This window comes from Camelus ferus, chromosome 4 (genome assembly GCF_009834535.1).
Source record: "Camelus ferus isolate YT-003-E chromosome 4, BCGSAC_Cfer_1.0, whole genome shotgun sequence".
Taxonomy (NCBI): domain Eukaryota; kingdom Metazoa; phylum Chordata; class Mammalia; order Artiodactyla; family Camelidae; genus Camelus; species Camelus ferus.
The window spans coordinates 3702199-3822131 of record NC_045699.1 but is presented as its reverse complement, the minus strand read 5'-3'; the positions used below and the strand labels follow the sequence as shown (position 1 = coordinate 3822131).

The 119933-nt window shown below is 52.5% G+C and overlaps 3 protein-coding genes and 1 long non-coding RNA gene across 8 annotated transcripts; 1 reads left to right on the top strand and 3 right to left on the bottom strand.

Annotated features, from left to right (window-relative positions):
• Positions 1-6182: 6182 nt before the first annotated feature.
• CARD19 (caspase recruitment domain family member 19) lies at positions 6183-20030 on the bottom strand. 2 transcript variants are annotated; one of them, XM_032477417.1, is made up of 6 exons: positions 19722-20026; positions 9790-9932; positions 8285-8438; positions 7052-7111; positions 6730-6801; positions 6183-6453 (listed from the first exon to the last, which is right to left on the bottom strand). In XM_032477417.1, exons 1-6 carry the CDS (start codon positions 19726-19728, stop codon positions 6338-6340), a joined length of 552 nt encoding a protein of 183 aa, XP_032333308.1. In that variant the 5' UTR covers positions 19729-20026; the 3' UTR covers positions 6183-6337. The 2 variants fall into 2 exon arrangements, with proteins under 2 accessions (XP_032333308.1, XP_032333309.1); XM_032477418.1 differs by lacking the exon at positions 7052-7111 and having other exon boundaries at positions 19722-20030.
• A 5782-nt stretch (positions 20031-25812) lies between these two features.
• On the bottom strand, positions 25813-43852 carry SUSD3 (sushi domain containing 3). The gene is made up of 5 exons (XM_032477415.1): positions 43706-43852; positions 32346-32534; positions 31194-31341; positions 30226-30375; positions 25813-26502 (listed from the first exon to the last, which is right to left on the bottom strand). Exons 1-5 carry the CDS (start codon positions 43791-43793, stop codon positions 26307-26309), a joined length of 771 nt encoding a protein of 256 aa, XP_032333306.1. The 5' UTR covers positions 43794-43852; the 3' UTR covers positions 25813-26306.
• On the top strand, positions 43820-67541 carry LOC106728720. Of its 2 annotated transcripts, none has more exons than XR_004319020.1 (3): positions 43820-44074; positions 52431-52550; positions 67443-67490. It is a non-coding gene; the product is annotated as an uncharacterized LOC106728720 (long non-coding RNA). The 2 variants fall into 2 exon arrangements; XR_004319021.1 differs by lacking the exon at positions 52431-52550 and adding an exon at positions 46576-46688 and having other exon boundaries at positions 43857-44074; positions 67443-67541.
• Positions 59766-116297, bottom strand: FGD3 (FYVE, RhoGEF and PH domain containing 3). 3 transcript variants are annotated; one of them, XM_032477414.1, is made up of 18 exons: positions 116206-116297; positions 91327-91503; positions 89820-90375; positions 84439-84528; positions 83324-83460; positions 81597-81753; positions 79753-79891; positions 79114-79172; positions 77600-77746; positions 77175-77267; positions 75919-75998; positions 74861-74891; positions 73813-73920; positions 72669-72731; positions 63095-63217; positions 62689-62823; positions 60971-61114; positions 59766-60685 (listed from the first exon to the last, which is right to left on the bottom strand). In XM_032477414.1, the coding sequence occupies exons 3-18, from the start codon at positions 90324-90326 to the stop codon at positions 60470-60472; spliced, it is 2229 nt and encodes a 742-aa protein (XP_032333305.1). In that variant the 5' UTR covers positions 90327-90375; positions 91327-91503; positions 116206-116297; the 3' UTR covers positions 59766-60469. The 3 variants fall into 3 exon arrangements, with proteins under 3 accessions (XP_032333305.1, XP_032333303.1, XP_032333304.1); XM_032477412.1 differs by having other exon boundaries at positions 60971-61117; positions 116206-116294; XM_032477413.1 differs by lacking the exon at positions 116206-116297 and adding an exon at positions 92082-92100 and having other exon boundaries at positions 60971-61117.
• Positions 116298-119933: the final 3636 nt, after the last annotated feature.

The following is a 119933-nucleotide window of genomic DNA, read 5'->3' as shown; positions in this document are numbered from 1 at the left end:
ACCCGTGGGGGGTCCTCCAAGCCTCTAACAGGCTCACTGCCTGCTGACTACCCCCTCTGCCCTGCTGTGCGGCTGCCCTCCCCAGGGACCCCACCTCTGCCCTCCCTGGGGATGGCGAGACCCTGAGAGTGAGTGAGAGGCTTAGGGAGTAATAAGCAAGGAAGTGTACATGCCGAGTTGGGGGGCCTCCACAGAGAGACACACACAGGGAAGTAAAGGGGTGTGGGAGGTCCCAAGGCCGATGCTCCAGGACCAAGGGGACCCTTTGGAAGGACAGCCTGTGGTGCATGAGCCCTGAGGCTGCATGAGCTGGGGCTGGCCTTGAGGGGTGTAGGGTGGTCAGTGTGGGGGAGGGGGCGGTCCTTGCCCCTCCGTCTCCTCGTCTCTCAGTTTCCCTGAATGTGTCCAAGGACACGCGTTTATTCCTGCCTGGCTAGACCCCTGAGTGTGTTCTAGGTTGAGTTCCTCCTACAGGTCCTCCTTCCCCATCCCCACTGTCCACCCCTCAAGGCCCCAGCCTACCCGACCTGAGCGGAGGAAAGGCAGGGTAAGTGAGGGGCTCTGAGGAAGGCAGGCCAGGATGGCTTGGGGGTCCGTGGACTGAGAAGGTGGACTTTTGCTGCAGGATTGGGTCATTCCTGCTTTGCACACCTGCCGCACCCACCCACCCACTTCCTTCCTCCCCTTGCTCTCAGGTGCCTTCTCTCCCCACTGCCTTTAATTTAATTTCTCTTCTCTCACCGCATGACTCTTAAAAATCATGGAGCTGAACGCTTTAACATTTTTCTTCCCTTTCAAGTATTTATTTCAGGGGAAACTAAGCTAACTAAGCTGTTGGATCTGTGCAGCCTGCCCAAGGGCGCCCCTAGACCCTGCCCCAGCCCTCGGTGCCCTCAGAGGGGAGACGGGGCTCTAGTCCTGCTCCAGCTGGGCTGAGACTCAGGTCTCAGCTGCCACCTGGCCAGTGCAGAGGAAGGGCCCCTGCTCCCTGCACTGAAACCCTCATCCAGTCTATGAGATTGGGGTCCCAGGGCCTCTCCTGCAGGTCGGTGTGTCCCGGGGCTTGTGCAGAGGTTTTGAGGGGCAAGGGGTGGGCAAGGTCCTCTCTGAGAGAATCCACAGAGCACTGACCTGAGGCAGGAACTGGAAATAACAATGCTGATTCCAACAGTGTCAGCAGCCGCACCTGGCCCCTACGCCCTCTCTCCAGAGGTTGTGCAAATTACAGTTGGATTTCCCGTCTGTGACCTCACCGGCCTGTAACCACACCACTGCTGGCCGAAGCATCTAGGGCCCTAACTCCCTGTGTCATGGGACCACCACACTTCGCACACACACCTCCTGACAGACACACCTCTCCCCAGCACCCCCGTCACCTCCCTCCCTCCCATCCTCCTCACACCCTGCCTCACTCCCCGCCCTGCATACGGGAGTGCTTCCCCTCCCCAGGCAGCCTGAACACGGGACAGTCATCCCAGCACTGGATGAGGAACTACTATTCTTACTGAAGTGTTGGCAGGATGGGGGGGGGGCTTCCTGGTGGAAGTGGCATTTTGAAGTGGGAAGGAAGGGGGCAGGGCACAACCACTGAAGAAGTGACACAGCCATTGAGGACAGGACCATCTGGTTAGAACCAAGATGGCAGAAGATTCGAATTCCTGGAGACCTTGAGCCTCATGGCGCACCCACAGGCCCTATGACAGTTCCCAGCCTGACCATAAAAGGTCAAAAAGTGGGTGGGAAGGTGTTTCCTGGAAATCCTCGCCCCTTCCTCAAAGTGGTTGGAATAATCCTGCTCATTAGGATATGAAATTACCGAGCCTATAAAACCTAACAACTCCACACCTCGTGGTCCCTCTCACCTGAAAGGTCCCACACTCTGTCTATGGAGTGTGTATCTCTCTAAATAAACTTGCTTTCGCATTACCACGCCTTGCTCTTGAATTCTTTCCTGCATGAGGCAAGAATCTATTCTCCCCCAACAGTTTTACCAAAGACCTGCAGGTTGAGTAGCTGGTGGAAGGCTGGGGGGCGGGTGGTTAGTAAAGAGCGTTCCCGCAGAGGGAAGAGCATGTGCAAAGGTCCAGAGGCATGGATCACGAGCAGTTCTGTTGGCAGAGAGAGGCACCCCCAAGTTGGAAAGCCCACTAAAGGGTGGGCAGGCAATCCCCCCAAATGTGTCGTCCCTTGCCCACTGATGGGAGAAAGAATTCTCAAATGGAGGCAGAGGGACATAGTAAAAAAGGAACAGTTTTTATTGCTCAGAGAGAGAAAAGAAAAGGCTTTGAGAGGGGAGCCGCCAGCCAGGTAACCAGTGGAGACAGCTCCAGCTCCTGATCGGGCCACAGGCCCTTTTATTGAAAGGCTCTGCCATGGTTATCTACACTCCAGTGATGTCAACTTTTATTACTGACTCTTTCCTCCCGTGGAGCTTGGCCCTGAAACAGAAACTTTGGCGGAAAGGAGAACAGAGAAGATACTGGGGTATGTTCTTGGAATTAACGTAGCCATTGTGGAACATCAATTGTCCTGTGTGACTATGTCCTTGGAATTAAGGAGCCAGTTGCAGGATAAGAGAAATGATCTGTTTGTATTTTGTTTTTTTTTAAACAGCCTGGCACTTTCAACTCTTGTCGTTAATCAGCCAGCGTCAGTGAGCCTGACTGATCACCTCTCTCAGTTCCAGTTGTGGAGGTAGTGGGGTGGGGACTGGGGACAGAGGATGAGGGCCTCAGTGCCCAGGGGGCCAGCAGGGGAGGCTGTGGCCTGTGGTCCCTTTCACGCCCTGATGGACTCAGTTCATCCGGGGTCATGGTCACTGGCTGATCAGGTGTTTGGCAGGGCCTGGCCTCATGGCGGGAGGGGCTGTGCCTAGAAACAGAGGCCCCATCGCTCCACCTGCCTCAGCCCCGGCCTAGGAGTGGAGGCCACCAGCCAGGGCAGACCGATGGGAGAGGGGCTGGCTGGTGGCCTGCGCTGCTGTCACAGGCACATAGCACAGGCAAAGTCAGGGAAGGGGCCCTTGAGGCTGGGCTCCCAGGAAGGGTCCAAGAACAGCCTGGGCCCAGAGTTTGCTTTGGACCTCCAGGGCCAGGCCTTGGTGGGTCACGGATAGGAAGTGAAAGTTTGTAGTCACAAGAAGTGACCCAGCTCAAGCCAAGCGAACATGTGCCTCGGACGATCACAGCTCACCAGGCGGGTCATGAGACCTGGGACAGGCACTGACCGCCCCTTGCTCAGGGGACGGAATCCTGCCTCAGGGCTCCGGGGTGTCCTGGCCTTACAAGTCTCACATGGCGGACGGTCCCAGGGCCCTCCCCCACCACAGGCCTGCTGGGCCCGCTTGTCGCCGGGATGTTCCCTCAGAGGTGCCGTTTTAGTTCGGGACTGCTCCAACGAAGGCCCAGAGACTGGGTGGCTTATAAACAACACTTACTTCGGGAGGTTGGAAGTCTGACCCCCGGGCACCGGCTTACTCGGTGTTGCTACACCTGTGACCTTCGCACAGTGGCCTCATTTCCGTTTACCTGGCGACTCCAGCACCTCTAGTCGGGCATCACCGTCACCCAGAAGTGCCCTTTACCTCGCTGCGTCTGTCACTTTCCCCAGGTGTCTGCCTTCACCCGGGCATGTCTGTCAGAGGGCAGGACAAGCAGCAAGAGTGCCCGGGCATCTGCCCAGGAAGAAATTTACCCTGCGAATCAGGGTCTTCCCCGCTCACGATGGCTGGAGGGGCTGCAGACCGGACAGGACATGCTGGGCTGGGCCTCGGGGGTGCGCTGACCTGGAGAACCCCTGCCACCCCGAGTTTGGAGTCCAGAGAGGGTGCAGGGACTAGTCCCCTGGTCTGGCTGGCCAGCCAGGAAGGTGGCCTCTGGTCAGTCTCTGCAGCCGGTGAGAGCCATGGGGCTTGTCTGCAGGAGATCTGGAGCGTGGTGCGCGCTCACACCCCCCTCACCCTGGACCGTGAGCAAGGTGAAGAACCTTCACGGGGGGCACAGCCACGGGGGGCTCTGTTGTGGCATTTGTGTCCTCACCACTGACCACCGGCAACGGCGCTCACTCCACCCAACGGAGGGTCTGTCCCAGAGAGAAACGTGCATGGGCTTCGCCTTCCAGCAAAGTAGTAAATTCATGAAGCAATTTCCAGTGAACAGCAGTCTGAGAGGTACTATCCAGCTCAGGACATCCGTGCTCAAGGAGGGGTCCCCAAGGGTGCGTCCCTTTTTACAGACGGGCAAACTAAGGTTCAGAGTTTGGAAACACACGCCCAGGGCCCGCAGTGCGGGCGTGGAGGGGCGAGCGGGAAGCCGTGCCGTCTCGGGCTTCAGGGCAGGATGGAGGGCTCCCGTGCCCGGCCCTCACTTCAATGACCAGGCACACAGATGAATGAATCAGCCCACAAACTGGCTGAATGGGGGCCAAACACTATGTCCCAAAGCTGCCTCCTCTGCCCCCCATCGTGTTTCCGTCCCACGTGCTCTGAGAGACTGAGACCCGGGAGTGGAACCCCTCCTGGGCGCCCAGTGGCGGTGTCATTCCTGGAGTCAGCATGCCCTGGCACCTCCGGAAACCCACCGTGGAAAATGCAAGCTCATGATTAATTCTCGGGTTGACAAATATACTTCTGTTTTCCCAGAAAGAGGCTGGAGGCGGAGAAGCTGACAGGGGAGGCCGTGCAGAGAGGAACCCAGCAGGGGCCAGGCCCAGGCCGCAGCAGCCCATGCCTCGTGCGTGCACACGGGTACCTGTGCAAACTTGTTTTCACATATGTGTGCACGTGCGGATGTGCGCTTGCATGTATGAGAGGGGGTGTGTGTGTGTGTGTGTGTGTGTGTGTGTGTGTGGAAGGTGGGGGGCAGGTAGAACCCCACTCTCGGCAGCTGTGTGGTCCTGGGCTCCGAGCTCCACCTCCTCATCTGTAACTAGGGCGGTGACGGCTCCACAGAGAAGGTGGGAGCCACACAGTCACAGCCTGCAGGAGGGTAGTGGGTGTCCACGGGCCTAGCACCGAGGACTTCGTCAGCTCACAGGGCCCCCGGAGGTCTGACCAGAGGTCTGACAGTGGACACCAAGGGCAGAGCACCAGGCCTCTTGTGTCCATGAGGGACATTTCCATGAGCAGGTCCTGAGCCTGAGGCCGGCAGGTGAGCCAGATGGCTACAAACACCCTGGTCAAGGGAGCAGGCCCATGTCCCCAAAACAAAGACAGGGGCTTGGCTCTGAGAAGGACAAGGAGCTGGGTGCGGCCAAAGCCCAGGCTGCTGGGGGAGGGCGTGAGGAGCCAGAGCCCAAGACCTCAGACGGCACAATTACATTTTTCATCTCTAAATGTTCTAGAAGGTTCCGTGAACTCTTTTGTTCTCAGTCTCAACACCCTCTCCACCTGGGATCAAGGTGTTCATTTCTAGGCTCTGACCGTATCTGTGTCCACTGAAGCCCCCCCAGACCCACCAAGCCCAGGTCACTGCCTCCTAGGCGGGGGGGGGGGGGTCTCCATTCCTAGGATGATGGTCTGAGGGGCCTCAAGGGGCCCAGGACCTGGGTGTTGGCCTGGTGACAAGGGGGCTGAGACAGGGTCTCCTTGGGACATATCACAGGAAGGGAATGAAGACAGTGGCAGAGCCCTCATGTGCCAGGTCCCCCCTTTCCTTGCCGAGAGACCGCCCCTTTCGGCCTGTTTCTTCAGCAGGGATGCAGGGACAACAGCCCCACCTCCTGGGGCCACTGGGAGGAACCAAATGAACACACATGGGCACTAATGCATCACTGGGCATGCGGCCCAGAGCTTGGATAACAGGGCAGCCCAGTGGTCCCTGCCCATCCTCCCCACCTGGGGCAGGGGGCTGGGGCTGGGGGCTGGGGAGGGAGGGGAGATGGGCAAGGGTGGCTGTGGGGACCAGTCATACCCCAGGCAGGGGATGGCAGGAGGGGCTGAAGGTGGGAGGGAAGGGGACATACGGCAGGGGGACAACTGGGAGAGACAGTGAGGCAGGGGGACATGTGGGGCAGGTGGCTCCTGTGGAGGGGAGAGGCCCAGGCCCACAGGGGTCCGGGAAGGCGGCCCGCGCAGGACCTGAGCTTCGGGTTGGACTCAGGAAGCCGAGAGCTCCCAGGGTCAGCCCCAGATAGAGATGCTATTATGGCTTGAGTTGGAATCATCTAGAAAACACTCTTAAGAGAAGGGTTGAGACTCAAACATTTAATATTGCTGAGCACCTTTGTACAGTGAAGGTAAAGTGCTTGTTACAGAAATTATAAATAGTGAGAAAGAAACACTTAGAAAAGAAGGAAGTCCCCGGGGCGGCAAGCGGGCAAGTGGCAGGGCTGGGGTGCGTCAGAGCCCCCCCAGGTCGTCTGTGAGGAAGGCCAGCAGGAAGCGGCTGACGTGTCTGTCAACGATGACGGGGGAGAAGCCCAGGACGCGCCGGGCCCCTGGCAGCACCTTGGGGTCTGCAAGACGAGGGATCTCAGAACTCAACGAGAGGGCACCTGCCCGAAACCTCACAGCATCTCACCAGCCCCACACCTGAGTGATGTGCGGTCCCCCTGCCCAGGGGGCCTGCCTGGCACTGGCTCCCCCCATGTGACCTCGCCAAGCTCAGCATGGCAGGAAAGGGACAGCGGGGCCGCCAAGCTGGCCACAAGGAGGGAGCCTCCGCCCATCCGTCAGGGCTCTGCCCCAGGGTCTGGAGAGGACTGGCCGAGGCCCGGCCAGGCAGCACCCACCTGGAGGGCAGCAGTAGAGCAGGAGGGCCAGCCCTGCGGCCAGGCCGAGGCAGGTCAAGAAGGCCATGGGTCCTGGGGAGAAACGCACATGAGCAGCTCCCCGAGCCCCGGAGGGTGGGGAGGGGTCCAGAGGCCTAAGGGACAGGCTTACGCCCTGTGCCAGGGTCAGCCGGGCAGGGACGCCCTCAGTGAGCACCCTGGGGGGGGGGTTCTGTCCAGTGAGAAGCCAGGAACGGAACCCGACTTGGAATGGAGAAGCCCCCGAGGCAGAGATGGAGCCCTGGGTAGGGGGACAGAGAGAAGGGACATGGGAGGCGGTTACCCCTGTCACTGAGCTCACGGCTTGCGGTGCCCGAGTCTAGCTCTGTGCAATCTGAGTTCTCTGGAAACAAAATCACAGGGCACAGTTAGTCGTGGGTGTGGGTGGACTGGAGGGGAAGGTGACCGCCCTGCCCCTGGGGAGCCGAGGGGCTTGCCGAGGCCCCGCCCCCCGACCACCCAGGGCCCTCAGGCTTGAGGGCACTGAGCCCTCCAGGCTGTGTTCAGGGGAGTCAGCGCCACGGTTTGGGGTCTTCTCCTTCACGGACCTTGAGGACCCTGGGGTGGGGGGTCATGGTTCCTGGGTAAACACAAGGCACCAAAGGCAGCATGAACACCTGCCTGTCCCAAGTCTGATGATGCTGACATGAGGGGAGGGCGCTTTCTCTTTCCCCAGACCTCCGTGTGGCTCCCCAGCCAGCCAGGTGCCAGACAGCCCTGGCAGGGCCCCCTGGAAGGTTGCCTGACTCCACGCAGGGCTGTGGGCCCCGGACGGCTGGGGTGACAGAACCATCCCATGCTGAAGCTCAGGGCCCAGTCCTGCCAGCCTGTCCTTGCGGCCAGAGACACCGTCCCAGGTCCAGCTGAGCGGCCTGAGGGGAGATACCTTCTTCCTCCGGGCCTCCCCAGCCACTCGTCCTGGAGACCCAGGTGCAGATGCCTCAGGACGAAGCTGCCATCCACACCTGTGCCTCCACTGTACCCATCCTGGCAGCTCAGAGCATCCCTCTGGGCTCACAAGCCTCCTGGGCCCATAGGCAGGACCCTTGAAACCGAAACACACGTGTCTCTGACCAGCTATCTGTGCTGGACACTGTTCTACAGAAATGCCCACGCCACGGGGATCCACCTGCTGACACGGGCTCAGCGTCTGCCGCAGGGGTCACTTCACTCAAGGCTGGTACCGCCCACGGCCACCAGCTACTTCTGATCAGAAGCGTAAGGATTCCCAGATTCACTAGATTACGGAGGGAAGGGGCAGAGCTGTGTGCATGAGGTGCTACCTTATGTGTAAAAATTGGCACAGGAAAAAGGGCTACAGAGGGACAGAAGGACAGAGACATGCAGAGACATGGAGAGACAAAGAGAGGGAGAAGGGGAGACATAGATATCCGTATTGCCTGAAATAGTATCTCTCCTCTCTCCAGGGGCCGTACGAGATGCAGCCAGAGGGCGATCTCTGGCAAAGGGCTGAGCAGGGAGACGCCAAGGCCTGGGGACCGGGACACACACTTACGCAGGGCGTGGCGGCTAGGCAGGCAGCTGTGCAGCGGCTGGGCGTGGATGTACAGGGCCCGGTAGAACTCCTGGCAGTCCCGCTCACCGCTCCGCTGCAGGTGGCCCAAGAGGTCACAGAGCCGCACTCGCAGAGATACTTTGGGGTTCCGGAACTAGGGGTGGAAGGCACACAAGAGAAGGTCAGGCTGGAGGAGCCCGGGCTCAGCCCCCAGCCCCAGCTTCCGCACCTAGGTGCTCAGAACACCCATGGAGAGGTAGCAATCGCCACCACAGCCTCATCCATCCCCACGTGGCACCTAAGGCTATGCGGCACAGCCGCTAATCCTTACACTCCCAGTGGGGGCCGGGACAGGTCACCACGAAAGATGGGGCGACATTACCCCAAGTGAGGGAATTCAGTGGCTTGATGATAGCGTAAGTGATAATTTCGAGGAATATGATTCAAGTTTTAGAAAATAAATAGAGGGTTAAGGAGAAGAAGTTGGCTTTTTGGTGTGGCTGATGGAGAAATGTGTGGTTCTAAAGATCGGTGGGCAGAGTACTTAGCATGGAGAACCCCCAGCACCTGGAGGCTATGGCCCGGTGCTGCCACCTGGTGGCAGTGTACCATCCTACAAAGAACAAGAGTTGAACCTTGAAAGTACAGAAACTGCAAAACGAAGACAAGTGCGCAGCCCCGGCCTATGAGGAAAGGACCCAGGGGGTGGGGGGGCTGCAGGGGACTTTCCTTTTCCTTGTACAAATGTATTAAGCTTTTCAAATTTTTCTTCACAATGAATGTTTATTAGACTTTTAATTACGAGATATAAATTTGAGCCCCTACTTTGTAACTCACTGTACAACTTTCGTAACTTAAGAAGCATCTGGGCCATTAGCAGGGTCCATGTGGATTCTAGTTCCGTCGGGGAATCAATCTCACCTGTCCCCAGGAGAGGCCCGATCCTCCAGACAGCCCTGCACCAAGGCAGGGCGCTGCAGCTCCAAGAGAAGGGCTCAAGCAGCTATCCAGATGGGAGGCAGGTCCTGCACCCCAAAGACCAGGCTGGTCTCTGGTACCCACCCCCAGCCCCATGGGGGAACCAGAGAAGTGGGTGTGGTGGGCAAGGTGCGCCAGCTCTCACCCAGTGTTCCTGAACAGGACGGGCCAGATTACACCCAAACTGCTTGCCATCTTGAGCTTCTGGAAGGTGCAGAGTGAAGAGCCCTATGGCACGGGGTAGCGCCTGTCTGGTGTCCCGGTGCCCCCCTCTCCCCTAGGCCCCCCCCTTTCCCAGGCCTGTCTCATGTTGTGGCACGTTGTCACACATCTCCTGTGATCCTCCCAGCACCTCTGGAAGGGGCCAGCAGGCCTGATGACATATAAAGAGACTAAGGCACAAAGAGCTGATGTTCTGGACCCAAGGTCACCCCAAGGATACAGGTTTTCACCTCCAAGCTGTCCTGTTCCCGCTTCTCCCAGCCCACAAAGGAAGGGATGGGCGCGCACCCTCAGGCCCCCGGCACCTTTTCCGCGTCCTTGTTGCTGAGGATTTGGGGGTAGTAGCGATTCAGCTGGAGGATAATCCTGTCCACTTGCTGCTCACTCAGGCGCCCGAGACCTGTGAGGAAGGGTGTGTCCTGGACCAGGCGGTCGCAGTAGGTCTGCTCTGAAACAGAAGCAGAGAACATGTGAGCCTGCGTGGCCTGAGGAGGGGGTGGTGAGTCCCACACACCACGACGCAGCCATGGCAGGAACCCTTCACGGCAAGGTCCCCACGCCCGCTGGGAGGTGCACGAGCTGTAAGGATCTGGACCGCTGCCAACATCCCAGCTCGTGCACAGCCCAGAGCTCCCCTCGTGTCCTGCCAGCACCCTTGCCAGAAAATGGAGTGGGTGGGCGCAGTGAGAAAGGTACAGAGTGCTCAAAAGCAGAACAGAGCCTCTGGCTCCTCTCTTCTGTGCCTGAAAAACTCGGGCAAAAAACTCAGAAGGGCGAAGAGTCTGCTGTTTGTGGGGCCTCCCAGCACCCTCGGGAAACAGCCAGGCCTGAGGAAGGGCACAGGCAGCCTGGAGAAGGCCTGAGCCCCAAGCTCCCACGGCCGCTGTTGTCACGGGGACAGGAGATGCGCAGACAGGAACACAGGGTTTGGGGTGGCCTGTGCTGGCATGGCTGCCAGAAATAGGCCTTGAGAAGCTGCCATCAAGGGAGACCAGCATCCTGCTTCCCAGGAGGCTGGGGACAGCCTTTTGTCTTTTCTTTCAGAATCCGCATTAAAGCATCACTGTTGCACTATCTTTCCCATTAAGAGCATCCCTTAGAATGGCAAGCCTTTAAAGACAAGGGGTGGGGAGAGGTTGGTGGGCCGGGGCCAAGGGATCTCTGAGGGAGGGTCCCGAGTCTCTGCAGCACCAGCTGCCTGACCAGGTGTACCACCCTACCCACCTGCGGCGGCTTGTCTCGTCTCCTGGTGGACCCAGGGGATGGGGGGCAGGCGGAGCTGTGCAGGGGGAGAGTTGCTGTATGTGACTGAAGTTAAGTTGGTATCAATTCAAATCAGACAGTTTTAACTTTAGGATGTTATGTATAAGCCTCACGGTGACCACAGAGAAAATGTCCATAGAAAATACACAAAAGGAAGTCAAAATGTGTTACTACAGAAAAATCAACGCAAAAGAAGGCAGTGATGGAAGATATGAAGGACCAAAAAAGCTTTAAGACATACAGAAAAAAATAACAAAAAGGCAGAAACAAGTTGTCCCTTACAGGTAATCAGTTTAAATGTAAATGGATTAAACTCTCTAATCAAAAGACACAGATTGGCAAAATGGATTTGTGATATGATGACTTATGATAAGAAATATGTGTTTGGTCTTTGTCCCAATTCCTGGCACATGGTGCCTTAAACCCAGGGAATTTCCTAAGTGATGAGAGCCATGAAAAGTGAAAGGATATCTTTTGTTACAATAACAAGCCTCTTTCCACCTCATCTGACTTTGTGTTAACGAGGTGATTTTGGGAAAGCCCCTAAATTAACCACAGGGTGGGAGCTGACTGCCAGGGAGGCCAAACCACAAAATTAGAGGGATGGAACTTTCAGCCCTCCCCATTCCCCTTGCCCCCGAAACATCTGGGGAGGGGAGAGGGGCTGGAGGCTGAATCAATCACTGATGGCCACTGATTTAATCAATCATGTCCGCCTAATGAAGCCTCCAAAAACCCCCAAAGGACAGGGTTTGGAGCACTTGCAAGTTACTGAACAAGTGTAGGAGCTGGGAGGGTGGTCTGCCTGGGAGAGGCACGGAAGCTTTATGTCCCTTGTCACACGCTTTGTTCTATGCATCTCTTCCATCTGGATGTTCATCTCTAGCTTTTGAAATATCCTTTGTGATAAACTGGCAGTAGTAAGTGTTTTCCTGGGTTCTATGACCTGTTTCAGCAAATGATCAAACTTAGGAGAGGGTTGTGTTCAATTTATAGCCAGCCTGTTAGAAGCACAGGTGACAACAACCTGGACCTGTGACTGGCATCTCAAGCAGGGGCAACCTTGTGGGACTCAGCCTAAACCGAACCTGTGGGGTCTGACACTGTCCATGGACAGCTGGTGTCAGAGCTGAGTTAAATTTTAGGACACCCCGTTGGTGTCCACCAAAGAACTGAAGAATTGCTTGGCAGGGAAAATCCAAACATTTGGTGACCAGAAGTGTCAGAAGTACTGGGAAATATGAGCATTGTGTGTAGGAGTAGAAGAGAAACAGAGCTTTTTTCCTCTCAGAATTAAAATAAGATATGATTCAACAATATGCCGTCTTCAAAAGACTCACTTCAGATCTAAAGACAGAAACAGGTTGAAGGAAGAAGAATGGAAAAAGATATCCCATGCAAACAGTAACCAAAAGAGAACTTAGGTGGCTATATTAATATGAGAAAAAAATAGACTTTAAGTCAAAAGCTGTTATGAGACAAAAAAAGTACACTGTATATTAACAAAGGGATCAATTCACCAAGAAGTAATAACATATATGCACCAAGTATCAGAGCCCCAAAATATATGAAGCAAATGTTGGCAGAATTGAAGGGAGGAAGAGAAAGCTTTATAATAATAGTTGGAGGCTTCAATAGACCACTTTCAGTAATAGAATAACGAGACAGAAGATCAGGAAGGAAATAGAGGAGGGGAACAGCCTGAAACTGATGATACCTAACAGACACAGACACAGACACAATGCTCCATCCAACAGAGCAGGACACACATTCTTCTCAAGTGCACAGGGAACATTTTCCAAAATAGATCACAAAACACATTTGGCTACAAAGTAAGTTTTAATATATTTAAAAAGACTGAAATCATAAAAAGATCTTTTCTGATCACATGGAATAAAGCTAGAAATCAGTAACAGTAAAAAACAAAAAACTGGAAAATTCACAATTATGTGGAAATTAAACAACCAATGCATCAAAGGGGAAATCACACGGGAAGTCAGAAAATATCTTGAGAAAAATAAAAATATAGCCCATCAAAATCTAAGGGATGCAGTAAAAGCTGTACCAAGAGGGAATTTTACAGCTGTAAATGCACACAGTAAAATAAAAGAAAGATTTCAAATCAATAACGTAACGTTACATCTTGAGGAACTAGAAAAGGAAGCGCAAACTAAACCCAAAGCTTACAGAAGGAAGGAAATGATGAAGATTAGAATGAAGATAAATGAAATAGAAAAACAATAGAAAAACAGAAAAAAACTAGAAAAACAAAACCAAAAATTGGTTCTTTGGAAAGATCGACAAAATTAGCAAATCTTTAGCTAGACTGACAAAATTTTTTTTCTATCAAATTACTAGTATCAGGAATATTACTAAAAGTTTTACAGAAATAAAAAGGATTATGAAAGAATACTATGACATTTGCATGTCAACAAACTGGACAATCTAGATGAAATGGACAAAAACCTAAAAACGCACAATCTCCCAAAACTGAATCATGAAGAAGTAGAAAATATGAATAGACCTATAGCCCGTAAGGAGATTCAATCAGTAATCAAGACTGTCCCAAAAAATAAAGCCCAGAACCAGATGGTTTCACTGGTGGATTCTACCAAACATTTAAAGAACTAATACAAACCCTTCTCAAACTCTAGGAGAGGAGGGAAAACTTCCTAACGCATTCTATGAGGCCAACATTACCCTGATACCAAAACCAGACAAGGATGCTACAAGGAAACTAGAGACCAATATTCATCATGAATACTGATGTAAAAATCATCAACAAAATACCAGTAAACTGAATTCAGCAGCGTAGTAAAAGGACTAGACACCATGGCCAAGTGGGATTTATTCCTGGAATGCAAGTATAGTTTAACATATGAAAATCCATCAAATATTACATTCATAGCATGAAGTGAAAAAGAAAACCCACATGATCATTTCAAGTGATGCAGAAAAAGCAGTCAACAAAATTCAACACCCTTTCCTAATTAAAAAAAAAAAATCAATAAATTAGGAATAGAAGGAAACCTCCTCAACACGATGAAGCCCACAGCAAACGTCATACTCGATGGTGAAAGGCTGAGAGCTTTTCCCCTGAGGTCAGAAACAAGGCAAGTATGTCCACTCTCACCATGTCTATTCAACACAGCACTGAAAGTTCTAGCCAGAACAATTAGGGGGGGAAAAAAGGAAATAAAAGGCATTTCAATGGAAAGGAAGAAGTAAAAATATCTCTGCAGATGACATGATCTTATACACAGAAAATTCTAAAGATTAAAAAAACTGTTAGAAATAACCAACAAATTCAAAAAGCTGCAGGATATAAAATCAACACACAAAAATCAGTTGCATTTTTATACACTAACAATAAACAAACTGAAAAGGAAAATAAGAAAATTATTCCATTTACAATGGCATCAAAAAAGAATAAAATACTTAGAAATAAATTTAACCAAGGAGGTGGAGGATTTGTACACTGAATCTATAAAACATTACTGAGAGAAACTTTAAAAGACACAAACAAATGGAAAGACATCCCATGTTCATGGGTTGAGACTTAACATTGTGAAGATGACAGTACTACCCAAAGTGATCTAGGAATTCAATGGAATCCCAATCCAAAACTTATTAAATGTTTTTTGTTTGTTTTTCATCCTAAAAATTCATATAGAATCTCAAGAGACTTTTATAGCCAAAACAGTCCTGAAAAGGAAGAACAAAGGTGGATGACTCACACTTCCTGATTTAAATCTTACTACAAAGCTACAGGAATCAAAACTGTGGTACTGACATTAAGGACAGACATACAGACCAATGTAATAGACTAGAGAGTCCAGAAATAAACCCTAATTTGAGCAGGGGGAAAAAAAGAGCAAAAAGACAACCCACAGAATGGGAGAAAATATTTGCAAAGCATATATCTGATTAGGGATTAATATATATATAGAGAAAATATAAAAAGTCCTACAACTCAACAACAACAAAAATCCCATAAAACAACCCATACAAAAATGAGCAAAAGACTGAAATAGGTATTTCTCCAAAGAAGATGTATAAATGACAGCTAAGCATGTGAAAGGATGCTCAACATCACTACTCATTAAGGAATGCAAATCAAACTACAATGAGATACCACTTCATACTTATTGAGGTGAAATAAATATATGGAGAGAGAGGAAGATGAATATGATGATGAGGAGAAACTGGAACTCTCATGCATTACTGGTGGGCATGTAAAATGGTGCAACCACTATGGAAAACAGTACCCTAGGTCCTCAAAAAGTTAAACACATACTTACCATAAGATTCAGCCGTTCCACTCCTGCATACACACCCAAAAGAATTGAAAGCAGAGACTCAAACAGATACATGCACATCAAGTTCAGAGTAGAAGTATTCACAAAAGCTCAAAGGTAGAAACAACCTAAGTGTCCACGGTCAGATGAACAGATAAACAAAATGTGGTATACACATACAATGGGATATTATACAGCCATAAAAAGGAATGGAAGTTTAATGCGTGGATTTGACAACACGGACGGACCTTGAAAACATTATGCTCAGTGAAATACATCTGATACAAAAGGACAAACATTTTATGATTCCACTTACACGAACTATCTAGAGTAGGCAAATTCTAAAGACAGAAAACAGAAGAGTGATCACCAGGAGCTGGGGACAGGGGAGAAAGAGAAGTGATTGTCTAAAGGAGACAGTTTCTGTTTGGGACAGTGATGGAAAGTGCATGGTGGTGACAGTTTCACAACACTGTGGATGTATTTAATGCCACTGAAATGGTTATAATGGTAAATTTTATGGCTATATATTTTTACTATACACATAAAAGTGAATGGATAATTAAACTGTGGTTCAGTTTAGTAAATTATAATGGAATATAATTCAGTGATAAAAAGACCTATGAAGTCACAAAAAGACATGGAGGAAACGAATGCATTTTGCTAAAGGTTAAAGAAGTTGGTTTGAAAAGGCTACAAATTAAATGATTCCAAGTACTCCAGAAAATGCAAAACTATGGAGACAGTAAAAAAAAAAAAAAAAAAAAATCAGTGGTTTCCAAGGGTTAGGGAAGAGGGAGGGATGAACAGGTGGAGCCCAGGGCAACTACTCTAATGATACTCTAACGGTGCACACAACACATTATGCATCTTTCAAAACTCATAGAATACACAGCACAAGGAGTGAAGCATCATGTAAACTATGGACTTCAGTTAGTAATAATGTATCAACATTGGTTCATCAAGTGCAAACAAACACACCAAACTAATGCAAGGTATTAATAATAGAGGAAACAGGATGGAGGGACCCTCCGGGCTACCTACTCAATTTTCTGTAAACTAAAAAGGCTCTAAAAATAAAATCTACTAATTAAAAAGAAATCCTATTTGGAAATTCCACTGTTGAATTTTTAGGGAAAAAAAAAATGGTAGTTACAGGAAGCAGATGAATTGTTGGGCTGGGTGGGGTTCCCCAGGAAGGAGCAATAAGAAACTTTCTGAAGTGACAGAAATGTTCTGTGTCACTTGGGCCTGGACTGGTTGTTTCATGGGTGCAGACATGTGTCAAAACTTACAGAATTATTCACTAAAAATAAGTGTACTTGAAGTAAATAATACCACAATAAAACTGATTTTTTTAAACGAGGTCATTGTGTTGGAACAAGAGGGGTCTCCCCCCAATTTCTTCCATGGGCCCAACTCAACAGGCCATTTGTCTTCCTCATCGCTCTTTCCTGATGCCACCTCGTCCTGGATGGTTTTTCCCCCCAGAATGTGAATTTCTAATTTCTGATTCTCCCAGCCTCTGAAAGTCTACCTTGAAGTCAGAGTCGCCAACAGCCCCAACATGGTGAGGAAGCCACAGACAGCGATGCAGAAAGACCTGCCATCACCACATGGCAGGACCCTCCTGGCCTCTGACTTCAGCGCCTACAGACTCTGTGATTAAAGAGTTAAGAATACTGGCCATAGTTCATGGTGTGTGCCCCCTGCTTGGGCATTCTGTGCATATAGATAATTTCATCAGCTTTGCAACCACCCCCATTTTCAGAAGGGGACACTGAGGCACGGCAAGTTGATAAGGTACTCACCTGCCTAACACCTCAACCTGCTAGGGAGTGATGGATCGAGGTCAGGACCCAGGCATGGGACATCCAGATTTTCTGCCTCTCTAATTGGCATGCTAATTAACTATGCAGTTAGCTGTATCATGTCTGCTCCTGGTCAAGCCATAGTCTTGCCCAGCACTGCCCGTGTGTGCACCTGTGCACAGGGCGGGCACACAGTAAGCACTTACTGCGGAGTTTTGAAATGCATGGATATAGGTCCAAGGCTCAAGGGTGAGGGCTGTCAGGAGACAGTGGCTAGCACCTTGCAGTGGCTCCTCCTACACTGCAGGCTGCTAGCCAGGTGGGGCCTCCATTGCCTCGAGCTGTGAGTCACTTGGCACGATGGCATAGCCTGGGGGGCCGAAGCTCCGGGCTCTGCCATGCCCTGTGCTTCCTGCGGTGGTTGTGAGCTGTGCTCGCAAACCACACCCCGGTGGCCACCCAGAGGCGGGAGAAAGTACAGGAAAGGAAACCACTTTGGTCCCAGGTGCTGATAAACAGTCCCAGACAGTTTTCAATGCAACAAAGAAGAGGAATGCTCTGGCACAAAACTCAGCAGACCTTGGCCAGCAACCTTTGCTAAGCCCTACCTCCCCTATCTTCTTGCCCAGCTGGCACCACAACCATGGACGCCCCCAACCTGTTACCCCGGCCTGGCACTCGAGGCCCTGGGGGAGCTGGCTCCATTTGCCCTCCCAGGCCCCCAGAGCCATCCCTGCACAGCAGCCCCCAACTGTGTCATACTGCCCAGGACCCCCACCCTTGGGACAAGAACACCTGTCCCTGTGGTTCCCGCCTGGCTAACTCGTGCTCAGTTCACTGTCCTCACCACAAGAGCCCTTCCTGAGTTCCCTGGCCCCCGCCCCACCAAAGTCCAGGTGCTTGGGCCTCAACCTCCCTTCCAGAATTGAATCCCCTCCTGTCCCAGTGCCCAACCTGGCCTCAGGCACGGGGCTGAGAAGCCTCAGTCCCCAGCACACCACAAGGCAGGGCCTGGTTCTGCAGCTACAGCAATTGCTGCAGTGACACCTGGCCAGCGTTAACCCTGTGAGCCCACATCGGGCCCCACACACTCACCCTGCAACCCACCACAGAGGCCCCAGAACCAACACGAGGCAGGTGCCTCCTGGTGCATGGAGATGGTGAGCCAGGAACTTGGGGCTTGCAGCCTTGCAGGCCTGCCCATTTGACCCTCCTACCCCTGCACTCTCTGGGTCCTGGTTCCCCATCCCAAAACTGAAGGGCTCTGAGGGGAGAGCTCTCCAGAGGCCCAGGACACAGAGACAGCAGGGAGAAACAGAGACGTGGACCTGGACAGGGTCTGGTCCTGGCTCTGCCACTGCCTGCCCAAGCGGCCTGGGGCTTGGCACTTGCCCAAACTTTGCTTCCTCATCCACGTATAGGAAGGATATTCCACGTTTCCCCCATACAGCAGTTCTGAGTGGGAGATGCCCGACATAGGGCCAGGTGCATAGTAGGTACAAGAGACGCCTGAACAATGTCGGGGGTTGGGGCACGAACCCCTGAGCAGTTGAAAAGCCGCACGTAACTTTACAGTCAGCTCTCCGTATCCATGATTCTGCATGCGGGGATTCCACCAACCTCGGACTTTGTAGTACTATGGTATCTTTAAGTATCAAAAAAAACCCAATCTGGATATAAGTGGACCCTCACAGTTGCAACCCCAGTTGTTCAACGGTCAACTGTGCTCAGAAACAGCAGCCACAGATAAAAAGGGTTCAGAGCGATGACAGGGGAGTGGGTGGCAGCTGGGGTCTCTTCTGGCTTAGGCTGGGACACTGGTGTCTTGGAAATCACCAGGTTCCTGCCCATGAAACCCTATTTGTGTGCAGGACTCAGGCTGGGACTCCAGTGAGGGCTGGGGAGAGAACTGGGACTTCTGGGGCCTCCGTGGTCCCCTCCTAGGTGACTTATGCCTCATGAAACAGAAGAGTGTGGCCCTTTAAATGAGCTATGGCTTCTGGAAGCCACCACATTCCCTGACCATGCTATCATGCGGGTCGTCACCAGCCTACCACCCTCATGGAGCATCTCCTACAACGGAAGGTCCACAGAGAAAGGCCACCCTTAGGCTCAGTTAGAATCAGGAAGGTGGCAGGCAGGTCCCCATTCCAGAGAGGCCCTGGGTGGGATGGCTTAGCTGGAGATCCCATCCCGGGAAAAGAGGATGGAGGGGCTGGAGTAGTCCAGTATGGGACACAATGCCTTGAGAACTGAGTCTGTGTCCATGATTCCCCCGAGTCTGTCCCTGGGCAGGCGGTGCACCGTGAGAGGTGCCGCAGAATCCCATGGGTACCACAGACTGCCCAGGAATGCACCACCTGTTGGACATTCTACTAGGGTGGCTGTGAGAATGGAGTGTCTGTATCTCCTGATAGAAGCATAGTAGAACCTCAGAGAGTATTCCTGGGGCCATCTTTACTTTCACCTCCCGCTGTCAGGCTGCATCCCCACTCCAGCATCTCCCCACCTACAGACGTGCATTGGCCCCTGCCCTCCAAGAACCCTCCAAGACCTGCCCCCCAGCCACTAGAACCTCCCATGGTCTGACCTGGCCTCAACCCCCAGCACCCTCCAGGGCCTGCCCATGACCCCCGCCCCCCAGAACTTTCCAGGACCTGGCCTGGCCTCGCCCCTCAAGAACCCGGCCCCAGCCGCGCGCCGCTCTGCCATCGTGCCGCCGACAGGACACGCAGTCACGGGCAAGGTCACTCGCACTGCATCGAGGAGGGGCCCCCGGGGTGGCACTGGGGCACCCGTACACCATGGGCCACCGTGGCCGCGAGCCCGTCCCGTAGGGCAGGCACGACGCTGGACCGCGCTCACCTGTCATGGCGGCGGCACGGCGTGCACCGAGCCGGCCCGGCCCGTCCCCCTGCAGCCGTCCCTCTGTCCGGTTGTCCGTCCGCTGCCGGTCGGCCCCAGCGACCGCCACCCGCTACGACGAGCTTTCTCCCGGCGGGCCCCGCCCCCGGCATCGGCGCTACTAAGCTCTAACCCCGCCCTCACGGGGCCCACCCCTTCCCGTTAGGCCCCGCCCGAGGCGTAGGCGGCGTAGCAGCGAGGGTTTCATCCCTCACTCGAGGCCCACTTCCTAATGCGTGGGCTACGGACGGCGCCGAGAGCCCTTAGCCCCGCCCCCCGCTGACCTCCGCTAAGTCACGGCCGCAGCCCTGGACCCGCCCCTCGCTGAGCCCCGCCCTCATCAGCTACCGGCCTCCAGTAGCCTTGAGCCTCGCTCCCGCAGGCTTGGGGAGCCCGGAGCTCCGCCCCTCACTGAGTCCCGCCCCTGCCGTCACCACCAAGGCTCTGAGTCCCGCCCTCTCCCACGCGGCCCCGCCCCCGCCGGCGTTTCCTGCGTCTCCGAGACGGCTCTAAACACCGCTCCCATCCTAGGCCCTCCCCTTTCAGCTCCCGCTACGTCGCCGCCGCCGCCCTGAGCCCCGCCCCTCACTCGAGCCTCACGCCCAGCTCCCGGTGCACCCTCCGCTGTAGTCTACCGGCTCCTCGCCGACCCCTCCCTGTCTTGGCCTCATCCTGCTGAGCACTTCCGGGCACAGTCCATCTTGCCATTGAGCCCACTTCTCGGAATGAGGGAACTGGAGAATGGGTGCAGTTGTTGGCTGGAAATCCTAAGATTTTCGGGCCGAGTCATAGTGGTCACTACACGGAAGCCATCCCCTCCCCAGATACTGAGAGTGAGCCTGCACTGGCTTGCCTGGGAGGCCCAGCACGGGCCTTCACCAAGTCTTAGGATAACAACAGGCAGGGCCTCCCTCCCTAGGACAGTAGGGCTGTGTAGCCTGACCTGGGGGTGCACTAGGGCAAGTCCAAGTCAGCTGTAGATCCCCGAGGCTCTCTCCTCTGGGAGCTGTGCACAGGCCACACAGGACCTTTCTGGAGGGGTGGGGGAGTCTCCTCCAGCCCACCAGTGGATCATGGTCTGACGCCCATTACTCAGCATCCTTCATGCTGTGTCACGTCTCTGCAGTTAAAAAAATGTTGCCCACCATCAAGCCATCAGCCACTGCAGCACCTTCCTTGAGGGGAATTCAGGATGGAGAAACAGGATTTTGGCCTTAGTTAAGATGCGTATCTAAAGAGTAATTTCAGTGAGCCCAGATTTTTGCATCTTACCGAATGTGGAAAAGCACTAAGATCATTAATTTTAGATAACTGCTTTTGTGATTAGCATAACCTTTTGGTATTTGAATACTTTTTTTTCCCAGCAAAAGCTCCTATATATCCTGGCTCCTCCTTTACCTCTTTGGAACAGTTCCTTAGAGCTACCTAAGAGACTGTCTCCCCAGCTATAGTTCTTAGCAAGGTCCTTGAATAAAACATAACTGGCAACTTTCAGGCTGTGTTTTTTTTGTTTTTTTTAAAGACAACAGCTCCTAGCATTTGCTTCCCCCAGTTCCTTTCACTCTCTAGAAGTACCATAGGGTGGGGTCTGGATGGACGAGGGACACAGTGGGGAAGGGGGTGCTCTGAGGCCCAAATCCTTCCAGCATTCCAGGCTACTCCTACCCAGGGACAGATGGGGAAACAGGCTCAAGAGTAGCAGACTTCTGGACTTCACCCAAAGTCCAGCAGCCAGGACAGGGCCTCCCAGGTGCCGGATTTGCTACAAGGTCTCACCCCCTGGCAGAATAGACCCTGTCTCCCTCAGGCTGTGTACTCTAGGCCAGCAAGGGAGGAAGCCCGTGGCCTGGGCTGGGGGCTACCAGCCTGATCCCTACCCTACAAGTGGCAGGTGGATGATCAAAGGGTAGGCCCTCAGCGCTCCTCTCCCCAGATTAGGGGTGCAGTGTCTCCCTCCTTGCCCACTGCCCCCACTGCCACTGCACGATGTGGACTGAAGGTGAGCACTTGGGCAGGAGGCCGGGCCATCAGTAACGGGAGAGCAGGCCTCCTGGGGACCGTCACCTGATCAGCCAAACACGGTGGGTCTCACACATAGAGGGAAACAGATTGCGCTGTGTGGACTCCTTGTGGCAAAATGACATCGCTCCCCACCTGTCCCTAAACATCCAGGATGCACTGGCCCTGACCCTCACCCCCACCACTTCCACTTCTGACTTTTGCTTCCTTTGACTTTTGTAATCCTGGCAATGCTTTATCTGATCAGAAAGTAAATACAAGTTTAAATTAGGCAGGGAGAGCTCATTCCACAGGGTCTGTACTTGCCACTCCCCTGATCCTCTCTGGGCGGCCCGCCCCTCCAACAGGTCGGCAAAATCAAAAAGCAAACAAGAAACTGGGAAATGCTGGCAGCTCACTTCACTAAGGGCTCATCTCCCTAATTAATAAAGAGCTCAGAGAAATTGGAAAAAAAGAGTTCACCACTCCTATATTCAGAGAAATAGGAGACACGCCTAAGGAGCTGCTCAATTTCATTCACAGTCAGAATGTCATGTTTTATGGGTCCAACTAGCACAAATTTAAGATCCTGGTCAGGCTTTCTGTGGGCCTGGCCGTGGGAATACCCCACAACAGGGCACCACTGAAACAGAGCAGGACCCAATGAGGCCTCCCCAGGACAGACTCCTCCCCCATCGTTCCTCCACCTGCCTCTTGTCTACAAACTTTAGTCAAAGAATAAGTTTAATCAGAGAAATAAGAAACTGCAGAAACAAAGGAAAATAATCAAGCAAAACAAAATAACAATAATTCAGTCATTAAACAAAGCCAAGGACCTTTAGTTCCTCCTTAAGAGCTATAGATAATATTCTGAGCCACATCCTTTGAGCTGTTTTGTAGATCCTGAAACCCCCACCAGGTGCAAGAAGTTAACTACATGATGACCAGACTGTAGCCATTACAGAAGCTGCCACAATTCCCAGAAGTGGCCTCAAAGAATTGGGAACACACCGACCCTGGAACCGAAGATTACCTGTACTTGGAACAATCAAAAATTGACACAATATTGTAAACTGACTATATATAGGCACACAAAAAAAGAAGAAACCAATCAAGATGATACTGATCAGACCACCACATACTCAACTGACTGTGCTGTTCTGCATGTAGCCCCTCCCTCTGTCTATACACCCCTGAAACTGCCCTGTAAAAACTTGTCCATTGATTGTCAGTGGGGGAAGGGGGCTGGTGTGGGGGTTGGCCTCTGGACAGGAGTCTGCCCCACACGTTTGCTGGCCTCTGGGAATAAAGCAAATTTTCCTTTCTACCAACATGTGCCTATCTTTGTATTGGCTTTCACCAGACCTGCGCTTTGGTAACACCACCACAGGCTCGCAGTCCTGCCTCTCAGGCACTTCCTGCTACCCATCTCCCTACTAGAATGTCAGTTCCTGAGGACAAGGCCATGTCTACTTTGGTCACAGTGCCAGACATACAGCAGGTGCTTCTGTAAATGCACTTAGAGCCTAACTAGATGAAAAAAAAAAAAAGAAGAAGAGGGTACAGGCCAGAGGCAGAAGGAACAAGGCATGCCTGTGGGCTAACAGGCAGCCTGCCTGGTCAGAGGTGACCATGTGAAGGGATGGGGTGGGTGATAAGGGGCCTGAACACTGAGGTGAAAGGACCCTCTCCTCTCACGTTCTCACATGGCCAAGGGCCACGATTCATTCATTCACTCATTAATTTATACAATAAATGTCTCCTAAACACCTGCCAGGAGCCCAAGACAAAGGTAGATTATTAATGGGAAGGCAGACGGGCCCAGCTTCCACAGAGCATCCACTAAGGGCAACAAAACACACATCTGAGTGCAGATGCTCAGCGTGGAGAAGAGCTGGTGGCTAGAGGCTACCTGGGAGGTTGCCAGCCTCCAAGATGGTCCCTCACATCCTGGGTCACACCCCTCTCCTGTCTCCTCTCCGGCAAATCAGGCTACTCTTTGCGACTGGTGAAATGGGCAGAGGTGATGAGTTTAACTTCTGTGGCTGGGTCATAAAGTGCCCTTTGGTTTCTGCCTTTCCCAGACCACTCTCTCAGGGGGAGCCAGCTGCCATGTCGTGAGGATGCCCAAACAGTGCTGAGGAGAGCCCTGTGTGGGCAGGAGCTGGGCTCCCAGACAACAGCCGGCACCAGCTTGCCAGGAGGGAGTGAATCACCTTGGAAGTGGATCTCCTGCCCCAGTCAAGCCTTCAGGTGAGACTGCAGCCCTGACCAACATCTGATTGCAGCCTCGAGAGAGACCCAGAGCCAGAGCCACCTGGCAAGCCTCACCTGAAACTCTGAGAGATAATAAACGATGATGATTGTTTCGAACAGACGGGTGAGGTCAGGTGATGACAGGCAGGTCACGTAGGGTCCTGCAGGACAGGCAGCTGAAGGCTGACGATCTGAGGGTTTTGAGCTGAGGGGAGGGCATGGAGATCTGCTTTGATTTATATGTTTTTAAAATAACTACTGAACACACAGAATTGGAAGCAGGGTCTCAAAGAGATGTTCACACACCCATATTTACTACAGCCTTATTCACTGTAGCCAAGAGGTAGAAGCAACCTGACTGTTCATCGAGGGATGAATAGATAAGCAAATTTGGCGTACATACATAAAGTGGAATATTATTCACCTTTAGAAAGAGCAGAAATTCTGACACATGATACAACATGGATGAACCTCAAAGACCTTAAGCTAAGTGTGATATTATGATTTATAAGGAGAAACGTGTATATTGTTCTTCATCTTGGTTTCTAGGACAGTGCTTCTAAAACCCTAGGAATTTCCGAAGTGGTAAGAGAGAAAAAGGTATCTTTGTTATGTTAATTAGGTAAATTTGGGAAAGCCCCTAGGTCACCTAAGGATGGAGGCTGGTTGCCACTGGGAACCAACCCTGTGATTAGAGGGTTGGAATTTTTAGTCCCACCCTCTGACCTGTGCTGGCAGAGGGGCTGGAGGTAGAAATCAATCACCAATAGCCGATGATTTAATCCATCTTGTCTACATAACAAAGCCTCATAAAAACACAAAAAGGACAGGGTTCAGAAAGCTTCCAGGTTGGTGCACCTGGAGGAAACTCCACACCCCTTTCTCATTACCCTGCCCTGTGTATCTCTTCCACCTGGCTGTTCCTGAATTACGTCCTTTTATAATGAATCAGTAAACTAGTAAGTACAGTGTTCCTATGAGTTCTGTGAGCTACTCTAGCAAATTAACTGAACCCAAGGAGGGGCACAATGTAAAAACCACTACATACCAAAGTGAGCAATGCACACACCTTCGGGCCTCACAACTCCATTCTGGAACTCACCTGATGGAACAGCACCCCAGAACAGAAAGGACGTCAGCAGCAGTGTGGCAGCTGAAAACGTGGGGCTACCCAGGCGTCCCTCGCTGGGGGCTTCCCACGTGAATCAGAGGACAGATGGACTGCCCTGTGTAGCCTGTACCAAGATGTATTTGTTAGTGGTGGAAAACATGACAGACGTGGCTTCAGGGGGCAGCACAGGCTCCTTCAGGACCACCGGCTCTTCTTCGTCAGGGTGTCCTCCCAATGACCCCAGCTGCAAGAGGCTGCAGGGCCTCCAGGAAGCAGGAAGGGTCAAAGGGCAAACCTCAGTGAGGTTCCTCAATGGCCAACAGGTCACACGTCAAATTTCAAAAGGCTGGAAGGTGGATTTCCACTGGCCCAGGAGAGACAAGGGGTCAGACTGCCTCCCTTCATTGGATGGAATGCAGCTGCCATGATGTGAGGAGGCCCAGGCACTGGAGGTGGCCACCACTTCACGAGGTCTCTGCTGACAGCTGGCAACAACCCAGCCAGCCTTCAGTATGACCCAGTGTGTGCCACCATCCGACCACAAGCACACAGGAGGGGCCCCAGTGAGAACTGCCCAGCAGAGCCCTGGCGAGCCTGGAACCCTGAGCTGGAATGTTAAGGGGACTGTAGTTTTACGTCACTATGCTTGAGGTTTTGTTACGCAGCGATTGAAAAGTGAGGCAGTGATTTTTACCTTTGCTATTTTTCAAAGAATGTTTATTTCACACCCCTTACCGCAACTTTACAGTTAATGGATGCAGCACCCAGCTGGCTCCCTGCTGGCAGGCAGCACGTCCGATGGGGGAAGATACAAGGCAGCCAGCTGCAGTTGTGGAGAAGTCTGCTGCCATCTTTCGACTCTGTTATGCAAAACTAGATATGCTTAAAAAGTCCCCCAGTCTTTTTAAGGGAGCCTGGCTTGAGGGAGGCTGCAGCTGGTTCTGTGAACCTCAGCAGTGGTTTCAAGGAAGCCTACCTACAAAAACTGCTACAGCTGGGCTCCCCTGGGACAGGACACCCCAGCGAGGGTCCCCAGATCAATGCCCTGAGGGATCCCTAAACCTGGAAGTTGATTTCACTGACCAGTCTTGAGCTGGACACAGGTCGCGATGCAGGCGGCCGGCTGGTGGGGTTGGCCCGGCCTTCCCAGTGCGGAAGGTGGGCGCTGGCCTCCGCCTTAGTCACCCTGGGACATAGGCTGCAGGCTGTCTGAGCATTCTCACAGTCGGCCTGGAGGCAGGCAGGCTCTGCCCTGGCATCGCTGTATGCACCATCACCTGGGTGTGGGATGAGCTGGTGGGGCCACTGGGTGCCCAGGGGTCCTTGTCCATGCCTCGGGCCATGCTGGCCAGCTCTCTGGTGCCCTCGCCAAGGTCTCTGCAAGGAGAGGAGATGTGAGCTCAGGGAAGACTGGGGACCCTGTTTAATCCCAACTCTGCCCCTATGCTAAGTACCCAGGCCCCAGTCCTTCAGTGGGCCTGGGAGAGACTGCTGCCCTGAGGTTGGGGACCCCATTTCCTCCTGCTCGAGCTGCCATGCACCCAAGGAGTCCCCTCCATCAGTGTCCCTCCCTGGGCCTCAGGCCCCTCACTTGTATGAGAAGGGTGACCCGAGGAACAGCACACCCACCTTCCAAGGGTGGGAAGGGGCTTCCTGGGGCTTTGTAGAGAAAGGAAGTTTTTTAAGAATGTGCATAAAACTTTGGGGACCAGGATGTCCTACGTAAAGAAGGGACACAGGGGCCCCAGGAACATTCTGGAAGACACCTTCACTCTTGCCAGGCTCTTCTCTGGCAGTCTGGGACCAGATCCCCCAACTTCTATCTCTTCAGTTCCCTTGTGGCCTTCCCTACCCTCCAAACGACAAACCAACCCCTTCTCCAGGTTGAGCAGACCCTGGCCCCACCCTTGTCCACTTGGCCCCACTCCCACCTCCCACTCACACTGGCCTCTGCTCCCTGAGGCTGCCTGGCTTTTCCCTCTCCCTGAGATGCCATCTCTATCCTTCCCCTGCAACACAGGCTTTCTCAGTCTATTCACTTCAGACATCACCTCTTCCAGGAAGCCTTCCCGGATCTCTGTTCCCACCTGCATTTAATTCTCAGAAAAGCTCTAGGAAGCAGTAGAAACTAAGAAGTTATCTGTTGGTTTGGTGAATAAGTGAATGAATTGGATTAATTAATTACTGGAATGGAAAGTCAGCTTAGTGAGCATGTGTGTGGATTTTGAAGCCAGACAGCCTGAGTTTAAACCTAACTTCATGCTTAGTAGTTACGTCTGATTCCAGACAAGTTTCTTAAAATGGGATAAAATAGTGCCCACTCCTAAGATTAGAACAGGCAATACTTGGAAGAGCTTAGAACAGTGCCTGGCACAATGTGTGTGCTGGGAAGCGCTTATGAAATAAAAGTAAGGTCAGGGGGCAAACCTCACCCTACTGAAGATGATTTCACCACCCATCAGTGGGAGAACCAGGGCATCTGGGACTTGCCTCGGATGGCACATCCTAAGAGGCAGCAACTCCTTCCCCTATCCCACTGGGGCTTTTCCCAACTGAGACACAAGACAATGTGACTGACACAGGTCTATACTGGGGAGGGGGTGCCACAGGGCAGGGAGCGATGGAGAAGCCCTGAAACCTGCCAAGGAAATATGACTGTATGAATAGGAGATGCACTAGCAAGACAACTCCAACATAACTGAAACAAAAAGGAAGGCACTTGCGGCCAGCCGACAGGTAGGGATCTCTTCCCCAGTGTACACAGAGCTCCCAGTGTTTATGAGAAAACACACCAGCAAGCAATTCAGCAGAGCAAATGGAAAATGGCTAAAACCAGCAATGCAACTGGTAAGCAAAGATATGGAGAAAACATCCTTTCTCAACGTTACTCTTAAGAAATGCCGATGAAAACCACCTATGTAACTCACACCAGCTGAGTAAGCAGGTGGAAAACGAATCGCTAAACACTCAGCGAAGGTACGTGATGGTACAGCTGTAAAAACGGCTCAGCTAGTGCTGGGTTCCTGGAGAAAGAACTTGGTAATAAAAATACTTGGTCTATTTGGCCTAGACAGTCTGTTCCTAGGATCGCCCCAAAATGTCATCTCGAGAAAGAAAAACAGCTCTAGACATACTCAAACCTGAGCATAGTAGTTGAACTATTTGGAGCAAAGCTCTGGGGACCTCGGACTACCATGGCAACATGACAACATGTCAGGTTAGGTGGGAAGGGTGCAAGGGGGCATGTCCATTGGCCACAATTGCCATGACGTAAGCCTACTTGTGTTCAAAGCTCAAGGGAAGGAGGCCGAGACTCAACTCCTTCTTGCAGGCCTGGCCATTCCAGGAGGCAGCCAGACCCAGAGTGATGAGTGTGGACGTGGGACCAGACAGACCCTGGCCAAGACTGCACAGGCCGCCACCTCCTTCGCCTGTTTCCTCCCGTGTGCAACAGGGTCAAGAGTGAAATTAACTACAACTGGTGCTCACTGAGCCTGCGCTCCCAGCCCAGCCAAGGTTACTGACTCACAACTCAACAGGGCCAGGAGGTGAGCACTGCCATGATCATCACCGCACAAACAAGGAAACCGAGGCATGAACAGTCATCACACAGTGAGGCCGTCAGGCTTGGGGCAAAAGCTTGGCTCCCAGGGAGCTTCCTGTGGGGAGGGGCTGAGGAAATGGGCAGACTGCATCTGCGATGCTGGCTGTCCACTCCGCTCCCTGGAGGGGCAGTCGATCCCAGGGTAGGGCAGAGAAAGCACTAAATGAGCTGAAACATCTTGTGCGAGAAAGGACGCACTCGGAGAACAGAGGGCACGAGCAGGAGGCAGCAGAGCAGGGCTCCCACCAAGGATGGACTGGAGCCCACAGGAAACACGCGTCCACGTGATACAGGGGGATGGTGACCACTGAGGGTGGCAGGTGGGGACAGGAGACCCATTACACTATTCTGCTTCTGTATATTTGTGGAATTTCCCCATAATAAAGTTTTATAAAAGAATACTCATGAGTTCATAGTTGATACAAAGACAACAACAAAATGAAAAGGAAAGGAAGAAAAAAACAGAGCTCATCCTCATTCCTCACAGAAAAACTAACAGAATCACAACAGAATTAAAATCATTATTCTGTAACCCCCAGGGCGCAAACTGGTTCTGGCTGGATCATCCCAGGATGCTAAGGTCAGAGGTCACAGGGGGAGCAGAGCAACCCTTAGCAGAGGCCCTTCTTCAGTCACCTGACGTGGGCTCCTCTCAGCCAAGAGGGCCCAGTCCTCACGTCTGCAAGGGGACAGCGTGACCCGCCTCTATAATTCACACCAGCACCACCCACGGGGCACCTGCACCAGAAATGCTGCCCAAATGCAGTCATGCGGGAACACCAGAGTCCAGAACACAGTGTCTGTAGGAGATGACTGGTCTGGAACCTGCAAAAGGCAATGCCACCAAAGACAAATAGTCACCCCATTTAAGGAGCCCAGAGACCAGGCAGCCGCGTGATCTTGGGTCAGGGGTGCTCACTCAAAGCTAGAAACAACACTGGGAAATGTTCTATCTGTAGTCCATCTTCAGCCAAGATTAGACTCCTTGAGTCAAAAAAAGGTACATAAGGGAACGTCCTTGTATTGGTTCAGAAAAAAGTGCTTGTGTGTGTGTGTGTGTGTGTGTGTGTGTGTGCGCGCGCGTGCGCGTGCGCACGTGCAGTGTGTGTTGAAAGAGAGAGACAAGGAGAGAAGAGACTGAGAGACAGAGGAACCGGGAGGGAAATACCAGGGGACAGCAAGTTGACAGAGCAGTGGAACCCTGCTGGGTCCTGGAGAAGGGAAATACTCGTGCCTGGAAGCTTCCTTCTCTGGTCATGGGGAGACAAGACATGGGGTGGAGGGGCAGCCCTACGCACTAGGGTGCAGGGTCAGGCATGGATGCAACAAGAACCCCCAGCCCCTGTCTTAGGGATGGGAGTTGAGGCCCTGGAGAGCCTGGGCTCCCAGTATGTGGGGACAGTGAGGGTCTAGGTTCTCTGGCACAGTGTCCTGACCAAGCCAGGGCCCCCGCCCTCGAGGCTGCTCCCTTGCCCCCTCGCCCTGCCCATGCCCACGTGGTGAAGCTGTGGTTGTCATGCGCCTGGATGGGCTGGATCCTGGGCTCCCCGCCGACGCCGCTGCTGTTGAGGCCCTTGAGGCCGAGGTAGGCGGCCTGCACAGTCTCCAAGTCCTCGCCTCTCAGCTGGAGCCACAGCTGGGCTGCCCTAAGGGGAGACGGGGAGAAAGATATTCAGGTGTCCGCGTGTCCGGGACACTGCATGCAAGTCTCTGTAAGGCCAACAGTCAGTATTTAAGGGCCACACGGTTCCCGTCGCAGCTTCTCAGCTCTGCTGCTGTTGGGGGAAAGCAGTCGTGGACGAGGAGTAAGTGCCAGGAAAACTCTCCTCACAAAGATAGGCTGTGTGGACAGTTCCAGAGATGAATTGAGCTGAGGGGGGCACGACATTGTGGATGTAACTAATGCCCCTGAACTGTGCATTTAAAGATGGGCACAAGGTCCTGGGTTCAATCCCCGGTACCTCCTCAATAAATAAATAAACCTAATTACCTCCTGTCCCCTCCCTCCAAAAAATAAGTAAATTTTTAAAAATGGTAACTTTTACGTTGTAAATATTTTACCACAATTTAAAACATACAAAATAAAATAAAATAAAATAAAATAAAATAAAATAAAATAAAATAAAATAAAAGGACACGTTTCAGGGAGGAAAAGTAGAGGCAGGCGGGACTCCCACTGCAGGCCATAGTTAACCATCAAGTAGCCAGCCGCGCATGCGCACGGACAACAGCCTGAAACCACCCCCACCACACCCACACCCACACCCACACCCACACCTGCAGCACGTCTTAGGAAAGACCATGAGAGTGCGCCATGTGCCCTCCACGGCCTCAGTGCTCTGTGGACAGCAAGATGCGAAGCCCCCAGCAGCCCCGCTCCCTGACCGCCCCCCCTCCCCCCGCCGCCCAGGAGGCCAGGAGTGGCCGCAGCAGGTGCCCCACAGCCGTGCCGGGGCCCCTGTACCTGTCGGATTGCCGCTGCTTACTCCTCTTCACGCATTTCATGAGGCAGCAGGTGAGGAAGCCCACGGACATGAGCAGGATGATGGCGCAGCTGACGATGGAGGAGATCACGGCCACCTTGAAGCCGAAGGTCTCGTAGGGCGGCACAGCTGTGAGGGAGACACGGCTAGCTCACCCAGACCCGTGGGCCAGCCCGCCCTTGGCAAGCCCTGTTCCGTGGGGGAGGCTGGGAGGTGCTGGCAGCTGAGGTGAAGGTCTGTGCAAACTGGTGTAAGGGAGGGACTATCAGGTAAGCCTGCCACCCCCCAAAAAGGGGTGTTTGAGCAGGGTTTTGGAGGGTGTTCAGGAATTTTTGGTGGCACACTGGGGGAAGCTCTGACAGGGAGTTCAGTGGTGGTCCCCCTGGGTCTCACCCACTGCAGCCTGGGCCCGAGACCAGAGGACAGCAGACAATCCACCATGGTCTGTTTTTACAATGCTCTGAGCTGGCAAAACCCTTCTGGGGCCTATGTACTGTCACAGGTCAGTTCCCAGGAAGGAACAAAAGCCATGAAAATGCCAGTTTTGGGGTCAAAACAAAGGGCCTTTGGCACATATCAGCTGTGTGCCAAGTACTGAGAACTAATTCTACCAGGTTCTAAAGGATGTGCTGGGTGTTCGCCTTCAACACCTTGTATAACAAATCCAACTAGAAAACCATCTCCTCCCTGAGAGTGGGGCGCTATGGCCAGGCACATTCCTAGCCTTTGGTATCCCCAGTTCTAGAATTCTTAGTGCATAGAATTTCCCATTAAGGTTTGCCTCGTGCCATGTACAAAAGAAAGAATGAATGAATGAATGAACATAGTTTTCTGCTTAACAGATAAAGTGCTAGTTCAGACAGCACAAGGAACCTCTTGCAGATGACAGACCAAGTCGTTGGCAAAGCTAGAACCTGGAGCAGCTGCTAGGACGTGAGTCTATACTGCTAACGTGGAGCCCTGAGGGACCACCAGCACCGGAAGCAGGACCCTACACAGAAACCCGACTGAGACTTGGCACCCATGACACCTTCTCCATGGACACTCATGTCATCCATGTGACAAGATCAGCAACCCCCACCCCAACCAGGGGCCACTGCTGAGCCGGGGGCAGCTCGGGGAGTGGGCCTCACTCTTGCACATGGGGGTTCCCGAAGACCACTGAGCGACGCTCCCCTTCCAGGCACAGGTGAGGAGGCCTGACCCCACCATCTGGTGGCCTGAGGGGCAGTGGAACACAATGACAGTCCCCACTGAAGTGCCGTCTCCACGAAGCACTTGGAAGGTGCCCTGCGGGGGTGGCTGCACTTGTACACACAGGCCTAGGAGAGAAAAGAGGAGAGACAGCATGAAGACCCCACCCTTCAGGGCAGGGGCTGGGCAGGAGCCCTCACCTGGGACGGGCAACACTGCCCCTGTGACCACGCGATGCTCTGGAGAATGTCACACAGCTACCCAGGCAACTGGGAGTGGTGTCCATATGGCCAGTGGCCTGGACCCAAAAGTGGAGCTGATCCCTACTTTAAGTGAACTCTGGATGTTCTGAAGACCATGCGATTGATAAAATACACATCTGAGCACAACAAAAGCAAAAAGACAATTATTACCCAAGTGTGGCTCCAAAGGCAGAATCGGGGGTGGGGGGGGAGGAGGCAGAGAGATCTACAGATGTGATTTCATGGGAAGTAAAAAAACAAAAACTTTTGTTACTCCCTCCCTAATAATTGAAAAACAAACAAATTCAGGTGAAAAAAATTAGGAAAAGATATTTGGAAAACATAGGACAAAGGTCCAACACCCTTAATTTATAAAGGGGTTTTACATATCAATAAAAGCTGAACATCCAAGTAAAGCAGAGTATGGATGAATGTGTGAACAAGCAAATCACGAGATACAAGTAGCCAGCAGACATGAAAAAATGCTCGCCCTCACGGTAACTTAAGACATGCTAATTCAAGTGGGAGCTCATCTTTCATTCCTCCACTTGGCAGAAAGGAAAAGCAAAAAGACCACGTGTGAAGTTACTAAGGGGCCAGGAGCGACTCCCCTGATGGTGGCGCAGATCCAAACCTTTCTGTGCAGTTTGGTAAAGTGCATTAAGAGATTTCTGTTGTGCATACATCTGAGAATTTAGCCAACGGAAATAGGTATCTGCCGGCAGGATTTCTACACCAGGATGTTTGTTTCCGAGCTGTGCCGAATAGTTAGAAGCTGGAAACCACCTCCATCTCCAGCTGTGGGGATCAGTGCCGTTAATCAAAGCACATCTGACGCAAAGGCCAGCAATGCTGTCCCCAAGTGTGACAATGATGTCCTTATACAAAGACACAGAGGGGCACTCAGATAAAGTGGCGATCACAAGTGGTTTTATACAGTAGTAACTGTGACAACAGCTGGCACATATATAGAATTTACTGTGCGCTGGACACTGTTCCAAACACAACAGCTCATCAATCCACAAAGCACTTTCTGAGGGAGAACCATGATTTCCCCCTTTTGACAGGAGAGCAAACTGAGGCACAGGGTGGTTAAGTCACTTCCTGAAGTCACCCAGCAGCTATGTTGTAGGGCAGAGATTCGGAACCAGGCCAGGAGGCTCTGGGCCTACTTTCTCAACACACACGTGTGATACACAACGTGCCCGTCGTGTCTGGCTCCCCGTGCTCAGCACAGTGACAGGAGAGGTGCCCTGCTGCGTGTGTCGGCAGCTGTCCGTGCTTCCGGTGGAGCTGAGTCCTGCTGTATGAATGGCCCTGCTGGCTTCCCTGTTCCCTGCTGATGGGCATGTGAGTTGTCTCCGGTGTTCAGAATACAGAATGAAGCTACTTCCAATGCTCTGGAGCATGCCTCCCGGTGCCTGAGTGCAAGAGGCTCTTCCTTCTGCTTTTCTGGAAATTTCTGGTTTTGTGCACTGTGTACAACATAGAATGGCCAGTCGCAGACAACAGGGAGACTGGTTGTGGTGCTTGTCTGGCCTGTGCCTGGGGCAGTACTGACCAGAGGCAGCATCCGTGCCCAACTCCCTCCACAGAGACAGGGGCCTAGCTGGGAGCAATGGTGGGGGCTGGGACAGAGGCCAGCACTGCCCAGGCTGAGGACCCCTTTATTCCACACCACCCAAGACAGCCTTCCCCCTGCCCGCCACGCAATGCCTCCAGCCAGGACCTTGCCCCGGGCACCACACACACATGTCCTGCGGCCACTCGGCCTGCCGCACCCAGCTTAGCTCCTGCACTGGCCAACCTGCTCATCACTTGACCACCTCCATTCTAACTTTGATGTTAGCCACCAGGCCCTCTACCCTTTACTTGCTCCAGCCCCAAAACTTGGAACCTGCCTGGACTCTTTTTCTCAATCCACAACCAATTCCCCAACAAACCCTGTAGGTTCTGTTTTCAAAATACATACCCAGGACACCTGCAGAGGGCTGGAGAGCCCTCCAAAATCTTCATCCGCCTGGAAGCAGCCACATGGAATGCACAGTACCCCACTCACATAGGCTGTGGGCACAGAGCACGCCTAAGACTGCCCAAGGACAGTGGCTGTCACTCGGAGGGCCACAAGTGCACTCACGTGCCCCGAGATAGCACCTCACACGTTTGTGCATAACCAGCCCCATCCAGAGTGGAAACCGAGGCTCACAGAGGGCAAGGCACAACCACACGGCCGCACTGGCTCTGCCCCGCTTAGGGTTAGGGTGTTAAGGTGGCAGAGCCAGGCTTCAGCCTCAGTCCTGCACTCTGTCCTCAGGGAGGCCAAGGTTGCCTAAGACCCTCTCTGTGGGCAGGGACAGCGAGGGACAGTGTTTGGCTGTGGGTGGCCAAGCTGCATTTAGTCCACCCCCTAGCTCTGCCCCCAGGGAGAACCTAGGGGGGCCTCACCAGGCTGAAATGCTGGGTAAGGGAAGCGTGAGCCTGGGGCCCTTGTGGTTTGTGCACTTAGCAGGGAGGGGGGCACTGACTTCTGGATCAGCACAAACAACAGTGAGCACCTAACGGCTGCTCCACAGAGTTACAGCCATGAGGAAGGCCGTCCATCTCCACCTCACAGACGGGGAAACTCAAGCACAGCAAGCTGGATGACATGCTGGGGTGGCAGGGGTGGAGCTGTGCTGGGCCGTGGCCGCCATGTGAACTGCACGTCTGGGAGGGTTCGGGCCTCCCAGTCCCCAGACGTCCATCATTAGTGTCACATTAACAACAGCAATGAAGGTCTGATAGAATCTTCTGGTCAAGAAGGGGCCCGATTCCTGACCTTGTGCAGCACTCAGCCATCTGCAGAGGACGGCAGGGAAGAAATCATTATTATCCTCATTTTAACACGAAGAACCAAGCCTAGAGAGGTGGCTGACCTGCCCAGCACCCACAGCTAGAGTGGGCACCCAGAGACAGGACTGAGGCAGGGCTTAAGATACCTCACTTAACAGCAGAATGAGGGAGTGTGGGTATTTGCAACATACATGTAACAGAGCATCTTTCCTACATAAACAGCACTTACATATTAATAAGATATGATAAAAATCATAGGAGAAAAAAATGGTAAGTTAGGAAAGGAAAAAAAAATGGCCTCAAATCAGGGGGCAGAGCAATTAATTAAGAAAATTAAACGGTATCTGCATCAGAAAGGAAGACGCAAAACTTCTCTATTATATGACACGATCTTGCATCTAGAAAATCCCTAAGCATCTGCTAAAAATCGATGGGAACTAATAAAGGAGTCCAGCAAGGTTGCAGGATACAAGATAAACACACAAAAAACCCCACTGTATTTCAGTACAGTGGCAATGAGCAGACTGAAAATGCAATTAAGAAAACAATTCCATTCACAAAAGCATCAAAAAGAATACATTATTTAGGAATACATCTAACAAAAGAAGTGCAAAACTTCAGCTCTGAAAACTACAAAGCATTGTTGAGAGGAATTAAAGAAGACCTAAATAAATGGAAATCCTTCACTCGCTCATGGGGAAGAAGACTTAACACAGTTAAGACGGCAATAGTCCAATTTTGCTCATGTACAGGTTCAACGTGACCCCTATCAGGGTCCCAGCTGCCACCTTTGCAGAAATTCACAAGCTGGTCCTAAAATTCATAAGGAAACGCCAAAGACCCAGAATAGCCCAACAGAATAGAAAACAACCTTGAAAAAGAAGAACAAAGTTGGAGGACTCATACTTCCCTATTTCAAAATTTACCACAAATCTACAGTGATCAAAACAGAACAGTACTGGCATAAAAGGCAGACATATAGGCCAATGCAAGAGCTGAGAGTCCAGGAATAAACGTATATTTACAGTCAATTGATTTTCGACAAGGGTGCCAATATAATTCAGTGGGAATGGTTTTTCAACAATTGGCGCTGGGACAATATCTACATGCAAAAGAAGAAAGTTGGATCTCTCCTCACATCATATACAATAATTAACCTAAAATGAATCAAAGACCTCAATATAAGACATAAAACTCTTAGAAGAAAACATAGGGGTAAATCTTTCTGACCTTGGATTAGGCAATGATTCCTCAATGATACCAAGAAGAACAACAAAAGAAACAGAGAACCTGGGCTTCATTAAAATGAAAAAAATTTATGCTTCAACAGATACTATCAAGACAGTGAAAAGACAGCCTGTGGAGTGGGAGTAAATATTTGCATCATCTATCTGATAAGAGACTGTATTCAGTAATGTATAAATTATTATAATGAATTATAAAAAGACAACTCAACTTATAAACAGGTAAAAGATATGAACAGACATTTTTCTAAAGAGATACACCAATGGCCACCAACAAGCACATGAAAAGATGCTCAACATCATTAGCTTCAGGGGAATACAAATCAAATCCTTAGGGAGGCACGCCGCATCTACCGTGAAAATCACACATGAAATAGACGGGTGATAACGGGTGTACCAAGAACGAGGAGAAACTGGTGCCCTCACACACCGCAGCTGAGAAGTGTAAACGGGGCAGGTGCTTTGCAGTTTCTTCGACAGTTACACAGAGTATGTATATGCATACATAAGATGCCGCGATGCCCCTCCAAGCAGCATACCGAAGGAAAAGGAAAACACATCCATGTGAAAACTTGTACACAAATGTTCACAGCAGCATTATTCATAATAGCCAAAAAGCAGAACCTACCTAGGTGTCCATCAACTGTCGAATGGATAAAGAAAATGTGGTCCATCAATGCAGTGGAATATCATCCGGAAGTAAAAAGGAATGAAGCACTGACACATTCTACAAGGTGGATGAACTTTCAAAAAATTATGCTCAGTGCATGAAGCCAGTCATAAGAACCCAGATATTGTATGAAATGTCTAGGACAGGCAAATCCATAGAGACAGAAATAGGTCAGCGGCTATCTGAGGCTGGGGGGAGAGGGGGTTGGGAGGTAACTTCTAAGGGCTGGGGGCCTTCCTTTTGGGGTGATGAAAATGTCCTAAAATTGACTGTGGCGATGGCTGCACATATCTGTGAATGTACTGAAAGCCATCAAGCTGTACACCATAAATGTACAATTTGACTGTGTGAATTATGTGGCACATGAGTTGTATCTCAATAAAGCTGTTAGAAAAATTCAGCGGAAATATTTATGTCAATCAAAGAAATGCAAATTTGCAGCCTAAGATATACTTTTGGTTTCTTAGCTTGGTCAAGATGAAAAAGACCAGCCCACCAGGTTGGTGAGGGTGTGCGGGAAGGGATCCATAACCCCTGCGACAGAGGGCGCAGCAGGGAGGACCTGGGAGGCTGTCCCACCCTGCAGCAGGGGACAGGCAGGTGCTTGCAGGCAGGAAGGAGTGGGGAGCCCCAGGGAGGCAGGGTGAGGAGGACACAGCACCTACCCTGTGCCCTCAGTCTGGACATTTCCTGACTACCCTCACTGGCCATGGGTCACCCAGTACTTAGCGGGTGGTACAGTGGGATGTCACTCTGACTCCAGAGTACGGCCCTTCATTAATCACCAAGCTCTGTCTCCACAGGCACCAAACCAGGAATGAATGAATGAATGAACACATGCATGCATGAATACAAGAATGAATAAATGAACGACCTAACAGCTGAGGGCTATGACCAGCACTCCCCCAGGAAGAACCTCTTTTCTTTTTCGGGATCCGTGGACTTGGACACGTGCTATCCTCCAGCCCGGGAAGTGGACTGGGGCTTTTGAACCGGGTAGCTGCAACAGGGCAGCCACGGGCTGGCCATGTGGCCCCCTCCCCAGGGCCACCGGGCAGCCAGCACTTCCCAGTCCCCAATTTAGAGCTGTGACTTCTCTATTCTTCTGTGGCCAAGCACCTTCTTTCTGCCCAGCCCCATGTGACCCTCAGGGAAGGGAGGCCCCTGTGGTGGGAGATCGGCAAAGGATAAGAGCTTTGGGGGTTTGTGGCTGCCGGCCCAGCACCCGCACCAGCGCCTGGGGAATGAAAGGCGGAAGGGAGAAACTTGTATTCATCCTTTAAAGATACAAGTAGAACTTCATCAAAAAAAGTCAGATGCCTTGAAGGATGGACAAAGAGATGCGATGAAGCAGGCCTAGTGAAATGTTAAGGGTAGGCTAGAGCTGGGAGAGAGGGGGTTATACATTCTTTCAACTCTGTGGTATGTTTGGAAAGATTTTAAATGTGGGGAGAAAGGCTCAAGCACCCCTGCTGAATTTAACTGACTGCCTGATGGGCCCCGGCTGGCCTGCCAGGCCCCATGGGTGGCTGCCCAGCTCCGTACCCAGGGCCCAGCCCAGACCCTGCATTACTAGCTCCGATGGCCCTGGCGTGGGGAGTCACAGACGGGAGCAGAGGCTCCAGGAACCGAGGCAGCAGGCCAGCCCTGCAGCCATACGTGTCTGGGTATAAGCCACACTTACCAGCTGGGTGACCAGGTCACCCATCCAGCCCTGTGACCCACCTGTAAACTCTGCAGTGAGCAGGACAGGGCGGGGGCTGACAGATGACGTGCAGCCCCCGCCCTAGCCGCGGCCCCAGCGAGGAAACCACTACTGTCGTGGGGAGAGGGCCTGGCTGTCAACAGCCACATCCTGTGCTGTTGCTGGGTTCCGCTGCAGCGAGGGTGCCCGTCCTGAGACAGCACTGAAGGCCGTTTCACCATCCAAGAATGTCACACATCTTAAAGGGCAGAAGTAACCTCTCCCCCTAAGATGCCCAGAGCCTGTCCTGCCTCCCGGAGCCTCATCACGGTGGGAGGGGGAGGGGTGTCCCACAGAAAGGGACCGGGCCTGACCTACAGATGCCCCCACGGTGGGCGTCAAACTGAAGACTTAAGAGAAAGGTACAAGAGAACTTGGAGCGCAGGCCCAGTGAGAACGCCGTTGCCCCATAACCATGCAGGCTGCGGGCTGTGGGTGGGAGGGGCCCCCAAGAGACTCAGAATGGGGGGCCTTAAATGCAATTGTGGCATCCCTCCCCAGACCTGTGGCCTTACATTCTGCATTGCCCGCCAGCCGATACAGGGGTCTCGTGCCCATCAGAGGTAGGGAGCCCCTTCTCCCAGCCTAAGTGTGTTGTTTGAATGTGTCTTTTTTGTTTTCTTTTTCTTTTTTTTTTGAATGGGTCTTCTTTCAAAAATGAAAATGAAAGGTCTGAGGAAATAACTCTGGTAAGGGAGGGTAAGGGGAGGAGGAGCCTTGCCCATGGCCCCCCTGCAGTGAGTACCTCACAGAACCTTCCCCTACCCGGGAGGCGGGGAGCTCAACCTCCAGTGATCCCAGAGCCCGGCTGGGCTCAAAGGCGAAGGGAGAGAAGCCAGGTGGGCCTGCTCTGCTAGGAACACCCCCCCCCCCACAGCCCCCATCCAGGGGTCTGACCCTGCTGCATCACCTCCCAGCCTCAGGTCCTGGACCTGGTCCTCATCTTGCTCAGACTCAATTCCCCAACATGCAGATCAGGACGAGCTGCCCCCCAGGCTCACAGGAGGAGTGGGATCACCTGGTGGAGACCTTAAAGCCATGATGGGAACTCAGGAACACCCCCTAAGAGGAGCCCCCCACCCCAAGTCCACAACACCCAGGACACCTCTACCTGCCACCCATTCCCCTGCCCCACCCACCCCCCCAACTCCAATATCTCCTGCACCCCTTCTCTGGGCCTGGAAGACCAGCGAACACTTCTCTGGGCTGGGCCCATTTTCCACATGAAGGCTCCATATATATTAACAGGGCCCCCACCAGACCTTTCTACGGGACTGGTGACACGTGCCCCACATGGGGCAGGAAGGTGGACCGGTGCCAGGGGGCTACGAGGGCTTCAGTCTACCCACCTTCCAAGGATAGTCTGAGAAGGCACCAAGGTCTGGCAGGTGGGCCAGCTGGCTCCAGACACCACATTCCCCTACCACTGCAAATTGAGCCTCTGCTCACACTCCTCACTGACCCCTCCGCAGCCTGGGGACCCCCGGACTCCTTAGCCAGCCCCCCAGTAGCCCCTCCCCACACTTGGTGTCTAAGAAGCAAATCCCCCCTTCCCTGCTGAAAACCCGCACAGACACCCAGCTGCCTCTATACCCCTTCCTAGGCCTGGTGCCTGCGGCGGACCACCCCACACCCCCAGCTGTCCTTTGCTTCCAGCCCCGTCCAGCCCTGGTGCCTGACCCCGCCCACTTGTAGCCCCGGTCAGACACTGGATGCTGCGTGTCCCCCAGCCCTCCTTTGGCTGGACCCCTGCACCCCTCGACCTTTGATGCATTTTTTTCTCTGTACCCTTGATGATGACCCCACCTTTTTAACTATGTACAAATAAATCTCAAAGGAGAGGAAAAACAACAGAAAAAAACAAAGGAAATGGATATGATACAAACAGGATACAAACCAAAAACAGGCGTGCGCCCAACAGCCCCATCACCCCCTCACCCTGGGCAATGCTCCCTCCCACCCCCTATCACACAGAGGGGCGCTCGGCCTGACCTGGACAGCTTGTCCTCCCAGCCCATCCCGCCCCCAGCCTGCCAGGCCAGTGGGGGTGAGAAAAATCCTTGTTTGTTAATCTTTTATCTGGAACCTTGGACCATAGGCCCATTCCTCCCGTCCTCCTTCCTGGAGCCCACATGGCCCCCAAACCCTGACCTCGCTCACGGGGGTAAATAAGTTACCTTTTATGCTGGCCATGGCTCCAAGAAGAGGGCACCCCCCGACCCCCCAAATCTCTCAGGGGAGGACACTGAGGCTCCAGGGAGCCTCCTTCATCCAGCAGCTCTGCCTGTATCCCTGGGAGGAGACCAGAGCTGGGCCTTAGGGGCACAGAGGCCATGTTTAGATTCCCACCCACACCCTCTGGGCTTTGCTTGCTCCTCCATGAAATGGGCCCAGGCTGGCTGTGTGGCTGGGCTGCAGGGGTGAAGCTAAGGGGATGCCCACAGAGCACGTCCTCACCCACCCGGCAGTTCCTGCTGCCCCCTTTTCAGACCCCTCCTTCACAGTCCTTTCAGGGGTATGGAGGGGGGTCGCCTCTGGCCACTGGAACCCTGAGTTCCTCCTCCTGCAGTACCATGCTGCTGGACACTCTCCCCGATCAGGGAGTGCTGGAGCTGCCTGGGAAAGGGGCCTGAGGGCAGTGGGAGGGTGGCCTCCCAGTCAGCCATTCAATAAAGATTTAAGATCTTGCTCTGAGCCAGCCTCCCCCAACCAGCCCTTCCCCGGCTGTGCACGGGAGATGAGGGGAGAATCCTAGGACCCTGTGTCTGTTTGGCTGGACTTTCATACCTCCTCTAGGAACAGCAGACTAAAGTACCCATTTTATAGATTGTAGGTGAAACATCCATCCCATTGCTGTGTTTTAGACAGTGCCAAACTGTCTCCAAAGACCCCCACATCCATCCCTTCACTTCACAGCCCCAAAGGGAGATGTGGGTGCCCATTTCACAGTCCAAGAGACTGGGGCCATGGGGCAGAGGAGTGGAGGAGTCCGAACAACAGCTTTACCCTGGAGCAGAACCACGGCCAGCGTGCGTGCACTGAGCCCTCCCTGGCTCCCCCTAGCCTGTCCACAAGCCTGGGGCAGGTATTCAGTGCCCACCACTTAGCACATGGGGAAACTGAGGCACAGAGATAGAGAGAAGTATCCCAGGTCGGGGGGGGGGGGCTCCAACCCCAAATTCCTGGGAAGGGCTGAAGGGCTGGGACCCCCAGGGCTCATGTCTGGGAGGAGGCCGAGCCGCAGCCAGTCAGATGCAGGGCTGAGGCCAAGCTGGGCAGGCCAGGTGGTAGGAACTGGACTCTTGGACCTTCTTTCCCCCAGTAGAGCCCTCTGCAAACAGCCTTTTGTATGCAAACTGGACTCTAAGACCCTCTTTCCCCAGGAGAGTCTTCTGCAAACCGCCTTTTGTATGCAGCCCCTCCCCATTCTTGGCTGACCTTGGGCAAATCCCTCCACCTCTCAGTGGACACTCACCTCCCCAGGCATTACTGCACAACCAGCACAAACAGTCCTCTTCACACACAGGGGCAAAACACGAATTCAGGACTGGGCATCAGGCTGGCCAAGGGAGTCAAAGAAAATAAATCCACCCCACCAGGTCAGGGGCAGGTCTCAGGTCTCAGCTCCCACACCACCAAGCCACAGGCCTCTGCTCTGCGACTTACTTCCCTGGGCCTAGTTTCTCCAATGGAGAGGGAGCCGGCACTCTCCCAGTATGGCAAGTGTCACTGTTTTAAGCATGACTGGTTGCACCCCAGGTGGGATGTGACGTGGCCAGCCTGCTTCCAGGCCCAGCTTGCACCTGTGCAATCCGGCGCCTGGCCTGGGGCACAGGTGTGCAGAGACCCTCAGGCTTAAGGGGCAGGGAGCAGCGTGCAATGAAATGAGCCTCCAAGAACAACTGGGGCACAAGGTCTGGGTTTGGTTGTGTTTCTAAAAGGGTTAGATTTTAGACGCATTCATAGAGCAGAGCAGAGCAGAACTGACATTCGAACCCAGGGCTTCAGGCGCGTTCCGTAGACCCGAGCTGGGCAGGAAGGTGAACCCCCTACAGAATAAGCTCGAAATCAAACACTCAAGATACCAACCAACCCTCCCCTCCTTCCAGAGACCCTGGAGCCTCAGCCCCAGGCCCGGCTGCCCTGGGACCTCAAGCAGTCGCTCCCCGCTCCCAGGAGCAGTTTCCCCACCTGCGAAGTGGGGCTGGGGAGCTAACCAAGGAACCGGGGCACCTCCCCGCAATGTGAGACCAGTTTCGATTTCCCCACGTCTGCCGCACAGACTTCCCCGCACCGAGGCGGCCCCGATCAGGAAAGGGCGCGCACCTGGCTTGGTGGGAGGCTGGACGCCGCCGCCTGGTTTCTGGCAACTCGCCGCCGCGCTTCGGCTCCGCTGGGGCGCCCGTTGGGCGGAGAGAGAGGGTCGAGGAGTTTCGTCCTCGGGCTGTACGCCTCCCGGCGGCCGTGCGCCACCCCCACCCCCAGGGCTGTGCGCCCTGCCCCTCAGCTTCCCCGTCCGTGAAATGGGCGCAGAGCCCCGCTCGAGGCCTGTGGCCTTGGCCCTCACCTGTGCCGTTCCCGGGGGCGGCCGTGGCGTCCCCCATGCGCCCCCGGGGCCTAGCCTTGCGGCGGAGGGTCACCGCCACCCCGCGCATCCCTGCGCGCTCCGAGGCGCTCGCCGGACTGCCGGGCAGGGGCCAGCGGGGGCGGGGCGGCCCGGACACGCCCTCCCAGGACTGGGGGCGGGGCCGGCCCCAGGGGAGCCCAAATCCCCAAGGGGCAAAGCCCGCGGAGCGCTAAGTCTCGCTCCAAGGCCTTGCGCAGGCGTTGCCCTCTGCCTCAGCCCCTCCGACGGCCCGGATCCTCCAGACCAGGTGTTCTCAGTGAGCAGCACGTATGGACCCCATCTGTGTCACTGTGAGTCAGCCCCTCTGTGGTGAGTGTCATGTTGTAAGTCCTCAGTGAGGGACCCCCGGGTCGTAGGGGCAGGATTCAGACCCCCAGGATCCAGCCCGGGGCTCACACGAGCACACCCGGTGAGGGAGACCGGCCCTCTCCTTGCCCTCAGCCTCCTACTCAGTTCCCACTGCAGCAGCCCCCATCTAGGCTCAGCGCTTCGGCCCGCCCCTTCCTCTTCCTAGGACCCCGCCCAGCCCAGGCAACCGCCCAGGGAGCTGTGAGACACCGACGACCCAGCCGTGGTATCTGTGGGCGGCTCTGATCAGGTGACCAGCCTGGCAGAGCCGGGGGAAAGTGAGTGGAGCGTTCCTGGGTGTATCTTGGTCTAATAATGGATCCTTCATGTCCATCTTGGTCTACACTACCTAGTCTAATGGTGGATTCCTGGATCTAACTTGATCTCCACTACCTAGTAAAACAGAGAATCCCTGGGTCCATCTTGGTCTGCACTCATTTAATGATGGATCACTGAGTTTATTCCCCATTAGACTGGGTAGTGGTGACCAAGATAGACATGTGGTTCCATCATCAGAGTAGGAATGCTGACCAAGCTAAATGTTGGTAGAAGCTGATGATACATAAGGGCCCTCCCCTTTCCTGGGTCAGAGTTGTTTCACCCCATAGTATCTAATTCCCATTTTAGGCTTGTCACACATGATGACTTTATTTCCCTTTATATGAGCCAAGCATGTTCGTATCTGGGTACCTTAGGACTACACAAATGTGTAGTCTCAGGGTTCTGGAGGCCAGAAGTCTGAGATCAAGGTGCTGGCAGGGCTGTGCCCCCTCTGAAGGCGCTGGAAAGGGTCTGTTCCAGGCCTCTCCCCAGCTTCTGAATGTTCCTTGGCTTGTGGTAGCATCATTCCAGTTTTCACACAGCTCTTTTGTCCCTTTGTCTGATCCCCCCTTACTTCTTTATCTTGGAAGGGTTCAATATTTGCTTTTATTTTTAATTATAGTCAATTACAGTGTGTCAATTTCTGGTGTACGGCACATGTCCCAGTCACGCATATACATTCATGTATTCGTTTTCATATCTTTTTCATTAAAGGTTATTATAAGATATTGAACATGGTTCCCTGTGCTATACAGAAGAAACTTTTTAAAAATTTATTTTTATATATAGTGGCTAACATGTGTAAATCTCAAACTCCCAAATTTATCCCTTCCCACCACCTTTCCCCAGTAACCATAAGATTGTTTAATTTCCCCTTTTTGTAGGGATGTCAGTCCCATTGGACCACCCTAAAGACCTCTCTTTAATTTGATTGTCTCTATAAAGACCCTGTCTCAAGATAAGATCATGTTCTGAGATACTAGGGGTTAGAACTTAATCACTTGAATTTTGAGGAGGACACAGTCCAGCCTGTAACAGCCCATAACATATCAAGAGGGAGACAGCATGTTTTCTTGGCCATCTGGGGCATGGTTTCATGTTCTGGGTGTTCAAGCATGTGGTGCTGGCCTCCATTTGTGCTATTAGGGAACTGGGGGTGGCCTGTAGGAAACCATACACCCTGTCATGCCTCAGAACACCCACTTGTATCAGAGTCATCTTCAGAAGCAGTGGGAGGCACTGGGCTTGGTTCTGGAGGAAACTCAGCCAGTGTGAACCTTGATCTAGGCCTCCCCATCCACCTTTTCTGGGGCTTCTGGGGAATGGCATGCTCCTGGAGAGCACCAGCAACACGACCACGTGCAGGGAGGGAAACTGAGGCCAGGGAGGGAAGAAGGCCTTCAGCCCACCACAGATGCAGACTGACTGGACCGCCACCTCGCCCCCCATCCATGTTAGGGATGGCAGTTCTGACAGGCATCCTGTGCCTGAGCCTTAATAGTCTCATCTGAGGAATGAAAAAAATCCTCCCACCCTCCCAAGGTGAGGGAGACAGTGATGTGACTGAGGATACAGCATCGACTGGGCCACACATTCTCCACCCCACCAGTATTTGGACTTGCTGCCACACCCACATTCCCCCCAGCTCTCCAAGTCCTGGCCTGTCTGGCTGTTATCTCCTTGCCCTCAGGCCTCAGCCACCTCCTCCAGGGAGCCCTCCCTGATGCCCTGCCCAGACAGAGCTGTTCTGTGCCATGTGACTTCAAGGCCTATGAAGCAGAGAGGACATATGGCTCCTCTGGTGGAGGAAATGCGTGGGCAGCTGGAGAAGAGGCAAGGAGAACCCAGCAGACACCTGAGGAACTGATCCAAGCCTTGGCCTCTCTGCATTTGGTGGTCCAGGCCTCACCCCATTACCTGCTCCCCATCTCACTTTGCAGCTAGGAGCACATAGTATACTCAAGCAAACATTTGTTGAACGAATGAACTGGCAGGAAGGAACCAGAGAGGCTGGTGAAGGGAGAGGGGTCTGAAAGCTCTGGGTCTCAGTGTTCCACTCTGTAAAATTGGCTTACATGCAAGCTGCCAGAGATTTTGAGGGGATGATGATGATCTGGCCTGAGGGTCTCCTCTTCCCTCAGGGCTTAGGTGGAGTATTGGCTGTCCCAGAGAGCCTTCCTCAGCCTGACTTGCTGGACACAGGGACCACAGGGCGTGGTAGCCTGAGGGGTACGGTGCATAAGCCTGTTTGGAGGTAGGGGTGTTTATTGATCTGTTTTCCTCAAATCGGATAATAACTGTAGAAATGTAAAATGCTTGTTTTTCTTTAAATGTTCTGCACTTTTGCTCCCACTCAATAGAAAAATGAGATTTTTATCCTTAAAATCTCTCATAACCAACCAAATCCAGAAAGTTCCATCGCAAAATGAGAGTCAGGGAAGTAAGATAGTCTCATGGACTTTGCCTCTTTTTTTTAAAATTACCCTTTTTAATTAAGAGCTATTATTTTTAAAAGTAATCTAAACTTGTAGCTCCAATGAGCTGGGTATTTCGGGAGAGAAGAATTTTCCCAAAAATGTTTTCTGCCAGGCTGTTTGGCATCCTTCGCGCACACCGGTCCTCTGTCTGCTCCACAGGAAGGCAAGAGCCGGTCCCCTTCTATAGGGGAGCCCTTGCCTGGAGCCCACTCCCCGTCAGGGCCCAGGCTCTGACTGCTGGGCTGTCCCCCCTGGCCTTAGGCCTGCACAGGCGAGTCTTTCCTTGGCTTTCCGGAGGGAGACAGGTGAGTCACCCCAGGTGACATCAAGCCGCCACCCACATGTTCACAGTGATGGCTGGGAGACGGGCAGCAAGGCACCTGGGAGGGGGCAGGCCCACAGGCTGTGCACCTTCCCAGGGTGGATGAAAGCAGGTGATGGATTCACAGAACACATAGGATCAGTCCCTCCTGCATGCCAGGCCTGCTCAGATGTCAGGACAGTGGGCACAGGAGGGACAAACCCTGATGCACTGCTTCCAGAGTTCCTCCTCCACCTCTGGTTAGCTAAACTGTGGATCATTTTTTTCCTGCCTCTTGACTCTTCTCTGTGTTGCCTGAATTTTCTACAATGAGCATGAATCCATTCTTTCATCAAAAAACAGGAAATGAATAAAAGAGTTTAAGGGTGGGGTACATGGAAATGGTTATACACATTTGCAGGACAGTTCTGAATTCTACCTGGCAGAAATGACATAGACTGACCCCTCATTTACAGATGGGGAAACTGAGGCTCAGAAGAGCAGAACTTTCCCATAGAAGGCTGTTTGCCTGATTGGATGGTGCCTCGGTTACTGTGGCCTGAGGCCCCAGTCATAATGACAGGGTTTGGGCAGCCTCCCCACCCCTGCCCTGGAGACAGGGGTGTGTTTTCACAGCCAGAAGCTGTTCCTAGGTGAGCCTGGAGTAAGATGTGCGTAGGCAGGTTTGGGGCAATCCGGAGGCTTAGTGATTATGAGCCAGTTAAGCTTCTTTAATACCACGCACCTGCCCAGCCAGCACGGAGGGAATCCCCAGTCACAGAAGAATGAGCGTCCTCCACTCCGCCCTCTCCTTGTCCCCACTGCTCCCTGCCAGCTTCCCCTACCCACCTCCCCCTGCCTAACACGGACCCTGTGGCCTCTCAGGTTATCTTAGCTACCTCTGCACCCTGCTGGTTGACTTTGGGTACGCCGCTCCCTCTCTGTGGGCTCCAGTCTCCTCCCCAGCTTCCCCAAGCCATACCTGCCAAGACTATGGCTCAGGGGCACCTCAGAGGCCCAGGCTTGGGGCCCGGCACACGCCTTGTGCGGAGGCATTCCCTGGGCCTCCTAGGGGTGGCCTCTCACAAGGCCTGGAAGGCTGGCCAAGGCCATCCAAATGGACAGATTGGAGAGACCTGACCTGGGCCAGCTGCTTGGAGGGCTCCTGTTTCACAGATGGGAAAACTGAGGCCTGGGGGAAGGGTCTGCCCCGAGCAACACAGCTTGTTTCAAACCTTCTCCCCAAGGCCCAGCCTCTGGGGCCTTACATTCTCGCTCTCTGTGCCTCTCAGTTTTCCCACCTGCAAGATGGGCATGTTAGCACTCCTCCCACTGAGGCCAAAGGAAGGATGTGATGTACAGTGCGAGTCCATGTGTGACCATAGTCAGGGCTGGCAGGAGGGGTGGGACAGCAGAGAGCAGGAAGGAAGGTGCTGCTCTGAGCTCCATAGGCTGCATACCTGCCCTCGCCCCCTCACTCCCTATGCTGACATCTGTGCTTTTCCAGTAATCATCATCAGCGCTTTGCTGTCCCCATTTTACAGATTATAAACTGAGTCTCAGGCCTGTGAGTCACACATTTGCTTAGTAGCTGCTTTAGTCAGCTGCAAGGGATAGAAACCCAATGTCAACCCAGAGGAGATGGCTGCTGGCAGCTTCAGCATACTGAGGGAAGCCCTTGAGGCCCAGGATCCCAGAGCAGGGGAGCAACTCTCCCAGCATCCCATCACGTCATGCCAGAGATGGATGGGACCATGTGCTCATCCCTGGGCCAATCACTGTGCCAGGCAGAGGCGTTCTATGGGTCTGGGTTCCGGGAACCTGTGTCTGCATAACCACAGATACTGTTTACAACAGCAACAGTCATTTCTGCTCATGAATCTGCAGTCCAGGCAGGGCTCAGCACCTTGGCTCTGCTCCACAGTGAGATTCCACTGGAGAGGGCTCACCCCTGGGTGTCGACCCCTCTCCACAGGGCAGCTTGGTACTGTCTTCCAGGGGCAAGCGTTCCTGAAGACAGTGAGTGGAAACTGCCTGTTCATTCGGGCCTTAGTCCGGAATGTCTCTGCCATTGTACATTACTCATCAAGCAGCTGTGGGGCTCAGGTTCAAGGTTGAGACAGACTCTCCTCGACAAACTTGAGGGCCACCACGGGGGCACAAGCACTAGGCCAGGTTGTCCCAGACTCTTCTTGGGTGTCTGACGGGTACCTGCACACTAGAAAGCCATTCCAAATGGAAGAACTAAGATCAGATCCAGACCTCAAATATATGTGTGAACTTGCTGAGTTCTGATAAAACACAGACATGGACAAGCCGACCCAAACACAGGTGCATCATGCTAAGTGCTGATGAGGGATACGGGTGATGTCTGTGTTTTTGATGCTTGTCTGCATTTTCTGAACTGTTCAGAGGAGTGTACACTTGATTTGTCTGGCCCGGGGCCATAACGATGCTCTCTAGGGGCAGGTAGGCTGAGCCCATAACCAGAGATGAGGTCATCTCTCAAGGAGCCCATGTGTGGAGTCCCAATGACAGTATACATGGGTTTTCCCGCTCACTGAGGCCCGGCTCAGCCCAGGTACGTCCAGCCTCACGTGGCTCTCGGATATGGCTGCACTCTTTAATCCTCTGCCCCCAGTACCCCCATGGTCCCAAGCCCTCCTGGAGACCACTTGGTTCTCGCTCCTCTGAGAGGCTCAAGGAGGGCCCATTCAGTGAAGGCCAAGACCCTGAGGTTGGATAGTGCCTGGGCTGGATCTCTGTGCATCTCTGTGCTCACTGGGGCCCCTGTGCAGTGGACAACCTGTCAACTGAACACTGCTGTCCTCGGTGGGGAATGTGCCCCTTTATCACGGGTCCTTTGCTGACGGTCACCATCTATCAAAGCCAGACTCAAAGGGTGGTTGGGTTAAAAGGTCCCTGCCCAGCTCTTTCTTGATTCCCTATTTCATTCCACGCAGTCGTTGAATACCTGCTCCTGCCTGGCTCTGTGCCCCGTGCTGCCAGCCTCTGTGATCTCTCGGTTCTCAGGGCCCAGGGGTAAAGCTCTCAGTAAAACTGAATTTCCTCCCATTCTACTCAGCCCTGTGGCTCTGCTGTTGCTTCCACACGTCACTCAAGTGCCACTGCTTCCAGGAAGGACGCCCTGCTTACCCAGGCTGGCTTGGGGCAGGCCATGGGCTTGTGTCCACCCCTTCCCCCTGCAGTAGACAGACTGCACCTGGAGTGCAGGAGCCAGACCTGCTAATGGTTTGAGGAATCTGAGAATGAGAGGTGGTCCAGGTAGGAAATGTTGGTGCCGCCTTGGGCAATCTCCTGCTCTTCTTTTCTCTCCACTTACCAAATCAAGCTATGGCTCAGATTGTGGAATTTGGCATCAATGACCTTGAGCTCAAACCCTGATGCTGCCGTGGTGACTTTGGGCAGGTCCTCTGTGGCAGATGCTGCCTGTTCCCACTGTGTCTCCTCAGCTAAGCCCAGCTCCCAGCTTCCTGAGGCTCCCTCTGGGGTCTTGTGTTAGTCATGTCTTTTATTTCCTGTGTTCTGATGCTTTGACACAGGCCATGCTGACCCTGGAGGAATGGCCTCCAGTTCCTAGAGACAGTAAAGGACTTACCTTCAGCACATCTTTCGTATGCAAGCCAACCCACACGGAGCCCACACCTCAACCACCTCGCACCCTGGGCCACTGTCCACCCACCCTAGTCACCCCAGGGCCAGGAGCCCACTGAAATTATTCAAACTGGCCAATCCTAAGCCTGCTCACCCTGCTCACTTGTTCCTTCCTGTGGAAACCACAATAAAGGCCCTTGCCACATCTCCCCCTCTCCCCCTGCCCCATGAGCAACCCTGGTGCTTCCCCGTGTGGCCCTGCGTGGTGCACTGTGCTCCCAGCCCCCTGGCCCCTCGGCAGGCAGGACAGCTCTGAGGTGATGGTTCTGCATTGTGAGGAAGCTGGGCCAGGGGGGCTCTCCTGTTGAATATAAACAATCACAGAACATTAGCATCAGACAAGGTCACTCTGTGAGACAAAGAAACAGTACAACTTCATAACCTTCTCTAGGCATGAAAAACACAAAGTCACAGGGCAAATGATAAGAATGTCAGTTGTCCCTACCGTGGTCATATAAGTGGCCACTGCTCTGTTACCAACATCTCTTGCTTCCCTTCATTCTTTCCACTTTCTAATAAAATTCATTGCTACTCAAGCATAGACCAAGCCCCATTTCCTAACAGCATCCAATCCAGCCCTGCTTCCCTGAGCCCTCTTCAAAATCGCCTTACATGAGCCCAAACCCTACTCAAGTCCTCCCTAACACCTTTGCACTGAGAAGACCCACCGTTTCCCGTGGTGAGTGCTTCGCCTCCCCTCACTGCTGGCAGGTCTGAAAAGCCAGTGTTGTCCTGGGGTCTCTGCTGGGAGGGATGAGTGAGTGACACACAGGCTTCCCCTGAAGCCAAGCTTCAGTTTCCTCCAGACCTAAGTTGCTTGATAACACACCCTGTGTATCCGTGTCCTGGGGCCACCACAACAAAGTACCACAAATCAGGAAGCTAAAGACAACAGACAGATGTTGGTGTTCCTTGGTGTTCCTTGGCTCGTGGCTGCACCACTACAATCCCTGCCTCCACCATCACATCTCTGTGTGTCCTTTCCCTCTTCTTACAAGGACCAGTCACTGGATTTAGGGACCACCCTAGTTCAGGATGACCTCCTCTTTACTAATTACATCTGCAAAGACCTTACTTGCAAATAATGTCACATTCTGACATTCCAGGTGGACATGAATTTGGGGGGGCACTCTTCAACCCATCACAGTCTGACCCCCTCAAAAGTTATTTTGGTCCCACTTTCAAAATACTCCATCCCAACATCTCTCACAGTCTTAACCCATTGCTGAAGGGAGAAAAAGGAAGGAATGAAGGAGTCACTGGTCCAAAGCAAGTCTGAAGCCCAGTGGTGCAAGTTCCAGTAGATTTCAAGGCCTGAGAATACTCCTTTGTGGCTTGAAGCGCCGTCCTTTGGCTGCATGACGGTGGCCCTGCTCTCTGGGCCCCGCCTTCTCTGGTCTCTGCCTCTGCATTCGTGGCTTTGCCCTCCAAGCCATCCTTCCTTTACTTTCATTCCACCTCTGGGCCTCTCACTCCAGGCTGGCAGAGTTTCTGCTGGTGTGACAATCTCAAAAACCTTGTTGGTCTTCTGTGTAATTCACAGGGAGCCACACTGTCAGATAAGAGGCGCCACAGATCTTTCCTGAATAACCCCATCTCTGTTTCTGCATTCCACTGAGATGGCCGAGTGGACCCACAAGTCATGTACCTAACTTCTTCCACGGTAGGTTCTCCCACAGCACCATTGGTGTTCTCTTTAGCCCACAACTTTCCAAACAGTGAATTTCCTAATTTTAACAAGCTGAGGACTTTCCAAATCATCAATGCTGGTTCCTTTTTGCTTAACAGTTCCTTCCCCAATTTCTTTCTTTCCTCTCAGAGTTTACTACAAACAGCATGGAGAAACCAGGCCATGTCATCCACATTTTGCTCAGAAATTTCCTCAGCTAAATATCCAAGTTCATTCCGTAAGGTCTGAGTGTTACAATTTCTACTCTCCACTCAACCCTGGAACACAATTCAGCCAAGCTTATGCCGCTTCACAGCAAGGATGGCCTTTCCTCCAGTTTCCAGTAACCTGTTCTCCATTTTCATCTGAAACCTCACCAGAAGCACCTTACATGTTCAAACTTACACTAGCATTATGTTCATGACCATCTATGCGTTCTCTGAGACAATAGAACCTTTTTCTACATTCTTTCTCAATTCTTTCTGAGTTCTTACCAGAATCTCCTTTATTGTCCATTTTCTACCAATAATCTCTTCAAGGACATCTAGACCTTTTTCATCATGTGCCTCAAAACTCTGCCAGCATCTACATGTGACCCCGTTCCACAGCCACACCCACACTTTTAGGTATCTGTTACAGGAGAACCCCCTCCAGATGCAAACCCTGTTTTAGTTTGCTAGAGCTGTTGTACAAATGGCCACAAACTTGGTGGCTTAAAACAACAAAAATTTATCCGCTCAAAGTTCTGGGGGCCAGGAGTCTGAAATCAAGGTGTCAGCAGGGCTGCGCTCCCCACCAGAAGCTCTGGGAGTGGATCCGCCCATGCCTCTTCCAGCTGCTGGTCACTCTTGGTGGCCTCTGGTGTCCCTTGGCTCACAGCTGCATAGTGCCAAGTCTCTGCCTCCATCACGAGGCCCTCCCTGTGTGTCCTCTCTGCCTTTTAAGGACACCAGTCATTGATTGGATTTAGGGCCCGCTCTGTCCTCACTTTAATTAACTACATCTGCAAAGAAATTATTTCCAAATAACATCATGTTCTGAGGATCCAGGTGGACATGAACTTGGGGGAGGGGGCACCATTTAACCCAGGAAGCCAACTTGTGTTGCTTTCTTCCCTTCTCTGCCTCGTTCTCCACCCCCCCCCCCTATTTTTCCTAGTTCCCTCCCAAGTAAATTCCTTGCATTCAATCTGCATAGCAGGGTCTGCTACGGGGGAAAAAGCTACCTAAGACACAGGCCCCCTGCTGTGAGCTACTGGGGCCCCACCTAAGACACGGCCCCCCTTCTCTGAGCTACCGGGAATCCACTTAGGACATGGCTCTCCGTGCTGAGCTGCAGTGACCCCTCTGTGAATGGGGATGATAATGGCCCCTTTCTTCAGAGGTTTTGGGAGGACAGAGGAAAGAATGCTGTGGGGCTCTAGGCTTAGATCCGCACTCAGGGAATGGCCACTCCCTGCCTCTGGGAAGTGGGATGCCTTGCGAATGACCCCAATAATTTTCCTTGAGGTGGGTGGGCTGCTCCGTTGCTAGGTTTCCGGTGCTCCTATGGGGTTCAGATGCCGTTTGCGAGAGGCTATGATCTGCTCCCTGAGTTCTGACAGGGCGCAGGGAAGTAGAGCTCCGTCTCCGGGATGAACGTTGACAGGACAGGGGCTTGTGCATTTCCAGGGGGCAGAACTGGAGAGCTGAAGGCCAGACGCCCGGCCCTGCAGGAAAGGGGAGGGTTCTGTCCCTCCCAGGGACACTGCCAGCCTAGACTCCGGTGGGAAGATAGGGTCAAGGCAGGACATTCTGGAGAGGGATGCAGGCTGGTCCCTGCAGACGGGGGCTGCGGGGTGGTAGGAATTGGACACCAGATGAACTTTCCTCTCTCATGGCTGTGTCAGGTGATATCAGAGATGGGGTCCTTCCTGCCTGGTCTCCCATCCTGGTTTGGGCTCCCCGGGAAGCCCTTACGTCCCATTCCAAGATGACTCACCTCCACCCCTGAGGTCGGGGGCTGTCTTGGGTCACATGGCCATCCTGGACCAACCCTGGCTGAGGGAGCAGGAGAGCTGGTCAGGGAGCCCCTGCTGCAGGAGGCCGAGATGGAGTCCTTTCTCTATATACCTTTCATTTCCAGGATCTGGGGGCCAGGTGGTCCACCCAAGCTGGCAGCTCTTCTCCTCTGCAGAAAATTCCCTAGGCACGATCTGGTATTTGTCACCCTGCTGGTCAGAGGGGAATGAGTCCAGGCTTGGGGACAGCACAGAGGGGCCATCAGGAGGGTGGGACAGGGGTGAGAGAGCAATGTGGGTGTGCCACCATGCTCAGGGACCCTCAGGATGCTCCCATCAGGGGTCACTGAAGCCCAGCAGGCAGGGGCTTGAGCACAGCCAGGTTTTGAGGGAAAGGAAACTGCAGGCTGGGAGATAGTGTGAGTGAGCCGGGGACAAAGCCTTCCTGGGGCTGCAAGGGCCTCCATCGGACCTTTGCACCTGTGAGCAGGGCACCAAGCCCAGAAATCCGTTGGGTCAGCAGGGCTGGGCCTGGTGGGCCTTGTGGCCAGGAGGGCAGGCAAGGCCAGCTTTCTAGGATGGAATGTGCAGAATGTGGGGTGGGCACTTGGCTGCTCCCCATGGCTGCCTTGGTCCCACCCACTTCTCTGGCCCTCGGTTTCCTCTCTCATAAACGGGGGAGCAGTGGTGGGTGTGGGAGGGTTTGTGACCAGGAAGCAGCCTGGCCTCTTGTCACAGCTGGCTGCCTTGGGACCACCTGGAGTCCCTCTGGTCTGGCATACCTAGGAACACCTGGAGCCCCTTGGGAGCACCTGGGATCCCCTGGGACCACTTGAGACAAACTGGAACCCATTGGGGATAGCTTAAGCCCCTCAGATACACCCGAAGCCCCTCAGGACCATCCGGAACCCCTCAGGACCACCTGGAGCCCCTCAGGGACCACCTGGGGCCCTCAGGACCACCTAGAACCCCCTGTGACCACCTGGAACCTCCCAGGACCACCTTGTGGGAGACCCCACAAGGAGATGGGGTGACTGAAAGGAATGGGTGGTTGAGGTCCACAACACAGCCACCCTCAGTTATCAGCTGGGCCTCCCGGAAGGATTGTTCAGACAGAGTTCATCTGCAGACACACTGTAAGTGGCTTTTGGGGAGGTGAGCCCACCTTCCTCCCTAGATGCTCAGCACCTGGACTGGCTGCTCAGAGGGACTTGGGTTCCAGAGCCCTGTCAGACCCCAGGAGGTGGGATGGCCCTTTGAGCATCTGGGGGATGAGGGCTGGAGCCCCCCAAGGCTTGGGCTCTGACGTTTAGGGTAAGCTGGGGCTTCGGGGGCCGATCCTGCCACTTCCACGTGCACGGTGTCCTGCTGTCCCCTGGGAGGGTGGTGAAGGATGGGCACCGGTGTGAGTCGGACCCACCTGGGTCCAAATGCCCCTCTGCTGATTTCCTGGGGTGTGGCAGCCCCTCTGGGTCTGAGTGTGCAGGTCTCTGCAATGGGACCAGATGTCTGAAGAGGAATTGGCTCTATGTCCGGAGACCTGGGGACCTCAGAGGAGGCAGGAGAGCACTGGGCCTTTATAGCCTTAGGTAGCCACTGCCACTCTATCAGCCTCAATTTTTGTGTCTGTTAAAGGAGGATTCCAGACCCAAAGTGCATGACAAGAACAAAGTCCCTGAGCTTCCACGAAAGCTGTTGGCAGATATTAACTGAGTACCTACTATGTGCCAGGCACTATTGTAGGTGCTTCATCCTGCCCTCGGAGCTTCAGTTCTAGATGAGGAGACAGAGGTTAAACAGAGAGAAAATACCCAAACAAAAAAGTAGAGAGACTGCGATGAGGGCTCTCTGCAGAGGTACATTGAGCAGAGTCTTGCAAAGTCCTGCAGGAAGCCCCCAGGCAGAGGGAAGAGCATGTGCAAAGGCCCCGAGGTAGGAAGGAGACTGGTGTGTTCTGAAGGCCCAGTGGCTGGAGCCTGGTGATCTGGGGTGGGGAAGAAGCAGTAGAGGGGAGAGGTGGGCAGGAGAAAATGAGGCTGGAAGTGTGGTAGGGCCAGAGGCTACAGGGTGTTGTCTGATCCCCCAGTCCTAGAAATCCGAGTAGCCAGCACCCCAGTGCCCAGCACACAGGAGGTATGCCAGCTGTGGCTGCTGCATGAAGAAATTGATGAAGAGTGAATGAGTGCCTCCCAGCTGGGTCCCTAACTCACAGTGTGACCTTGGGCAAGTGTATTTCCCTCTCTGGGCCTTGGTTTCACTACCTCTAAGATGCCCCCTGAGTTTTAATTCTTTTCAGGAAGTGGCTGGGCTGGGTGCCTGCCTGCAGCAGGTGCTTGTGTACGCTGGCTCCTTCCTCTTCCCAGGACTGTGAGGGACACGGCCAGCATCCCCCTCTGGACCTAGTGGGGATGGGTGTTCCCCAGGCTGAGCAGGCAGCAGCCCCTGGGGGCACAGGAGACCCTCAGCTCAGGCCTCTGGCTCCTGTGATGATTGGGTACTTCAGACCCTTTCCTGCCCCATCTGGCATTCTCTAGGACCCTAGAGAGCCCAGGAGCTACCTCCTGCTCAGCCCACTGCACTCCCTTCTCCCTCCATCCAGGGGATGGCCCTCCTGTCCTGCAGGGTTGGGGGCTGGACTTGAGGAGGAGGAGCAGATCTAAAAGGAAGGGTGGTGGAGAGGCTGAAAGCCAGGGTGCATCCAGCCTCCACCCTCTGAGGATGGGCAGTATAGTGTGCCCAGGCCCCGGGCTATGGGGGCAAGATGAGGGCAGCCAGAGGCGGGGTGGGAAGAAGCCAGGCCCAAGGATCACCCAGACACATGGTGTGGAGACTGGGCAGGCGGCCCATGTCTCACAGTCCTTACTGGGGCATCCAGAGGGGGTAGGCAGGCCAGATGCCCTCAGTCGGAAGGGTCCCTGGGGACAGACCTGCCTTCTGGAGCCAGGCACTGGCCACCCACCCTATGACTTAAGACTGCACAGTAATTGTTAACATTTTTCAGGATATGTCACAAGAACATCCAAGTGTCTTTCATCTCCTGAAAAGCTGGATGCTCTGGCCACGCAGGTCCATGCCTTGTGTGGAGACTGGGCAGAGGCTCCCCCATCTTACTGCTGGCCTTCGGTGTGCCCATCACAGGGGTCTGTTCTGAGACCTGCTGGGGACACTGGGCCCCGTCTCCATCTCTGCCCTGGTCGTTTTCATCGCAGCCAGCTGGATCTAGGTCCCCAAGCCTGCCCCCCGGCTCCCGCCTCCCAGAGCATCTCAAAAGGAGACCCCACAGCCAGGCCTTGTCTCCCCGAGGCTCTCTCTGCCCTTCACCGTGCACCCCTGGCTCCTCCAGGCCTCAGTGGTCCTGCCCTTGGCCCACGCACTTCCTGCAACCCCTCCTCCAGGGCGTCGGTCAGAGGTGGGGTGCCCAGGGACCTCCCTCCCGGCCATCATGCCCCTCCCCTTCCTCCCCTGTGGCCGCACGTTTTCTTCTCAATGGGAACGGAGGCTCCAAATGGAGGGATTTCCTTTCCTCTGTGTCCTCAGGGGCTAGCACTGTCCAAAACGGGCGGCAAGGACATTTTTCACGATCCTGCTGCAGCCACAGCCTGTGGGACACCTCCTGCTTTCACCCTTGCAGCTGGCCCAGGACACTCTCTGATGGACCATGAGATGGAATATGACGTCCTGGTGGACCCCGAGCTGCTAGGGGCAGGATGCCCGCCTCACCCACCTTCCCTTGTGCCGAGTGAGGGCAGGATCCTCCTGAGATGACTGTGGGAACCTGTGTGCCTGGCCCCCCCAGCTGTTGGGTAGGAGAGGAGAGGGCTCAGCTCTGCCCTGGTGCACAGGGAGCTCCCTGGGGAACCAGCCATGGGACCCTGGGCAGGAACCCACAGTGGGGACCCTGGGTGTGGATGCCAGTCTTGCCCCCTGAGACCCCAGCAGGGTGCCACCATGCCCAGCGGGTCCATTTCAGCTGCCCACTTGGTCTGGAACTGTGGGACTCTCGCGGGCATCCTTTCTGTGATTCAGTTCCCTCAGCTGTGAGTGGGAACACCCTGGGGTTGTGGTGAGACTGAAGTATTGCAGAGTTGACCCTAAGAAGGAGCCCCACTAGGCCCGACCATATGTAGTAGGTGCTCAGTCAATGCATGAGACAGAGAGGGTGGAGCAGGGGTAAGGGGCAGGACCAGCGGAAAGCAGCCAGCTGGGCCCCAAGTCCCTTCACTGCCTCTGACACACACTGTCCCTGCCCTTGGGCAGGGACAAAGGCAGGGACTTTGCTGCATTTCCTTGAGCAAAAGCACAGTTGGAAGGGCCTGGCCTCCCCTTCCCAGTGGACAGGTTGCTTGTGTCAAGCAGGGTCAGAACACCCACTGCAGGGTGGAGAGCTCTCTCAAGTGCAGGACTCGGGCCCAGGTACACAGCAGGCATGCAGCTGCAGCAGCACCCAGGCACGTGGAGGACGGTGCTGGCTCACGCATAAGCTCACCTGGGCCCCGCCCACCTCGCCTGGGCCCTGCCCACCTCACCTGGGCCCCGCCCACCTCACCTGAGCCCTGCCCACTTCAACTGGGTCTCACCTTCAATTCACCTGTGCCCTGAGTACCTCACTTGGACCCCACCCACCTCACCTGTGCCCCACCTCACCTATGCCCTGTCACTCCTCACCTGGGCCCCACCCCTGCCTCATCTGTGACTAGTCACCCATTTCTGGCTCCCACGATGGGCCTCTCAGCCCCCAGGTAGGGCCTTGAAAGTCTGCCCATAGGTGGGCAGTGACAGGCACCCCTGCAGAGTGCCTTGTGGATGTTAGAGGGATAAAGGTCTCAAGAGACTGGACATCCCTCAGTTGTTAGTGCCTAAATCCCTGTGCTGTATCCCAAGGCCCTCAGGGCTCTGGTGCAAATAGCCCTTTCTGATGGCCCAGCACTCCGTGGTCCCATATCTAAGCCTGGCTCCCCCTGCTACAGGAGCAAATGGCCCTGTCCACCTCATTAGCAGGACCAGGGATGCAGAGCCGGTCTCCAGGCATGGCACCTTGTCTGAGGCCCCGCTGTCTAATGCCACTGAGCCCTGGGGTCCCCACAGGAGGAGTGACTTGCAACTTGCAGGCCTGGGTGGGGGTCTAGGCCCCCACTACTGGCTGTGCCCCTGTCACCCTTGTTCCCCATCCAACCACCAGCAGGCCCACCATGCGGAGACTGCGCCAAAGCTGTGTCCACCTGTTGGCTGCCAGCATTTACTTATGCAGATAAGCACTGTCCACTGCCCTCCAGGGAACGCAGGCACAAATCTCAGGCCCCCACACGACACCGGTGTGGTCGCCCTGTAGTTTTCAGGAACCCACCACTTGCCCCCGTGGGCATCTGCAAATGGGGTGGTGAGCTACGGGGCAGCACAGGGCTGTGCCTAGTGGCCTGGAGACGAAAGAGGAGGGGGCCTGAGTCTGGCGGGCCAGTTACAGTTCAGCTCACATGGATGTAGACGGTATAGATGGATGAGCAACCGTCAGGAGGGGTGGCGTGACTGCTGACATCCACCAAGTGTCCCTGGACACCACCCAGGAGGCTCCTTCAGTCTTCCGGTGCCAGGTGACCCTGCCTGGCCCATTCAGACAGGGTTACTTGACAGTCACCCCACACCCCACTCTGAGTCGCAGTGCTGGGCCTGCGGACAGAGGCCTGGCTCTTCGAGGAATGTGCTGGGTGACCCTAGGCAGGTGGCTGCCCCTCTCTGGGCCTCAGTTTTCTCCTCTCTGACTTGGAGGGACCCTCCAGGGCCAAGTGCCATGTGACCTTTTGGCCCCTTAGCAGTCCAGGCTCCCTTCATGCCTGCATGTGGCCTCGACGCCACCTCTCAGGTGAGTACCGACCCTGTCGTGGTGGGTGTACAGCCAGAGATGCAGCAGAGACTCAGCTCACGGGCCCTCTGGGGCCTGGGCCGAGGGCCCACGGGCTGCTGTGCTCAGGGCCTCCAGCCACTGCTGCTGCAGCTCGGCGGACGAGGCGCTCAGGTACAAGGACTCCCGGGCCTGCTGCAGCTGCCACACGTGCCCAGCACCCGGCCTCTCCGCGGGGTCCGGCACACTCACTCTGCAGCCGGAGAGGGGGATGGCACGCAGCAGCTGGCCATCCTGCAGCAGAGGAGAGAAGGGTCAGCATCCCAGGGGAGGAGTTCTGGCATCGCAAAAACACAGCTCCCATGAGTGGGCGGCAGAGGGGTGATTCTGGGCAGTCGGGGAAACTGAGGTACTACGGTCACATAAGCCACCCTCCAAGTGGGGTTGGTCCCAGGCAGCATGGCCCAGGCCTACCTAGGCACCCTGGGCTTGAGGCTCTGAGCTGTCAGAGCAGAGTGGACCCCCCACCACCACCCCGCAACCCCACCCCAAGCATGGCCCCCGGGACAGAGGACACACCTGGCTGCCTCCCTGCAGGTGCAGCACCAGCTCCAGGGGGTCCGACTCAGGGATTGCAGCCCACACCTTGCTCCAGGCTGTGCTACCATCCGACACCTGCAGGGGGCCGCAGAGCAGGCTGGGCGGGGCGTCCTCAGAGACTGGCTTCTGGGGACACAGAGGACAAGTCAGGTGGAGTCTCACCTGCAAGCGGCACTCTTCTGGGGGAGCACCAGGGCCGAGGCTCTGGGGGGGAGACAGCAGGAGGGGGAGACAGAGTGGACAAGGGCCTGGGCCGGCCTGACCTCTCCAGGGTCACCGCAAGGCCACCTGGGGTTGGGCTGGACCCTTGAGGAAGTGAGACCACCAGCAGTGTCAGGACAGAAATAAAGATAAAATATGAAAAAATAGAACAGCAAGGAACCAGAATGTGGTTCATGATTCAGCTGTACACACACACGCACACACACACACACACTCACACACCTCTCCCTCACTGCGGATGTGTTTAGAGCAGTCATGAACACAACCCCTGCATCATCAGGAAGCCCCTCAGACACATCTGGTGAAGCTGGTCTCTGCTTGGACCTAGGACCTGGTCTCCCAGACACAGTGTTTAAAGTGCAGGGATGAGGGGGCCAAGGGCACGTGCAACGGGCTCCTCTCTCCTCTATTGAGATAATCCTACACTCGGTTCTAACATACTGATGCATTTGACCTCTAAGGTGTACAGAAACCCTAACTGAGGCTCCACCAGAGCCCTGGCCCACCTAGATGACCCTCCCAGAGACCTTTGAGGAGGGAAACTGACATTATTAATAGCCTCCTAGAAGACCCCGATGTGTAGCTGGCCATGGAGAGAATGGAAAAATGTGCTTTTTTGGAAAGGCACATTCTCTCTTTTCCAGCTTCCCTGTCACCTCATCAAAAAGGGACAGTGCCCTTGAAAGAGGATCTGGAAGGTAGCAGCCACCCTCAGGAGGATCGTAGGAGAGAAGGAGGCTGGTCCTCACTCCCCTTTGGCCCTGAATGGCTTGGCCAAAGCACGGGAGCACTCCCCTCCATGCGGCTTCCAGGCCTCCAATCAAAGTGACCATGAGTGAAGATGACACTTGTCCCCATCTGCTATGGGCTGAACTGTTTGCCCTCAAATCCATGTGCTGAAGCCCTAACCCTCCCCCGCACCATGTTTGGAGATGGGGCCTTTGAGGAGGTAATTAAGTTAAAATGAAGTCATATGTATGGGCCCCAATCCAATGTGACTGGTGTCCTTATAAGAGGTGGAGATTAGGACACAGACCCCCACCGAGGGAAGACCATGTGAGGCCACAGGGAGAATACGACCATCTACAAGCCAAGGAGAGAGGCCCCAGGAGAAACCAGCTTGCTGACACCTTGATCTCCAGCTTCCAATCTCCAGGCCTGTGAGGAAACAAGTTTCTGATGTTTGAATTGCCCAGTATGTGGTATTTGTTACATAGCAGGAGCTGACTGATACACCTCTAACTCCTAGGTGCAAATGGTTCCCAAGCCCTCGGCTGTGGTGGGCTGAGAAGCCCAATGTGCACACACGTGATATCTGGCATTCAGCTGCTGGCTGCTCTCAGCGCCCTATGGACCCCACTGAGCCCCACCATTCCGGGTTCCAGGGAAGCCGACAGCTCTGGCAGCCCAGTCTCCGCAGGCTGCTGGGACTGGGGGCTTGTGTCCGGAAGGCTCACAGGACCCAGCCCACCCACCTCTGTGCTCTGCTTGGGCTCCCCGTGCTCCTCGGAGCGGGAGGAGGCCACTGGCTGCATCAGGAAACACTCTCGGCAGACACGGCTCTGCCTGCCGTGCTCGGCTTTGAACTCGGAGCACTTCCCGCAGATGACCTGCAAGACAGAGGACATCTGTGACCCCCCCACCCCAGGGACAGAAGACTCTCCAGAAGGAGGCTGGAAGGGCCGCAGGACCAGAAGAGACATAACTGAACATGGAGGGGAAGGGCAGACACCTCGAGGCTGGCCCCCGCTGGGCTTCCAGGACCTGCCTTCTTGCCTGGAGGGGCCAGGGCCAGGGGTCTGTGTTCCTGGCAAGGAGGCTGGGAGGAGGAACTACGCACATGGAGACCCCAGCAGCCGGCCTCCTCCCATCTGGACTCACCGCCCCGCACAACTTGCAGTGGTGTTTCCTTTTGGTGATGGAGTTGAAGGTCTCACCGCAGCTCCTGCAGCCCTGCTTCTCCTTGTCACGCCTGGTCTTAGAGGACCCTCTCCTGGGCTCCAGCTGTGGGGAGGCAAACGGGTGCAGTCAGCTTCCCAGCATGTGCAGAGCGGCAGCTGCATGATCCACAGGCAACACACACGCAGGGCAAGAAAGCCTCACGTGCAGAAGGAAATTAACCAGGAGCCCCGTTGGCCGTGGCCGCCTGCCCGGCCTCGCTCCCCAGAAGCTGCCCTGCTGTCACACGGAGTGAGATTCTTTGGGGATCCCAATTATCTCAGGAATAGAATCCTTATGCCTGGAATGACTTGGCCCTACACAGAGGTCAGTGACTTAACCTGGCGTGTCTGCAAAGATAAACACCGGAAATGGAAAAGGCACTGGAGGAAACGGCCCCTGATCTGCAGAGAAGCCCAGATGCCACGGACTGGGTGTCTGCAGCCAGTGTCCGGCCAGGTGGCCCTTCCTTCCATGCTCTGTCCTTCACTGGGCCCCAGAGCATGGTGCCTGCTCCATGTTAGGCACTCAGGCATGTGCACTCACCCACCCAAACACACGTGAGAGCGCTCGCCGGGGGTGGCGGAGCAGAGTCAGGGGCTGTAGTCCCCTCTGCCTCCCACAAAGCAAGGCAGTGCTGACACCTTTCAGCAAGGCAAGAGAAATAGCACAAAGTCATAAAACATAATATGGTTTGTGTTTACAGAAGTTAAAAGATCTTTGAGACAAGTCACAAGAACACACTATTAAATATTTTTAAGTTTAAACAAGCTGTTTGGTGTAAGGTTTGGAAAAGATTTATAAGAACTACATTAAACTGCTCAGAGCAAAGAGGAATTGGGGAAAGGCAGGTAGCGGGGCAAGAGGGCTTTTCATTTTATTCTAACACTTTACATTTTTTTAAAAAAGTGTTTATTCCTTTCATAGTTAAACACATTAGCAAAAATTTTTAAAAATCTGATGCAAAGCTAAGGAACAGGTATGCAAATCATGCATGAGAGGTAGACTTCAAGGCAACATGTTAAAAGACTATTTAAAAATGTCGAGTTACACTGCTAAGAAAAGCAAGCAAGTTGCAAAGTAACGCGTAGTAGCATATAATATTTACACCAAAAAGAGGAGTGTGTGCATGGAAAAAGACTGGAGACCACCCAGATGGTCCTATCGGCTGTTTGGAGTAGAGTTACTCTTATCTGACTGTCCTATCTGGATTTTCTCAATTGTTCAACAAGAACATTTTATGAAAGAAGAAGAAAACCAATGAACAAGTATGTATCTTTTTGAATTAATTCTTATTTTGTGGTTGGCTTTATTCCTTTGATAACTATGTAGGTTTAAAAAGCTAAAGCTCTAAACGTTCTTAGAAACAATGAACAGTACATATACATAAGCTTAAAAATATATGTGCAGTAAAAAGAATGATCTATCAAGCCATGAAAGACATGAAGAAACTTCAAAGACACATTACTAAATGAAAGAAGCCAGTCTTAAAAGGCTACAAACTGTACGATTCCAACCAAATGACATTCTGGAAAAGGCAGAGCTACAGAAACAATAAAAGATCGTGGTTTCCAGGGGTTTGGGGAGAGGGAGGGAGGGAGGAATGAAGAGATGGAGCGCAAGGGATTTTTACAGCTATTAAATTATTCTGCATGATACTATAGTGGTGGCTACATGTCATGCATTTGTCAAAACCCATAGAATGTACAACATCAAGAATGAACCCTCATGTAAACCATGGATTTTGGTTGATAATCATGTGTCCATGTTGGTTCATCGATTGTACCAAACATGCCACACTGATGAGGGATGCTGAGGGTAGGGGAGTACATATGTGTGGGTGGGGAGGGCTATGTGCGAACTCTCTGTATTTTCTGCTCAATTCTGCTGTGAACCCGAAACTGCTCTAAAAAAATAAAGTCTATTAATTAAAAAAACAAAAACAAGCAAACAATAAAAGAAAGCAAACCAGCCACTTGATGACCAGCCCCACCCCAACCCCGCCTCATACCCCCATCAGGGACTGGGTCCCCCCTGCCCTGTGGACAGAGGTTTGAGAGCTGGGTGAGGTAATCTCGGGCCACAGTGCCATCAGTCGTGTCCAGGACCCCAGCTCCACCTAATGCAAGGGCTTGGGGAGTAAGCAGGAGGGGGGAGCGAGTGTGGGAGTGGGCACGGAGCATGCGGTGTGAGGCTGGGGTGGGGGCTCAGCGGGGCTGATTATGTTTCTCCATCTGATTAGGAGCAGTGACCGGTGAGGGACAGCTCCCAGGCCCCTGCTCGCCCCTTATCAGGCGTGAGACCCTACACCCGTCACTTGTCTCTAAGCCTAGTTTCCTCATTTATAAAGCGGGGTGAGGAACCTCTTCCTGGCCCCAAGCCCCATCACAGCACAAGTCCTGACCATTTTTTTGATGATTGCTCTTGCATGTTTCCATGCCCTCCGGAAATGCCCCATTGTTTGATGAGATAGCTTCCTGGCCTTGAACCACCCAGCATCCCCCCAACCCCAGCATTTCCTCTCTGGATGGGTAAGGGGCTGGAGTCCCAGCAGAAAGCAGTCAATTCACCACAAACTTAAGATTTTAAGAAATGCCACAGAGGAGTATGGGATTCCCCCGGATGGCAGTGCTTGTCCCAGCCTCCCCCCTGCACAGACGAGAAAACTGAGGCCCAGAAACACTTTGTGTTTAAAAGAGAAACACTTAAAATAAGTTTTCTGAGCAGAATAAAATGAGGTCTGAGATTTGTTTTAAAATATTTCAGAGGAAACAAGAGTGTGTGTCCGTTGGGGGAGAGAAGACAGATAAAACACGAACAGCACAAAGTTGAAGTTGCTCCAGGCTGGTGTGGGGGGCTTGCTGTCTGTTATAGCTCCTTGCCTGTGTCCAAAACTTCCATAATAAAAATTTGAACAAAATCAGCTAAAAGTATGTTGAACATAAACTCTGCAAGTTTAAGGAGAAAGATATGCACTGGTTGGGGGTGAAGAGGGCAGAAACGAGGGGCCTGTGCAATGGACGTTGTTATGGGTTGAATTGTGTCCCCCAAATTTGTAGGTTGTGGTTCTAGAACGGCACCTCAGAATGTGACTGTATTTGGAGAGAGGGCCTTTAAGTAGGTGATGAAGGTAAAATGAGGTCACTAGGGTGGGCCCTAATCCAGTGTAACTGGTGTCCATATAAGAAGAGGAGATTAGGACACAGACGCACAGAGGGAAGACACTGTGAGAACACAGCGGGGAGATGGCTATCTATATGCCAAGGAGAGATGCCTGTGAACAAAAAAGCAAAGAGTGTCACTCATCATCCAGTTGTGAAAGGGTTAAGTCGTGGAGGAGGTGCCAAGATGTTGGAGCAGAGAAACTCACAGATCCGCCCTCTCCCACAAATACACCAAGAATTACACCTACAGTGGGAGGGGAGAGCTCAGTGGTACAGCACGTGCTTGGCATGCACGGAGTCCCCAGGACCTCCGCTAAAAATAAACCCTAATTACCCACCCCCAAGCAAAATAAAATAATTAAATAATACAATAATAAATAAATTAAAAATTTGAAAAAAAAATTACATCTACAAACCCACTGAATCGCACAGAACACCTACTGAATTCTGGCAGAATGTCTCTCGCTTTGAAATACAGGGGGATTCTCACAAAATCCAATAAACGATAAGTTCATACTGTATAGCATGGGGAACTATATTCAATGTCTTGTAGTAATTTATAGTGAAAAAGAATATGAAAAGGAATATATGTATGTATATGTGTGACTGGAACATTATGCTGTACACCAGAAACTGACACACTGGAACTGACTAGACTTCAATAAATATATATATACATAAATAAATGAATAAATAATGTTGGGGAGACACTACCCCCAAAAGGGTTAGGTCGCAACCACTGCAGTGACCCACGACAGTGCACCCTGACGGGAATTCAGGATGAAAACCTAAGACGAGGTACTCTGTGCGTTGGACACACAGGCGCCTAGACAGTTAGATGTTTGTCAGAGAGAATTTCAGTGACCGCAGCTTCTTGCATTTTCCCATACATAGAAAAGCACTAAAATCATTAACTTGAGGCATCTGTTCTTTGTGATTAGCAATAATCTTTACCAAGATGTATGCTCAACTCTATGTATTTCCCAGCCCCAAAATTCACATATATACTGGCTCCTCCCCTACCTCTGGGGAGCAGAGCTGTCTCCCGGGCTGCAGTTCTCAGTAAGACCTTGAATAAAACTTTAACTCACAACTCTTACGTTGTGTGCTTTTCTTTAATCCAACAGGCCTCATGAGAAACCAGCCCTGCCAACACCTTGATCCTGGACTTCCAGCCTTCAGAACTGTGGGAGAGTAAATGTCTGTGGTACCTTGTCACAGCAGCCCGCGTGCACTAATGTCGACGTTTCAGCGCAGATCCTGGCCTGTGCTTCCCAGCTGCGCTGCCTCTGCCCATCGTCTCCGCTCTGGGCCCCACCGCTGCGAGGCACTGGGGCCCTGGGGCCAGCTGACTCCCCCAAGGGTGATGGGAACACTTGCTCTGCCCGAGACCCCACCCCGCCATCCCGCTCCTCCTCCACCTCATGACCCCTGGCCCCATGGACACTGGGTGTAAGATGGCCTTGGGCCCCTCTCAGTTTGCTCCACGCAGCTTAGGACCACAGAGCGCTGTGGGTGAATGGGTGGCACAGACCGGACAAGCAGTACCAACGCTCTCCACAGCCCCATGTCCTACCCAAGGCCACCCCTGCTACCTGGCCTTGGCCTCCAGCCACACTGCAGCCCTGAGTCACAGCTTTCCGCCCCCACTCAGGGCTCCTGCTCCACGTCTCAGGACTGCTGGGGACCAGACACAAGGAGAGAGGGGAGGGGGGAGGGGCGTGGGGAAGGGGAGGAGCAGGGAGACAAGCGGAACTCGGCCATCCACGGGGTCTGCCATGGCCCAGCAGACCCAGCCCTCCACCTGCCTTCATGGTGACCCCACCCGTCCTGTTTTCCAGGTGAGGACCCCAAGGGCACTTGAGGTGGGAGCGGTCAGTGGTAGGGCGGCTGGACCACGTCTTGCCTTCTAGCCCTGACATGCACTTGAGCCCAGGGGCAGAACCCCGGCTCTTGGGGCCTTTTCAACAGCACTGCACAGCTGCTGAGAGCACAGGGAGGCCACAGGGGCTACCAGGGCATCTCTGAGGGGCCAGGGGCAGGCACATGGCTGGAGGGGTGGGGCTGACCCATGAGATGGAGGAGAGGCTGTGATGGGCCAGGGGCATGTGGCCAAGAGCTCAGCCCCTGAAGGCCAGCAGGGACCCTGTCCTGGCCAGAGGGACAGAAGGCAGTTCCCAGAGCAGGGCATTTCAGGGCTGGGGCTTGGCAGAGCGACCCACCCTGGCTTCCTTTGTTAGGCAAGCTGAGCTGAGTGCTCAGTCAGGGACCCGGCTGGGTACCAGCTTCCTCGGTGCTGAGGACTGTGATCCACCATGGCCCACCCTTGATATGGCTCCCTAGGCAGTTCCCAACACTGAGGACTGGTGACCAGGTCCCTGGGGACATATTTCCTTTTTGGATGAAGATATAGAATAGGTCAACCAAAGGGAGGGGCTCAGATTGTCTGTCAGATGTGAAAACACTGGAAAGGCCGGGGCCAAGTCTTTGCAGGGAGGTGTAGAACTGTGACTTCTCCAGTAATGGCCAAGTGACCCCACCCAGAGGGCCACAGACTCTCAAGGATGGACCTGGGAAGAGGTCTGTGCCAGGGGCCTGTTTCACTCAGTGTTTTCTCTTCAGCAAATTCACTTACAAAGCAGGGGAGTAGGAGGAACATTCAGGTAAGAATTGGGTCCCAAACAGTGGCCCTGACACCCAGCCCTGAAGATGGAGCCACACAGTTACCATCAGTCCTATGGGGTGTGGACGCTGGCCTGGGTCTCAGGCCCTGCCCTGCGGAGGGTGCAGCCCAGTGCCTCTGCCCCAGAGCCCTGCACGGGTGGGCTCGGGGTGGAAGGGCCACGCCAGGTCTGTGCGCACTGAGTGAAGGGGGGTGGGAGCGGGGCCTCGCTCCGCACTGTAGAGGGGTCCATGTGTCACCATGGTGGGCCTGGGGCCCTGCGAGGCCTTTGAACTCTGACATTTCTGTGCTTCTGTGAAGAGAGAGGAAACTTGCAAAACAGGGAAGTCTTTGGATTCTGCAAGACCCCCTTGCAAAACTTCCTGGTTTGGGTTTAGCTTTTCTTAGGAAAGAGGGCCCTATGGGAAGTGTGCAGCTGAGGACAACAGGAAATCAAACCAGCACACCAGGGCTGGGTTTACTTTTCCTCTCCGAAAGCTTACATCTGGCATCTTGTAGCAAAGATCACTCTTTCTGGTGTCAGCATTAAGCCCCACTTCGGGGTACTTTCCACGAATGTCCGCTAAGCACGTGTCGGACTTGCCCTCTGTGGCCGGGGCTCGACACACACTGAGCTACCCCGGGTCCACCAAAATCTGTGCTCACTGGACACACAAATGACAAAAACCATGGCTGGGCCATGTGTGCCAGGGCCAGAGCTGCGAGTCGGTGGCTGTGTTTGTCTGTTGCAAGACCTGGGCCTGGCTTAGGGTGGGTAAAAGGACCGGGACAAGGAGGCCTGAGCTTGAATTGTGATCCCAAACATCTGGCGAGTCAAAGACGCCACAGAGCCCTCGGAAGGCTGATTCCCCAGCTGGGAGAAGGGGAGGTGGCCTGCACATCCACTGGCCGGGCGTCACCATCGCTGCCCGGGCGTCACCATCACTGCCCAGCAGGTCTGCTGACTGCAGTCTGGCCTGGGCAGACCCCTGGACTGGGCTTAGGCCCGGAGCCTAAGGGGCTCTCAGTTACCTTCTCACCTGTCAAAGGAGTTGGGTGACCGAGCAGAGGGGCACCCGAGCGGCCAGCAGGCATCCGACACAGCTTCTCCAGCTCCTCCCCACACAAGGGAAGGTGGGGGGTACACGGGGAAGAGTTGCCCAAGGCCTCAAGTCTGGTCCCACCCAGCAGGTTAAAACATTAGAAATGTGACCTTCAGGTCCCTTCCAGCTGGAACAGTCCCTGATAGGGCACTGACTGCTCTGCTCCTGTCTCCCTGCCTTGGCAGTGGGTCCTCCCCAGCCCTGTCTCCCTGACCATGCGCCACAGCCACTTCCACTTTCCCTGCACCCAGGGGTTGAGACCCGCCTGTGGAGTCACCCTGGGGAGAGTGGCACCCAGCAAGGAATGGGGGTTGCTCATGGCCCTTGATGCCTCCAGGCCCATCCCAGAAAGAGAGCCAGACAGCAGATGGCCCTGCATGGGGTACAGCTTGGCTCCCCTGCAGAGACAGGCGAGGCAGTGCTTCGTGCAGAAGGCCATCGTAGAGGTTGTCAGAGAGCCCTGGCCAAGGGACCGTGGGGCTGACTGGGGAGCTGCAGAGGCCCCACTTGTCATTGTGTGCAGGAAGCTTGAGTGTGCAAGCCGCTTTCCGTGACACTCCTAGACATTCCAGAAAGGAGCCCAATTGTACATTGCCAGCCTCACACGCAGGATTGGGCAACTCAGAAAGCTGCTGATGGGCTGCTTCGTGTGGGAAATATTTGTCAGCGACCCCAAGGGAATCTGTGAGGGCCTCACAGATGAGGTCTTGGGGCAGAGTAGCCCTAATTGAGGCAATCTGCACAGAGGGGACAGTAGGTGCAAAGGCCCTGGGGGCATGGCCAAGTGAGGGGAGGTCAGGGCATGCAGAGGGAGGGTGGGCTGGAAGGAAGATAAGGCCAGACAGAGCCTTGATGCAGGAAGCCCCTCGGGGAGTTTGTGGAGCTGTGACAAGACGGGCTCTTCCCTGCTGCCCAAACCGCTTTCAGATTTCCTGACTCTTAGTTCAAACCAATTAGCACAGGCCACCTTCTGCTCCCGCAGCACCACTGCGTGGTAGCAGGAACACTCGGATAAGGGGCTTCCCACCTCTCACTTGTTCCTTGCACCCCATCACGCCCTAGAAACACTCCATCCTTCCCCAAGAGCTTCTCAAGCTTGTCCCAGCACTCGGCAGTCCAAGACACGTGGGGTCAGGGGTCGTGTGGTGACCTGGTAAAATTCTGGCTCTTGTAACAGAGCATCTGAGCGCGTCTGTGCTGGGACCTCAGCTGGGGCTCAATGCTGTCCACCAGCATGGATGGTGTGGGAGGAGGGGACCAATGCTTTCTTACTGAAAATCTAAGTCAGGACAAGAACACTTGCTCCCCATGACCAGCAAGACAGCCACCCCTTCCTCTGCTGCTGCCCCAGGAATGCCAAGTCCCACCACAAGGTTTGGAGTCAGAGGCCAGGTTCCTTCACCAAGCAAGCCCATTTCTTCTTCTAAGATGGGCTGTCCTTACCAACCACCAGCCCAGAATGGCTGTGATAACCAGCAGGGTGGCCCCTGTAGGTGGAAAAGGGAGCTTTAAGAATTGATGTTAAATTCAGGTAGACTTTGCTGTCCAGCTGGGGAGTGCCGGCTCTGATGTGGGATGTGAGAGAGAGAAATGGGGGGGACGGAGGGAGGGAGAGGTGGGCACAGTGGAGAGAATATGGGAGCAGCATCTACCCATGGGAGAAGTTTCCTTTCAGGAGCAAACCCCCTGTCTAGGGGTCTGTGAGCCTGGAAAGCTGAGGGCTAGGGTGAAGCAAGGGTGCCCGGAGAATCCCCTCTCAGAATGCAGGGGACAGCGGCTCCCTGGCAGTCCAGGGTTAGAACTGTCTTCAGACTTCACAGCGATAAGGCCCAGGGGTTAGTGAAGATGTTGTACCGGATACGCACTGCTTGCGAGGCGCACACATTTGCCCTCCTATTAATCTCCCCAACAACGGACAGAGCAGGAGGGACTCAGGCATGGTCCAAAGGCCTGGCCCTGGCAGGGTGGGGACGTGGACACAGTCTGTCTGACTCTGGGCCATGCCTTCCCCGCCCACACCGCCCCTAGGCAGAGGGAAGGTGAGCAGGCTTAGGGTAAAGGGTCTTGGGTGCCACCCCATCCCTGGGCCCATCCACCTGGGCTTGTAGCAAGACCCTCCCTCCAGCCTTCTGGGCCCGACAGACTGGTCAGATGCCACCTCTGAGAAGCCTTCCTTGGTAGCAGGGCCCTCCTGGCAGGGCCACCTGACCCCCCAATCCAAGGGGCTAATCTTTCCTCTTTGAGCCTCCTGAGGGCCAGGCACCGCTCTGATTCGTGGTTCATCCAGGCATATTCTACCCGTGGGAAAGCGCACAAGCCTTCAGAAGAACTCAGATGTGTGGCCTCCACCCACCCAAGGAAATGGACATTTGGGTTCCAGGTGTCATGCTCCATGTCGCATGGAGAGCAAGGAAGCTGACCCCCAAACCCTCACCCTCCGGGTCACCCTGGTCAGACCTCACCCTCCGGGTCACCCTGTTCTGACCTCACCCTCCGGGTCACCCTGGTCAGACCTCACCCTCCGGATCACCCTGGTCTGACCTCACCTTCCACCTCCCACCCCTGCCAACAACTGGGGGGTCACTCACCCCTGCAGTCCCCCCTCCACTGTTGGGTACCGCTGTGGGCGCTTCGGAGTTGGTGCTCACCATCTGGAAGGAACGGAGACAGCTGGCATGAGCAGAGGTTCCATGGCCACATGCTGGCATCGCATGCAGTGTTGGGAACACCCCCATTCCTTCTGTCTGAGCAGAGTCAGGAGAAAGGCTAGTGTTTGCTGTGGCTGTGGGAACCTGCTCCTGCCCGGCCTGGCTGGGAACTGCAGGTGTCTCAGGAGAGTTAACATTTCCCAGCTGGGGGTAGGGAGGTGGGCAGGCGTGAAGCTCCATGAGGCCCACCGGACCTGGCCGGCTACATCACACCACAGCGAGGTGGCCCTGGAATCTAGCTCCTTCCTCAGGCATCCTGCGGAGAGCTCTATGCCCTGCCTTCTACGGTCCGGGTCTGCTCTGCACTGACTTTAACGGCAGGGATGGGAAGAAGGGTGTTCTGTTTTCAGCTCAGCCCTGTTCAAGGTAGGGGACAGTACTTTCTCTGCCTGGGGGTGACACAAAGTTTTCTCCCAAGACAGGCCAGAAAATAAACAAAATGGAGATTTGATGCAAACATTTCATGGTTAACGAAGTGACCTGTGGGCCACAGACTGGTGAGGCCACAAGAAAGGCCAACCAGGCCTGGCGTCTAGGACTCAGGGCTGCTGGGCCAGGCCAGGCTGGGCATCCTGCAGCTCCAAGGATGTCCCTGATGGGGGGCATGGAGTGAGTGACCCTCACTCTGAAGTCACGTTTGGTTGTGCCCAGGCAGAAGAGATGGCCAAGTCCCAGGGTGATCCCCAAGGGATGGCTGCAGCCCTGACTTTCCCCACCTGGCCCTGGGTGGGGACCCTGCTACCTGACTCCCCCAGGCCTGGGATAGCTCTGCGTGGGGACGAGCAAGCTACCCCCACTGACAAGATCACAGGTGTACAAGCCAGGACAATGCGTCATGCAGCAGCTTTATCCAGGCCTGTCTGCCCTCCCTCCCGAGTGCTGACTGCCTGGCTGTGAGGTACAGGGGTCCCCACATGGGTGCTCAGTAAAGGTGGGCACCAGGAGAGCATGGGGACCAGCTTCCCTCCCAGACACCAGCCCTTGTGCAAGGGGTCTGGGCTGCCCCAGGGGCACTGGCACTCACAGACGAGTCTGGAGTGAGGGAGGAGTCCTCATCCTGCCCGAAGGAGCCACTGAAGGTCTTAAAAGTCTGGCTGTTCTGTTTGTGCTTCTCAATCGTGGCCTCAATGACCTGAAACAAAAACCACAAAGAACAAAGGCCCTCAGAGAGCATTCCAGGAGGGTGAGAACAGGGTCCTGTGGTCACCGAGTTTTCCCCTGACCAACAGCATCACATGTCGACAAAAGCTGCATTCTGAGATGAGGAAATGAGGCTCAGGGACGTGAACACCGACCAGGTCTCCACACTCCAGCCCCCATGCGTCCCAGTGCCACCCCACACGCAGTGCTCCAAGCCAAAGGCAGCCGCTCTCTGGGGACATTCTATACAGATTCAAAGCCATGCTTCCATTTCTTGCATCAGCATTCACATCTAATCTGTTTGAATTTCCTTTTTCTCATCTCATGCAGATTTCTGTTTAAAGACTTTTGGGAGACACAAACCACTGAGGGTTAGCATTTTGCCTGGTGGTGGTCTGCCAACCCTGTTCATTGCCTTGGCTCCTGCTCTGCTTTGGCCCTCCTGACCTTCACCCACTCAGGCTTGTCTCTGTCCCATGTCCCTACCATGGCTAGTTCTGAGCGGAGGCTGCTCTGGCCGCCCCAGGACGCTGCCTGGTCCATCTCTGGAAGCACAGGCTCCTGGAAGTCAGACTGCTCATCCCGCATGAACCACCGCTCCTGCCAGCCATGGGGAGGAGGGTGACATGGACCCCTTTTAAGCTGCCAGACATTGGCGATCTTCCCCCAAGGTAAGGGCGCCTCCCTGCATGCCCACCTCCAGGCCTTTCTGTTTATTTATCTACTGAGGAGCCCCAAATAAGAGAATCGATTGAGCGGTTCATAGTGCTTGAAGGTGCTTATAAACTCGGTCACATCACCCCTTCAATGTGGATAGATGGGTGGGCAATACAGGGGGACACAGGGCCATCCCATCCCTTGTTCCAACACGAAATGGCCACACTGCTCAAGAATTTGGTCATTTGGTTACTTTAAAACTTTAGGAGCTTCACCTGAATCCATTCTTTCTTCTCCTCTTCGGTCCTGTAAAAGCAAAAACAGTATTTTATTAATTTAGTCTTGGGTACTGACTATAAACTGCCAGACTCCTCTCTGCCCTGCAGCACATGCCTGAGCTGCTCACCACCTGGAGGTGCCACTCAAGGCTTGGAAGACTGGCCCCAAAGGCTTTGGAACACTGCGGCCAGGGTCACCAGATACAGCCAGGTGAGGTCAGGTGTGGCCACGAGGAGTTAGGTGTGGCCCCATGGCTTCAAGTGGGGTCAAGTGTGGCCCGATGAAGTGAGGCGTGGCCAGGAGCGGTCAAGTTTGGTGTGCAGAGCCCTCTGCAGTGGGTGTAAACCAACACCTCCCTGGGCCACAGTGGGTCATTGCAAAGACCTCACGTCGTTGGTGGAAGTGAGAGGTGGGATCTCCCACGCACTGCCACCAGTCAGAGTGAGAGCCTGGCACCACCTTACAGGGTACTGTGACAACAGCCACCAAAATTTAAAGCAGACATGCTGCCCTTTGGCCAGCAATTCTACTCAGGAATCTATTGGATGGACATAACGACACACAGGAACAAAGCCTGGTTTGTGGACACTGCTTCCTGCACCATTTGTAACAGCAAGACCCTGCGCAGCCTAGGAGTCCGTCAATGGGAACCAGTCAATGATCATAATGGAAAATTACACTGCTTTAGAAAACGGTGCTCATAAATGGGATGATTTCTGGTAACTTAAGTGAAATAAGCAAGATGCAGAACAGGCTATACAGAAAATGGTCATCTGTGATTTCACAAAGAGAGACATATATATGAGCACAGAAATCCTGGAGGGATACTGCCAAGATGGTTAAGACTATCTGCTGGGGTGGGGAACAGGAGGTGCGCAGAGGCTTAATTTTCATTGGCTTAGGACTGCTACATTTTAAACTACGTATAAATGAGTTAAAATGAATAAATAAAAACACATGGAAAGATTATGCAGTTAAGAAAAGGAAGTCATCTGCTAAAATTTCAGGAAAAACACACTCACAGAGTAACAGACACCAGGACAGCCGAGCCTACCGAGTTTGTAGCTCCAGGGACCTCTTCTTCCCAGTTATGAGGAATGTGTGCGCTGCATTTGGCTTGACGGTGTCCTGCACCTAAAGGCACATGATCAAGGACAAAACAAAAACAGTGGATCACTTTGCAGGCCCTGAACTGTGGAGTCACGTTCTCAGGCTTGGAAGTCTTTGCCTGAGAAGGGAACAGAGGTGACTGAGTGGGTCAGCAGGGAAGGTGCTCATCTTAAGGTCAAGGTTGCTGTGGGCAACTGTGTGAGTCAGTCCACTGGGAAGGAGGGACCACCGATCTGCCCAGGCAGGGCCAGGACCACTCATCCACTTTTCTTGGAACTGTGCAGCCAAATCTGCCTGGAGGTCAGCCGCTAATGCCTTTCCCCACAAATGTACCCACAGGCGCTCAAGACTCCTGACAGAGGGATGGGGACCTTTGGAGAAGAGCCAGGAGGATCTCCACCACTCTGCAGGGGTTTCTGAGGCCCCAGGGCAGGTACCTTGGATCTGCAGGCCTCAGCAACAGGGAGCCATTCCTCATTCTCTCGACACCCTACTCCCACAGCCCTTGGCTGGATGTGGCTCACAGGCTGACCAGTGTCAGAAGGGATTTCTTTTTTTTTTTTTTTTGGTTATCACTAATGCAAATCTTCACTTTTTAGAATGATTAAATACTTTATTTAGCCAGAATTTTTGGAGCGCCATTAATTCAAATTCCTCCCCCACGGGAAAGAGGGATTGATACTGGCTCCAGCAGCCCCACAGCATGAGACACTGATGGGCTCAGAGAACAGAGACAGCGAGGACAGCGGGTTGTCTGGACCTTGCACACAGGTGCCTGCGGAGCCTCATCTGGGCTCTAAATGGGTGCAGGAGAGGAGAGAGCATGGGACCGAGGACCAGGGCTCCAGCAGGAGGGGCACCCTGCCTGCATTTCCCCCAAGCTTCCCTGAGGGTCTATAAGTGGGGCCCTGAGTACTGACTTCACAGGGGACAGGAGTTGGCCCAGGTCCTGGCACTGTCCTTTGCCCTGCGAACATGAGGCCAGCAGTGCCCTGGTGGGTAGGCCAAGCAGAGGGACAGGGGATCCTGTCCACTCAGCCCAGGATGCAAGGCCCTAAGAGATGTCCCGCCAACACCTGGGTCACAGACAGAACCAAGGCTTAGAGAAGGCCAGGTGACCAGGTGCACAGCAGTGAGCGCTTTGCCACCTGCTCTGTGCTCCCCCTAGGGCAGCAGATTGGGTGGGAAGGGCTCACCCACCTGGAGGCCGGAAATGTCCATCTTCTCCCGGACACTGAACTTCTGGCCCATGAGCCGCAGTTTGGGCACACAGTAAAGGATCATGCTGTTGAACTGAGATAGGGACGGTCAGGCACGGGGTGAGGGGTAGTTGACGCCACAGAGGAGCATCCCAGGGAGGACATAAGGCGTGGCTCTGGCTGGAGTGGACAGAGCTGGGTGGGGCTGGGCTGAGTGTGGGAGGGACTAGGGTTGGACTAGGGGCGTGGCTTAGCAGCTGGGCACGGCTCTGCAGCCGGTTGGGCTGTGGCTGGGTGAGGGTGGGGCTCTGTGGCTGGGCGGGGCCAGACTCTGCACCTGGGCGGGGCGGGGCGAGGCAGGAGTGGGCGGCTGGGCGTGGCGAGGCAGGGGTGGGCAGGGCTGGGTGTGGGAGGATGGGCGCTCACCAGGAAGAGGTGACGGTCCTGGGCTGTGCCATTCTTGGCCGACAGCTTCAGGATCTGGCCCTCCTTGATCAGCTCGTTGGCAGGGTTGACGATGTCCTCCTCCCCACCCAGTCTCTCGTACACCTCCAAGAGCTTGTGCATTTTCTCCTGCGAGACACATGGGGCTCGGGCAGCTGCACACCCACAGGGACTGGAGACCTGCCGGGGATGCTGGGGACCCAGAGATGAAGACCCTGACCCATAGGTGTGGTCCAGAACCAAGATGAGACCACGAGCCTGCTAACAATGAAGTGGCAGGGAAAACACGGGGTGACACCCAAGTTGGGCATTGAATAACAGAGGTTCACCTTGCAGATAGAAATAAATAATAACCACAGCTAACACCATGGCTAAGTACATGGCCCTGTTGTGCACACGAGTGTTAACTCCTTTAATTCTAGCACCGATCCTGTAATGCCGGTGCCGCTTTTATCCTCAATTTACAGACAAAGAAACTGAGGCACAGAGAAATCAAATGAGTTGCTGGAGATGTTCCCTCCAGAGAACTGGGACTGGCCCTCTCAGCCTCCACCCTGTACGCCAGCTCCTTCCATGGGAGGCAGTAAGGGGCATCGGGTCAGAGGAAACACGCTGGGCGGCTATAACTTTTGCCCTGGACATTCCTCCCCTTTGTGGCAGCTGGCTTCCTGCTCTACCCTCGGATGGTCCAGGGCCATCATGAGATCAGACCTCTCCTAGCCTCAGGTCACCCTCTCTGCCTCGAAACTGGTTGGATGGTGAACCAGCACCCCTAGGGGGCGAGGGGAGAGGGTAGGCAGCTCATGGCTCTAGCTCTGAGCCAAGAGGCCACTGGCCCTGACCTGTCACTGCCATGACCAGGGGCCTGAGACAAGAGCAAAGAGTGAATGTAGCTGAAGGTAGAGCTGAGCCTGCAGGAACCTCAACCCGGCAACAGGCAGCCAGGATCCACCATGCCAAAGCAGCCACTGCCCTTAGACCTGGCCAATCTTAGCCTGCACACCCAGAAGCAAGCTAATTTGGCCCTTCTGCCTCTGGTATGCACACAAGTGGCAGATGTGGGCATGGGAGCCAGTGTGGAGAGTGAGGAGGCGCGGGGAAGGCAGAGCCGAAGGGCCTTGCGTGTCCTGGGGGGGCTGGGCGTGCACCTGGTGTGTACTTGGGGGCTGGGTGTGCAGCTGGTATGACGAAGAGCTTGTGTGTACCTGGGAGGCAGTGGCGGGCCAGGAGTGTTGTGAACAGAGACTGACAAAATAAGAGACCTTATTACATATATACATTATATATTATATATATAAATAAGAGTGCTAAATGACTTACCAGCAATCAGTCACCAAGCCAGTAAGGAGCAGGCCTGCCTAGCTCTCAGGGGATCCTCTGTCCTCCCTGGGGGTCAGGTGGGTGAGTGTGCAGGCCGACGGTGCCTGGACCACCCTGTGCTCTCCCTGCCCCAAACTGCTGGTCCTTCAGGTGGCTTCCAGGAGCCCCACACTCACCATTTTCCGAATGGCAGCGTTGGAGTGGTTGGCAGCTGTGGAGATGAGCTCCAAGGACCCTGCAAGAGGAAGACAGGGTCAAGCCGCAGGGCGCCTGGTGGCTCTGCACAGGTCCTGGCCCCACGAGGCTGAGTGCCAGGCTCTGCCCTGCTCCTGCTGCTTCCCACGGGTGTGCTGGGCTGTTCACGAGGTCTGGCCTGGGACGTGGGGTGGCAGTGCCACCCTGCAGACACATCCGATTTGCTGGGAGTCTGCCAGGCTGGCATTCCACTCCTCTGCACAGACCCTGCCCCATGCTGCCGGCCAGCTGCTGCCCACGAACCAGGAGCAGCTGTGCCAGCCCCATGAGGTCCTTCCCGAGGCCTAAACTCTGCCAACACATAGCAGCCCCCTCCACAGCACCCCCACCCACCCATCACCACCTCAGTGGGGACAGGGGTGGTTTCCCCTGACACTCAGAGTCAGTCACTTCCTGTGCCTTGTTTTAGGGGGCACTTGGAAGTCTCTCCCTCTCTGTCTCCCCATCTCTGTCTCTCTCTTTCTGTCTGCCTGTCTCTCTCTCTCTGAATGAGGGTTTTCAGCAAGGGCCCCAGCCCCCACTGCCCAGGAGCCCCTCAGCCTGTGGCCGACCCCGCTCACTCTCTGCATCCTTCCAGTCTGGGGCGTCCTCCGGGAGCCTCTTCAGGTAGTCCTTGAGCAGCAGCTCGTAGCGGGGCACCCTCTGCACGGGCTCCAGCATGTGGTGCTGCAGAGTCAGGTTTCCGCACATCTCCTGCTTCTGCGGGGGAGACAGGTGGCGTAGGGCACCCATGGACACCCGCTTGGATCCCAGACCCACCTCTGCTTCCAGCCTCTGCAGCCCCCAGGAGGCTGCCTGGAGTATTGCACCTGGCTGACCAGACTGCATCTCAACGGCAGAGGAAACTGAGGCTTGGAGAGGTGGAACGATTGGAGCTGGCCCCCAGGAAGGCTGGCTCTAGATCCAGTGCTGGCCCTTTTATACACATCCTCATTGGAGATTGTTCTGTGGTGACAGCTGGGGGGACCCAGACATAAATGAAGGTGTGAGGGTGCAGGGGCTCAGGCAAAAGGGGAGAAGGAAACATTCAGCCTTAGAGCTATACTCTCTGGGGAGGGACAGGGATGCTGAGAGATGCAGGGGGTTGATCTAGGATTTACAGGAATAAATCATGGGTGACCTGATTATAGCAGGATCTGGGGAAACACGGAAAGTTATCAAAGAGCTACCCCAAATCTGGCCCTGGCCTCCGAACCCTCAGCACAGAGGGGCTCAGTGCCCATTAACCCTCCAGGGTCAGTGAGGAATACATGTGCACGATGCATGTGTGCATTGTGAACACACGTGTATGTATTACATGCGTGCATGTGGCACACGAGTGCCTATGCACATGTGTGTGCATGTGTATGCACTGCGTAAGTGTGTGTGTTTAGCAATCGGGGTCACTTGTCCCAACACCCTATTGGATTTGTACGTTACCCACAATCCGTCTAGAAGCTATTCTGAGATAGCGTTTTTAATTTTTAAAATGAAGCCATACATCAGAAGAAAACCTCATTGATATAACTGTAGAGTGGGAAATGCATTTTTTTAATTATTTTTTTAACAGAGGTACTGGGGACTGAACCCCGGACCTCATGCACGCTAAGCACTCCCTCTACCCCCTGGGAAATGCATTTATAAGCATTACTTAAAAGATTTTTTTTAAAGAATTACTTTATTTAAAAATTGGTGAATGTGGGGTGGGAAGGGACAGACTGGGATTTCAAAATGTAGAATAGATAAACAAGATTATACTGTGTAGCACAGGGAAATATATACAAGATCTTGTGGTAGCTCACAGCGAAAAAAAAGTGACAATGAATATACGTATGTTCATGTATAACTGAAACATTGTGCTCTACACTGGAATTTGACCCAACACTGTAAAATGACTATTACTCAACAAAAAAATGTAAAAAAAAAAATTGGTGAATGTGGCTAATTAAAAACCAAAAATTTTGCATGGGAAACAACATCATAGATAAAGTTAAAAAATAAAACATCAGTGGGGAAAAATAATTTGCAATACAGATGACGGTTAACAGCTGACGTTCCTAACATATAAAAACCTCATGAATCAATGAGAAAAGATCAACGCGCAGCAGACAACAACAGGCAGAGATGTGAACAGGCTGCAGAAAAAGAGAAAGAAAAGACTGGTGCAACAGCCACTGGGGACCCTGTGGAGGGGGACCAGCACTTGGACCCAGATTCCATCAGATAATAGCTGGTGACGACACAAATCGCACAGTCTCCTGGAGCCGTGATTTCCTCATCCATGAAATGAGAATGACGATTTGTCTCTGGGAGTTATTTTAAGGATCAAAGCATCAGTAGAGCATCTGGATGCATCCCACAATTTCTCCATGTTGAAACACAAGCCCAGCCCTGTGCCCGCAAAGCCGAGGTGGGGCCGCCCTACCTGGATGCCTTGGACAATGTCTTTAAACAGCGGTGAGCGCTGGGTCCAGGTGCTCACCAGCTCCATGGCCCGGTCGAAGTTCTTCACGTACTCGCCATACATCTTGAGGAATGGGGCCAACTTCTGCAGAATGTCTCCAAGGCGGGGGTTCGTGTCCCTTCATGGGGGAGTGAGGTCATCAGACAAACAACTCCAGTGAAGGGCCTGGGTGGGACGGGACTTCACCAGAGGGCCACGGGGCAATGGCCTGACTCCCGGCTCTGTGATGGTGGGCAAACCGGTCCCCCTCTCTGAGCCTTACTTTCCTCCCCTGTTTCACGGGGGATGGAAAATAGTGTGTTACCTAGACGTAAATGAGAGGCTCGTGTAAAGCATTTCAACAGTGCAGTCACAGGACCATTGCTGAAAACCAGGAGATGTTAGCAGCAATGGAACCACTCTAATGATGGGCCACTGTTCTCAAAGAGAATGGAGAAAACCGCATTATGCTCCTTTTATGTGAGCAAAGATTAGGAACAATGGGACGATCCAACATTGGCAACGTTATGAGGAAGCAGTACTGGGTAATCATGGATAGTTTGGATATAAATTGGGATTTGGAAATAAGTCCCAAGAAGCATAAAATATATTGCCGATCTTTGACCTTAGAACTGTGAGGGATTTATCCTAAAGAAAAAAAGCACGTGCACAAAGTCATCTTCTGCAGCATCACTAGGAACATGCACTTGGGGATTTAGCTCACAGGCCCCCTAGCAGGCCACGCACTGTCAGTCTCTCCAGGGCCTTGAGGAGAAAGCCCATTTCTAGCAGGTGTGGACTGCGTGGGTCCGAAGGCCAGTCCAGGCCTGACTTTAACCCAGCGGCCTTGGGGACACAGTGTAACCTGCCCTGCAAGGAGGAGCGTGTCCTTCTAAAGATTTGCAAATGGACCTGGACTCTGGCTGAGCCTTGCAGGTGCAGGGACGCCCCGCAGTCAAGCCCCTGGCCTCTGTGCTCTCCCTGGCCTGGCTGCAGCTTGGCGAACGGGCTCTTGGGGACATCACAGGAGAACCGCACACCGGCTCAGTGCAGGCCAGCGAAGAGAGGAGTCACCAGAGACCACAAAGCAAAGCTGCAGCAGCGCCCAGAATGGAGGGGGAAGCACATAATGTGGACAATGGCAAGTTGGGAGCCGAGCCTGTGATGGTTAATTATCACGACTCGCAGCTGAGCTGTCCCTCTGCTACGAGTGACAGAAATGGCAGAGGGACAGAGGGATAGCCCCATGGGAACACTGTTGAGAGGGAAAGAAATCTCATTTTTCTAAAGCAAAGGTGCAATATATCCTAGGAGGGCAAATAAACCGACAGGCACTGTCTATCTACTGTTTGGTGTTTGCAGATGTCAAACTCATTTAAATCCCACAAAGCCCCGAGAAGGTATTAAAGTCCCTTTAATTTGCTGATGAAGAAGCTAAGGCTTGGGGTTTCTGAGAGGCCATGGGGTCAGGGTTGGCCCAGGACCCTGCAGAAAGAGAGTCCAGGGCCCTATGAGACAGGACTCCCCTCCAGGTGTCTCTTGGCTTTGGGGCATGCAAACCCCAGATTTAGAGGCTGCTTGGCAGGGAGAAATCAACAAACCTGCTGCAACAGGATCACCATGACTTTCAACCGCCAAGGGCATTAGAGCCAACCCCCCACCCCCGCCCCCAACCACCACCACTTCCCGGCACCATGAGCTGCACTTGCCACTCGTTTGTGATCCGTGTCTGCAGCTCAGGCAGGAGGAACTGTCCGTGGAAGCGATAGATGGAGGAGATGTTAGAGAAGATGCCCGTGATGACTTCCGAAGGGATCCCTGCTTCCGTCAGCTGGGTGCAGAAAACCTGGGCACAGAGAAGCCCACGCGGTGGTCACTGAGTGTGGGTCACTGCATATGGTTGGGACGGTGCTTCCGCTGCAGGTATGCGAGCTCAGCAGAAGCTGCCACTGCCTTACGTTTTCTTAGTTTTTTTAATTAAAAAAATCCTTTGTATTGACGTATCGTCAGTTTACGATGCTGTGTCAATTTCTGGTGCACAGCACAATTCTTCCGTCATACACGAACGTACATATATTCCTTTTCATATTCTTTTTTACCGTAAGCTACTACAAGATATTGAATATAGTTCCCTGTGCTATACAGTATAAGCTTGTTTATCTATTTTATATATACCAGTCAGTATCTGCAAATCTCGAACTCCCAGTTTATCCCATCCCACCCACCTCCCCTGCCTTGTGTTTTCTTAATGAGCTTTCCAGTTCATCAAGAGAACCTTAATAGTCTTAAAGCAAGTTTACTTAGGGCTAAGAATTTGGGGTGTGGCAGGGACAGTCCCCTCTAGACAGGGACAGGACATCTTTCATCCATTTCTCATAAGAAATGATTGGTACTGATTTCCTTTCTCTGCTTTGTAAGCTACAGACAGAAGCAGGACCTGTCAAAATCCAGTTTTCTACTGGAGTTTTACTTCCTGTGCTCATAAACCCCATGTTGTCACCTGGACAGGGAGAGTGCCACCCACTATCTTAACTATTTATGCAAAAGGATGTCCAAAGGTCATTTATATGCTCAGATATTTTAACTACCAGGAAGAAAAAACCCCAAAATGACTGGGTAAGAGCTTTGCCTGAGAGCCACAAGCTGTGAAGGTAAAAACTAAGAATTTCTGCAGAAGACTTAAATTTGCCCGAGTTTTAGTATTCATGTCAGTTGGACTCCAACTGCAAAGCCTAGCCAATGCTAGGATAGAAAGTTTGTCTCCCAAACTCGCCATTGAAACTCTGGAAGTAGACAAAGGCAAGCCCCTAGCCAGGAGGGCTACCTGGTCCAGCAGGTGCAGTCGCTTCACGTAGGTCTCCTCGGTGTGCAGGAGCTCCTGGGCAATGTGGAGCAGCTTCTGCGGCTCAGAGCGCTGCAAAGAGAAGAGCTCACCTGGGGAAGATGATCTTTGGGGAGGCAGCATCTGATGAGGGCTACCTGCTGCACACCGGGGATGACCAGGGGCCCCGAAAAGCCAGAGGAGGCTGCTGGGACTGGGATGTAAGGCTCAGTTCTCACAGATGGAATTTCCAGGGAGGTTTCTGGGAAAGGTGTAACAGTTTCTGCCAATCCCCACAAAGCTTCTGAAGCCCAGAGAAAAGTCTATCTTCTTGGGGCTTTGACTACAGAGCAGCCGCAGTAGCCACGTTAAAATGTATTGTAATGTCAACAAGAAGACAGATCAAAAATCTAAAGGCCCTCTTCCCCCCATGAAGACATGGAGTTAACACAATATACAAACCAGAATAGCTTTGTGAAAAGTCCGGAGACCAGCTGAGAAGCTACAGCTTCCAAGCCATTGTAAAACTACAAAGAGAGGCTAGCAAATGGAGAAGAAAAACTGGCAGTGTTTGGCACACCCCTTTGTGTTCCTCCCTCATGCAGCATTGTGCAGCACAATTGGGAGGAGCCTCCCCTTCTGGGGCTCCTCCCTCAGGATGGAAATAGAGGAGTGAACAGTGCACACAATGCTCTGGCTTATCTGGAAGCTGCCTGAGGGACTAGTTTCTGGTTTCTGTCTTGCCTGACTTGGAGTGCTGTCATGACCAGTGCCAAAGTTTGAAAGCTGCTGGAAATAGAGAGAAGCAGGATGTTACAGCTGATGCTCTGCAGGCAGATGCGAGGGGAGCAAGAGATCAGACAAAGTTTAACAGGTCTTTGAACATCCGGCCTGACTAGCAAAGGCTTTCCCTGCACAAAGCAAGCATACTAAGACTGAGAGGTGGTTGTTTTTCAGATGCCCAAATTCCAGCAAAAAATTACCCCAAAAAGGGGGTGGGGCATGACTCGATTAAAGAAACAAAATAAAATCCCAGAAACCAACCCTAAAGAAACACAGATCTATGAGCTGCCTACAAAAAAATTTAAATACCGGTCATACAGATGCTCAATGAGCTAAAAATGAACGCAGACAGCTAAATGAAATCAAGACAATTATGATGAACTAAATGAGAATATCAATAGAGAAATAGAAATGATAAAAGAAGAGCCAAGCAGAAATTCTAGAGCTGAAACATACAATAACTAGACTGAAAAACTCATTTGCAATTATCGAGTCAGAGGAGCAAAAAGAAAAAACAATGAAGAAAAGCAAAGAGAGCCTAAAGAATTCATGGGACACTGTCAGATAGACCGATAAAAGCATTACAGGAGTCCCAGAAGAAGAGGATGAGAGCGAAAGAAGCAGAGAGCTTACTCAAAGAATTGGTATCTGGAAAAAAAAAAAAGAAAGAAAGAAAGAAGCTGGGTAGGCTCCCATGAAGCCTAACCATAAGGCAAGGGCAAAAGGAGTAACACATGGAGCACCTGCTGGGCGCCAGGCAATCTTATCACCATCACCATACGTTTAAAGAGATCTTATTTGCCAAGCACTGACTTTGAAGTAAGGACTTTCGCATCACACGGCATGGGTTTGAATCCCAGATTACTAACTATGTAACTTCGGAAATGTTACTTATCCTCTTTGTGCTTCAGTTTTGCCATTTGTAAAATAGAGATTGTAGAACAAGGTTATTCTTAGAGTTAAATAAAATTAAAATATTCACAGGTTAAAAAAAATAATTAACGGCTGAAAACTTCCCAAATATGGTGAAAGAACTGGACATACAAGTTCAAGAAGCTCGCGGAACTCCAACTAGGATAAATCCAAAGAACAACACTGGGGCTCATTAGAATAATAAAAAAAGGAAGTGGGATGATGTATTTAATGTGCTAAAAGAACAAAACTGTCAACAAGAATACTGTATCCAGCAAAGCCAGCCTTCAAAAATGAAGAGGAAATGAAGACTTTGCCAAGTAAATAAAAGATGAAGAGTTCATTACCACTAGACCTGTTCTACCAGAAATGCGACTGGAAGTCTTTCAAGTTGTGAAAAGATGGTAGACAGCAACGTGAACCTGTATAAAAATATAAAGTCCTTCAGTAAAGGTAAATGCACAAACAAATATAGTAACCTGTACTATAGTAATTTTGGCACAAAATAACACAAAAAGGACAAAAACATTTGAAAACTAGAAATCTATGTTAAAGAGCATACTGTATATAAAATACAATATTGGTGGTATCAACAACATCGAGTGTGGGGGAGGGGAGCTGTAAAGGAGTAGTTTTGGTGTATCATTGAAGCTAAGTTGTTATCAGCTTAAAGTAAAATACTATAACTTTAAGTTGTTTTATATAATTGCAATAGAAAATATATTTTGAATACATACAAAAGGAAATGAGAAGGGAATCAAAGCATATTATTGCAAAAAAGTCAATTAAACAGAAGGAAAGCAGTAAAAGATGGACAAAAAAAGCCAAAAGACATACAGAAAGCAATGAACAAGGCAATAATAAGTCCTTCCCTATCAGTAATTACTTTCAATGTAAATGTATTAAACCCTCAATCAAAAGACATGGATTGACTGAGTAGATTTAAAAAATGTAAGGATATACACAGGCTGAAAGTGAAAGATGGAAAAAGATGTTTCTTGCAAATGGTAAACAAAAGAGATCAGGAGTGGCCATATTTACATCAGGCAAATTAGACTTTAAATCTTTTTTTCAAGTTACACAATAAAAAGAAGGACGTTATATAATGGTAAAAGGACCGATTCACTAAAAAGATATAACAATTATAAATATTTATGCACCAAACCTCAGAGCTCCCAAGCATATGAAGCAAACTTTGACAAAATTAAAGAAACAGATAGCAATAAGGTCATAGGAGACTTCAATACTCCACGTTCAATATTGAAAAGGACATGCAAAATATCAATAAGGAAACAGGGGTTTGAATTACACCAGAGACCAAATGAACCTAACAGACAAATGCATCACTCTCCATCCATCAACAGCAGAATATACGTTCTTCTCAAGAGCACGTGGAACATTCTCCAGGACAGACTACATGTTAGGCCGCAAAACAAGTATTACCAAATCCCAAAAGATTGAAATTGTAAAAGTATCTTTTCCAATCAAAACAGAGTGAAACTAGAAACCAGCAGCACAGGGAAAACTGGAAAATCCACAGATGTGTGGAAATTAGACAATACACTCTTAAACAAGAGTCAAAGAGGTCACAAAAGAAATTAGAAAGTAGCTCAAAACAAATGAAAATGAAAACAACACATCAGCCTTCTGGAATGCAGCCAAAGCGGTGCTCAGAGAGCTGTTTATAGCTGCAAATGCCTACGTGAAAAAGGAAGAAACAGCTCAGATCAACAACCCAACTTTACAGCTCAAGATGAGAAAAAGAACACATTAGATCCAAAGCAGTCAGGAGGAAGGAAGTAACAGAGATTATAACGAAGATAAAAGAAACAGACAGAAGAAAAACAATGGAAAAAATCTGACAAAACTAAGAGTTGATTTTTGAAAAGATAAACAAAATTGACAAATCTTCAGCTAGATTTACCAAAAAAAAAAGAGAGAGAGAGAGAGAGCGAGAGAGAGGACTCAAATAAATAAAATGGTACATGAAAGAAGAGACACTACAACTGATACTATAGAAACGAGAGATCCTAAGAGATGGCTCTGAACAATCATGTGCCAACAATCAGATAACCTGGAAGAAATGGACAAATTCCAAGAAACACACAGCCGACCAAGACTGAATCATGGAGAAATGGAAAATCTGCACAAACCAATAACAAGGAGGGAAGTTGAATAAGCAATTAAAAACTTCCCAACAACGAAAACCTCAGGACCAGGTGGCTTCACTGGACAGCGAATACCATTTACTCTCAAATTTTTCCAAAAAACTAAAGGCTAAGGGACACTTCCTAATTCATTCTATGAGGCCAGCATTATCCTGCTACTAAAACTCTGGGCCTTGTTTATCCTGGAGGGGCTGTCCCTCCCAGGGTTCGCTGGTTCCTACAAGTATAAAGGACTCACCTGCAAGAATGTCTTTCACACGCAAACCAGCCCATCCAGAGCCCATAACGCAACCACCTCCTTTATATTTGCTGTTCCCCTACTTTCCTGCCCTAATCACACAGGGCCGGATGCCAGATATCCAGGGACAGCCCCTGTGCCCAAAACCCACTAAAATTATTCAAACTGGCCAGTCCTAAACCTGCATATTCTATCTCGCCCATCCCTCTCCTTCGAAACCACAATAAAGACTCTCGCTACATCTGTAACTTACATAATATTGTACCTCAACTATACTTCAATAAAAAAAAAAAATCATTAAATGATTTTTAAAAAAAGAGTCTTGCTCACAGTTTCCACTCCTTCTGCCTCCCACCCACCCTGGTGCTTCCCCTCCTGACCCTCCGTGGTGTGGGGTTGCCCCTCCTCTTGGGAACTGTGAGTAATAAACTGACTTTCAGTGGCAGTCATCTCCTGATCTGTTGGCTTCGCCATTCCTGAACAATAATAAAACCTGGATTAAAACACGGCCCCAGCCCACCCCCTGAGAACTTGGCTGACAGCAGTGCAGGCCAGTGGCAGCCCTCTGCCCACCAAGTCTATCTCTTGACGCAGCCACGTTAGTCGATACCACCTCCTCCAGGGAGCCAGCAGGTCTGACCCCGTCACTTGCAGCTTATCCACACCGATCTCCCCCAGCACAGGCGGTCTCTAAGCCAGGGGCTGTCAGCTTTACTTCCATGCCCACATGAGTCACAGTGTAGAGCCCAGAGCCCAAGATGCAAAGGGGCGCAGACGAACTTTCTCTCAAGGCCGACCCACAACACGTGGGCACACCTGCACCCGGAGCCATCTGCTTAAAGCTCAGGGCTCCACTCAGATGCCTGGGCTTCCTTCCTGCCTCTGTCACACCTCGTGAGCAACCCTGGGTTTCCCCATTCATAAAACAGCGTGACACTCATGCTGTCTTCCTCAAGGGGGTTCTGCAAGGCGGGCCCCAAGCACTGGCGGAGAGTGCTGGTGGCCACACTGTTTCCACTAAGACCAACCGGCACAGCCACCCTGGGGTGGCGTCCCTGCGCCGCTGTGTGGCCATGGAACTGAGGCTTGGGGATGAAATCACTGCCTGCGTGGTCCTTTCCCAGGGCCTGCCCACCAACCCATCACAGGGGCCTCTCTGAGTGTGGTGTCTGAATGTGCACCCTGCCGCTGGCACCAGGCCTGGGTGGTGCCACTGTAAACCTCATGTACCCTCGGAGGGGAGCCCTGCAGCCCCTGACCCCTGGGATGGCAGGGTGGCCTACCTTGGCTGGATCCACATCGGCCCTCAGGGCGTTGTTCTCAGGGTCTGGTTCCTCGCTGCTGCCCTCACCCACATCGCTATCGACCTCCTCCCGTGGGGCCTTGCCATCCGTCTTCCCATCCGCCTTGCCATCCGGGGTTGTGTCTGGGTGCAGCGCTTTGGTGGTGGGGCCTGGGCCCGCCTCGCCGCTCTCCTCGCAGGGGAAGTGCTCGCCGACCACGCTGCAGGAGGGGCTGTCGATCCCGCTGTCCCGGTTAGGGATCTTAGAGATGCTGCTGGGGTCCCCCACGGAGCCTGTGTCCTGGGTGTTGTGTCCCGCAGAGGCCTGGCTGCCAGGGCTCCCAGAGGCAGGGTCCCCACAGTGGGCTTCAGGCCCAACAGGCAGTGCTTGGAGCTTCCCTGGGTCTGCACTTGGGAGGTCTAGAGAGGAGCTGCTAAGCCCAGCATCTAGCTCCTTCAGGGTGACAACGGTGGCTGGGGAAGTTGAGGAACCCCCTTCTGACTCCATCCTCCAAGTTGATCTCTCTGAGCTCCTTGAGGGGCTGGCCGGGGGCTTCCTGTCAGGGAGAAATGAACACAGTCAGTGTCAGCTGAGCTGTGGGCCGGCCCCCAAGTGGGGCCCCTGGGGAAAGTCAGCATGGGGGGCGGTGGGCTGGGGCTGCATGTGAAGTGAGCACCCCGGTCAGCCTCAGCTGCATCCTGGCTAGGCAGGCATTCGGGCAATGGCAAAAGAAAGGCATTTTACTTTTAAAATAAATTTTTATACTAAAAAAAAAGATGGCAGGAAGAGAGAGATAGGGAAGGAGGGAGAGAAGAAAGAAAGAAAGAAGAAAGAAAGAAAGAAAGAAAGAAAGAAAGAAAGAAAGAAAGAAAGAAAGAAAGAAAGAAAGAAAGAAGGAAAGAAAGAAAGAAAGGGAAAGAAAGAGAGGGAGGGAGGGAGGGAGGAAGAAAGAAGAGAGGGAGGGAGGGAGGAAGGAAGGAAGGAAAGGAGGCAGGAATGAATCCTGTTGCATGAAGCTACTTGTTCCTCGACGAACTCGAAACATAAGCAGGAAATAACAGTGACGTTAATAATAACCGTTGTGAGCGCAGTGGATGTGGTCTACGCCGCGCCTTGGCATCCACGGCACCCTTTATCCTCCGGTGCAGCTCTGAGGTGAGGCAGGATGCCCATCAAGACCCCTCCTCCCCATCACTGCTGCTGTTCTGTCTGACAGGTGACCAGACACTTTCCAGGGACCCCGGGGGGCTGTGGAGGCCGGATCTTGGTCCCAAATTCTTCCTCCTCCTACGTGCTGGGGCTACTTCGTGCTCTCACATCGCGCCTCTCCTGGAAACCCTTGCGGAGGAAAGTGTCGGTCCAGGTGCACCGAGAGGGTCAAAGGTGAGACAGGACTAGGGGAGACTGATGTTCCCCGAACTCTTCTGCTTGAATCTGCAGTGGAGCTTTGGGGGAGGACGGGGACCAGGAGTGGCAGTCACTTAGCCCTGGGCGACAGATGGGTTACCTGAGGCTGTCGGACTCCGAGGGGGCACCGAGGTGGAAGGGTGGGTTCCTGAGGCTCCCTGCTGGCTGTGTTCTGGGACGCTGGGGTTGGCCAGTCCAGGCTTTGCACGGGGCTGGGGGGATTTGCTGCAAATCTTTTTCTTGCCCACAGTTTTGAAGTGGAGCAGTTCAGAAGGTTCTAAAAAAAAAAAAAAAAAAAAAAGAAAGGAGAATGAAAATCACCTTCTCCGCTGGCACATGGAGCAGCCTGGGTGACAGGGCCAGTTCTCAAGGGGGAGGATGGGAAGGGCAGCTCCATGCCACCACCCAGGGCAGTGGACCCCTGGCAGGTCACAGGGGCATGGGTGGATGGAGCACAGCTGAGTCCCTGGCCCCCAGTGCAAGGGGACACCTGCGGCAATGTCCGGGGCATAAGCAACTACTAGGGCCCGGTTGAAAACCAGGGCCAGAATTGAGCTTGTCCCCAGCCACGCAGTGACACCAGGAGGCAGGGACCCCTCGAGTGTGAGATAGGCGCCACCACGCACCCTCCCTGTGCTCACACTCACACTCAGCTCTGCTGCCAGTGGCTTAGCCACACTCCTTTCCTCACTTGCTAAACAAAATACTCATCAGTGGAGACACAGATCACACACACACACACACATACACACACACACACAAAACCAGAAAGGTGTCCTGGAGCCTGACCCTTGGCTGCCCACGCAGCAGAAGGGGCCCCGGGCAGAGTGTGCTCAGAAGTGAAGCAGGAGGCACCTTTACAGGCGTGTGGCATCGCGGGCCCGGGAGGCCCCACGAGTCAAGCAGCAATTCTGCAACGGTCTCCCGCACTCTCGCCTTCTAGTGCAATCCAATTTCTTCTGAGTGGACCTTTCTCGAAGTGACACCCAAACCAGTGCAGGGTGCGCATTTATCACTGGCCACTGCCACATTCTTAAAGAGCTTAATGCGGAGAAGTAGCAAGATTTCTAAACAGAAAACACACGCTTTGCTGCATTCTTCTCATAGCACAGGCGATAAACTCGTTTCCAGAAATGAGACATGACACAGTGGTAAAAATATGCCAAATGGAATGTAGGCCACACACTCAGCTTCCTACGTCTGGTGCCAGGTGGAGCCTGCTGCAGCCCCACCTCGGGGATTCCTGCTTCGGGTCAAGATGGAATAACAGAAACTGGAGTTACTCTCTCTTGAAAACAACCAAGTCATGGATAAAACATACGAAACAGCACCTTGAGGACACCCTACACCAGGCAGCAAAGCACAGTGCTTCTGAGAGGTGGGACCCAGGGAAGTGAGCCTTCTGTTGCCCCAGCTTCCTGCCCGGAGAGGGGACCCCAGGTAGATCCCTGAGTGAGGAGACGGAGCTGACAGTCCGGGGAGACCAAGGCAGCTGGAGGTCACAGGATGGACCACAGGACAGAGCTGCACACAGGGAGCGTGGATTGCTGAAGAGGGCCCTTGAGCGTGGCTTGATGCACGTGTGAGCAAACTCCAAGCCTAGAGAAAGAAGTATCTGAGGTCAGAGGAACCATCACCTGGTGCTCAGAGGGCAGGGAATACACGTGTTTCTATCAGCCAGACTGGAAACCCCAAGATCCACGGGCAGTTAGAGAGCTTGGAAGGTCTTGCCCCACAGTGAGCCCTGCTCAGGTCCCAGCTAACAAATGCTGATGAATTTTAACAAGAAAGCCCATTTGTGAACAAGCAACGTAAGTGCATTCCCTAAACAGTACTCATGATCAATTATCGGAGCACAAACATATCCAGCATCCTGCGAGGTGAGATTTACAGGCGCTGTCATCCACCCAAAAATAATCAGACACAGAAGGCAGGCGTACACAACCCACAGTGAGGAGGAAGAGTCAGTGAGTTGAAACTCACTCACATCTGACACGGATGTTAGAATTAGCAGACAAGTTCACTAAGGCAGCAGCGGTACCTATGTTATGTTAAAAAAAAGTCAGCAGATACATGGAAAATGTAAAAAGGTGTGCTGGACCAACTTCTAGAGATGAAAACCACAGAGTGTGAGATCAAGGCCCACTGGAAGGGACTGATGGCAGATTAGACTTTGTAGAAGAAAAACGAGCAAATCTGGGGAGGCAAAAGAAGCTATCTAAAGTGAAGGAGAGAAAGAGAGAATGAATTGTGAGATGCCTGAAAACTTTAAGCAACATAGTAAATGGTTACACATAATATATGTGTAACCAGTGTGTGTGTGTGTGCATGTAATTGGAGTTCCCAAAAAGGGAGTGAGCTTGAAAAATATTTGGGAAAAATAATGACCAAAGGTTTTCCAGATTTGATGGAAACTATAAATCCACAGATCTACGAAGCTCAGTAAAGACCGAGCACAAGAAATGTTTATGTTTAAACACTTTCCACATAGAAAACTCCAGGCTTAGATGGTGAATTCTATCAAACATTTGAGAGAGAAATGATACAATTCTACACAAACCTTTTGGCCACGGAGGGAAACAAGAACCCTTTCCACAACATGGATGAATCTGGAAATATTATGCTGAGGGAAAGAAGGCAGGCAAAAGAAAAGGTATCTGTTTGTTTCCCATTTACATAGAATTCTATGAAATGTTCACTCTCTGGTGCCAGAAAGCAGACGGGGTGTTGCTGGAAGGAGGGGTGGGTGTGCTGTGGGGGTTACAACGGAACACAAGGAAACCTTCAAGGGGTGACAGACATGCCCTTCATCTTGACAGTCGGTGACACTGTCACAGGTATGTATACATATGTTGTACCATCAATTGTACATTTGAAACACATGCAGTGAATTGGATGTCGACTGTACCCCAGAGAAGGTGACACCTCTGAGTTGAGCAAACTTGTGAGTTGCTGATATTCACCGAGGGTCATTTGCCTTGTTACAGAAGGGACAATGACTCACACAGAGGACTGGTGGTGAGGGGTGTGGCAGACCCAGAGCCTGGGGAGACTGCAGCAGCCTGGTGCCTGCCTGGGTGTCCCGTCAAGAGGAGGCAGTGGGCCCTTCCTCTGGAGGCCCATTAGACATGATCGTCTTATCTTCCAAGGGCTTTTGTGTGAGGGCAGCTGAACCACGCTCGGCCAGACTGGAAAGCCCAGGGCTCAACATAAAGACGTTCTCCAGGGAGTGGAGTATGTGGCCGAGGGAGGTCCTGGTTGCGGAACAGCTGAGACCACCCTCTGATCTGATCCAAGAAGCTGCGGGATCCAGCCCACGGCCTCACTTACCCTGGTCTCCCTGCTGCCTTTCCAAGACCAAAGTGAGTGCAGGGTAGGCCAGTCCGATTCCAGCCTCCCTTCCACACTGCTCAGAGGAGCGGGGGGAGGGCGGGAGGGATGGGGTGTGGGGGAAGACGCATGTGCAAGTGTGCCCACAATATACACACACACACACCTCCATAGTAGACCCTGTGTGCACACAGATCACAAGCACACATACACAAATAAACATGCACACAGTTATACACACACACACACACACACCTGCCATATGTCAGGAGCTGTGCAGAGTACTTTTGTACGATTGCTCAGTCACCAAGATGGGTGACATTTTTTGTTTCAGACAAGGTTTCCAAGGCTGACGCTGCCATCCTAGCCTGGGGGGAACCAATACCCAGGACCCTGGAGCTGGGTCCACCGAACATATTGCTCTGAACCCCTTGGACTGAGCTCTGGGCTCATTCTGACTTGCCCAAGGCCAGGGATGTGTCACCACGCACTGAGTCAAGGAGCATTTGTCAATTCTGTCTTCCCAGCCACTCAGCTCTCCTTTCAGAAGCCCTGAGCCCCCTGAGCTGAGTGAGCCCACCCCAGGTGGAACGCAGAACGCAGCCAGGGCCCCTGACACCCGACACTGCCACCACTCAGCATCCAAGGCCCCAAAGCTGGGCCTGGGGGAGGTGTGGGGGCTGGAGAAGCACAGAGGGATTAAACGTGCCCCACTCTCCAGGGCGCGGTGGGCCACTTCAGCAGCTCCATCCTCAGCAGGCAGTGGATAGAGTAGCACGAAGGCTGTGGTCCCTGCCTGAGACAGGCAGGGAAAGCCCTGTAGACAAGCCACAAGTCTGCCCACCGCCCAGTCCATCCTGCTGCCAGACGTCCCCACCTTGGAAGCAGTACAGGAGCCTCCACAAGCCACCACTATGCCATCATTTCGCTTGCTGCCTGTCACCTGGTACCTTGGAGGCCCCAAGTAGTCAGGGACCTCCACTGTCTTGTCACTGACATGGCCCGATGGCCCCTGCCGTGTGCCCCAGCACAGAAGAAGCCTTGGAAACAGTCCCAGCCCTAACTGGCGACAGTCCCCGAGAAACCCTGAGTGAGAGCCACCCGACTGCACCCCACCAGCCCCAGAATCAGGAGAGATGACACTGCTCGGTGGGGTTGCTCTTTGCCCCGCCATGTCTGGGTGGTTGGGTACAAACAGGAGGTCATCCGAACAATACGGGACGCACCGCGGGGTGATACCAGAAACCGCTGTATTGCACACACCCGCACGCAGGTCGCAGGCTGGGAGACGAGGCGGCAGGAAGCCACAAGGCTGCATCAGCAGTGACAGAGCTCTGGCTGCCCTGGCCATGCGGATGCAGCAATGGATGGCATGTCAGCGAAGCTGCCCCGTGCCCCGGAGCTGCCTTCACTCCAGCGCCAGGATCCAGAAGCACAATACTTGCCTTGGGGCCTCAGCCTGCGAAGCGCTCTGGCTGCAGCTGGTGTGGTCTGAGGTCTCCATCGTGTGTGCTGAGAACATGGAGATGGACACAGACACCATGGAGGGCCACATGCTTCAGAATTCGGTGGGAGTCAATGGGACCTCAGGGTGGGCTGGGACGCCAGGGCCAGCTGAGTGGGGAGAAAAGGAGACAGGTCAACACAGCACCGTCCCTGCTTGTTGGCATGCCCCGAACAGATGTTTCCCCAAACAGAGCACACCATCACTTTTAAAAATCACTGTTGCTTTTTTAAACCATATGAGTGATGGATCCTTTTTTAAGAAAACTTAGAAATTATGCCAAAAAAAACAAAAAAGGCAAGAGTTACCCATCAGCCCTAGCACTGGGATGCTGGTGAGTGGGCAGGGGTCTGCAGGCTGGGTGGCAGGGTGTGAGGTGGGGGGGGTCCTAATGCTCCTAGGTGTGCTGCAGCCTTTCTTAGAGACGCCACATCTGTTTCAACACCAAATTCCAACACGAATTCCCTATGTCCTCAAGAACACATTCCTCCCCGAAGAACTGAAAGCAGAGACTCAGATGTTTGCACCCCCGTGTTCACAGCAGCATTACTCACAATGGCCAAAAGGTGGAACCATGCAAGCGGCCATCGGCAGATGAACACATACACAAAATGTGGCAAATATGTACAATGGAATATTATTCAGGCTTAAAGAGGAAGGAAATTCTGACACGTACTTCAACATGGATGAACCCTGAGGACATGCGGATTGAAACACCCTGGACACCAAAGGACAAGTATGATTCCACTTACAGGAGGTACCTAGAGTCAAATCATAGTGACACAAAGAATGGTGGGCTGTCAGGGCTGAGGGACGGGAATGGGGAGGAAGGGGATGAATGGGGAATGTTTAATGGAACGGATTTTCAGTTTCAAATGATCAAAAAGTTCTGGAGATGGCGTGGTGGTGATAGCACATAACAATGTGAATGTACTCAATGCCACTCAACTGTACACTGAAAAGTGGTTGAACTGGTAAATTTTATGTTATATATATTTTACCAGCAAAAAAAAGCTTAAAAAATGGGGGGGAATGCATTTCAGAAAGGTTCTCATCAGAAGTTCCATGAATTAGGGCCAAGATGACAGTGATTCAAAGCACCTAAAACTCCCTGCTGAGCACTCCTGTCGCCCAGGGCTTGACCCGGGCTTTTTCTCCACACACCTACAGGGAAGCATTGAAGAGATGTGAGGTTGTGGCCAGGCCTGGCCTGGAGCCAGAGCTGCCCGTCCACCTCTCGCCCCAAGGCTGCTGCATCACCTCTCTGGACTGCTCACCCTGCCCCTCGGGAGACTTAGTGCCCCAAGCAGGGCTTTGCACAGACCCAGGAGTGGGTGGACTATGGCCCACACTCTGTGTGGCTCTGTCTCCTGCCTCCAGCTCATCTTAGGGTCCCTGCCTGATGAGGTGAGGTTCCGAGACAATTCATGGCTCAGCAGAGAGCATGGGTATTATTGTCAGAGGCTCAATTAATGATGGGGGAGAAAAATGCAGGATGATTTCCTGGTTAATTACATTCCTGAGACCACGGATGCCTCGCTGGGAGAGGAGAGGGCTGGAGCTCCCTGCCCACCCAGGAGGGTCAGCCAGCTCCAGCTCTGTATAGGCCCTACTTGGACCCCCCCCCCTCCTTTGGCCCCAGGCCTTGGGCCCTCCTGCGTGCATCTGGGGAGGCAGCAGCACAGTGGGTCTGAGGCCTTGCATCCAAAGTGATCGGTTTCTACCACCAATTGGCTGGGCAACCAGAGATAAGGTCAGTTCCCTGGAACTTCAATTTCCTTGTCTGTAAAATTGACACAAGAGTCCTGCAAAGTTCCTTAAGGCCTGAGGCAATGACTCTACCCGCAACTGGCCGTGTCATATGTTTTTAGTGCCCCTAACAGACAGACATGGCCAGGGCGCCTCACCAGGCTGACAGGCCGTTAGCATCACCTGAAGCTCCCAGGTCCCCTGTCACATGGCCTACTCAGCTACAGTAGGAGTCTGTGAAATTACACAGTGAGTCCAGTAATGATGCTGTGTGCCCAATGCTGGATTGACAGAAACTCAGGAATAGCAAAATGGAAAAATGCTCAATATTGCTAATTATAAGAGAAATGCAAATCAAAACTTCAACTGAGGTATCACCTCACACCAGTCAGAATCGGCCATCATTCAAAAGTCCACAAATGATAAATGCTGGAGAGGGTGTGGAGAAAAGGGAATCCTCCTACACTGCTAGTAGGAATGCAGTTTGGTGCAGCCATTATGGAAAACATTACGGAGATTCCTCTCAAAAAACTGAAAATGGACCTACAGTATGATCTGGCAATCCCACTCCTGGGCATATATCCAGAGGGAACTCTAATTCGAAAAGGTATATGCACCCCAATGTTCACAGCAGCACTATATACAACAGCCAACACATGGAAACAACTCAATTGTCCATCAACAGAAGATAAAGCAGCTGTGGTATATTTATACAATGGAATACTACTCAGCCATAAAAAATAAAATAAAATAATGCCATTTGCAGCAACACGGATTGGCCTGGAGATCGTCACTCTAACTGAAGTAACCCAGAAAGAGAAAGAAAAATACCACGTGATATCATTCATATGTGGAATCTAAAGGGAAAAAAAAGACACGAATGAACTCATCTACAAAACAGAAACAGATTCACAGACATTCACAGACATAGTAAACACAAGCTTATGGGATTGGGAAGGGATAAATTGGGAGTTTGAGATTTGCAAATACTAACTACTATATACAAAATATATAAACAACCAGTTTCTTCTGTATAGCACAGAGAACTATATTTGATATCTTCTAGTAACCTATAATGAAAAAGAATTTGAAAACGAATATATGTATGTATGTATATGTATGACTTGGAACATTATGTTGTACATCAGAAATTGACACATTGTAACTGAGTATACTTCAATCAAATAAATAAATAAATAAATAAATAAAAAGAGAACAAAAGGAAATGTTAAAAAAAAAAAAGGTTATGGAAGGTCAAACCCTACTTCCTACAGTTCGTCATCAAGTTTGATAGCCCCACATTGTCTCATCTAACTGCGCAGTGACCTTATCAGGTTATTACAGAGCACCAGCAAGAGCTCTGTGTCCTGGGAAATGAGGGGCTCCGCAGAGCTGACTTGTAAGGTCAGTAACCATCCACCTCACTTGGGACCTACGTGACCAGTCATCACCACTACACTTGGGCTCAGACAGAGGGAACAGCACCCCAGGCAGAGGAAACAGAGTCTCAGACAGATGGAACCGTGTCCTAGACAGAGAGAACATCATCTCAGACAGAGAGAACAGAGTCTGAAGCAGAGACACCAGCACCCCAGACAAAGGGAACAGCATCAGATAGAGGGACGGGCACAAAGGCAAACAAGAGTGAGCCAGTCCATCTGAAGAGCTGGCAGTGTGCCCAGGCAGGTGAGCCCAGAGGGAGGGGATGGGACCTGAGGGTGGGAGGCAGGATGGATCTCACAGCCGTGGGCAGCCAGGGAGTCACTGCAGGTGAGTGACATCCCATTGAGGTTTTGGTTTCATGTCTGTCCTACGGTCAGTTTACTCCTATGCTCACCCCTTTTCCCATGGAGCCTCAGTTTCCTCATCTGTCAGGGGAAGTTGTCAGAGACCACCTCGGGAAGGTGGACAGGATGTGGCGAGGCAGGTCCCCCAGCACAGGACCAGTGACTCTTCCATGATCACTGAGTACAGGGACACCCTCAACCCCAGGCTCTCAAGGGGCTCAGGGCAGCAAGCCTCAGCCATCCTCTGCCGCCTCACTCAGCACCTCAGCTCAGCTCTAACCTCGACAGACCAACTGTGGATCCAGGCCTCTGTGAATGCTGAGCACAAAGTCCTGTCCAGTTTGGGGGTGGGGGAGGACTGCACATTTGGAGGAGCTGGTTTTTGTGCAGAGACAGACAGCCGGAGGAGCGGAACCAGGGCCTCTGGCCTCCCGTAACCACCCAGCCAGGGACAAACCACTTCCTTCTCTTTGCACCCGGCCCCATCCGGCCCCAGGGCTCCTCGCCGATCAAGCTGTCAGGCTCCAAAGGTTTGGGTTTGGGCCCAGCTTGGTAGCTTGCAGGCCATGGTCTGGGGCAAGTCTTGGGCCTCAGTTTCTCTGTGGTTGTCAGTTTCCTCTCCTGCAAGGGTGAGGTCCCCCTGGGCTTCATCTGAGGACAGATCCAAGTAACAGCAGAGCTGCCCTGCGCACACCCAGCCCCCCCCCCCAGGCACTGCTCACCCTGGGATCCTGGCACTGCCTAGATCCTACTTCACAGACAGGAAAGCTAGATGGTCACCGCAGCTGCCCCAAGTCACAGAGCTGGGGGAGGGGCCGCAAGCCAAACATCCCAGTGGGCCATGAACATCACCCGGGCATCAGCCACCTGCTGTCCCCTTATAGGAGTTCCAGGAAACCCCAGGCCCATCTTTCTATCTTTCCAAGGGGACTCCACAGCACCTCCCAGACCCCAGGAAGCTATAAACAGGTTGACTGTCTGCAATCACGAGGACCACCACACCGCAAACCCCAGAGGGTCCCAGGAGCCAAGCGCTCCAGGTACGGCAATGCCCCTTCTGTGCAATGGGCACAAACACGGTGTCATCTGGTACCCACGGCTGTCCATGACCCTCCCCCACTCAGCAAGTCTCTCACAGGTAACCTGGCCACCACCCTACACCGTCCCGGCACAGTGTGGGGTTCTGAGCAGGCCCTAGTAGGCTCAGCCTTCCTCCCCAGGTAGCAGCGCCATAGACAGGCCCCGTCAATCAGGATCTAAAATGCAGGCGGCAGAGGAATCTTCCACTGTGTGTAAAGGTCTAGCCCCTGAGGACCGAGTTTGGGACCACTCATCCCTCCTCTGTAAGCCCAGCCTGCTTGCGGGTCACCCTGAACCGACTCAGCCGCAGCCCCCGGTCCCTCCGACTTGGGTCCATCTTTGCCAGAGCCTAAGCCTCCACTGATGACACTCCACACTGCCCTGGCAGACTTCCTCACTTGCCGCTCAGTGATGCCCACAGGAACCTGACTTGTTACAAATCATGCCAGAGGCATCACAGGAAGACAAAGGGACACAAACAAGACACCGTTCGGCACCACCAACCGCCAAAGCAGCTTCCTGCCTTAAAGACATCTGACCCCAAATGGCCCCTGCTCTGAACTTCCCCCGACCCCAAAAGTGTCCCTTATAGGACCCGACACAGGCTCTCAGGGCTGGCGAAAGAAGACCGGGAGCCAGTGCCACTCACCTGCCTCCTGTGGGCACACACGCTTCTCTCCAGGACTGACTTCAGGCAGCAGCAAAACACAACTTCCTTTTGCTAGTTTTTGCAATACGGGTCACCCAACAACAGTGCATTTGCATTTCCGCACTATCACACAGTCAAGTTCACTGGCCCTCCCTCTGCTTTATTTGTGAAAATACAGCCCTAACCGGCTGGAATGCCATCTGAAGCCCAGACCACGCTTGCCCCACCGTGGCCTGTAGCGGTTAAAGTTTAACAGGTTGCTCTGGGTGAGCTGTTCTGGGCGTGGAGGCTGCAGCCACCCTGTCTATGCCTCCGTGGGTTTTTCTAAGCAGATCTCCGGGTGCCTGTCACTCAGACCCTCAGAGAGGGGGGCGTCCGGTGGGTTCAGTGCCTGGGCAGTGGAACTGGCCACAGACCATACAGGCAGTGGCCCCTGGCTCAGAGAAAGGGCCCAGGGGCCAGCAGAGGCTTCCAGGTCTTCTTGGATGAGAATGATGAAAATGGTCACAGACCATTGGGAAATTGAGACGTCCGCTGAAAATGGATTATTTCAAAGTGCTCCCAGGGATGAACCCGGTCCCCCTACTCCCTGAGGAGATCTGTCCCTCAAGGGCTTCCCCAGCCAGGTCCAGCCCCCACCCCCAACGCCAGCACCCACGGGGAGGGCTCTGTGACTTTTAGAGAGAAAGTAAATCCATAAAGATAACAGTGTTCCTACAAGGTTTAGATCACGAATTCGGACCCAGTTTAAATAATGGATTCTTCATCCAGCCTTACATGGTTTTTAAACAACAAAGTGATTTCTCTGGGCCTTGGTTTCCTTGGTGTTGCATGGGGCTCACTATAAGCCCCCCTCGGGGGCAGCACGTCACACACAGGGACCTTGTGGATGAAATGAATGAAATCATCAAAGGGGCCGGTTAATGAGATAATTTCTCCAGCCCCCACTGACCTCCCTTGGCAGAGCACACAGCCATGTTTCTCCACAAGTTCCCAAGTGACGCCCACACCACCTGGAGAAGTGACTTGTTCTCGCCCTCGGTTCTTCCAAATATTTACCAGTTGTTTGGGAGATTTGCCATCTACTTTCGCCTCTAGATAATCTTCCTTTCAACCCAAGATTTGAAGAATTCTACAGCTAAGACGGTGATGAGTTCTTGCTCACCTCCGTGATTAATTGCACTGACAGCCACCACGTGTCAAACCCTAGGGGTGCGGCCACCCTGGACCCAGGCCCAGCTCTGGGACACACAGGTGTTTCTCCCTCCGGGAATTTGAAGACCAAGCTGAGGATGAGTTCCATCTGGCCTCCAGCCATCACTGAGGACTCAGAGCAGCCCAGCCAGCAAGTGACAGGGACAGAGTGGTCTCTGTCTCACATCTTGGCTCACAGGCTGTGAGACCTCCAGATGTCACCAAACCTTTAGGAGCCCCAAATCTTCCCATAAAATGGAGATGATATAGGATGCGTGGTTGGATTTTTTGTGAGGAACGAGAGCTTGGCCTGTGGCAGACTGACCATCTGAAAGCTTCCAGCCCAAGCTGGGAAGGACAGTGCCTGCCACCATCTCCCAGAACAGCCCCTCCCCTTGCTGACATCCCAAAGCCAGGAGACCAGCAGGGGGACCCCATCAGGACCTGGAACCCTAGCCCAGACCCCCGCTATACAAAAATGGCCTAAGAAGGCAGAGATGAACACTGATAGCACAGTGAGAGGTCATGGGGTGGGGGATTCATGGTTGGAAAGCAGAATTGGGGTCAAGTGCCCTCTCATCCTGAGAGGAGAGGTCTCCAGTGGGAGGTGACACCATCCAACAAGAAACATGCCTGTGGCAGCCAGCCACCAAGTTGGCTCCTGGTGATCCCACTCTTCTGCAGCCCTGCCCCCTTTGAATAGGGCTGACCCAGTAACGCAGCCAACAGGACACTGCAAAAATATTGAGGGTGACTTCTGGGGCCAGGTTACCCACCACATGGCAGGTTCTGCCTTCATATTCTGGGTCACTTGCTTGCAGGGAGCCAGCCGCCATGTCCTGAGGATGCTCGAGCAGCTCTGAGGAGAGCCCCGTGTGGGGAGGAGCTGGGCCCCCAGCCCACAGCCGGCACCAACCTGCCGGGAGGGAGCGAATCACTTGGACATGAACCCTTTGCCTTAGTCAGGTCTTTGGGTGAGACTGCAGCCCTGGCTAACATCTGAGATCCCAAGCCAGAGATAAACAGCCCAAGTTCCTGACCCACCAAAACTAACCGAGTTGGTAAGTGTTTACTGTCATTTTAAGCCACTAAGTTTTGGGCAATTCATTATGCAGTGATAAAATATGGTCATCAGGAAATGCACAAAGGGTAACCTAAGGTCGGGGGCGGGGGGCACCAGCCCTCAGTGGAGAGGTGTCAACAGGGAATTAGCGGCACACATTCCTATTTCTCTATCCAACTATTTCATCAGTGACCTCAGCCCTGAAGGTACTATTCACTCTTGATGGCCCTGAATAACTTCATGAGTCAAAGGCTATTCAGAGGAAGGCCAAGTGCCTTCCAGCCGTCATCCCCCTGCCCACCCGTCCTCCAAGAGGGCTGCTCAGTCCTCCCGCAAGCGGCTCGATGCCCAGAGGGCAGCACTGATTGGGAGGGCTCCCCCCAGAGTCCCTGCTCTGCCCATGAGACCCCCCCAGCACCACCTACCAGGACATCTGACAATGACATAGGGGAGGCACACCTAAGGAAAGAACCCCGACAGCCATCATCAAAAGGGACCTGTGTGGGACCAAATGCTGGAGAGAACACGTGAACAGAGCTTTTTCTGCCAGCAGGAATGTCCACTCCTTTTACTCAGGAAGTGATCCAAAAGGAGAGAGCCCCAGGTCGGCCAAGAGAAGCTGGTGCAAGGATGTTAAATGGCGCAGAACCCCACATCCCCAGGAGAGGCTGCTGCCTGGGGCTCGGCCCTCACAGAGGAGGGTACGGGGCAGTCTCTTGGACTAAGAGACAGGCCAGCGAGGAACCCAGGGAAGTCTTGGTGTCATCTGATTCCTTTCGCGTTATGATTCCCACTCATCTTGTGCGAAAATCATTGGATTTAAGCTACGTTAAATAAGACGGAGTCTCAGTGGCCAATGTGAACTTCGCTACTAGTTGCTGTGAGATGTTCGACATAGGACTGCGAGTGTTTGAGTGTAACATACTAGGACTGTCAATACAGATCAGGCACTTGTTTGGTGACACCCTCAGAAAGACTGCGGGAACAGAAGGGGTGACTGATAGAGACAAGACCCCCTGGAGTGTCACCCGTGCACTTTACCAGCTGACTGCTTATGAAGAGACCACTGAGCCCAGCAACTTGAAGGCTCTTTGCTGGAGGACCTGACCCCATGCTGCTGAGAGATGTTCCAGGCCAGCCTGCGGAGGCTCTGTCAAAGGAGAGGCGACCAGAGTCTACTGCTGGTTGAGACACGTCCTCCCAGACTCCTCCCCTTTCCTATTTTCCCCCTATTTGGACTGACCTGTGCTATGTAACACTGTATGCGATAAACAGTGATTTGTGAATTGAATGTTGGCTGTGTTTCGTGTTATCTCCGATCCTGTGATTTTTCACCTGCCTCACCACTGCAGCCCTTTGACAAAACAGGTCTGCACAGGAAAGCAATGGAAAGAGAGAAGAAAGATGCCCCAAGTGGTGAAGTCCGGGCTTGATGGAGTCTCTCTACACGTTAGTTTGTCTCTCTGTACATCTGTACATTTGCTTCCTGCCTGAACTCCCTGGTTCACTCCGAGTGTGTCCAGCACCTGCTGTGTCCCAGCTCAAGAGACACAGAGATCGGCCAAAATGAGTATTTTTATAGTACAAAATATTAAATATAAGATGGCCACACAGGGTTGTTTTTTTCTCTGCATTTCTTTGAGCTGGAGGAGTATGGGACTGTACCAACTCCACTTTCTTCTGGACTGTGAAGGGACCACATATTATCACTCCCGACCTCCCCTGCTGCCTGGTGGGCCATGTTGCCACCCCTGGGCAATGGGAGTGACATGTTCCCTCCAGGCTTGGCCCCTCAAAAAATGCCTGTGCAATCTTCCAGCTCCCTCCTCAACATCTGCCAGGAAAACGCATGGAAGTCAGGCCAGGAGCCACCAGGTGGAGGGGACTGGGCCCCACACTGTTGATGAGCCAAGCTGGATCTGTGTCTCCCAGAACCCCTTCCCTGGGAACCCGAGTTAGGGCTGGTCACAGGGGAAATTTGCACTGAAACTGAAGCGGCACCTTCCTTTCTGAAGGTCGTTGTGATTAGATGGGAAAGACCCAAACAGGAGTGCTGGCAGGTTCCAGCTCATCACCATTCCTCTGGGCTTGCTGTCCAATCCACATCTCTCCCAAAACCACCACCATCATCCCAGGCCCAGCCTCAGAAGCAGAGCCACAGCCTTCTGTGAGCATCTCCAGCAGTCCTCTGTCATGGTCCCAGTCTCCTGGTAGGCGTGCCAGGGGACCCTGCCTTCCCCGCTGGTATTTACTAAGCACATGCCTGAGCCAGGCCCTGCCTGGCCTGGATCTGCGGGGTAACTTGACACCCACTGGCCCACCACAAATGCTGCACAGAATCAGGGTACATCCTCTGGTCATGGAGCGGTGTCCCTAGCAGTGGCCGTCTGATGGCCCCAGAACGTGCAGAATCAGGAGTGCGGCCAGGCCACAACAAGGTTCTTCTGCAGACATGGAGGCCAGGGGACAGCAAAAGTACTTAGCTCTGGGCGGAAGTCACCTCTCACCTGTACTGTGTGCAGCACTGAACTCTGAGATTGTTACTGGTGACACCCTCGAGATTCTGAAGACGTTTTAGACACTTTCCCACGGGGACAAACTTAGATTTTACTTATAGGCGCCAGCGATGTAAAAGTCCCTGCTGGAAAAGGGGGTGTCGAACCCACCCCCATAAGTTTTAAGTGGTGCTCAGAGAGGCTCATCGGATCCTCTGGCCCTGGCAGGGTAGGAAAACGGAGGCTTCAGTTTCCCTGTGAGCAGGAAGTGGCAGGGCTTGGGGTAGCCCCATCTTCTTGCCTGAGCTACCCCATCTCTGGCTCTCCTGCAGCAGGTGCCAGCATCCTCTCCCAGGGCACTCTGTGAGCCATCAGGTGGACGTTCTGGACCACAGGCACAGGCAATCGCTGCTTCAGTGCAGGGCAGCTTGGGAGACACACAGAGCCGCCGCTTTCCTGGATCCTCCGAGTGCTGTCAGCCCCACTGCTCTCCCATCAGGGTCCCTCAGCACAGCAGAGCCCCTGCCCCCACGCACCCCTCTCACGGCCCCCTCTGTGGCCTTGGGGATCAGGGAAGAACCGCACGGCCAACACCACCCGAGCACCCCTGATGGGGCACCCCTGCACCAACACAATGACCCAGCACAGGCATCAGCCAAGCCTCCTAGTGGGGCCAGGCAGCGGGCAGCCCCACTGCACAGCAGCACTGAGCCAAGAGAGTGACCTGCAAAGTGGTCCTGACCAAAGGGACAAGCTACCATTGTTCCAGGGCCTTTAGAAATGTTGGTCAGGACATTGAAAAGTCTCTCCCTGTTGCATTAATAGAGAGAGATGAAAAATAGTAAAACAAATGCTTATTCAACACTGTGACTTAAGACATTAGAAACATTAAGAATTAAGGTGTTATGGCGGGGGGAGGGGGTGGAAAGGGATACATTGGGAGTTCGAGACTTGCAGATACTAACTATTATATATAAAATAGATAAACAAGTTTCTACTGCATAGCACAGGGAACTATATTCAGTATCTTGTAGGAACCCATAATGAAAAAAGAATATGAAAAAATGTCTATGTATGGACTGACCTATTATGCTGTACACCAGAAATGGACACAACAGTGTAAATTGACTATATGTTAATAAAAAAAAAAGAATTAAGGTGCTTTATTTCTTTGTGTAAAAACTTATACAAAAAGAATCTAATTCTCTCTTCTATCTTTTAGTAGAATTCTGGGCACACATAACATTAAAGTCCAATATACTACATATAATACGGTAGCCCAGACTGGATGCTGGTGACTGTAGTTTATGGTATTCTGCCAATGCCAATTTCTTGACCAATGGAGCCTGGTTGTGTAGACGCCCACACTGCGGCAAGCTGGTTGAAGGGTTTACAGGAACTCGTATTATCTTTGCAGCTTGTCGGTACACCTAAAATTATTCCATAATGAAAGGATTGTAAGTTCAGTACTGAATATTTTAATGAGATGGAACCATCCTGTTGTGGGGCCATGAGCGAGTTAGCTTTCTCTCAAGATCTTGCGTCTTACGGCATTTCACATTCTAAACAACTTCCTGGCTCATGCGTCAGTCAGTGAGGCAGCATGAGGAACAAAAGGGTGATGAAAACAACTACCAGATGTAAAGCAGCTTGGTTGATGTTTGTCTGATTTATATATGTGGATTTAGATGAGTTAATTTGACTTTATTGCAAAAATTTGGTTTTATTGCAAAATGGCTTTGTTTTAAAAAAAAATTTTTTTTAAGACTCAGATGGCTGATCTGCCATCAGATGAGTCACCCTCCACCATTTAGTCTGGTGAGGGTGTCAGGTGGGTGAGTGGAGCTGTGGAATGATCCAGAAACCAATAACTCTGGGCAAAGGTCAGGAATGGGTAATTCACAGAAAAGGAAATGTCAGTGGCTCTTAATCAGAAGGGCCCCCCCTTACCTGTAATGAGAGGACCACAGATTACAACCACACTGAGATAACTTCTCTCCTGGCAGACTGGCAAAGAATGGGGGCGGTGGGGAGGTGAGGCCCCTGCCACGTAGTGAGTGGGAGGGGGAAAGGGCACGTTTGCCCTTTGGCCCAGCATTCACCTCTCTGGAAATCAGCTCTGTACAGATACACAGCAACAGCGTGCCAGGTGGTTCCCTGCATCAGGGTTGTTAAGAGCAAGACTGAAAACAACCAAGATCCACCTAGGGGGCACTTGTGGACAAACCACATGGCCACCTGCTAACTGCCGAACGCAATTTACACACTGGAGGGATCTGGCAAAGCCTCCTCAAAGGATGATGCAGCCGGTCACTAAAATGGGATGATGACAGCCTGGGTGACACAATAGGAAGTACCTACCCACAAAATGTTCCAGCCATGAGCGAGCTCTGAAAGGTTTATTTTTTTTTAATGGTTCTGAGAAAAAAACATCTGCCTAAATGTAAAGAGAATGTGCAAATATGGGAAAATATTGTTCCTTAACGAATCAATTCTTTTTTTTTTCTTGGTGAATCAATTCTTACAAATTTTCTGTGCATCTGAAAATGCTTAAAAACAGTTTAAAATGATTATCTATAGAGAAGAAGAGGAAGGAAAGGGGTGAATGGAGACAGGGGTGGGAGTGAGAATTCTCTTGTATCTTTTTGATTTTTTAGCCATAAAACCATATTATCTATTTTTTTTAATTGAGTCATTTTATAAGACTAAGATAATAGTGAAAACAAACAAAAAAATTCTGCTTCCTCTCACGGCTTGTCTTCATGACAAAGCACAGAGCCACATCTGTGAGACAGCACTGCACAGGCACAGTGGACACAGGGGAGGATGAGGACAGGAGGGAACATGGGGAAGTAGGTGGACCCCTAGGGAGCAATGCTAGAGAGACAGGAAGGCCTGGAATGGGACAGAGTGGTGGATGGGGTGCACCCCTCCCTCCGTTCCCCTGCCCCATTGTGGAAGGCAGTCTGGAGCCTTGACCTAAGCAATGATGACAATACACAGCTCACACCCCCTCCCACCCAGCCATGCCCCCTCCAGGTGTCAATTCTTCACGCTCACACAGGTGAGCAAGGACATTCAACACAGTCAACACATATTTGCAATGGGGGAAAACTGGAGACGTTCCGGGTGTCTGACAACAGAGAGACAGTTCAACAGATTACCACAGCACAGGACTTAACTACAAAAGGTAAAATAATTTAATTTATTAAGCACAATAACGCTATAATAATTAGATTAAATTAAGTTAAAAAAATCAATATAGTATGGTATTAGCATAGGGATAGGGCAACAGATCGATGGAACAGAACAGAGTCCAGAAATGGACTCACATTCACATAGTTGACTTTCAGTAAAGGTGCCAATACTCATCAATGGGGAAGGAAATCCTTCTCAACAAGCTGGAATGAGTGGATACCTATATGGAAAATGAACGTTGACCCACCACTCATACCACACACACAAACAACTGGAAATGAATCACCATCTTAACTGTGAGCTCTAAAATTATAAAGCTTCTGAAAACACATAGGTGAAAACATTCATGAACTCAAGGTAGGCAAAGATTTCTTAGACTATACAAGACACTAGCCATAAAAGAAAAACTTGATAAACTGACTTTTACCAACATGAAAAACCTCATTAAAGGCTCAAATAAGAAAATAAAAAGGCAAGACACAGACTGAAAGAAAATATTTGTAATACATCTCTCTGACAAAGGACTTGTGTCTAGAATACATAAAGAATGCCTACAAATCAATAAGAAAACAGATCAATGATCTAATAAACAATCTGAGGAAAAGGTTAGACTAAGCACTTGACTAAGAAAAGTTTATCGAAATAGACAGTGAGCACACGGGAAGGCGCTCAGCATCACCTGCCATCAGGGAAATGGAAATTAAATTCACAGTGAGATATCACCGTGCCCCACTAGAATGGGTACAGTAAAAAAAGCTGATAATGCTAAGTGTTGACGAGGATGCCAAGCAAACAAAACTCTCACACAGTGCCGGTGGAAGCACAAAATTGGAAAACTGCTTTGGAAAACTGCTTGGCATTTTTCTCATGAAGGTAAACATGCACTTGTCCTGTGAGCCAACAATTCCACTCCTGGGGAGGGAGGGTCTACCCAAGAGAAAAGAAAACACCTGTCCACACAAAGACCTGGTCACAAATGTCTGTAGCAGTCCTATTCACAATTCAAAACTGGAAATAACCTAATTGTCCACCAGCTGGAGAATGAACAAGCAAAGTGTGGTATAGCCATACTATGGACTAAAAAGGAATGAATTACTGAGATACCAACGATAAAAAATGCATCTGCAAAGAAGCCAGGCACAAAAGGCTACTTTAGATGAAGTTCAAGGAAAAGCAGAACTAGTCTGTGAAGTTGAAGCAGTGGTAATCTCTGGGGCTTTGGGGTGGGACCGTGGCTGTTAGTTGGCTACTATAGAAAACAGTATGGAGGTTCCTCAAAAAATGAAAAATAGAACCACCACACAGTCCAGCAATTCCATTTCTGGATATGTTTCCGAAGAACACAAAAACATTACATTGAACACTCCTATGTTCATTGTAACATTACTTACAATAGCCAAGACATGGAAGCAACCTAAGTGTCTATTGACAGACGACTGGATAAAGATGTGGTATGCATGTACAGTGGAATACTACTCAGCCATAAAAAAGATGACATCTTGACACTTTTGAACATGGTTGGACTTTGAGGGCATTATGCGAAGTGAAATAAGTTGAACAGAGAAAAACGCTGGCACAAGTGGGCCCTGTGCTCGAGCCTCTGCCATTCACTGGTCACATGGGCCACACATGCACCGGGCACTGGGGACACCCATCAGACCCAAGGATGGGACGGAGTATCCAGTGCTGTCATTCTCCTTTCCACGAGGCTGGCAAGAGCCACGGAAATGCCAAACTAGCCAGGGCGGGAGGCTGGGGTGAGAATCTAAGGGACTTTGGAATGGGGGCAAGCTTGTTAGATTTCAGGTCCCAAGACAAACCTTAATGATTATTCCACAGATCAGTAGACAAGACCCAGAAAAGGAAAGGGGAAATCTTTTTAGACTCACACAAACCCTGCCATCTCTGGGTGGTGAGCTTCTGGGAAGTTTCACTTTCCTCTCAATGCTTCTCAGGTAATATCTAAATTTCTACAAAGAACATTTATTATATTTGCAATCGGAAGAAAAGCCAACTTATTTAAAAATAAGAAAATAAAAGCTTCTTCATTGCTCATTTGAGATGCCAAAGCTCCAGCAATTGCACAGTCAGAGCCAGCTGTCTCCACATCTGTTTACGTATGGAAATTTTAATTTCTACTTAGCTGTCCTAAAACTCGCTGAGGAAAACTGTGGTTAAGAAACCCAAAAAGAAGGGACTCTGAGTGGAATTTTGCCTTCTGAAAACGTGCTTTTGCGAAAAAGTTTCTAGATTGCTCGAAACTGAGACTGCGTTTTCTTCAAAGACAGAAAAATATTTCCTAAACTTGGCCACTGCCTTGAAATTCACCCCGCATCACCATTGTCGGGCAGCTAGGAGGGCGAACCCTGGGGCTCACGAGGCCACATCCTGGCCAGGTGACAGTGGGAGAGCCCCTTCACCCCAAAACCAGGCCATGGGGACTCCCTAGGAAAACGCACATCAAATGCCAAGGTGTGAGCAGTGAGGGGCTGATTAATCGTCATTTGCTTTATTTTCTTATTTAAAAAAAAAAAAGAATCACTCTATAAAAACATTTGACATTGGCATTGCACTGGAGAAGCAATTGCGGCCTCAAACCCTCAGATGAAGTGGCATTTAAGAGCTTTCCAGACAGCAGGATAATTACAGAGAGGCCCTGGCGTGGGCTGCAGTGACATTCAAGCCTGAAATGGAAGCAACCTCTTATCTCTAACAAAGAGCTCTGATGAGCTACACTGAAAGGAAAGTGCTGTGTCTGGAGCTGTTTTTAACCCTGTAAGAAAAAAAAATCACTGTGGAAATAGAGGGATGTACGAAGGAGTAAGGCAGTAAGGGTGGCCTCGCCCCACCCTTCAGGTCCAGGTGCCTGGATTCAGGGCAATGCCAGCAGCACAGAGCCCGGCTGAGCCCAGAGAGATTCGGGGTTGCCCCTGCACATGCTCGATCCACCCACATGGCATTTGCCCAGTCACCTAGACCCTTCCTTTCCTACTGGGATCCTCAGTCTCAACTCCTGATTAACCAAAGGCAATTCAGAACTCAACCAGTCTGCTGATTGAGAGCGCTGCCTTTCAGGGCGCTGCTGCACTGGGCCCTCTGGGAGAAGATGGCTGGAGGGAACTGGAATCTCTCACAGCAGCACTGTCCCCATGAGAAAGGAGGGAGGGGAGGGGCGGGAGGGAAGAGAGGGGTGAGGGAAAGGGGAGGGGAAGGGGAGAGGGGCCTGAGTGTCCCTTAGCAGGGGTCTAAAGCCAAGGACCGTCTCAGGAAGCAATAACAGGATGGGAGTGTCCACCCACCCCTGCAATTAATTATTTCTTAAGCAGGATAGTTTATTTTGCAGACAAAATTTTTTGGAACTTGGTTTAAGACCAAGGATCATGAGATCAGATGACAGATACCCCCTTTGCCACAGAAGATCTTAGACTCCGACCACACCTGCCCCAGATCCCATACATGTGGGGGATGGGGAGGGAAGACCTTCTCTGCAGCCGCTCCTGGCATTAGCAAGGCCACCGTCCCAACAGTTTCCTGCAGACACTCCCTGCACACGTTGCACACGCACAGGTGGACTCAGGCCAGGCCCCGCCCACACCAGGTTCCCTGACCAATCCCCTGAGACAAGGAAACAGCCACACTCTCTTGGACCCAGTCTTTGGAGAAGCAGCACAGGCTGCCAGAAAGTCACAGCCTACCGATCAGGGGGGCCCCAAGCGTATATCTCGGAGGCCAGCGGTTTTATCCAATTTGCAGCCACGATGAGGGACCATTTAGGCACAATGTTTTAAGGACTAAGAGCACGGGAGTAGACAGATATAATCCCACATCTGCAAGGGATGGCAGTTTAGGATGTTTTAAGTTCGGCATAAGAGCCATTCAGCAAAAACTTCCAGCCTCATCCAGCTTGGTCCATGTGGAATATTCTGAGATGCAAAACTGTGTACCAGGAAAAGACAGGCCTTCCTCATTTATCCGTTCAAGCATCTGTCACTAGTAACTTTTTATTTTAAAAGCCCCAGGTGGACCTCTAGAAAGTCAGTTGGCATTCCCCCTAAATGCACTAGACATGGCCTTAGGGCATAGCCCTCACCTCCCAGCCAGGCGGGGTGGGCGGGGCTTCGTCCACCCCCATGCTGTCCCCTCTCCCTTGCTTCTGGAAGGGACAGGGGACAAAGAGCTGGGATGGAGAGCCGGGAGGGTGGTCATTTAGGGACGCCCACTTCTCAGACCCCCTCTGAGTGGGCTCCCTAGGTCTGTTTCTGGGGTCCTTCTTTAGACTGAGGGTCACGAGGTGATCAGAAGCTCTGGTAGTTCATAAGGGTCTGATGTGGAAGTGGGGAGGGGACTCAGGCTAAACTAACCAACACTGAACACACGGGTATAGAGCCCTCCCCTGTCCTGCCGGGCTCTCTCCTCTCAGAAGGGGGGGCCCGTCATAGGGTTTCACCAACCCCCACCCCCGCCCAAGTTCTTTCTGGCAAATACGACCAGCTCTTAGGTCGTATGCACCTGCTTCTCTTGATCCTGCATACTTTAGGCTCAACCAAATCTTTTCTGGAACAAGATAGGAAGGAAAGAAGGGAGAAAGGGAGGGAGGGAGAAGACAGACAAGGAGGGAGGTCGGCTAGCTGGTTATCGGTTGGGGGGTGGCTGGCTGGTCAGTTAGTCGAACCCTAACAAGGACTCTGCCTGTGGCCCTGGGGCAGCGGATGCTGGGAGCCTCTCAGGGAGCGTGGTGGGAGGACAAGTCAACGACATCCCTGGGCAGCACACGCAGGGCTGGGGGCAGCAGTGCACACACAGGGCAGGTGCTGGCTCAGAAGGGATGGCTTCTTGGCTCTTCCCGGGCAGACTGCTGCAAACACTGGCACCTCGCCCCTTGTTGGACACGGCTGGCCCATGCAGACATCTGCGGGTCAAAATCCAATGCCTGGTGGCCCCTGGTGGGCTGGGAATGCGAGGCTGTGGCCACACTCCAAAACTGCCAGTTCCCAAGGGCTCCCCACGCAGCCTGAAGGCTCTGGGGACCCCCTCCTCCGGGTGTCCTGGGGAAGGTGGATGCCCTAATGCTGGCCTGAGGCTGCAGATCTGAGGCAGAACTGACACCCGAGAGCTTGGGCTGGGTGTGCCCTCAGCCCAGGCAGGTGCTTCAGGCAGACAGCCTGCACCCACCACAGACTGCACCCCTCGGCTCCTTTCACACATAGTGAGCCCCACTGGACGGCTGAGAAGGCTGATGCCCTGGCCCAAGGTCATGCGGTGGGGGTAGCACCATCATCCCCCAGCCGAGTGTGCCCTCCCACCAGTGTGACAGGCAGACGTGTCCTGCTCTGAACCCCCCGGCCTGTGTGAGCTGGTCAGTTCCCGGTGCCTAGAGCAGCGCCAGGCTGAGGTCACCCACCAAGTGAGCCACTAAGGGCCTGAGGACAAGCTGTCAAAACCCTGAGAAGTACAGATGAGGAAACTGAGGCCCCAGCCCAGAAGGCGGTCTCTCTGCCAGCAGGATCCAGCCTAGCCCCTAACAGGTGAGCAAGGCTGGGACCCTCACCTACACAGAGCAGGCCCTGCATCCAAAGCTGCGTTGACCAACTGGCCCAACACAGGGACCTGGAAGGAAAAACCACACCTGCCGAGACATGTTTAACTTTTCTGCACAACAGAACCTCCTGCGAACAACCTGTCTGGGGCTGGGCTGCCGTTTCAACAGTGTAACGTGCACAGACACCACACACATACTCATTCCTCTCACTTCAAGCCGTCTTAGACTGCGACGCTACCTTCCGCAGCCACCCAAGGAGTCCACAGTGACAGCTAAGATGCTCTCACTATCTTGGTTCCCAGACGAACAGTGGGGAAACTCGCCGCCAAAAAGCCAGGGACAGCCTGGCGTCACCAAGGACCCGGGAATGAGCCTTTACAGCCTCTTTACAGAAAAAGACCCCTCGCCCACATTCATCTGAAGGGCTGGTTTTCCTAATGAAAAAGAAAGTAAGTAAGAAAGAGAGAGAAAGGAATTTTTTAAAAGATAATCCTGGAACCTTAAGTGCATGTTACTAAGGGACAGAAGCCAATCTGAAAAGGCTACATTCTGTAGAATTCCAAACGTATGACATTCTGGAAAAACTGCTGGTGTTCCGGACTTGCCAGGGGTTAAGGGAGGAGAGATGAGTAAGTGGACCACAGAGGGTTTTAGGACAGTGAAACCACTCTGCACCATGCTATAAAGGGGGATGCGTGCTGGGGTACATTTGTCCAAACCCACAGAACCTACAGTACTGAGAGTGAGCCCTAATGTAAACTGCGGACCCTGGGTGATTACGACGTGTCCATGCAGGTCCATGCGTTGTGACAGATACGCCACTCTGCTGGGGGATGTTGCTAATCCAGAAAGGGAAGCAGAGGGCCAGGGCGGGGGAGGGGTGTATGAAATATCTCTGTACCTTCCCCTCAATTTTGCTGTGACCCCAAAATTGCTCTTAAAAAATAGTCTATTTTTTCCAAAAGACAGTCCTGACGTCTGAAATGGGGTCCCCGTTATCATGGCAACCTCAGGCAATGTCTTTCTGAAGTATGCACTCTATTCCCCTCCCATCCATTTAAAAAGAACTGAGAAGAGTCGGGTGAGGGTGAAGGAAGTCTAGAAATAAGGCAGGTCCTGTCACAGCGTTCAGCATCCTAGATTTGTTCAAAAAATATTCTGGGCAATTCTGTTCAGGAGCCGGGGCCCCTCAGCAAAGCCATGGCAGGTTGTTAGCCTAGACCCGGGTGTGCTGTGACGCAGGGGGACCCCGCCTCAAGTCGCACAGTGTGATGCTCACACACCATCCCCCGGGCCCACCGCCCTGGAGAATAAGCAGCCCCCAAGGAACCCAGGATTTCAACCACCTGAAAAGAGGAAAGAGCTCCCCTTTTCAGACACCAGTTACTCACCGCCTTCCCTTGGGGAGGAAAACCATGAAACAGGCAAACGAGCAGAGCCGGGGGTTCCCCATCGGCCACTCCTGCCTGGGACAGCTTGCTGGAGGAGACCCCAAGCAGGTCCCCAAGGAGCAGGACCCCGCCCCCGGCTCCAGAGCTGGGGCCGGGCAGGCCCCCTCCCACCAGGCCCGGGGTGAGGCCCGCAGGGACCCCACGAGCTCGGGGCTGCTGGTCTGGCGTGGCCCTGCCTCCTTCTGGCCCTCAAGGGGCCCCGGTGGCACCCACAGGCAGCCCCTTTTCTTCTCTGTCTCGCAGCTGCAGGGAGACACTGAGCCCTGACAAAGCCCGCCTGCTCCTCCAGAGCCAGCAGGAGGGGCGAGGGGAGTGCAGCTCGCAGCCCGGGATGCCGGCTGTTACCACGGCAACGAGGAGGAGCGGGGAGGGTGGGTGACAGGCTGGTGGGACCTGGAGCCCAGGGAGTCCCTCCAGCCACAGGCTAAGGAGAGGACCCGGGCAGGCTGGGAGGGCTGTTACTTCTTGCTCTGAACACTTCTGCCACTCACTTTTTAGAAGTTTCTGAGGCAACGAGGCATTTAAAATGCTCCATCTCCATAACGAACCCCGTTTTGTAGTGTGTGAACAGTTACTACATGCTTAGGGGGGCATACGGGGAATACACAACTGCTTAGAGGTTTTTGTTTTGAGATTATTGGGGGATGTGTGTGTGTGTGTGTGTGATGGTGCATGTCCCTCACACTCAGGTTTACTCCCACACCCACGTTTTACCCTCACACTTGCTTGTACCCCTTAATTTGGGGGATGCTAACGGAAACTTGCATCCTTGGGACATGTCAGCTCTCCCAACCCCTGTCTGTGAACTTGACACAGACTTGTTTATTTCCTGTCGCACACCTGTAAGGTGAGTACTGTTATCCTGGAAGTTTTCCCCCAAGGGGGCCAAGGAGATTAGTGCCCCCCTGAGGCCATTCCCTCGATAAGTGACAAGCTTGGATCGAATGGCCATATCACACACTATTTTAAGTGCCCAAACCACGACCCGTGAGCCCTGGCAGACACAGGGCATGGGTGTGAAGCAGGCAGCTCTGCCAGACCAGCCCAGGCCAGCCGTCCTTCCCAGCCTGGTAGCCCGAGACCCTGAACAGCAGTGCCCCAGCTTCCCACTAGGTCTGCATTGCAGACTCTCAGTGTCCTTCATCCCCCAGCCATGGTGTCACTAAATGTCTTTGTAATTCAATGTCCGCAGGCCTAGAAATGCCTGCTGCCGTTCCCTCCGTGAGGGGCCTGGGAGGACACCCCGAAGTCCTCGCTTGTCCCTTTCAGAACTCACAGATACATGTACACTTGTGGCCCCAGTAAAACACCTCGCAGACAGACTGTGCTAGTATGTTACTTACAAAATTAAAAATGAATGCAATGAAGAGAAATCTTTTAAAGGGAAAAGATGCCTGAGTGCAGATGGAACCCGCTGGGCCATCTCCTTGTCTGTAAAGTTGAGATCTGGCTACTGGGGCCCACTCTCGAGTTGCCGGAGGGTTCCGTAGGGTGACGCTGCACCCACACTTCAGTGCAATGACCCCATTAATGCCAGCACGCCACTGTTTACATGTGCTTTTTATTTTCCAACCTGAATCTTCCATACGTTGCTTTAGAAAGTGGTTCCCTCACCCCTACAACATATTGCAAACTTACCGCTATTAGTAAACAGTCCCTTACAGCCATGGGACTCTTTGTCTCCCAGCCAGTGCTGCTTCCCCTGGGCTGAGCTGGTGGAGGGGGATGGAGGGCATCCCTCCTGCTGCTTCTCTATCCTCGGCCCCCTCATCCCAACACAGGGTGAAAATGGGTGGAAACCAGCAATCAAGTAATTTCCCCTTCTTTGATGGGCATCTCTGTCTCCTCCATCACTGAACCACAGAACCCACCCAGCCTTAATTGCTGTCATAACATCATGAACAATGACCCATTTTACATCGTCACATGAATGGAGAAATTACTCTGACCCAGAATACCGCTTGCTGCCCAGACTTCATGGCCCTAAACCCCTCTGGATCTCAAGGTTTGTCCCACACCCACAGTCTAGGCCTGTCAGGTTGGTCCTCCCTCACATTTCTGGTGTGTTCTCAGGTCTCCTGTTTGGAAAGGAAAGAACAGGCCTCATGGCAGGCATCCTTTGCTCCAATTCCATGGTGCCTAGGTCCCAGAGTGCCAGCCTCCTGGAGCCACTGTCACTGTCAGTGAGGGACATGCACATACACGCGTGCCCACATGGTAAGCAACATACATGCAGTGTCAGGGATGGGAAGTGACATCGCTCCTCTCATCCCATCCCCTGGAGACAGCTCCAAATGTCCCGATGTGGCCTTTCCTATGCCCGGAATACCCACAAATAAAAACACAGGCTTGTGGGCTCAGGAAACTGCCACTGTCTCACTGAATGCTCATTTGCTCATGAGCGCTGATGCACGAATGTGTGGTTGCTTAAACAGTTAGGAGGGTTGTGTAGCAACATGGGATAAAGACAGAGTCACGGCAGCTGGATTACCACTCTGTAAGAACAACTTCTGCAAGTGAGGAGGAGATCAAGCTACGGTGGGACTGTACAAAAATGTTCTTTTTTTTTTTTTCTTATGTTGCTGTGATGAGAACTGTGTAATAAGCAAGAAACAGGGCAGAAGGGTGCTTCCTCTGTTTTCTGAGTGTGAGGTATGTTTCATGTACTTTCCATAGGCGGCTTCATTTGATCGTCCAAATCCAGGTCCTTCCATCCAAGACAAAAACCCTATTGCTTCACAGAAAAAGGCTCTCTCGCAGTCTGAAATATTGAGGGGCCAGCAGTGCAACATTTCTGGGGTTCAACCCTAAGTCTTTCCCTGAGAGGAGCCCCCCCACACCACCAAGAGGGACAGGTCTCATGCAAACCCTGTAGGTGTCACCAGATAGCTCAGTCCCCATGGGCCTGGGCCCGTGGTTGACATTTTCTTATTTTTTTTTTTTCTTAAAAACTCAGCAAAGAAAAGGTGTCCTTATGTGAGGTATAAGCAGTGTGATTTTCCTGTGACCTGTAGAAAAATGACAGAAATACTTTAATTCCAAGCATTTATCTGCTGGGTTTAAAAATATCCAAGCCGTTGTCCCATTGATGGGATGTTTCTCCTTTGCCTTCCAGGAGCATAAAGGGCAGGCGTGCTTTGTCCTCAGAAAGCTGGACAGGCTTTCTTTTCTTTGCAGCATTTGTGAGCTTTTGACATTTTGTAGAAGCATCAGTTAGAGCTTCCCATCACTCAGCAGACTCAGTCCGGTACCCACTCCCGCCAGTCCCCACCCCACGGGTCTGATCCTGGAGGAGAAAAATCCGGTGGTGGCAATCAACGCGTTCCCATCTCCTGCGCTGGTGCGATGAGCTGGAACAGCACACACCTTTAGCATCAGTGTGTGTCAGACCTGCTGGGGCCAAGAGTCCAGAAATCTCCTCCTGCAGATAACAACCAGACTCACACAAACTCGGAATAAACTATTATACATTACATATAAATTAAATAAGAACCTTTTACTAAATATTTACATACTAAACACTTGGTGCGTGCCAGGGCCTCACACAGGGGTATTATCACTTGCCCCGGGGAAGGTGAGCATCATTAATTCTATTGACAGTTGAAGACAACACACAGGCTGTTAAGATGAGGAAGAGCGGTTCTGGGTGAGAAGAGAGCAGTGAGTGC

Excerpts from the sequence above, each read along its gene's own strand:
- CARD19 (XM_032477417.1), bottom strand. Across the intron at positions 7,112-8,284 it reads GCCTAGCCGCCACGCCCTGC|AGAACTCAGATTGCACAGAG; the intron begins GTAAGTGTGTGT and ends TTTTGTTTCCAG. Across the intron at positions 6,802-7,051 it reads CCGTGAGCTCAGTGACAGGG|GACCCATGGCCTTCTTGACC; the intron begins GTAACCGCCTCC and ends GTTTCTCCCCAG.
- SUSD3 (XM_032477415.1), bottom strand. The coding sequence starts at position 43,793 with ATGCGCGGGGTGGCGGTGACCCTCCGCCGCAAGGCTAGGCCCCGGGGG. Across the intron at positions 31,342-32,345 it reads GGGAACCCCCATGTGCAAGA|CTGTGCCGCCCTACGAGACC; the intron begins GTGAGGCCCACT and ends TCTCCCTCACAG. Across the intron at positions 30,376-31,193 it reads AAGCAGCGGCAATCCGACAG|GGCAGCCCAGCTGTGGCTCC; the intron begins GTACAGGGGCCC and ends GTCTCCCCTTAG.
- FGD3 (XM_032477412.1), bottom strand. The coding sequence starts at position 90,326 with ATGGAGTCAGAAGGGGGTTCCTCAACTTCCCCAGCCACCGTTGTCACC. Across the intron at positions 77,268-77,599 it reads AGGACCGTCACCTCTTCCTG|TTCAACAGCATGATCCTTTA; the intron begins GTGAGCGCCCAT and ends TCCCTATCTCAG. Across the intron at positions 61,118-62,688 it reads AGCCCAAGCAGAGCACAGAG|AAGCCAGTCTCTGAGGACGC; the intron begins GTGGGTGGGCTG and ends CTGTGTCCCCAG.